Source organism: Echeneis naucrates, chromosome 23, assembly GCF_900963305.1.
Source record: "Echeneis naucrates chromosome 23, fEcheNa1.1, whole genome shotgun sequence".
NCBI classification, from domain to species: domain Eukaryota; kingdom Metazoa; phylum Chordata; class Actinopteri; order Carangiformes; family Echeneidae; genus Echeneis; species Echeneis naucrates.
The window spans coordinates 959,423-1,096,659 of NC_042533.1; the positions used below are offsets into that span (position 1 = coordinate 959,423).

Here is a 137,237-nt window from a genome sequence, read left to right on the forward strand (position 1 = left end):
TCAGGGACCTGCATGTGTGTATTAGCCAAACGTGAGCATTAACGTTTAAAGTTCAAACACAAACAGGCTCATTTATCTGCAGGAACTTAAATATGGAGAGTAAACGGTGAAGTTGGTGCAGCATCCAGCTCATGAATGGATCCTGTTGTATGTAATATAGAAGAGACACTCAATTACTCCTGTGTGTGTGTGTCTGTGTGCGCTCTGCTAATAATCCCGTGCAGTGTTGAGGCAATCAAAAACCTCTCACTTTTAATCAGCGTCACACAGAGAAACACATGCCCACAAACACACAAACACACACTGCAGACAGCATGACAACAGCAGCGTGGCAGCAAAATACAACACAAACGTCAGAAATTGGAGAAATAAACGCATATAAATGGACCCGGGGAAGACATTTAGTGCACGTTTAGCTCATATTCACACACACTCTCTCTGCTGGGAGGATAAATGGAGGGACAAGCGACAGGGCAGACAGATAAACCCATCAATGAGAGGAGAGACGCAATCTGTTTCACGTTTGTACAATGACACACAAACACTCTGGTTGTCCCCGATGTGATCTGACTCTGCTGCCTTCAGCTCATGACACAAAAAATAAAAATAAATAATAAAATATTCCTATATTTTTTAAGAACAACCAGAAACGCACTGGAGGGGAAAAAAGAGACAAACACACAAAAACAGAAGTCCTGCTTCAGTCGTCAGATTCCATTCCCCACTTTCACAACCCTCGAAGATTTAGATCTAATTTAAATAGTCCTCCGTGTCTTCGTCATGGAGCTGAGATGTGTCATCATCAGTGTTCGCAGCGTGAATCAGCTTTATCGACTTCACCATGAGCTTTAATGAAAACGAAGAACCAGACACAGAATGGTGTTTATGATGAAGCTTCATTTCCTCGAAGAGCCAAAATGATTCATTTGACTGTTGATGAATTCTGGAAACAAAAAGTCTTATTGATGGAGACCTCACATGAAAACATTTCAAACTTTAAATCCTTAAACTCAGAAAGACGCTCCACTGATTATATAAACAATTGAAGTTTATGGGAAAATGTCCCTCCTCCTCTGAGTTTATGGTCTCAGTCTGAAATACCACATGATGCTCATTTTTTAAATGATGGACCCGTTTAGAGGAAAACAGACTGTTTAACCAAGATGGTGGACAGAAGGTTGAGTTTCTATCTCTGCCTGCTCAACACATCTTCTGCCACGAGGCCTGAAGTAGACGATCGAACACACACTCCTCAGTGACTCAGCGGTGTCTCTTTGTTGTGCGTGCGTCTCGGCGGCTTTCATGTCTCTGACTCACAGATGTTTCTGGACTTTCGAGGAATTTGAAATATCGACGGTTTGATCTCTGCTTCTTCTCGCTCTGACACGTTCACTCCACCCTTTCTTTTTCTCTTTAGCTTCTCTGTCGTCGTCGTCTTCTTCTTCCTCTGCTGCAGGATCAGTGTCAAGTGCAGAGGCCTCTTACACACACACACACACACACACACATCTTCATTCCATTTTCTGCCCACTGTGTGTGTTCTGACACCAATCTACCCCGAGGCAGGAGAGTGTGCCATCCACTTAGACCGCTCTCCCTCTCTCACCCAGCGTCTTCCACCTTGATCCAGTTGGCTGGAGCAGGACTCTAATTGGCCGTGCAGTGTCAGACAGACTGTGTGTGTGTGTGTGTGTGTGTGTGTGTGTGTGCGTTAGACGGTAGGCTTGTGTTGACTTTGTCCAATAAAACTCGCCGAAATATCAAAAGAGCCTGATGGCGACCCCTGTGTGGCCCCAATGTTCATTACCACTGACGCCATCAAACGCTGGATCGACTTTTGTTTCTGTGATTCTTGATGCCAAAGGATGAAAAGACTCTCCTGCTGGCGACGCTCGACAAAAAGAGCCACAGAGTTGCTGCCATCGACAAGGTTTGGATCAATTACTGAAGGAGTGTCCAACCCACTGGGCCCCTGGGTTTGGCCAGAGCCGGGGCCAGAGCCGGCGCTTGAACTGATGTTAATGTTTCTACTTCTGTGGGAAGTAAAATCAAACAACCACAGAGACTCAAACTGACTGCAAAGACGCACAAAATGACCACAAAGTGACTGTCGCAACGTCTCTTTCCATCTGATGTAGGAGAAATGGAGGGGCCCTTTACATGTCAGCGCCTGCGGCCCCATTATCTCACACGCCGTCCTCTCAGCCATCTGGAAATATTAACGCGCAAAAACCCTGAAGTCAGAAGCTGGTGGAGATTCATAACATTAAAATCAGTCGCAGAAAATTAAAAAGTAAAAGTTCAAATCACCAAAGTCTCATTAAAAGAACTGGCAAAGCTAATGTGAGCGTGCTAATGTGTTTGCGTTTACACCTAATTAAGATGATTAATTACAGAAAACTGCATATTTTCATTTAAACTTAAAAATACAGAACAGAACCCTCCAGAAGATTTCTGGACTTCCTCCTCCTAATCTTTGTTTGTTGACCCTTCTTCTTAAATTTTAATGGAGCAAACGGGAAGATTAAAGTTTTAATATGGGATGTTTGGTTTGTCATTGGACCAAAATACAACACAAACCAAACACATTACGACCTTCCTGCTGCATCCTCAGGTCTGCATCAGATTGTGTAACACAGCTGGGTAGAAACACTCATATCAAACATCTGATGGACAAAAACATCGACCGCTGAAGCCTCTGACACAAAGAGATAATAACTACTATTTAGCTTCACTGAACACTACACAAAGCTGATACAGCGCACACACACACACACACACCAACCGCTGCCGGATGACATAAAAGGAGACACAAACTCGTACAAACACCCACAGCCTGAGACAGATGGGGGGGAACACACCAATCGTTGTAAAATTAATGGCTCATGAGATAGCCAATCAAACGCTTGGCAGCGTGTGTCAATAGCCAATCAAACAGCTGGCGGCATGCATGCAGATGAGCTGGACGTCTGTCAGTGTCACCTTGGTGATGGAGGGAACACCTGACCTTCAACGCACGACCAGGTGTGGACACGTGTCTTTGGTTGGACACGGAGGGATTGATTTACCTGGTTAACGTTTAAATCAGAATGTTAACACGCTGCCAATCACACAGTAGCCCCGCCCCTCTAAATGGAGCATCATGTGGTATTTCACACAGAGGAGGAGGGGCATTTTCCCATAGACTTCAACACAGTCTGACTTCCTTCTCCAGCTGGAGGAGTTCCTGATCCAGTCCGGTCCTTGAATTGGACTTCAGAAGGTGAGTCAGAGAAACTGAGTGGAAACAAACAGGAAGTAAACAAGGACGGTGTGTGTGTGTGTGTCTCTGTGTGTGTGTGTGTGTGTGTGTGTGTATTCTGTGTGTATATGTATGTGTGTGTGTGTGTGTATTCTGTGTGTGTGCCTGTGTGTGTGTGTGTGTGTGTGTGTGTGTGTGTGTGTGTGTGTGAGTGTGTGTGTGTGTGTGTATTCTGTGTGTATATGTATGTGTGTGTGTGTGTGTATTCTGTGTGTGTGCCTGTGTGTGTGTGTGTGTGTGTGTGCCTGTGTGTGTGTGTGTGTGTGTGTGTGTGTGAGTGTCTTGTTTTACATCCTCCATCTTCTTTGTTTTGGATCTGAACCAACTGAACAGTAAAACAGAACCGGTTGGTCCCCCCCTCCCCCCTCCCCCCTCCCTCTCCTCCCCCCCCTCCCCCCTCCTCCCCCCGCCCCTCAGCAGCAGCAGCTCGTGCTCACTCTCTCACTCACCGGGACTCGGAGTGGCACGAGACTCTTCCTCCTCCTGTACCGGAGGATTACCGGAGGCTTACAGGACGAGACTACCGGAGGAGACTACCGGAGGACTCTATCGGAGGACTCTACCGGAGGAGAGGAGACTACCGGAGGACTCTACCGGAGGAGAGGAGACTACCGGAGGACTCTACCGGAGGAGAGGACTCTACCGGAGGACTCTACGGGAGGAGAGGACTCTACCGGAGGAGAGGAGACTACCGGAGGACTCTATTGGAGGACTCTACCGGAGGAGAGGAGACTACCGGAGGACTCTACCGGAGGACTCTACCGGAGGAGACTACCGGAGGAGAGGACTCTACCGGAGGACTCTACCGGAGGAGAGGAGACTACCGGAGGACTCTACCGGAGGAGACTACCGGAGGAGAGGACTCTACCGGAGGAGACTACCGGAGGAGAGGACTCTACCGGAGGACTCTACCGGAGGACTCTACCGGAGGAGAGGAGACTATCGGAGGACTCTACCGGAGGACTCTACCGGAGGAGACTACCGGAGGAGAGGACTCTACCGGAGGACTCTACCGGAGGACTCTACCGGAGAGCTTCTCATCCTCTCCGTCACCGCCCTCCTCCCCCTCAGAGGCGGAGCAGCGGCTTCTCTTGGCGGACTGAAAAGTTGCGGAGGCTCCGGTGTTTGATCGCGGAGCTCCGGAGGCTGACCGGGATAATCCGCCCCCCTCGGTCCCTCCCGGTAAACGGACCCGGTGCTCTGTGGGAAATTGCACCGGATCACGAACGGCCGGTGATCCGCCGTCACTGGTTCGATCCCCGGCTCGGTTGTTGATTTGATCCCGCCGCTGAGAGCAGATCTCCGGGTGTTGTCGGCGAGGACTGCCGGTGTGAACGGACCCAGAAACTCCCCCCTCCCCCGGTGGCAAGCAGGTGCTCACCGGGACAAGCTGAAGAAAATCCCGGATCACCACCGGGAAGCCCCCCCCGGCCCCTCATCCAGGTAGAAAACAGCCCGGGACTCACCGACTCCCGTCGGGGGGCGAGAGAGGAGAAGTTACCGGCGCACCGGAGGAGTTGATGTGGATCAGGTACCGGCCGGACCCCCCCCCCATCAGACCGGGACCGATCTGATCCACTCAAAGGATTGATTGTTGGGATCAAACCGGATGGAAACTCGCCTCTTTCTGCCGGTTTCTGCTCCGTTTTCCACCGGAGGAGGGGGGAGAGGGGGGGCACCCCTCCTTCATTTTAAATCCATCTTTTCATCCATCAGCCTCCAGAGCTGGGAAACCATTTAGACCCGGACTGGACCCCCCAGGGGCTGAATTATCGGCCTCATGGTGAAATAAACCCCCATGCTGCCGAAATTACCCCCCCAGAGAGAGAGAGAGAGAGAGACAGAGCCCTTCACTGAGATTCACCTTCTGTTCTTAAAGATGATCTCAGCAGAACCGTCTAAATCTGAAGAACCCTCATCTGGACCTTTGGGAAGTTCTTAGTTCTGCTGAAGTGATGAAATAGACCCCAAACTAGACCCCAAAGTAGACCCCAAACCTGACCCCAAACCTGACCCCAAACTAGACCCCAAACTAGACCCCAAACCGGACCCCAAACCGGACCCCAAACCTGACCCCAAACCTGACCCCAAACAGGACCCCAAACCTGACCCCAAACCTGACCCCAAACCTGACCCCAAACCAGACCCCAAACCGGACCCCAAACCGGACCCCAAACCTGACCCCAAACCTGACCCCGGTCCAAACCTTTAAATTCTCCACCCGAAGAGCTGAGAAGTAATCACAAACTCACGTTGAGTCCCGAAGTGCGTCCACGGCTCCGGATTCGGGCCTTAATGGTTTGGAAGGTAATTTCATCTCCTACTGTATCATCATAATAATCCCATAATAGTCTGGAAGGGCTTTATTTGCGCTTTACTGCCGGTCTGGAGGAGCTTTTAACTCGCAGGAAATTAACTTCGTAACCAACCTGCTGCTTTAAATCCCCCGTGTTGTTCCGTTCATTGGCCGGCCGTTCCTGAAGAAGAAAATGAGGATTTTAATGTCAAAGCTGTGAGGAAACCCGACGACTGCGGCGGTTCGGAGTTGAGCTTCGGTGAAGGTCTGTGGATGGTCCGCTCCTCTTCCTCCTCCTCGACACTTGAAATCGAGCCATGCTGCATTGATTTTTCTTTTTTCCTCCTCCTCCTCACCACAAAGGCACGGCGCACACGACCGTCTCATCCTCTCTGGTTTGTCAGTTTTGTTGCCTGAAACGGAAGACGTGCTGCGGTGTTGATTCTCCACCTTGGGTCGGAGCTGAAGGATGCTCGGAGCCAGAGGTCAGAGGTCAGCCTTTGCTCTGAAAAGAAGAGAACGGGGATCTTGAGCTCAATTGAAATTAGAATTTTTCCAAGGAAACTGTAAATAAAGGAGTCAGAGTCTGACCTGAGCATGAACGAACGTTCCTCTGAATCCGGCCTCCTGACTTTTCTTTGTTGCTAAGGGGACACCGAAAGCTAAATGGGACTGAACGACAGCCCGGGCGCCATGCGCAATGGCCGCGGCCTCTCGGACCAATGGGCTGAGTCTGTCGTCGTCCGGCCTCGGACCACCGAGCGCCACATCACGGTGCACAAGCGGCTGGTGTTGGGCTTCGCCCTGTCCATCCTCACCCTCATCATCGTCACGGCGGTGGCTGTGGTGCTCAGCCTCCGTTTCGAGGAGTGCGGAGGGCAAGATCGTGACGGCGCGACGGGGGAAACGGGTCCCCGAGGTTCAGGAGGGTCGGCCAGGTTGAATGGGAGCAGAGGGGAGAGGACGGGGGACAGGGGGGACGAGGAGGCGCTCCATCCGTGGAGGAACTCGCGGCTGCCGGGCACAGTCAGGCCGCGGCACTACGACCTGCGGCTCGCCGTCTACATGGACAACTTCACCTTCTCTGGGGAGGTCAGCATCGAGCTGGAGTGCGTCAACGCCACCAGATTCATCGTCCTGCAGACGGACCGCCTGGAGGTACGGTGGCCTTCAGTCACTTTCCAGGAAGTTAGTAGTTACAAATTCATTTGTTGAAAATCTTTGAAAGTTTGCCAGTTTTTGAGTTTCCTGGCTCATCATCAAGACAGAAATTCTTCTGTCACAGGTCAGAAAAGTTTAGCGTTTACATCATTGATTTATTTTGTCTTGGAGGGGGACACAATGTTCTGGAGCTATTTGGTTAGCATGCTAATAATAATTGGCATCAGGGAAACTTGGAAACATCTCCCGTAAATTTTGGAAATAATCAGACATATTTGGTCCAATATTGTTTACATTTTTAGAACTGACAGTGTTTTTCTGGATACAGGGCTATCCAGAAGTGACACAAATAATCTGTCAGGCTAACTTTGTGTTCTCTGGCTCTTTCTCCGTCCCGTCGGCTGATAAAGTTAAATTCAGGACAAATGGTGGAAAAATGAAAACTCTTCTCTGGGTTTAATTGGGTTTGAAATATTGTCCCCTTGAAAGTGAATTCATCATCTCTCCAGATCAGGACTCTGTGGATTAAAGTTCCTGTGTGAATTTAGCTGTGATCGTGTAGTTTAGTTTTTTTTTTTTTTTGGCAGCAGCAGGAACATCTCTGCCCGCAGACGTGTACATTTTCATTTAATCACGAACTTGCCTGACAGTTCTTTGTCAAACAAACCTCCTCAGCTTCCGTCTGTCTGTGCTGGAAAACGAGCCGCTCTCGAACAAAGAGTGTTTATTTCCAGATTTGGCCTGAGAGATTTCCTTAACGAGGCTAATTACCGGTCAAAGTTGCTGCTTCAGCCCAATTTTTCAGTCGAGAGAAAAGCCTCAGAGAAACGCCTGAGCAACGTGATTTTTCAGGCCCGTCATCTTGGCTAATGTGAGACAGGGATAAATCTCTCTAATTTGGGCAGAGGCCAATTTAAAAACCCCGCAGCCCCCTTTGTGTTAGTTTGTGAGCACACTTTGAATTAAAAGGTGTTGTTGGGGTGGGGGGGCAGGTCTGCTAACGTATCCTCAGACTTAACGCGCTACGAAAAGAAAAACTGCGAGCATGTGAAAAGGCAAAAAAAAAAAGTAAAGTAATTAAATAAAAATAAAAAATAAATCTGATGGTAGAAATAGGTTTCATTCCCAGAGTCCAAGAAATGTCACAGATAAAGAATTCTTCAGTAGAAATAAAGTAGAAAAGAGATTTTACACGGAGAACAAATGAAGGGAGCTGTCTACAAACAGTGTTAATAAAGTTGTTGTTTTCAAACTGCTGCAGAAATGATGACAGTGATCTGTTCAAGCTGATGAATCAAAGCCAAATGAGGGAACAAACGAGCCAATTAAAAGACATTTTAGTTGAACGGAACATTTGAAGGCATCGTAAAGTGTGGCTGGCGTTGCGCTCGCTGACTCGCCAGAAAACGTGGAAAAACATCCTTTTAATCTGCAGCGTTTCCTCTCTGTGTCAGCAGCTCTCTGTTCCTATCGATCAGCCCATTCATCAAACAGCAAACAGACACACACACACTACAGTTTCCAAAAACTTTCCCACTGTTCCCATCATGCATTGCCTTCCTTATTTCCTCCAGTTGGTAGCCAGCTGGTGAGGCGTTTGTTCAGTCTTTAATTTTGAAAGGGGTAATTTCCATAAGAAGGTATTTGTGGTTTTAAGAACCAAACGTTTTCAAGACAACATGATGGTCCCATGTAAAGGAGGGCATGGATTAGGGGGCGTGGCTACAGACTGCACCAGCCAATCAGGATAGAGTACAAAAGGTACCGTATCTTTAAAGGGTCGACCTCATCGGTCTGATGCCTGCACTTCCGTCCTACAGGTGGACCGGGTGTCTGTTACAGCAGAGGCTGGTGCAGGTGGTCGCTCTGCCAACCGGCCTGGGGGCGGAGCCATACGTGTCCACCGCCACTTCCCCTTCCCAGCCAATCAGATGTACGTGGTGGTTCTGCACCGTGAGCTGAAGCCAATGAGGGTTTACAGGCTGAACATGAGCTTCGACGCCGCCATCGAGGACGAGCTGCTGGGCTTCTTCAGGAGCTCCTACACCCTGCAGAGAGAGAGACGGTACACACACACACACACACACACACACACACACACACACACATTGTTCCTGCAGCAGCAGGTGGTTCAGACAGAAAAGGTCAGCGCTTCACATCCACAACATTGATTAACGCACACACTCCATTCACTGTTTGTGTTTGTCAGTGTGTATACCAGCTCAATCCACACACACACACACACACACACACACACACACACACACAACTTTCCCAGAAGCCTCTAGTACAGAATTGTTTCCACATCAAATTTCTTCCCCACGGTGCTAATGGGAATCAGCCTGATAAATGTGTTATTGTGTGTGTGTTGTCATTGTCTTGTTCACTTTATCAAACACAAACTCGTAGTTAATGACATCAGGGACTGCTCATTTGAGATTGGATAGTGGAGACCATGACTGTAAAAGTACTGAAGCCTGCACCTTTAACATCTACCATCAGACCTTCAGACCTTTAGACCACGTGGACCACGTGGACCATCAGACCTTCAGACCTTTAGACCACGTGGACCACGTGGACCATCAGACCTTCAGACCTTTAGACCACGTGGACCACGTGGACCATCAGACCTTCAGACCTTTAGACCACGTGGACCTTCAGACCTTTAGACCTTTAGACCTTCAGACCTTTAGACCACGTGGACCTTCAGACCTTTAGACCTTTAGACCTTTAGACCACGTGGACCTTCAGACCTTTAGACCTTTAGACCTTCAGACCTTTAGACCTTTAGACCACGTGGACCATCAGACCTTTAGACCTTTAGACCACGTGGACCACGTGGACCTTCAGACCTTCAGACCTTTAGACCACGTGGACCTTCAGACCTTTAGACCTTTAGACCTTCAGACCTTTAGACCTTTAGACCTTTAGACCTTCAGACCTTTAGACCTTTAGACCACGTGGACCATCAGACCTTTAGACCTTTAGACCTTTAGACCACGTGGACCTTCAGACCTTTAGACCTTTAGACCTTCAGACCTTTAGACCTTTAGACCACGTGGACCTTCAGACCTTTAGACCTTTAGACCTTCAGACCTTTAGACCTTTAGACCTTTAGACCTTTAGACCACGTGGACCTTCAGACCTTTAGACCTTTAGACCTTTAGACCTTTAGACCACGTGGACCTTCAGACCTTTAGACCTTTAGACCTTCAGACCTTTAGACCACGTGGACCTTCAGACCTTTAGACCTTCAGACCTTCAGACCTTTAGACCACGTGGACCACGTGGACCTTCAGACCTTCAGACCTTTAGACCACGTGGACCTTCAGACCTTTAGACCTTTAGACCTTCAGACCTTTAGACCTTTAGACCTTTAGACCTTCAGACCTTTAGACCTTTAGACCACATGGACCATCAGACCTTTAGACCTTTAGACCACGTGGACCATCAGACCTTTTGACCTTTAGACCTTTTGACCTTCAGACCTTTAGACCATCAGACCTTTTGACCTTCAGACCTTTTGACCTTCAGACCTTTAGACCATCAGACCTTTAGACCTTTAGACCTTTAGACCACGTGGACCTTCAGACCTTTAGACCTTTAGACCTTCAGACCTTTAGACCACGTGGACCTTCAGACCTTTAGACCACGTGGACCTTCAGACCTTTTGACCTTCAGACCTTTAGACCATCAGACCTTTAGACCACGTGGACCATCAGACCTTTAGACCTTTAGACCACGTGGACCATCAGACCTTTTGACCTTTAGACCTTTTGACCTTCAGACCTTTAGACCATCAGACCTTTAGACCTTTAGACCTTTAGACCACGTGGACCTTCAGACCTTTAGACCTTTAGACCTTCAGACCTTTAGACCACGTGGACCTTCAGACCTTTAGACCACGTGGACCTTCAGACCTTTTGACCTTCAGACCTTTAGACCATCAGACCTTTAGACCACGTGGACCATCAGACCTTTTGACCTTTAGACCTTTTGACCTTCAGACCTTTAGACCATCAGACCTTTAGACCTTTAGACCACGTGGACCATCAGACCTTTTGACCTTTAGACCTTTTGACCTTCAGACCTTTAGACCATCAGACCTTTAGACCATCAGACCTTTAGACCTTTAGACCTTTAGACCTTCAGACCTTTAGACCACGTGGACCATCAGACCTTTTGACCTTTAGACCTTTAGACCTTCAGACCTTTTGACCTTTAGACCTTTAGACCTTTAGACCTTCAGACCTTTAGACCATCAGACCTTTAGACCACGTGGACCATCAGACCTTTTGACCTTTAGACCTTTAGACCTTCAGACCTTTAGACCATCAGACCTTTTGACCTTCAGACCATGTGGACCTTTAATGTTTGATTTGAATCACGCTGGATTTTGAAGTTCTCCTTCTCATATAATAGAATCTCACGATGAAGGGATTCTCCTTTTAGACGCCATGGGAACTTTAACGGGGGGTAAAACTAGTCCAGCTGAGTGTGGCAGTTACTGCCCCGCCTGGTGCAGTTTCCTATACATCAGCTGAGTATTGATGTGTGTGCTTTTAGCCTGACGTGATGTCATGTATCGTGTCATGGGAATGTGTGCGGAAACTGGAGTTAATGGGATATAACAGCAGCGTCAACAATAAACTCATCTTAAATCTTCTGCAAGGAGATCAATACTGATCTTAAACAGTGCCACCGTGTGTGTGTGTGTGTGTGTGTGTGTGTGTTAGCATAGCATTAACTGCATCAGTGCATCAGGCCAATCCTTAAGCCAACAGTGAGCTCCATGAACACACAGTCAGCTGTGTGTTCTGGACACGAGACGTTCCCAGAACACCTACACTGTTTTTGAAGCATCCTCCAGAATAAAAATTATTTTCCCTCCTGAATAAAATCTTCTACTTCTTCTTTTTTTTTTGTAAATAATCAGCTCTGCTTTTAACATGTGTCTTTGCTTCGCCGGTTAGTCATCAAATTAACATATTCATGAAACCAGACTGGCACCTTTAAAGGCTGTTAGTCGTATCTACATGTTTTTCTCACTACGTGCCTGAATTTCACAAACAACCCGACATTCAGCGGAGGAAACGGACACATTCATATTTATTTATGTGTGCACATGCTCACAGGAAAAAAGCCAGCTCCATCTACTTGTATCTTCCGCCCTTCTTTTTTTTGACATGACCTTAAAGAAATAAAGTTCACGCTTAAACTCAGCAGCAGTCAGGTTTGTTTCAGCGGCAGCATTAAACTTTAACTAACAGGTTGTGGTATTGTGATCGACCCGCTCTGGTTCATCAGCTGTTGTATTGATCCAGTATTGATCCGTTGGCACAGAATGTGGCAGCACTGATGGCAAGTTGGAGCTCAGCATGTGTTAAAAAGTCCCACACAGACGAAAGGCAGCTGCTCATGTCTTCTCTGAGCCTTTCACTGAGTTAATGTTAAATCTAGACCTGCGTTAAATCAAAGGTCTCACTCCTCAGAGAGATTCAGAAACTGAGCACTAAATCAGCTGTCGGGACCTCTGGGACATTGTGATGTCACAAGATTCAGATCAACCAATCAGAAGAGGGCCTCGGATCCTGTTTTCTGATTGGCTGACCGGCCTATTGTCACCAGTAGAGGAGATCTAAAACTTGGTTCTTAAACTTTCAGATGTATCTTGTTGTAGATCTGAAATAATAACGGAACATCATGTGATCATTTTCGTCATTGTCTATTTCAAAGAAACAAAACTGAATTCACGACGCATAGAGTTTGATTCCACTGAAATACTCGGAGATCATGAAAGTGTTGACAACATCAGAGATGAAACAACAAATGATTTTTTTTTATTCACACCAAATAATCATAATCATAAATATGAGTCTTTCAGTTTAGCGGACTGATTTTGACAGAGAGAGAAACTGTCAAGACGGGAAGAAATAAAAGCCCCGAGTGAGTTTCCGTGGACTTTGGCTGAAATAAAAAGTCCTCACCTCGGCTGGCTGACTCCAGATCTTTCTTCACCCGAGGCTCAAAACACGAATCCCCATCGAAAATGAGTCCAAAGCTTTTGGTCGAGGACTGAATGTAAACGGTTGTTGTTGTCACAGCAGAGGTGAAGCTGATGGGGGATTTAATTACTGCTGAGCACCGAACAAACCAAATGAAGGCCGCAGTATAATCTGAATGTGCTCGTTGCCAGTCAGCAGGAAATGCCTTAATCACGGGAGGCAGCGAACAAGCAGGAGGACTTGCAGAGCAGGCAGGAGCGCATTTGACAGTTGCAGCACAGACTTTCTTCCATAAGCCGACGTTTTGGCACCGACGCTGCTCCTTCAGAGCTCAGAGACAAAAACAAATCAAACTGTAGAAAAAGCTTTTTACCGGTGCAATGAATAAAATTCTGCAGAATTCGGTAGACACCCTGAAGCAGCATCTTTTATAATCAACGGTGTCGGAAAAAACCACAAGGACAAGGATCAACTTCAACAAGCAAATGTGTCTGCAAGTGGAGGAAAATAATAGGAATTAACAAACAGGAAGTAAATAATGAAAACCAAACTGACTGTCACCTACTGAACTGCCTTTATATAAATCACAGATTTATACAAAATGATTGTTGTTTGATAACACAATAATATTATCTCTAAATGTAGAAAATCTGCCAAAAATGATCACAATATGCAATTTTTTCTGCTCTAAAAATAAGTCTCGCATGTTAAAATGCATTTATTGAATTGTACATATTTGAAAATGTCCTCCTTCTCCCTGATTTATTAGCCCGTTCAATTTTTCCTGATGATAGGCTCTTCTTCAGTCAGATCCAGCCAAATGTGGTTTCTTCTAGTTTCAGAAAACACAATGGCGGCCCGAAACGTTGCAAACAGCTGCTCACAGACTGAGAGCTGACATCACGATGAGGTGGAAGGTGAGAAGTGATGAACCAGCTTCAGCCCGGTAGTTGTCCTGAACTCTACAGAGAGAAGCGGGTCAGTTGAGGTGAAGCTGAGTGCTGGATTTGTGTGGACCGCCTCCTCCTGCTGTGTCAAAGGCTCAGAGAGCCAATGAATCTATTAAGTTGCTTCGGTGGACTGCCATGTTGGATCGTTTTCCCTCTGACACTCCGACGGCAGAGTGGGTGAGCGCAGTATTGATCCGGAACATCTCATCTCAGCAGTAGATTACTCAGAATGAGAGCGGCTGCCAATCAGCTCGTGAGCGGCCTCCATTAAAACGTGGCGCTCACCTGAACTTCGTTAACCATCTGTCGCCATCGTTATCGCCGCTGTCTCTGTTCTCATCAAGCTCGGCCTCGTTTGCCGCCTTACTGCCCCTCATTAACTGTGATTCCTCCTCGTTAAAGAGCTGAAAACAGCCCCGTCAAATGAAAAAGGTCCTCGCAGGATCTGAGGGGGATTTTAGGGTTTCTTTTTTCTGGGAGGGGGGACGATGGGGGCTCTTTTAGAAGTCGCTGTTTCAGGACTGTGATGCTTCAAAAGAAAGTGTCTGTGTGAACTGAGATGAGCCTGATTCACGGTGCAGAGAGTCCGGCTTCAGGAGTGAGCACAAACTCACTCTTATGTTTTAATCAGGTTTAAAGTTACATGAGCTGTGAGTGAGTCTGTCAATCACACAGTGGCCACACCCCCTAAAAACGTTATGGTGTATTTTCCCATAGACGTCAATACAATTTGACTTTTTTTTGGCACCCAGTGGAGTCGTCCTCAGTGCTCTCCTTCCCTCCTGTCCTCTGATCTCCTACATCCTTGCCTCCTCTGTCCTTGATGCCTGAATATAGGAGCAGAATTGAAATGTGAGCTCCTCCATCAGCTGCATATTTTACACTGGAGTTGATGAATCAGCCTGTTCAGCAGCTTCCTGTGTAAAACTATAGCTGCAGCAACACACACTGCACACACACCGCTGTCTTTTCAGTGTGAAAGCAGGGAATTGCAATTGGAGACATTGACATTGCCTTGTCCACCATGATGTGTGCGTGTGTTTGTGTGGCATGCACACAAATGTGTGTGTGTGTGTTTGTGTGGCAGATACACACACACTTGCATAAAAGCACTTGACTCGACAATTTCCTCTTCAGTTACATCTCTGAATCTGAATGAGATGTGCGTGAATTTCTCTCTGCAAGTGTGTGTGTGTGTGTGTGTGTGTGATATTTACATTCCTGGTTGTCCAGGACAACGTCGTAGGCTTCGTTGTCAATCAGCATCAGTGTGACAACAAACGTTACCGTGGCAGCAGCGGCTGTTGACAACCTGCAGAAAAGTGTGTGTATTTGTGTGTATGTGTGTGAATTCTTCTGTATTTGTTTGTGTGTGTGTGTGTGTGTGTGTGTGCGTGTGCGTATGAGTGTGTCTAATAGATTCTCTCTCTTTATCTCGTCCCTCTTAGACTTTCTCTATTATTCTCTCTCTCTCTCTGTCTGTGTCTGCCTCGGTCGCTCTTTTTATTATTCACCCCCCCACCTGGCTTCAGCTTCCTCTTGCTGATGTTTTTTCACTTCCTCCTCCACTTGTCTTCCTGCTCTTCATCATTCTCTGCCTCATGTTCCATCTCTTTCTCCTCATCCTCTAACTTCCTCCTTCCTCTTCCTTTCCTCCCACTCCTCCTTCCTCCTCTTTGTCTTCCTCTTCTTTCTGTATCTCATCGAGCTCTTCCCCCCTTTGTGCTTCATCTTCATCCTGCGGCTGCTTTTCTCTTCTTCCTCTCACCCTTTGCTTCCTTTTCTTCATCCTTCCTGTTTATCATTCTGTCCATTTATTTTCCTCTTCCTCCTTTTACCTCCTCCATCCTGGTCTCCTTCATCATCCTTTATCTCATTCATCTCCTCTTCACTCCTCCTTGTTTTTCATTTCTCTTCTTCCTCCTCAGTGTCCCTCCTCTTTTTCCTCTTTCACTTCCTTTATCCCCGTCTTCTGCCCCCCCCCCAATCCCTCGCTCAGTAAAATGCTGCAGCGTGATAACGAAGTTTCCAGAGGGATTATTTCCTGGAGTTTGTGTCAGGTGACTGACAGCGGGATGTAACAAAGCTCTGATATGGAAACATTGAGCTCAGCTTAGAAACGTCAGGAAGAAACAGAAAGTTTCTTGGTGTTTATCGTAGAATTTTGAACAAGAAGAACTTGAAAAAGTCCCCCCGCCCTCCTCAGAAAAAATCTTTCTGTAAAAACTTTTGCTCGCCGACGTCAGAGGATTATCCTTCAACCCCCTGAACTCTGATTCCACCTTAAATGTCTCTTTTGAGCAGTTTGGGGAGGTTCAAAGACTTCAACAAAATCCAGCTTTGCATGACAGCATCACAGACTCGGTGTGGATTTACTCCAAACCGCGACTCAGGTGCGTTGGATCTGCAGCTCGGAGGCCGGAGCCGGAGGAATGTGGAAGTGAATTATGAGGTCACTTCATGTTTAATTTAACGCGACAGCAATTCGGCCTAACTAACCTCATTTAATAGCATCAGCGGGACTTTGGGCCAATTGTGGAGCCAAATGAGTTGAAGTGTTGATGTGATGTAAGGCGGAGATTCATCAGCTGGTGGAGATGATTTTCCTGTCTGGCTGCCGTTCCTTCAGTTTAACCCCATTAAACCTTCATCGTCTTCAGAGCCTTATTGCTCTGTGATGGTTTGAGTTTGAATCAGCTGAATCAGCTGATCTGCCGCGTGTTTTCCATCTTTGTTAGTCACGTCTCCTGTTGGCTCTGCTGAATGATGTCACAGCCAGTCAGTGCGTCCCATTCAGAGGGCGAGCTGTCAGCTGTTTGTGTAGACAAAGTAAATGAGATCCTGTAAAGCTGCTCTATAAACAGCGTAGGTTTCTGTGAATGGAAACAGAGATTGGGCCTGCGGTTTCTGAAATCTGATCCGATAGGTATCCCAGAACAGTCACATCTAATCTGCTGGATGTTTAGATCAAAGTGCACAGAGGAAAACACGGTGAGAACACGAACACGCACATCAGCAGCTCTCACTCGCTCCTCATTTTTCCATCTGCTTTGATCCATTTAGCTTTTAGATGGACTGACAGGAAGCGACACACCCAAAACCTGGAAGGGAACGGCAAAGTTAGAGAGAGGAGGAGGAAGGCAGGGGCAGAAAGTGTGGAAAAGGAGGAGGCCAGATCAGGACTCATTGATCTAATTGGCTGAGCCCACGTTCCTTTGAACTGAATGAGCCCATGAGGCCGTCTAATTTACTGTGAAACAGCTCCGTCTTCTTCCAAATGAAAAGTTGACTCAGGAGGTCTGAAACAGAGACCGGATCCGGATCTCTCAGGGCCGCCTGTTTATGATGAGTAACATTCACAAACTTCAGAAGACTTGGACGACATTTTACAATCTGAAATCCAGACGTTACACTCATTCACACAAAAACACTGTTCCTCTCCTACACAGCTACCTGGCGGTGACCCAGTTCAGCCCGATTCACGCCCGGAAGGCCTTCCCCTGCTTTGACGAGCCCGTCTACAAGGCCACCTTCTCGCTCACACTGCGCCACGACCCCCAGTACACCTCGCTCGCCAACATGCCCGTCGAGAGCAGCTCGCTATCAGACGAGGACGGCTGGGTGACCAATCGCTTCGCCCGAACGCCGCGCATGTCCACCTACTACCTGGCCTGGGCCGTCTGCAACTTCACCTACAAGGAGACGCAGACCAACAGCGGCGTGACGGTCAGTACAACCACACACAACCAACACAACACAAAAACACAAACCGGAGAGCCAGCGAGATTAAAACGGAAATTAAAATGGAGCAAACTGCATTATCAGAGTCATTTTATTTTTATAAACGTCCCCAATTTCATTTTCATTTGTGTTGCGCTTAATTATTTTTGTGCGTGTGTGTCGAGCACTGAACATCAGCGACATTTTCCTTCTCTTCTCTGTCACTTCTGCTCTGACTTCCCTCTTCTGATCCGTCTGGCAGCTCCACGGTGAAATCTGGCAGCGTGTTTCTCACATAATAACCCATTTAAAGCCTGGATCACCTCAAAACTGTATTTAATATCTTTAATTCTCATCTCTGGGGTTAGAATATTAAATATGAGCAGCAGCAGTCGAGCTCTTCAGATAATACTCGGCATAATGAAGTTTTGATTTGGGAATAACAGCTTCATTTCCCCAGATAACCAGAGAAAAGAGGTCAGGAAAGTGAACACGTCTGCGGACGGCTTTGTTTTTCCTTCTGAGTTCTCCTTACGGGGTTCGTAGCTGATAAGCTCTAAAGAGTGACATTTCTGGCATCATTTAAATCAAAGGTCACTGAATTTGGACGAAGACGAGATGCTAATCTGTTTTCTCGACAATCCGTGAAACTGAAAATCTTCCTCCCGTTTGATGTTTCTGTCTGAACTTTCAACTTGATGACAGTAAATACTTGGTGGTTGTTTCTGAATCTGGTTTAAACCGATAAACAGTCCTGAGGAACGACCTTCATCATCGTCATCAGTCTCAGTTTGGCTTCAGTCTCTGAGAATTTATCACCGATGTGGGAATTACCTGACACCTTACCTGAAGATGCCACCCAGCTGCATCATGGGAAGTGTAGGAATATATGGACTGGGAGCAAAGCAGTACTTTAATTTTGCTCTGAAGTGTGACGCTTAGATTCAGTTCCCCCTTAGCTGAAGGAGTTACCTAAGGATGATGTACAGAAGGTGTTATGGTGGTGAAAAAGAGTTAGGGTTGCCATGGAGACCGTTGATTTGGTTCCTTCGGTCGCCAGTATTTAATCTCCTGACATTTGGAGGGAAACTGCCAGCGTCTCTCAGGTTGGATGTTGTTACTCAGAACCAATTTAATTTTGTTGCTAAGGTGTTTTGTTTGGCTTTAAGGGATTATTAAGGAAAAAATGATAAAGTGAAATACTGAAGTGAACATTTTAAGGAAAGCCGGTGTTCGTACGACAGATTTAACCCAGACTTTATTTTTCGGTGTTCGGGTTTTTGATCTGTCTGTCACTTTGTGGTCCAAGTGTGACGTTAAATCGCAGGGCTGCGTCTTTATGGAGCTTCATGAGATCCGATAACGAGGCGATGAATTCATGTTGGTCCAAAGAAAAACTGTTTATCATGATTTCAGCTCAGGAGTTCAGCTCTTCTGCGCTGGATGTCTGCAGATTCATTTCATTAAACGGTTCTGTCCTGCAGATCAGCCTGATTTCACATCTGAATCACTCATGTTGGAATCTACAGTTTACTATCTTTATCATGGTGTAATGAAGCCAGACAGCAGCTGTTGTTATCTCAGGATAACATGGCAATTAAGATGTGAACTCCAGATCCCAGTCTGGTATTTGGAGATATGAGATAACTGACTTTCCTTCAGTCTGCTTTCATTCCTACGATCCTGAGCCAGACCAGATTTGAGACCAAATAAGGCGATTTAGGTCGAATCCTTTTAAAAATCTCATCCTGTTGCTTCCTGTCAGTTAAAACCGACCAAACTGCTCCTTATTTCCAATTTCCAGTCTGAGATAGTCAGACAGGAAGTAAAGTTCCCATCATGTTTTGTAAAAATAAAGAATCACTGAGTTTGTTGTGGAAGAGCAGCTCCTGTTGGAAGGCCAGATTCTTCAGTTGACTGCCAGTGAATCAGTGAATGTGTATTGTGTGTCTGTGTGTTCAGACCTGAGTGAGTTGTGAGTCACAATCGCAATCTGAATCACAGCTGACAATAACATGAGGCTTCAGGTATCAGTTTGAGGGTCTGGACCCGTGCGGGCTCCTGGAACCAGACCAGTGGACCCGGGCTGACAGTGAATGAGGCGGCTCTGTTGTTGTGTTTGTCGCGTCTGTCGTGCCGCTTCTGTACATTTCAGATTTAAAAGTGAAAAGCGGCGCAGCTGGTCTCGCCTGATATCCCGTCATCCTTTCACAACAAAATCATTTAAAGCAGAAAATATGCAAACGCACGTGTCTGCGTTTTTACACAAGGACGAAAACATGCATGACCTTGTTTCTTCTCCTCCGATCATCTCTCCATCAGTGTAATTACAGCTCATCCATCTCGTCTGCCAGAGACTCAAGGGCAGCACTATAACACACAGATGTATTCTGCTTGTGTCTCCTTATTACTGAAGTTCATTTTAGTGAAATGCTGTTTTAATGACAAATCATATGTGGGTCATTTCTAACCATCACCAGCCTTGAACACTGTGTGTGTTTGTGTGTTTTTGTGTGTCCTCAGTTAGGAATCTTTATTTTTAATCCGTTCTATTTTTTCCCAACAATAACAGAGACCAGCAGGTCCATTATTATTATTTCACCTTCGTCTCAGAGGTAGATAAAAGAAAACGAAGAGGAGGGGAGATGAGCCTGATCTGGCTTCAGGTGGTTCAGACTCTGCGGGCCTCTGGAGCCACATGAGGGGTCGGAGTTTATCTTCTCAGTTTGACTTAACGCTCATTAACCAAAACTAAACACTTTATCAAACAAAGATGGCTCTCACAGTTATTAGCAGCATTAGCAGAAAATAAGCTCTGCTGATAAATAGCAGGACTCTAAAGATGTTAAAGGGCCATATAGTTACATCAGTGCTGCACTTTTAAATGGATCCATTAACATTCAAATATTCAGAGCTCATCTGGTCTTCATTTAAATGCACAACAGATAAAACAGGGAAAAGACTTTTTAATTTTTTTTCCTTCGTAGTACAGGTCAGTTCCTGGTAAATTAAATCTGCAGACTAACCAAATTACAAGTTGCAAGATAATGACAGCAAACAAACCAACAAAAACCCATTATACACCATCATCATCAGTCCGACTGTGGAGCTGATGTTTTGGATTCAGGACGATCAGAGAGAGAGAGAGCAGGCGTCTTTTCAGTCTCACTGCAGGAATCCGTGAAGAAGACACGAACATTCTGATAACGCAGCCGTCACGGCGATGAAACACCTCAGTTCTCGCTTTGATAACTGTTGAATGAGCAGATTTTTCTTGCGTAAACACACGGATGAGTTTCGGTTTGTGCTGCTCCAGACCTGATAATTCACGAGGACTCCGTCACTTTGGCTGCCAGATTTGGGCTGAGCAGCGTGAAAAGGACAGAGTTGAGATGAAGTGTGCGATTGGCCTGGTTGAATAACTGTTCTTAAAAACAGGAAGTGATTCTATTTGCAGACAAAAAGGCGAGCGAGGCATGGAAGACATCCAGGAAGCAGCACATGCAAATGTTCATATTTACAAATGGCTGCTGGAAATGCTCTCTGACTCTGTTACACCATCACACTCACATTACAATCCTTGTTCCTGCCTGAAGGCAGCAGAGACGCTGCTGTCTTTTTGCAGAGCAGCTTCTTGTGACAGAAACATTAATCCTCCCATCCCTCCATCCTCCTCCTCCAAACCTCTGAAAGAAAGAGCTTTATATGACAGAAAGAAAGGAAAAAAAACATCCCTCCATCCTTTTCACAACAGCTGAAACAGCTTCATCTGACAGACATTCATCCTTCCTTCCTCCTACAAACAGCGTGAAGAAAAGCAATGCATCTGTCGGCTCTTTTGTGGAAGTGATGTAATTTACTCTGCAGACTCATCTGCTGTGTTTTACACTTAGAGATAACTTCAACCTGAGAATTAGAAGGTTGACAACGACTGAAGATAAAACTGTCATTTCCCCAAGTTCTCCGACGTCGGTCGGAGTCCACGTCATTCAGGGCCGAGGCTCCCTCGGTGCAACCGGGAAGTTTGTGCTTCATTTCTTGAGCAACAGAGCAACCTGTCCAAAGATCAACACCTGTCAGTGATGAGTCCTTTTTCGAAAAGAGAGCGGCCTTCCCTCCGAAGAGACTCTTTATGTTGCTGCTGAAGTGCTAATGAGGGTTAAAAAGGTCAACCAAAGTCACTGTTTGCATTTCCTGTGTGGCTTGTCTGGTACTTTCACCCTCCGTGTTACTCTGACAGTTCCATCTGTCTGTCCATCTGTCTTTGGACATTTTCCAGCTCCTGTGGGATCCCAAGATGTTTCCAGTTCAGATGGGATGTTTAGTCTCCCTGCAGTGAGTCCCTGGTCTGATCCAGGTCTCCTATCAGTGGAGGCCAGGAGGCATCAGAGATGGATGATGGTCTGTTGCTGTGTTTAGTTGGTGCCTGCAGCTTCTGATGGAGGATCTCTGGGTGGTGAAAGAAGCTCATCTCAAATAAACTGACTGTCCCTTTAATGCAGAAACTCCAGGAACGTTGATGTGTTAATGTGTTTTTTATCAGTTAACTGAACGCTCACTGTTGACACATTAAATGAGCGGATGTTTGTGTGAGATGAGCTGAGTCTCACTCTGTTTCTCGGTTTAACTGCAGCAACAGTCTTCGACATTAACGGTTATTAAATATGCAAACTATGAATAAATTCTTCGGCCAGAAAATCCAGAGTTGGAGTAACAGCTGGGTTAGTGCTTAAAAACTAATTAGGTAGGTGTTAACACTTTAAAGTTAATGAAGAAAAATTGGCCTGAACTTGGAATAAAATGATATGAACACGACACAAAGGTCTGAGGATGGAGCAGATGTGTGCGTCTTTCTGATCTGAGCTGCACAAAAGGATTAACAGTGAGTTGGGACGTTTCCAGGCTTCATTGTCAACTCAGATTCCTCCGTTTTGTTCTTTCAAAGAATCTTTCTCTCTCTCCACCTCCTTCAAAACCAGCTGCTTGTCCTCCTGTTGTATTGTCTTTCTAATGCGCTCGGATCTGTGTTTCTGTAATGAGCTGCGTCCCTTCAGGGAGGATTAAAGTCTGATAGAATACAAACAAACAAACAGCGTGATGACCCACTGTGCAGCCTGGTTCGATGAAACGCTCCCCCCCCCTCCTCTCGCGCACATTTGTCTCGTTATTCCTTCATCTTGCGTTGTGCTGTTCGTCCAGCAGCAAATCAGAGCGCTAAGTCTGAATGTGAGCAGGTTTTACACAAAATAAGACTCAGTTTAATATTTCACAGAAGATACTGATTTTAAATAGCAATAAAAACTAAAGAGACTGTCGTGCTGTATTGAAGACCATAAACTGAGCTGATAAATCAGGGAGCAGGAGGGAAATTTTCCCATAGACTTCAATGCAATCTTCTTTCTCCAACCAGTGGAGTGGCCCCCTGATGGTCAATAGACAGAATTAAGGTTCTGTAAAAGAGTCAAACTGCAGTAATGATCATAAATATTGATAGTAAAGTTGATGTTTTAACGATATTGCAGCTCTCTGCGACGTTCCGTCATGACTCTTATTATTTTTTTATTATATAACATTCATCACTTTAAAGGTGCTGCCAACTTATAACTGAATTATATCAGGGCCGTGGAAAATACTTGTTTCTGATTGGCTGCCAGAGATGATGAGGATGGGGGGGAGTTGGCGACCAACAGTGAATTGATCCTTCTACAACTTGTGTGTGTGTGTGTGTGTGTGTGTGTGTGTGTGTGTCCTGATGTCTTTTTCCATTGAGCTTCATTGTTTCCCAAAAGTGTTAAAGAGACATCAGCGAGTCTCGCTGCTGTAAGGTTGACCCCGTCACAAAGAAACACATGGAGATGAATCCGCTGCTGGAAATAGTCCCCTAAAATGTACCACTTCCTGCTGTCTTCGCTGTGACGTGACTCTAACCAACTGGAAAAACATTTAAGGCTTTAGGACATCAAAGAAAATGAAATTAAAAGACATTAAAGTTCTCGCTTTAGACAGTATGAAAAAATGGGTTGATGCTGCTTAATGTTGTGTGCCCGGAGAAAAGTTGGATTGTGTGGGTCACTAACAAAGTTCACCAAATGTCACATTAACATTTTATAACGATAATAAAGGTCAAATTAATGCCCTGCAATGATAATATACTGATGAGCATTTTAAAACGATAAAGGTCATCTATAAAGGATTTAGATCCACCATTCACTTTAACTAAAGTTTGACAACAGAGATAATCAAGACTCGGCCAGGCGCCTCAAAGCCTCATGGGAGCTGTAGTTCAGCGGGTTGGTTTTTGTTGTCTCGTAGTTTTGTTGCAGCTTTGAGACTGATGAGAAATATTTAGTCTTTTGTGTAACGTGTCGACATCTTCTGTGTTGGTGAGTGAAGTCGTTCAGTCACAACAAGCAGCTGTGGAGCAAAGATCTTTTTTTTCTCAGAGCTTTGAGCTGTCCTCGCTGCCAGGACAAGTTTCTGAGGAAATGCTTTTCTTTAACGGGGGACACTTTGTGGTTCAGCGGATAAACCAGGTCGTCCACTAATAGGAGCATCAGCGGTTTGATTCCAGGCTTCTGAAGACACCAGAGACACACAGCCCATTTAAAATCACCCATCAGCCTTAAGGTCTTTGGAGCGCAGGAGGAAGGCAGATCACCTGGTGACCTCCAGGTAACAAAGAAGCAGCAAATATTGGAGCAGATGAAAAGACATCAAGGGCTCAAATATGAGCCGGTTTCTTTCACTTTCTGAGCGAAGAGCGGGAAAGAAAACCGATTTCTGCCACAAACAGTTGATCTCTTCTTGACACTCTGCCTTTTTTTTGGGGGGGGGGGTAGTGTCACCCCCTCAGGCAGCCTCATATTCCTCACAGTAAACAATGTGGAAATGGAAAAATAAAGTTGTATGATGACCATCAAAACACCCACACCTGCCATCTTATTCCATCACACAACACAACACAGCAGAGGCAGCTTCAGCTCTGCCTTCATGAATTAGTCAGCGAGCTCCTGGAGGTAGACTTTTATTTTTCCTGATACTAAAACGGGGATCAGCTGATCTGGAATCAGGAAGTGGAGGTCTGTGTTCTCCGGACTTCCTGTTGCTTGCCCAGTCTTTTCTTTTGCCAACATTGACAGAGACAGTTATCTTCTCTTTGGTTCGTGAAGCCGCCCCGCTTCATCACAGAGGCATCGTCAGTGAGAGAGATGATGTGATTGGACGGACGGACACGTGCGTGCCGCCGCAGCCACGGGTCAGCGGTGCTTTTTACAGAGGCCTGTTGATTTCAAAGTCAAGGACCCACAAATGCTGTGAGGAAGAGCGTCGGCAATGGTGCACTCACTCTGCTCGTATCTGTTGCTAAACCATCCATCAAATTAACGTGGCAACCGAGCATCCGTCAGCCCATCCATCATCCAAGGGCAGCAGACGGAGCGACAGAACGCGGCAAGTGATGTCAGGGATGAGTGGCGAGATAACAAGGAGAGAGGGGGAACGGGATATAAGGAAGGGAGGAAACAGAAGAGGAAGGGTTGACATGAATCATGAATAAAAAGGGAGTATTCTGCTTGTCATGATTGCCCAATTTCTGTTTATCGTTCAGCTCTGAATGGAAAATGTCAGTAAGGCTTTTCCCGCCTCGACTTCGACTTTATTCTGTAAGGAATAAAAGGATGTTTCAGACTCATCTGCCAGAGCAGGCGTCTGGAAACCAAACCGGTATCTGGAGTGGCAGCCGATCACCGCCGCTGTGCGCTGGTGTGGTTGTTAGCAGAGACTTTTCATTTTAAAGGCAAAATATTTGAGGTGACCATTAAAACTGCAGCATAAAACCAGACAAACATGGTTAAAGAGGAGAAGCCACAGAGTTAAATCGTCCTCACAGCAGAGAAATTTATAAATAAAACATGACCTGGAAAGATCCAAAGAAAATAAACAGCAGAGAGGCATACGGAGGGATCGGGGGGGTAAATACAATCAGCCCAGTCAGGAAAAGAATAATAAAATCAGATTTTCTGCTTTTGAGAGGTTCCTTTGGGTTTACTTAAGTTAGACTTTCTCTCAGTTTCAACATTTTGGCTGGAAATCTAAATGTTTTCTCTGCTTTGCTGCTTTGATCGTACATGCAACGGCACTCATTCCCTGCTTATTTCAGACAACTTGAAAAGTTAGCTGCAGTGTAGCGATAGCGATCCAAAACTGAAGAGTAAAGTTTGTTTTCAACATTTCACGTTAATTGACCGAATTAAAAAGTGATGCCAACTCAGTTTTATTGTTGTTTCCATCGGTGATGCTAAGCTAAGCTAACTGAGCATTAGCAGATACACTCAGCCTTCACTTAGCATAAACTTAACTTGAGGACAACTGTGGTATATATTAGAAGCAGTATGTACCTGAGGGTAAGTTGTTGGATTGAAGTCTATGGGAGAATGGCCTAACGAGTTTCTGGTCTCAGACTGGAGTTGTTAAGTGTTAAATCCGATGTTCATTTTTTAAATAATGGAGGAAGTAACTGTTTTCCTTTTCAATAAACAACAGAATCGGCCAATGAATTCAGATCTGTCAGGCCTCGCTTGTTTGGAGAAGAACTGTATGTTTGATGTATTTTAATATAAAATGTTTTTTGATCTGCTCCAGTTTGCTGTGATCATTTGCTGCTGCTGCCGTTTGCTGTTAATCTTCTTCACATTAAAAGCTTTCCAGCGGTTCGAGGGGAATAATCCCTTCACCTCCTCGGAAGGATTTCACTGAAATATGTGACTAAAATGTTGTTTTCATTAACAGCAGTTTAATTCAAGATGGCAAAGTGGAATCTAGTGGATTAAACGATGAATAGAAATGTTATCTCTGTTAAAAATAGACTCAGTGGAGAGTCTGGGAATAATGCAGAATATAACAGCGCAGCCACACAGATCGTTTCCTTTCGTGGCCTGCTGGCTCCGGGGACGCCAATGTGGGTCAGTCAGTCCGCCACTTTGGTCCGGAATGAAATATCTAACTTTGGGAAGAATTAGCACAGAGTTTAGTAGAGATGTTCCCTGATCTGATGCACTGTATTCACTTTCACAAATCTAGGTGCAGGCTGAGGGAGGAATCTGGTTTAAAGTCAGGCTCTCGCTCTTGTGATGGATGAGCCACCAAGTCGTGGCAGACACAGTGAATGTGTTGATACTTTGAAGTGAGAGCCTCACACACACACAAACACACCCCTCTGAAACGTTTCTGCTCACCTGGGAGAACAGGACTGGAAGCGTTTCAGGAATCCTCAGGAGATGATACTCTATTCAGCAGCTCTCTGCCAGTCCACCAAAAAGGAGCCGCGATTTCAAGAAAGACTCCACTTTCTGAGCAAATATTCACTCTGCTGGCTGTCGAATTCCGGGATGAGCTCCGCTGAAGGGCGGAGAATGTGGCGAACAAAAGAAGGAAGAGCTTTAAAAAGTTAGAATTTTTTTGGAAAAATGAGGAGCTGCGGAAAATGTGCAGAAAAATGAGACGAGGAGGAGCATCAATGTGATGCAGCCTTAGCATAGTTTGGCTGCTTGTGTGGTTTGTTCATTAGTATTTATTCATCAGTCTTTGTGTTTATTTGTGTCTCTTTCATCCCGACGAAGGCTGCTTTGTTTCTTTGAGTTCCCATAGACTTCAATATATTGGCTAAATACTGATAGTTTCGCTGCTGCTGCGAGCGGATTAGCTTTGTTTTGTGTTTGTTCTGATTTCACTGAGTCAGACTGAAGGTTTAGAAATCCACTCAGTTGGTGCTTTATTCTCCCAGTGGACATGAATAATCCATCTTTTCCACAGCCTTACAAAATAAAAGTCTTCTGCTGTGAAACAAAACTATAATCCAAACAATCCTTCAGTCACCGTTAACACCTGACCTTTACGTTACAGCAGCATCCGTCTGTTGTCTGATTCATTTTCACTTATTTGACATTTTCCAAACTCATTTGACAGAATAAGATAAACGTTTGGACCAGTTGTGCTCGATGAAATGTCAGTGATCGAACCTCTGGGGTCAAATCTGATAAATAGATCCGATGCTTGTCAAGATATTTGACAGAAGAAAATGTTACAAGTCGCTAAGATTCGTTCCCTGAGGACCGAATGTGATCCTGGTTCAGACATTTGTCAGAAGTTGGATTCAGGGTTCATCCTCTGCGGATCTGCGGCTGATTTCAGTTGGTGTTGGAGCCTCATAAATTCTGAGTTTAGCCTCAGATTTGTGCGATGCAGACACGCTGAAGCTGATTCGCTGTGACTGTGCGTTTTTACAGCTGCAAACACAGTTTATCAGAGCGGCAGTGAAACTGAGAGCAGAGCAGGGTGACATTACTGGGACGCCGATGTTTACCTGTGTAAACAGGCGATATGACAGAAATACAGCATGTCACTGCTCTTTCATCTGGAGGTGAAAAATGTGTGTTTGTGTTTTGTTTGTGAAGATAAGATTTCCTTTTTCAGGTGCCCCGTTGGGGGGGGGGTGTGCAAAAAATGAGGGTCTTATCCGGAATTTGAACCTCTCACCCTGAGAGAGAAACCGTGAAACATTTGTTGCTCTTTCCTGTATGCAGGCTGATTCTGACGTATTGATCAGTGACATCATCACCAACTCTCCACCCGCCGTCAGCTGACAGCACGGATCAGACCGATCTGTCACGCAAACAGAGCAGAGGAGGCGGCCTGAACCGTCAACATCCTGCTAAAACCATCAGGATGACTGACCAGGACCCCCAGAGCACCTTAGAGATTATCCAAATCTGAGTGATGAACTAAGGCTGTCTGACTGTAACTGTTGATGTTTTGGTGTTCAGATTAACACATTCAGCATCAACTCAGCAGCTGCTGTGGCTCATTTTCTCTCACAAACTTCTCAAAGAGCTCAGATGGAGTTGGACGTCTGTCCGTCCGTCGGCCTGCTGGGAGCCAGTGAAGGGAAACGTTTCAGACAGGTCTGTGAAATCACAGACGCTCAATAACAAACACCAACGTCATATCAAGGCCTGAAAAATGCTTTCTGAAGCTCTCAAAATCCCAAAGAAGGAGGTTCTGTCTGTTATCCTGTGGAGCTGCTGCCGCCATGTGACCAGCAAGGTCGACGGCGAAGCCACTGCGGCGCCGTTGTGTGGTGCTGATTATTGATCAGAGCGGTCAGCAGTTGCAGCAGTTGTGGAGTATTTGTGATGGTTGAAGCTGCAGCTCCGATGACGGCTGAACATCTCGCTGTTTCTTTTTCTGCCTTTGGCTTTATGTAGATTTGAACATAAAACTACAGGGGGCTCCATCTTTGTGTCATCCTGATGGACTTCCTCTCTGCGTGGTCTTCAACTCGAACACCGACCTGATTCTGCTTCTTTGTTTATTTTAAAAATTATTTCTGGCTCTGCAGATTTGAATAAAAAAGTGAACCTGGTCTCTCCTTCTCTGTAGATGTTTTCACTTATTTCGTCACCAAAGGTTTTCACATATTCAGAATTCAGAAGCAAACTGTTCTAAAAAAAAAAAACAAAAGACAGGAGGATGTGATGTTTTCCGTTTCTGAATAAACAAACATTTTAATTCTGTTTTGTTTCCTCTGACTCCATATTTGTCGGACTCCTAATCCAGATTGTATTTTTTTCTCTCTGTGGTCGTCTTCAGATCCGTCTCTACGCCCGGCCGGACGCTGTTGCCAGCGGAGCGGGGGACTACGCCCTCGACATCACCAGGAGGCTCCTGGGATTCTACCAGGACTACTTTAAAGTCCAGTACTCACTGCCCAAGCTCGGTAAGTCGGCCGCCATCTTCCTCCCTGTCCTTCGGCTGGGATCCCTCGGGCACGTTTGGGTTCACTCTTGTCTGATGTTTGATTTCCTGTCAGTTTGTAAAATAGAAACGAAAAAAAAAAAAAATGTTCCGCCTCCCCACCCCTTCAGTCCCCTGTGGATCGATTTTAGGAAAGAAAAGACGACGTCCCCTTCCTGGTCTGCACGTCGCAGGGAAGTCAGCCAACTCTTTGTCCTTCAAACAATTATGTTTGGGTTCATCAATTTGTTCTCATATCAGGCAGAGAAAACACTCTGTCCTCCTTTTCAGCCTGCGAGTTGGGGCATGTACAGTGTGATTAGGTCTGGGAATTGGACCTACGTCAGTTCTTCCGAGGCCGCTTGCGTTCACCCATTAAACACAGGTGCATCTGAGAGCTTATTGAGATAAAAGCTTTTCGCACAAAAGGCGTGTTTATCCTCAGCTGAGTGAGGTGTCAGAGCCGGAGCGGTCCCTTTATCCTGCTCCTGAAGTAGCTGCTTCCATAATTAATTTAAGGAAGACTGAAGAAAATCCATCTGCACTTCTGTCGGCTGTACAATTCAAGTAGCTTATTTTATTTTTCCCGCATTAGTCAGGCAGCGATGGCTGAAGTGCACTAAAGGGACTTTAGCTGAGAGGAGTTCAAGTGGCCGACGGCGTAGAAATCCAAAAAGAAACACGTGATGAAATGAGCCGTTTCATTCGGAGCGCTGCGGAAGGCACCGGCTGTCTGACCCCCGCCGGGGGACGTGACCTTTTCTCCTCTCTGTTACAGGTTTCCTGTTTGGGCAGCGTCTGCCCTGAACACATGTATTCATTGATATCCCGGTGGCTGTTTCTATGGTGATCGACCATGAGTCTGTCATGCGTTGGGCAGCTTGTCCTCCTCAGAAATGAAGCCTGATCTTCGAATTTATGGTCCAATGAAAGAGTCTTTAACTTGAATACTCCAAAATTAAAACAAAAACAGGCTTTAAATATGAAAATGTCCCTTCATAATTGAAATCAAGCTTTTGCTCCCGTTACTGTTGATGCTTCTTGTGTCCTAAAAAGTCAAAACAAGCACATTATGAGCTTTTGTCTTCTTGTCTTGTTATTATATATGATTTATGCTGGCGGTCCGGTTCTCTCTAAATCGTGAGCCACTCGTCCCCTCGATGGGACGTTAAAAACCAAAAGCAAACCTGCTTCTGTCGACAGTCTTTGCCCTTCTCTTTGGCTTCTCCTCAGTTTTTACACTTTTCGTTCCTAAACTGAGGCGAAGGGAAGCTTCCATCCTGGATGCCCTGAAAGTGAACACGTTCGGTGTTTACGCTCCGCTCCTTCCTGTCCGGGTTAATGAATCATGTCAGAACAATCAAATTTCATCTCCCATTCTCATTCTCCTTTTTGGGTGTCATCATAATTGTTTGTGTTTTACACTCCTGTCCTGCCACAACCAATTAGCCGTGTCGCCGTGTTGCGGTGTCGCGGTGCATTTCCTCTTTCCCTCTCCACGCCCAAACAGTTTAATGTGATCACTGCAGCTCTGTATTATTTATGTCAGACACCTCCTTCCTGTCCGCATTCATCTGTCAATTTAGAAATTTTCTTTCAGTCAAACGGCTGTTTTGTTTCTCTGAACTGGGATTAGCTTTGACATTTATCTCCTGACCTTTACGCTGACATCAGCTGCATTAAGAGGTCGGCCCACGCAGAGTTCAAACTGAGGTGGAATCCGGATCAGACCAGCCAACCATGTCAGGTGAACTTGTATCACCGAGACGTTTCCTCCAGTTAGTGGAGGTTTTAGATCCACATTAAGGCTTCCCCTTATGAAGCCGTCATTTTTCAAAATGTCACAGTCTTCACGTATTCACAATCAGGCCAACCTCAGATAATATATCTGAGAGAAAAAACGAGAGCAGTCACAGAATCTAATGCTCTAAATATCCGATGTAGTCTGAGGTTGTTCTGTGCCCGTCTTGTTGGTCTGGATGTTTTGGATCCAGACGCGGGCCCTTCAGTCCTTCAGTGAACCTGCTGGACTGGAACCAGACGGACGACCAGCATATGATGGATCATATTCCAAACGCCAACTGGAGCCGATTCCCGCTCCAAGTCGACCTAAATCTGAGCCAAAGGCTGCAACAATATGCAAGACAACGCCAGCGAACGCTTGGCCCGCTGCCGTGCCAACATCAACATCCTACAGAGACAGATATTTTCAACTTTTCTGATGTGCTGCAGGAATCTTTGCTGCTCTAATAAAATGATTATGTTATGAATCATCTTTATACAGAGGAGCTCGTGTTAGGGAGTGAATCACACGAGGAAACAAATTAAAATCAATGATACAATCTTTAGATTTCACAGCACAGATCCAGCAGTGGAGGAGAAAACAACAACTCTTCAGAGCTAGACTCAGACTTGTTGTTCAGAGTCAGGACCTCGACTCTGGATCAATATAAAATTAGACCTTAAAATCATGGCTAACACGGCGGTCACACCTCTGGGCTCCATCAGACGGGCTCACTTTATACTCGATATGATTTAGATCCAGACGAGTGAAGCGCTGATGTAAGGGGGCCCAGAGAGGCTGCTGGGAGCTGGGTCGGCGGCCCAGGATGGTTCAGTATCAGACTTCATGAACATGAAGCCAAAACCTGCAGATCCAACAGCCTGAATATTAAAGTGTCCGACTGCTTTTGTCTTTAAAACTGATACCTGGACAGGAAGTGAATGTTTAAATAACTCATCTGTTCCTGTTTTATTGACGGTTACATTAATTGAGGGCGGGGCCTGTTTGAGTGACAGCTGTGTGAGTGTATGTAGATTTAGGAGGCGGGGCCAGAAACCTGTGCCTCGGGATTCAGAGCAGGACTATTTCCCATGATGCCTTGAGCTTTGCGTGTGTGTCAGGAGTTCACACACAAAATCAATGTTCAGAAACTGAAGGTGGAACAGTGATCAGGAAACTGGCTGAGTGAGGATTCTTTGTGTTGTTCCTGTGTGTGCGCCGGTGTAAATGGTTGTTTGAGGGTTAATATTTGGTTTTAAGGTTCAGGATGGAGCTTAGAGGAGGAATCATGTGAACAACTGTGTGAATGTAGTAAGGTAAGAGTGTGTGTGTGTGTGGGGTCCCTCCGCCTCAGGGCTCCATCTGTTGTCATGCAGGGCATCGAGCTCCCCTGAGAGAGCGAAACAGAAATGATGAGCTGAGCTGCAGATTTAAAGGGACAGGCAGGACGCTGCTCAGGATGAGGATCCACATCAAAGTCCTTGTTCTGGTCTGGACTGCCGCCGTCCTCGCTGCCTTTAAACTGCATGAAACTTTTTCTGAAGCATAACATCTGCAGGTTGTTGGCTGTTTTGTTTTGTTTTTACGGTTAATGTTCCTGCAGCTGTGATTGATTTTCTTACAAATGACAAAAATATACAGATCCATGCTCGTGAAAAACTTGAACATGATGAAACAAACTCTAAACAGCCGAGACGAAGAATTCTACATAAAACAAAGATGCCCGAGGTTGAAATATTATTTCTGGCTGACTCTCAGTGTTGACAATCCACCGTGGACACCAAGTGGACACCAAATACAGATGATACAGCAAACTGTTTGCCAGCTCCTCAACCATCAAACAGGAATGGCAGCAAACACAAACTATCCTTCTGTGTGCTGTTTCAGTCGGTCAACGCTGAAATGCTAACGCTCTCTGCTACGACGGCTCTGAGGCATTACGTAAAAAACACTCATTTCACTGATGCATCGTCTTACAGTTGTAGTCGTTGAGATCCAAAGGGTCTTCACATTAATCTGAGGGGTCGTCAGATGCTTTAAGGTGCTCTACGTCCGTTTTCCGGCGGTCACAGTCGACCATCGTAGTTTTAAGTTAGCGTTGGTCCATCGTCCTCCTACAGTGACTCACTATTCAGGTGGACTGGCTAGCTGGTTAGCGTGTTTCCTCCCGATTGGTAAATAATCAGCTGTCGATGCTTTAATGGATTCATTTTGATTATTGGACTTAGAAGAACATGAGGAATGACTCCTGGAAAAAGAAAACACAACCCAAATAAATTGAGGCGAAGTGAGAAATGTTGGATCAGTTGGTGCTCACTGAACTGAGATCAATCCAGGTTGAATCGCCTCTTAAATATTGAGCTCATGAAATGACGGATCCAGTGGAGCATCCCTTCATTCCTTCCTGCTTTCCCTACCGCCTTCTCTTCACGTTCTGCAGAAACTCCAGTCCCAGCCCGGGAGTTTATCTTTTCCCTTTTCCCCGTCATCTATTCATTCCAGGAGTGGAGATATCTAAAGGAAGCGTTAAGGGGCCTTCTGGGCTTCCGTAGATTCGTTTGAGTGTTCCAGCGGAGCAGAAATCTTGCGATGGGCTCAGGTGATCAGACTGTCAGGAGAGTTCCACTGAATATCTGAGTGTGTCTGAACGTGTGTGTGAACACGCCAAGTGGACTAATGCGTTCTGTTGAGTTCTGGCTCCATCTGGGATCCACAGAGACGCTCAGACGGCAGCGCCTGAAGTCCAACACACACTCCGACACGCACAGACACACACAGACGCACACAGAAACACACCTACAGCTCCAGCTTGTGTATCTTTTTATCTTGTCTTTTGGTCTTTCTTCCTCTTTGTCTCTCGCCCCTCTCTCCCATGCTTTCGCCTCAGGGTGACACACAACAACAGATGGACTGAACTGAAACACAAACGCTCGCACACTCACACACTCACGCACACACATAGCTGCAGGCCTGTCAGCTGTCTGCCTGCTGCTGCCTCAGTGACTCTGAGAGCTGAAATCTCTTCCAGTCCGTCGGTACGTCTGCGACTCTTCCACAGCATTTAGCATGAAAATTCAAGTCCGGGGAGGAAGGCCATGTGTGATTTTATTTTTTTGTCAGACTTAGAAAAGTGAAAGATGCTGCAATAAAACCAAACACTGAAAAAGCTTTAACCCTTTAAGCATCACAGCGCTTTTACAAACTGTCCAGAACTCAAAGCTCCGAACTTTAACTGACAGTCCGATCTCCAATTCATCCGTAATTTAAAAACAAAAGAAGACAAATCTGTTATTTGTTTCAAAAACAAACGCCGATTTAAATCTAAAGCCAATCAAAAAAGAAGTGATTTTGGTTTATGGGATCCATTTATCATGATTTTTGGCCAAATAAATTGATAAATAATAATAAATAAATCTATGTCTGTATACCTTTATGGAAAACAGCAAACAGCAAACAGTTTCTCTCACGTATATATCTTTTTATGTGAACGTATATCGGGGCAGGACGGAAATACACCTGGAACATTCTGGGGGAATGATCCATATTTTTACAGCAATAACTGAATAAATTACCGTTTAACATGAAAAGCTTTGGGTGTAGAGAGCTTTGAGCTTTTATCAGTTAATTGTTTTAGAGGCCAGAGAGGCTCCCTCAGGATGCGGAGGAGACCAAACATGGAGCTAAGAGAGGAACCGCTGCCCTGAGATTTGTTGCTGGAATGATAAAATGTTCTTGTTGTGCCTTCTAGGAACCTAAAAGATCAATTAATCCATTTCCAAGGCAGAAATTAATTTCCTGCTCATAAATAATATTTCTTACAGCAGAAGCAGCCAGAGGATGTAATTTACTCCTCCTAGCCGGCCGGTCTCTGGATGAAACCAGACCTATTAACTCGGTGGTGTGAAGCCGTAAACAGCCCAGTTTATCATCCGGTTTCTGCTCGTACACAAACACGCCGAATGTTTCCTCTTTCTCATAAACTGCAAGAAACGTTGAAATTAAACTCTTAAACTTTGTGTGTCAGCGACTTCTGTCATGAAATCTGGAACATTCTCATCCACGACATCTGTCCTGTCAGGAACGATCTGCTTCAGCTGACCTGGTCTGCCTGAACCGGATCACCTTTGGCCGGATGATTCACTTCTGTAAACCTCTGCAGGATTAAGGGCGTGGCCTCTTGGAGTGACAGTTGGGTTAGCATATGTTTGCAGTAAACCAGAGGTCATATTATATTGAAGTCTATGGGAAAATGTCCCTCCTCAGTAAACTTTTTCCTGATGAGTTTATGGTCTCAGTGTCAGGAGATGGCCAAGGGGGCGGGGCTTCAGGTCCGGCCCTCTCTCCTCCTCAGCTAACCTCCTAAAATGGCCGCCACTAAATTTGAATGACTTTCTGGATGCTCATTTGTGAAGGACGGCAGAGACGACGGTGTCCTTGAAAATGTCTCCGGGATTCATGAGTCGTTTTTTGGTTTTAGACGACAAATTCTCTGCTTTTCTCTTCCCATAAATCACCTGCTACTTTTTCACGGCAAAGAAAGAAATCTTCTCAGAGTGGAAGAAGGCTTGTTGGAGTTTGGAAATACAAAATGAAAGAAATTAATGATGCCTCTTTTAGTGCAAACAAGTTTCCTATCAGATCAGGCAGCTCTTGGTCCACCGTCCTTTAGAGTGCGATGACCCCGAAGGCTGTTTCTGTGCCGGCGGCACAAAGCCGACCGAAAATGAATAAAGATGTTATCGCCGTTATCTGCTTCCAACAATAATTTATTTCCACGACCCTGACCACAGAAAGGTAATTCAGAGGTTGGTCTGCGGTTCAGAGGACAGGATGGAAGAACTGCAGGTCTCTTTAGGACACCGTCTCTGTTTCAAAGCATTTTGGTAAACAGCCAGAGGTGAAGAATTTATTTCCAGCAGTGAACAAAGCCGAGCCCAAACTGTCCAAGAGAGGCGAGTTTAAGGGGATTACTGCCAAAGAGCTCGGAGGACAACAGCGTCAGATCCTCAGGAGATACGGAGGTGAACAGGTTTGATAACAGAAAGCAGAGAAGGCCTTCAGCTGAGGACGCCCGACGTTCAGGGTCAACAAGCCGATCACCGATCTGTGTCTCACTGCTGCAGTTACTAATGACAATACTGATGCATATAGAAGAGGCAATGCGGAAGGTTGTGTTGAAGTCTATGGGAAAATGTCCCTCCTGATGAATTTCTGGTCTCAGTCTGAAATACCACATGATGTTTGTTTTTTTGAATGATGGGAAATGGACCATGAACAGGGAGGGGTTTGGATCTGAATGTTGTATTTGGGGGGGAAACGCTGTAACTTTGGTGTTTTTATGGACTTTCTAACTTTCACACTTTTGGTGCTGTTCGAAGATCAATAGCTGGTGTTCTGATGTTTGAACTGCTGCCAGTTGTTCACACCCACCTGTAATTTATGGCTTTATTGAAGTCGTTATTCTGTAATGATTGATTTTAATTTAAAAAACATTTTGTGGAGAACTGGAGCCGGTCCAAAGGTCCAAAGGGAGGTCACAGCATCTGCATTGGGTTTCTGTCTTTGATGGCGCTTTTGCACAGAACTGCAGCTCAGTGACGTGCACTCATAATCTGCAGACACTGCAGCGAAGCGATGCTGATGCTGCGGTTTTAAAAACCACCTTTGGTCCAATTTGGACCGTCTAGACGTCTCCTCAGCTCAGCCTCCATCCTGGAAGACAGACAGAAAAGCCTTATCATCCATCACCTTTTCAAAAAGAAAGCCTGACAGACTGGCGGCTTGTGGAGACTCGCCGCAGGCCCGTTGGGGGGTTGGATTAACTTTTCTGACCAAAATAATGACGGCGCTAAAGCAGCTTTCACGGATTCCTGTTCTCAGTCTGCATTTGTTGACTGACAGCACTTCAGGAGGGTTCGAAAGGTGTTTGTGTGTCGGCTTGATGTTTACCTGCCAGCATCATTCAGTGACGAAGAGAGTTTCAGGACGCTGATCAGTAAAATATGGAATATCGACTGCTCATTTTTTCTTTTTGTTTTTGTTGGTTTAGCTCACAAAAACCTGCAGACTTCCCCGACCTGAGCTGTGTGTTTTTGAACTGAGCTCATTATACGACGCACACTCACACACACACACTTGCTGTATCTCTAAAAGGCCCAATTTGATGAGACATTTGATCACTGTGTTGTCTGGATGAGTTAGACTCGGTTTCACAGACGGGGGGACTCGCCACGTTAACGAAGCACAAAGATCTGCAGCTCCGGTTTGTTTAAGTATTGATGGATTTAAATTTGTTGAATTGAGTTTCAAACTGCGACTGCAGCACTTTGAACGGTCGAAATGATTCAGAATACAATAATATGTTATCAAGGGAACTCTGAAAACTCGGCCTGATAGTTTTTCTTTCACTTTTAATGTCATGAGCAGAGTTGAGCACGAAAACACTAAATAATTTGGACAGACGCTGAACTGAACCTGAATGTGAGCAGCGTGAAATCTTTTCCTTGATATGAAGGGGGGCTTCTTTTTCCAGATGTCTAAAATCTGGGCTTAATGTCCAGACATGTCTTCATCAGTGAGTCCCTGACTGGATTCACAGCCTTGCTGGACTCGGTTTCATCATTCAGCTTTTCAGAAAGCTCAAAGAAAAAGCTGTGAGAAAACTGAAGGTGTGTCCATTCTGGTTGAAACGGTTTGTTTCAGAGTTGGATGAAGTTTTTTGGCTGAAATGACAACACAGTTGAGAAACCGTCTTACAGTTCGGGGATTCTCAGGTTTTTACGGGTCAGCTGGTTTGACGTCTTGTGTTGAGATTTGGAAGGTGTGCGGATGTTGTGTTGCGTCAGCTGGTAGTCTCATGATGGGCTCAAATTTCCAGCCACCTTCTGGTGTTTGAGCAGCAGGTCACTGGATGTTCTTCCTTCCACCGTCATCCATTATTCCTTTTTATGCACCAACCCAACTGAGAGCTGGTTGAGGTTTCGGGTCACAGACTGAGGTGGTGAATTGTCTGATTGGTTAGCTAAGAAATAAAGAACCCAGGATTTCAAATCGGCTCCCAAATCAAAGGCAGCAGCTGAAGCGGGAATCTGTCGGATATAAATATAAATGTATGGAATATTTTAGGATCATCAGGTGGTTTGGTCTATCAGGCGTCACGCTTCCTCGGTGGAGGGTGATTTAAATTTTTCCAAGGAGAATAATACTAGGAGAAAAAGGCTAAAAGAGGCAAAATCAATCTAATATAAAAGCAAGTGGCAGCCATTAATGGTGCATGATGGGAGGAGGCAACCTGAACATCCAATATCTCTGTTTGAAGCTGAATATTGTCTTTATGCAACAGTGATTATGAAAATGATCGCAAACATTAGAGGAAGTGAAATGAACTGTGAGAATTTGTGGAAGAAATTTAAAGAAATGTTTCTAGAGAGTTTGAAGCTCCTTTGTCTCTCTCTCTCTCTCTCTCTGTGGAAGTCAGTGGAACTCGTCCGGACAGCCAGTGCAGTGATTAAATGTCCCTAATTGGTGCTTTTAAAGACAAACAAAAGACAGAGTGTGGAGCTAAAGCAGCTATTTTAGTGTCACTTCAAGACAAGAAAAAAGGGCTTCTTATGTAACACAAACACGCACACGCGTGTACACTAAAGGGTTGTGTGACTGTGTGTGACTGTGTGTGATTGTGTGTGTCAGAGTCAAAGACAGCCAGCTGAAAAACCGAACAGAAAAGAAACAAAGCGAAGAACGGAGACGATGAGATGCTGAGGGACAGAAACAGATGAGAGCTTTCCAGCTGATGCACTTTGAGCATCAGAGCCGGTTCACCTGAGGAAACGCCGTTCGATTGAAGTATTGATCGATGGTCTGAGTGGATCCTTCTGTCTCAGCAGTAATGAGGCTTCATGGGGTTTACAGCTAAACTTCGGCTCGGCTCTGAAGTGCCGTGGAGTCTGGAGGAAACTCACTTTTAATGTGAGGAGCCTGAAGTGGTTGAACGTGTTTAAGGCACAAACTCACTCCGACTCTGGTCTTGGTGGTTCCTCCCTCCTGATTGGGTAGGAGGTGTGTCCTGCTGACGCTCTGGCGGTGGGCGGGGCCAGCGCTCAGGAAGCTGTAGTTGCATTCAGAGTGGAGCTGAAACGCTCCAATGTAGGTGGAGGTGTGTTTGTGTGTCTGTTTGTGTGTGTTGTGACCTTGATCCTGATGCCAGGGAGAGTTTGAGTCAACAAGCTGGCAACCAACCAACCAACCACACACACACACACACACACACACACACAAAAACTTTCTCCACCATATTTCTCTCTGTTGTGTTTCACCTCTATCATTTCCTTGAACACACCCCCTCTCAGTCTGTATTTAGAACAGAACTGCACACACACACACACACATTGAATCCAGAGTAGAGTTCGCCGGCCTCTCACCGACACAGTGACCCAACATCTGTTGCCATGGTAACGTCTCTCCCACTCTCTCCATCTCTGCATCCATCTGCTCCCCCTCTCTGCGAAATTCAAATTTTCTTTATTGGCACGCGGAGAAGAAGCCGAGCAGCAGCAGACTTTCACAATAAAACCCCCTCTTTGTGTGTAAAACCGCTTTAGGTGTTAAATCATTTAGATGACATCACACCGGCTCTAAACAGCTCAGTGTCAGCAGCACCTGCAGTGACACAATAACACAATAACAACACAACCACGGACATCCCCCTGATTTTTTTTAAGGTCATTATTTTAATTTATCTGGTGTTTTATTTTGAAGGGTTGATATCAGTCAGCCAATCAGAATAGAGGATCTGTTGTGACATGACAAAGTCCCAGAAGTCCTGACGGCTGGTTTTAAGGTTCAGTTTCTGGATCCATACAGAACCTGGACCTGTTTTAGAATCGGAGAACACATGGAGGTCTACCTGTGGACCTTAAATTTGGTTCGGACACATTTCTCATTTCCTGTCGAAGGCAGAAAAGGCCGATGAGAACTGAACCAGGTTTTTGTTAGTTCCCAAACTGGGCTCATGATCCTTTTTGGTCCTTTGGGTCCAAAGTCAGATTTATCAGAGCTTCTTATATCTGAGTCACAGCTGTTACTAACCCGACACCTGAAGAGATGGATGAGCTCTCTGAGCTCATGTAAAGTTTGCAGTAACGTGATGAATGAGACGCCGAGCCACTTGAGCGCCATTCTGCGAACAGAATCTTGGCAGGAAGTGAGAAAGACGACGAGCTCAGACTTCGATGATGCTGCATTTGCTTTGAATGGAGAGTTTTTTCAGTGCTGACAGATCAGGGACTTTATCAGCACCTCTGACGGCTGTGTTTTTTCCCATAATTCCCTCCATCGTCATGTTGAATAAACTGAGCGACGAGTCACCGGACCAAAGTCTTCCTCGTTAACTTACTTTCATAGTTGAGCTTCTTCTTTGTTTTCTGAATTGACAAAAGTTTTCGTTGTAGGTTTGTGCATCGATCAAGCTTCATTTCAGAGGAGAGCCTCTGAGTTGTTGTGCGTTGGGATAACGTAGCCGAGAAAACCATGAAATGTGTAAAAGCTAACAAATATTTGATACCAGGAGCTCCTTTAATGCCGTTCTGTGCATAGAAAACTGATATTAAATTGTCTATTTTTCATGGTGAGATTTGTTTTCTGTCGCATCTCGGGGATCAGAGTCTGCCAAAAACATCCAAATTGCTTTGTGAGATGAATCTGAGAGGTGGGGAGATAGTAAATAAAAAAGAGGAAAGGAAAGAAAAAGGCATATTTCATTGTGAAGCCTTTTTTATTTTTTCAGGACTATTAAGTATTTAAATGAAACAGTCTGAGGAGTGAACATCCGTCTCCATGAAACACATCAGTTTTAATAGCAACGATGTGAAAACTTTAAAGCCTCTCAGGCTGCAGAAGTCGTTACATTATCGTGACAGTTTAATGATCCGTATTCACCGTGGAGATGATAAGGGTCATCAATCTAACCCTTTACCTTCAGCGCTGCCATGTGTGTCCAACCGTCACACTTCCTGGTTGCTGATGTGTCATCGCGCGGTTGACCATTACCACCACTAACGGACAAATTAGGAAACATGTCAAAGACCAAATTAGTGTCTGCTGCGTTAGTGAGTCCTGGAGACGAAAAAGAAGAGCGGCAGTTTCAGAAAGTTGTCGGTTCAAATTTCAACTAATGGTTTGTCTCTTCTTTCCCTTTCTGCACACACACCGTCCCCTCGTGCGTTTTAATCAGGTCTCCATGGACTCGTCCTCGTGGGACGGTTTCATTGATCTGTCGCTACAGATTTCACTTATCACTGTGAAGAAAGTGTTGAGTTTAGAGTGACATAGAATATTTTGAAGAATGATCTCACTCGTTGTGTTTTTCACTGGTTCCCTCGAAGCCTCGCCTTCATTCTGCTGCTGGGACAGAAATCAGCTAAAATTCAATGAAACTAATTGTACTAAATTAGAATAAATTACAATTAATCTCGCCTGATTCTTAAAAATAGCTGCTGATTATTTCTCCTGTTAAGAAAACACGGCAGAGTCCTGGAGCCCTAATTGGTTTTCCTGAACGTGATTTTTCCTTTTCTGATTTAAACGTGAAGGATATTTAGTGTTTCTTTTTCTGGAAGCTTTTTGTGGCTGACCTCAGTTAACGCTCAGATTTATGTTATTAAAGACAGAACTGGTTCAGCCTGAAGCTACAGACTCACCACTGGACAGGACTTCAGCTGAACAATGGCATCCTGTTAATGAGCCTGATCGTTGGCCTGAAGAGAAGGATTATCTTCACCAGCGGATTAAATCACAGTTAATCTCGTCTCGCTGCACGGCAGCGATGGCATCTTTTCGTTAGACGATCTGAATTATGCTGAATTTAAAACAGCTGATTTTGGATCAAAGCTCAACACAAATGGATGAATTGGATCAGCAAATAACATCTTGTTATTTTAACAAGAAAACATTTGGCTGAATTTATTAAATCATAGTTCATCTTGATGGAGTCCAAACTGGGTTTTAGCTGCATTTGGTGTTAAAAACTATTTATTTCCTGAAGAAATTCTGAATCACGTTTGTTTTTAATTCGAAAGTAACAAGCCAAAACGCTATACAGTGTCATGTTAGTAATAAGCCAATCTTGTTTTTTTATATCTTCCCTCCGTGATGTGTTGCTGCCTCCGGGGTTAAAACTGTCAATTTGTTAATTAACTTATGTATTTTTTTTTTATCTTATTTTAATTTGAAAAATAATAATTGGATTAAATTTGATGAATTCAATATGATTAAATTAACCCCTTCAGGGTTAAAAAGGTCAGTTTCTTAATGAAGTTCTGATTAAATTTAGGAAAATAACACATTTAATTCAACGTATCAGACTTTCTGACACTGAGTGCACTGAAGCAATTATTTTTCACAGCAGTCTTCAACCTGATTTTAGCACCAAACGACTCAAACGTTCAACAAGAGACTTTTCTTGGAAGTTATTTGAGATGAAAATAAGAATTATGTACTTTTTTAAAAGTGTAAAATCTAAATGAAGGCCATGACGTCTTTATTTTTTACTCTGCAGGATAAAAACGGGAGCTTTTAATGGCTCCTCTGAATGAAGTCTCTCAGTAGCTAATGTAGCATACGGCTCTGACACTTTTAATTTACCAAGATAATTCGCTGTTGTTGATATTGTTGAGTGAGCTCCAGCTCATGAGCCTCCACGTCTGATCATCGCAGCGTGCAGATCAAAGAAAATGCCACGTTAACACACAGCCGACAGCCGGCATTATCTCCGTTTGTGAATTATTGACAGAAGATATTTGAAGGCTCCACACAGATCTCACCTCCTCCGAAAACACCAGAACAAAGCGAGCTCGTGAGAAATTTCAGATACGCTGGTTTTGAGAGTTTGAGACGAGTCTGGGAGGAAACAGCAGCTGATGTTATTTCATTTTTATCTCTTCTATCAGCGTGTGCTGAAGCAGAAACATTATTCATTAATAAGATGTTTAATCAGCGAGCACCTTTCCACGACTCCACCCAAACGCCCCGAGGTCAGATTTGAGCTTTCTTTCGGGGGAAATCCAGATCCTGAATCCCGATTAGTCGCCCACACTCACTGAATATGAAATACAGCTTTTGATTAAAGGCCCAGTCCTTTAGTTAGAAGGGTTCATATCTATCAGAAGATTAGTTTGAGGTTTAAGGACCAAAAATCATCTCAGTCCAGTTGAGCCTGGTGGACTATGAGAATCGACAGAGCTGGATTAAAAATGCAACAGAACCAAATTACACTGAAAAAAAGTTGAACTACTGGATTAAGGTGTGTGTGTGTGTGTGTGTGTGTGTGTGTGTGTGTGTGCGTGCGATCCGATGAACCGGGCTAATTAATCTTCTGTGTTAGCTCTTTCTGTCTCTGTGCAGTGTTTTTGTTTGAAGTGGCTAATTTCTAACTACAGGGGCTGTTTGCATAGACTTCATTAGAACAGAGGGAGCCATAAATAGTTTTTATTATTCCGTCTCTGGCAGCAGCTGTCCTCTGTCTGTCTCCGTCTTTCCACATTAGATCGTTCTCATGCTGAGCACATAACAAGCTCCAACATCACGTCGCCGAGGCAATTTGTCCTGATATGGCAACCCCAACTTTCTCCATTTTACCTCTTTATTGTTCAATTCATCGCAGATCCATTATTTTTGTTGTGTGACAGATTGAAGACAATATTGTTGTTTTTTTTTTCATGAGGACTGGATTTTCATGCGTGTCTTTTGCAGCCACGGTGATAAATAATAGATACAGTGAAAACCGCTGCTCTCTATATAAACCATGCAAACGCTGTTTCATCCACAGTGACTTAATATTCACCACAGGGGATCTGCCCAGTGCCGCAGCCAGAAGGCTTTCGTTTGGTTTTCCACGAACAGTAGCGTGTTTATTTTGTGTATTTTTCCCTTTTTTATCGAGCTAATAACAACCACAATAATACTTTTTTATGCAGCGTGAGCAGAGACACAACAAATGAGCGATAATGTTTAATTGAGCCGAGGTGAATCTGCCCTGCAGGGGGGTTTTGACTTCCTCTCTGTTCTCATTGCTTTATTTACCTGTTCGGTCTCCTCAGAGGACAAAGACCACAGACCAGATTAAAGACCTTTAACTGGCCCTGCAGATCCAGGAAACTGCAAAGACCAGACAGGAATACAAATCTTTGTCTGTGATTGATGACGAGGAGAAACCGGATTTCCCCTCTTCACCCTCCACCTCCGTTTGGTTTTCACAAATCTGGAGGGAAAACTTTCTTGTTTTGCATCATAGAAATGAATCAGCAGAAAGAGCTAAAATTAGATTAATTTATATCCTCTGAAGCTGTCAAAGGGAGAAGAAATGAGACGTGTGCTGTTTTCCTTCAGAAGCTGTTGGATGCTTTATGTTTGATTGGCATAAAAATGAATAATGGCTCTGTTTTATATTATTGTCTTCAAAGTGATGTTGGTTCTGAACAGATCTGGAGGAAGAACTTCATTTTCTTAATTTACACTCTGCAGAAAGAGATGAAGTAATAAAACCTCTTTCCTTTTGAACGACTGTGACTTTCAGATTTACTACAAATGGACGGATGTCCCGACCCCGACTCTCATAACACCAGCTGTGAAATCCACTCAGACAAAGGAAACGTTGCTCGAGTGTTCTCGTCACGTCGTCCCATCAGTCGCAGGAGTCCATCAGCAATCACTCGATTGTCCTCCTTAAGCGTCCTCTCTGGGCGTCTTCACGTGGCTCAGACTTCGTTGAGAAGGACAGAGTCCACGTGGTGGTGGTGTCTGCCCCCCTCCCCCCTCCCCGTATGAACCCACTTTGCCCAGACAAGTTGTTGCCCTTTTTCCTCTTCATGTGTTGTGTTGTTGTAATTACGGAGCACTTACAAATTCGCGCTCCAATTTATTGGAACTCAGCAGAGCAGCTTCAGAATTCATCCCGACCTGTTAAAGGCCAACGTCGCTATAAATTATCCCCCATTATGATTTTTCACAGCTCTGACAGAATCCTGTAGATGTGTAATCAGAGCTGGAGCCTGAAAGCTTCGCCGTATTGACTTCATGCTGCCTGCGGTGCCACCCCGCAATCTGCCGGGGTGACGGGGGTCACGAGCGCCGCGGGTCTGGAGCGCGCTCAGTCCAGAGTTTACACGGGGTGAAACGCAGCGAGGCCGATGCCGGTCAGCCGAACACAAGCAGTTTGGGAAGCGGGAAATGTGACAGTGGAGGGAAACAGATGGGAGGATGAAAGAGTGAGTCGGCTGACAAAATGTAAAGAGAAACGAACAGATGGAGGGAAAAGGAGGAAAGAATGAGCAATACAGACGGAGAAATAAGGAAAGGCAGAACAAAGACGTTGTATAAACACTCCATCTGCCCGTTGATGAGATTCACTCTGCTCATCCTCATCAGTCAGAGTATTTCACTCCACATCTGCTGTCCCTGATGTAAACGTGACGCCGCCGCCGCCTGAACTGAACCGTTTCAGAGGCACGACCATGGCAACCACTCAGAGAGACAATAACGGAGCGTGAAGTTTCACTGTGAAGTTGTCAGCTGTCCAACGGTGATAATGGACGTCGAGCAATAGCCGCCGCTCGCTTGAGTAATCAGCTGTAAGCCCGCAGACGCCATCTGAGATAAGTCCTCACTTCACTTCCTGTCGCTGACTGACAGACAGTCAGCAGGACTTCTCATTGTCTAACCAACGTTTAGATGGAAACAGTTTGAAACATCAGGAGAATCAGGCCCGAGGCTCCGCCCCCCACCTGGACGGCGCCATGTTTGTTTGGCGGACAGCAAACAACCAAACTTTAACGTCTGTCCAAAGACACGTTGAAGAACCTGATCCTCATCGGCCGGAGCAGGTCCAGACAGTTGGCGGTTTGAATCCCGTTGTGGAGGGAAAAGCACTTTCATGAAACCACTTTGGAGAGAAAAAACGCTCCGTCATTCTTTCCTCCGTCTATAAAACCCAATCAGAGCTTTTCCCTTTAAATAAAAGTAGAATAAAAACCGCTCTGATGCTCCTCATCGCTCCGTTATAGTTAAATTATGGAGGTCAAATTTGTGTCTGAGCCGGCCGGTGGAGGTTCTCACAGGGAAGAGAAGAGTCAGCGCAGCATCATGGCCGACGACGAGGCGTCTAAAAATAACATTTTCCAGCAAGCAGGCGTCTAATGAGACTAATCAGGTCATTTATAATATGAAAGCGTGCGTTTCCAGGTGTTTTACGAGTCTTAAGTTTAAAGGTCGTCTCTGCTCGGCTGTAAAATGTTTTCCAACATTTATCGCTGCAGGGAATTCGAGGCGTCTGATTGGCCGGGCTGGCAGCAGGCCAAGCCAATCAACCAGCTCGGGGCGATGTGATGGTCACTGTCCTCTGAGTCTCCTCTACACACACAAATGTATTTATATATAGATTTTCCACTTGTTCACAACAACAGACAGACTTTGAGTTTGTGTGTTTGTGCCGACACACAACACGGCAGCAGGAGCTAACGCTAACATCGATCCAGAAACCGCTGGGACTAGAAATATTTGGATCTTTCTGGAAAATATAAGTTATGGTGTTGACTTGGTGCGATCCAGAAGTCACATGTTGTTGGTTGGTCCGGTTCACAGTCCAGACATCAGGTGATGGGAATGAGGTCCAAAAGCTGCTGTCCGTTAACGTTTAATGTGTTTTCCATATATTCTTTGAGTGTTCAGGCGTCCGGATACTTTTGTCCGTTGAAGGAGGAGCTGATTTGTAACCTCTTCAGATTTTGATCATCTGTCTTTACATGTTTAGCTCCACATCTGTCGTCTCTGTGTGATCTATCCCCGGCAGGACTTTGGTGATAAGGCGGCCGCCTGCAGCAGCACTTTGCTGTAGCTGTTTGTTATTTGTGAGCTGTCGTTCGGTCCGACTCTGCCTGTGGCTGCAGCTCGTCTGGTGGCTGCGAAGGCGGCTTTTAACATTCAGGCCGCCTCCTCTGTTCCCGCTCCTTCTGTCTGCTGAATATGGAGCAGCTCTTATCTGAACGAGCTGAAGATAATTGGTGGACAAGTGGAGCTCGACCGGAGAGAGGAGGATGGAGATAGAGAGAGAGGAAGCAGGGGCTTCTGAAAATAGGGGCATTACTGGGATGCGTGATGTTATCTGGGATGTGTTGAGGGGGAAAATCGGACCCTCAGGTCCTGCCCCAAAATATGAAACAAGTGAGGAGTCAACCTGAACCTCCATCCAGGTGGTGACGGCTCGTGATGCGTCACGACAACAAGCTTTCAGAAGAACTGGCTCTGGTTCTGTTTGGGATCGGCTCCAGCGATTAAATTATTTCAGTTCAACGTTGGAGAGAGACGGAAAAAGAGGCGGAGAGAAGGTGAATAACATGACAGGAGAGAGTCGCACTGAACCAAGAACATTCAAATTAAAGGTCCACGCCGTCTAAAGGTTCTGTATTAATCCGGTCCACAGAGGAAAAACTTTTAGAGCAGCAGGCAGGACTTCTGTTCTTAAAAAATCATTTCAATTTGAAACATTTAAATCTCATTCATATCAGCCGTCCCACTTCCAGCTCTGCTGTGGTCACCCAGCAGGCCGCGGACCACAGTTTGGATCCCTGCTGATAACATAAAGACATTTTCAGTGTTTCTCGTTTCTGGGTCTTTAGTGAACTCCGTCCATAAGGACTCATTATCAGCTAAATTAGTCATCCAGCCTGCTAGCTGCTGTTCTCACACACACACACACACACACACACACACACACACACACACACACACCATATCAGCCAGCACAGCAGCCACTTATGGTCGCAGTCGGTCTGTCGTTCTGATATGGAAGCAATTACAGGCCTCATCCAGCAGCAGCGTGTTCATCATGATTCAGCCACGGTTCATGGAGGTAACGCAAAAATGTGACACACAAACACACACACCTCCTCTGCACACGGTCTCAGGTTATTATTGCGGTGTTATGTTGCACAATGGAGCCAATTAGTGCTGAGATCGGTGTCTGCTCTGCATTTATGGCTGGTTTTAACAGTGCCTGTTTGTTTAAAGTCAGACTCAGATTCAGATCTTTTTCTAAAACAGTGTGGGCTGATCCAGAACCGTTCGTCTCTTCTAACGGGGCTGAATTTCCTCCGTTTGAACGTTTGATTCCGTCCGACCTGATAACACTCAGCAGTCGGCTCGTCGAGGATTGGAGCTCTGTGAGTTTTTGCACCTGGACTCAGCAGGCCAGCGTTTCAGCTGCAGAGACCAAATTAACAAATCCACCAAGCTATTTTCTATTTTGTGCCTGCTGACAAAAAGAAAGCGAGAAAATAAGTAATGAAAGAGGCTGCAGGCCGAGACGACTGCAGGTGAAACAGCAGAGCGGCAACAGACTGAAGTGGATCTCATTACAGGGTTATACTGTGTGTGTCTTTGTGTGTCTGTGGGTGTCTTTGTGTGAGTCTGAAGGGCTCATTCTGCAGTAAAGTGAAACGATTCATTTGGTTTTAATTTAAACGGCAGTCGAGGGTAATGTCTCTTTTGCATTTCAGCCTTAAGACAGACCAATCAGCTCTGCTGCCTGAGCTGTCAGCCAATCGGAACAGAGGCTGTGATGTGATTATGTTTCCATGGCAACGGATGTGTTGAATAAACACACGATTGGAGATGCCGTCAGTCATGCCCCGCCTCCTCTTGAATCTCATTGGTTAGCCACCGCAGATGTTTCTTTTTTCTGTTTGTTTTATTTCAACATCACAATGAAACTCGGTTGTTGTTCGTTTTATCACAGAGCCGTTTTATTTCAGAAAACATCGGCAGCTCCTATTTGACAGATTTGTCAGAAAACTCAAAGTGACAAAATTGGAAAAAGCCTACTGCTTTAATATTGAAGTCTATGGGAAAATGTGTCTAGTCCTACCATTCTCTCTCTGTCTCTCTCCACTGTCTGTAAAATAAGGACGTAAAAATTGCCAAACAAAGCGACATTTTATTTGGATATAAGATGGGGAGAGCTGATCTGGCTTGTTGCTTTGTGTCTGGCCGGATGATGGATCATGTCTGAGCAGTTTGACGCCTAAAATGTGATGAATGAATGATCAGAAAACACCTTTAACAGTTTCAGCTCTGCGTGCTGCTGATTCTGTGACAAAACAAGAACCAAATGAACGCTTTTTATTTTTTCTTTTTTTAGCAGCGCTAGCAAACTGCAGTTCAGTGTTTCTCAACTCCTCAGCTGTTTCTTCGGCTCAGTTTAAAGCTCTGTGCAGTCGAAGGGCTATCCAGTTTAAAGATCTCTGCTTGTGTTTAAATCAAACATACCCGTTGCATCGCTGTCGGCGGCTGCTGGTCCGTCTGAAGTCCTGAATCACACCAGTTCTGACAGCTGATTGGACACCGCAGCGGGAGCTGATTGGTTGAACAGATTGGTTTGTTTAAAGCTTTTCGTATGAGCCATTAATCACTGGGTGTGCGAGGAAGATCCAATATTCTCTCTCTCTTTTATGAAAGTGCGACCAGGAGGAGGAAGCTAATTAGAACAAATGAGGAACAACTGCACACACACACACACACACACACACACACACTCTCTAAAAACTGCATGTAACAGCTCTTAGTGTGTGAATGAGTGTTTGTTTGAGACTTTGTTTTTCCTCCGGGACAAAACTGTAGCTGCTTCATCATCTATCTGTCTATCCATCGTTGAGGGCTTCGTTGCAGAGGCTCATGGGAAATATTAGCGCTCTTCCTGTGTGAACCAGCTGGCAGACGGAGCTCTTGTCCATAATCTTGATAAACTCTTGACTGAATGAAAATCCATTTTACTGGATTTTCCTGAGTCACGACAGCAGCAGCAGTAAATGCATCATGGCGGTGAAAGGCAGCAGTTCAGAACCTGAAAGAGATTTTATTAAAAGTTCTAAGAAAACAGAAAAAGCAGCCGATCAGATCAAATCGGTCCGTTTGGTTCTGACTGAGGAATTTCAGCTACGATTGGCGGGATTGTTGTGGAATTTAGTTCTGAAGGTCGGAGGATGAGTCCATGTGACCTGGGTGACCGTCCCTTCCCTCCACCGGGGTCACACTTTGGGTCTTTGGTGATATTTCCCTCCAACTATTGGACAGATTGTTGTGAACTTTGCACTGTCGGCCTTTATTGCGGGTGTTGGACCCTCGATATCTTTAATCTGGTGTCAGATCCCGCTCAGGATTGAACTGAAAACTCCCAGACAGTCCGAACTCGTCTGATCTCTGAGCTGAGGCCTCCTTTGGCAGGAACTGGAATAACAGCAGCGTTCAGGTGTTTGAGGATAAAGGTCGGGGGAAGTTAATTGAACTCTGAGGTCAAAATCTCTAAGAAGTCGGAGGAAGTCCCAGCTTTTCGTCTCCCACAGTTTGGTACGAGTTACTGGGTTCATTTCAATCTTTCGGGATCTGTTGGAACATTTGAAGTTCAGCATCCAAAGTAAATAATTAAAGTGTCAGTGAGGAAAAGGTCAACAGTCGGACCAAAAGGCTCGAGGCCTCGGAGGACAGTGAATCCTGCTCATCCAGACCAGGAGGGTTTTACAGTAGAACCCCTCGAGGCCCGACTGAATTTGTGTTTTTTATATGTCAAGCTGTTCCACTTCCTGTCAGCTCACAGCGAGAACAGCAGCTCCGGCCCGAAGATCAGGTGATGACTGACAGCTGTCAAACGGCGGCGTCGACAGTTTCAGACTGACACGGGTCCATGTGGAGGAACTAAATCAAAGTGTGAACACGGAGCTGTGAAGTTCTGCCTGCAGCTTTTAGTGAAGAGACAAAACTGGATTGTCCACTTTATTTATCTATAAGTGTGAAATGTCACGAGCTTCTGTTCAGCTTTTTGGCCCTAAGCACCAGCGTTTTGGAGATTTATGATTCAAAGAGATAAATATTTTAGTTTAGGACAAAAGAAAAGGTCACATGTTGATGTCCTGCTGAGAGCCTGTCAGTGTTTTCTCTCTCTTCTGACCAAATATCAAACTGCTTTTCCTGCTTGAACACGTTGGTCCAGTCCGGATCACGAGGTTCACTGCTGCTAAAATGTAATCGTGAACAGAAAAGAGGGCTGAAGGAAACATTTCCTCTCTGCTCTCACAAACGAGCAGGTTTCTGTTATTGCCTGAAAGGTTATTTCCACCTTTTCATCTCTTCCTCCTCCTCTTAAATCAGGTTTCTTCTCTGAAAAGAAACCAATTTCCTGCCGGTTTTTATTTTATTTTCCCTTTTAACTGCTCAGCTTTTGTACTTGATATCATTCGTTGTCCACATTAACTCTTTTAGCTCCGACTTCAGTATCCACCAGCAATGATAGTCCCGACCCCTAACCCCGCCCCCTTCTCTTCTTTCCCATCAATTTCTCTCTAAATCGGAGCATCGTTTAAAAAATGAACATCATGTTGTATTGAAGACTTGAAACCAGAGACCGAGACCATAAACTCATAAATCAAATGATGAATCTGTCCGTTTTCCACCCCGTAATGACTTCAGCTTCAGTATTTCTAGGATTGATTCATTTAATAATGAATTTTCCTCTTTATATTAATTCTCTTTACTATAAATTTGTATCTTTCATTATGGTTTATAATTTATTGCTGACTTTCTGTTTAATTAGTCCCCCCCCACCTCTGATGCTGGGGAGGCAGATTCATACATTTCAGGTTTATCAGACCGTCTCAGAGCAGCTCATAGATCTTCAGGCTGACTTCACGCCGTCGGAGAAATGCATGCTGGTCTAAGGAGGTCATGTAGCAGCATGCCGTGACCTGATTAACGTCCAACCGGATGTTTTCACCTGATAATCTCTTTGATGGATTCTGGACTCACCAATTAGTTCTGTTCTCAAGGTTCATAATTTACAACCAAACCAGAAGGAGGAAGCAGAAATCGTGTCATGACGTTTATTTTTTCACAGGGGGCGTGGCTACTGCCTGATTGACAGACTGAACCATCGTCATCCAAAGAAAGTGAAGGTTTAATTCTCGTTAGAGATGATGTCATCTCAGGTGGAAACTGTTCTTCGTCTGTGAGGACACTTTAATATTTCAGCTTCATTCAGCAATAATCAAACTTTAAGGGGACTTTCTCCAGATGAAGTGTCCGGGGGACACTCTGACGACTGAAGGTGTCTCCTCCTTCACTTCCTCTCCTCCTCCTCTCCTCTTCATCTGCTCAAAGGACTCCTCCTCCTTTTCATCTTCCCTGTCTGTCATACCGATATATGTGGAATGATCAGTGAAAAAAACTCATGCGTCCATGTTCTGAGGATAAAAGGATCCTTTGGAAGGTAGTTAGAATGACTCATGGGTCGTCTCTCTGTAACGTGTTGTTGTGTGTGTGTGCTTCCAGACTTGTTGGCGGTGCCCAAACATCCCTACGCCGCCATGGAGAACTGGGGGCTGAGCGTCTTCGTGGAGCAGAAGATCCTGCTGGACGCCGAGGTGTCGTCGTCGTCCTATCAGATGGAGCTCACCATGGTGGTCGTCCACGAGATCTGCCACCAGGTAGGCCCATCTAACTTTTCCTGACTTTCCTGAAACAAAACCCGACATTTAAAACGAATCCTGTTTGACAAAAGGTCAGAAATCTGTCAGAAATTCATCTGACACCAAAAACGCATCCACTCTGTTCTCTGAAGGTCTGAGAATTCTCTACAGACGTCCGTTTTCCATATCTGCTGTTAAAATCAGCTAAAATGAAACAGCATTCGGGGGGAGGGGTCATCATCAGAAGGGACTGAAAACTCCAGTTGAGCTTCAGGCAGGCGATGAAACAGAAGATGCTGGTGAGACTCCGATGTTATTATGAAAGGAAGTGTTGATGGATTCTGCCGCCGCAGCAGAAGTAAACTGTCATTGTGTCGCTCCGACGGCTCTCTAGGAGGTCGTGTACTTGACATCCTGCTGGCTCGTGAATGTGAAGCTGTTCAGGTTTCAGATCTCCGATGTTGCTCACCGCTCACACTGCCGTCCTGTCACAGAGCTTTAAATCGGGTTTACCAGAAGAAATAGGCTCTTTTTAGAAAATCTCATATAGCTGAAGGTGTTTTAAGGTCATCTGACAAAGCCTGAAATAAACCGCTCTCACTACGGATGGTTAGAATGGAGGCCACGTTACTGAAGAGAAATTCAAGTTGCATGATTCTAAAACTTGACATGTGACCCTGAGTGAGTTCTAAACAGACAGAATGTGGCACAAACCACAACAGCTTCAGCTGCAACACTAATGAGCTCAGTTTGTTTTTGTTTTGTGTGTGTGTGTGTGTGTGTCGCACAGCTCCTCAGGCAGCAACAGCAGCAGAAGAGATGATCCTGTTTTTACAGTACGACATTTAATACGTGACAAGCAGACAAATGCGATGAAGCAGAAGAAAATGGAAAGGTTTCAGTCAGAGAATAGAAGGACAGGCGGACCGAGCGAGATTAAACAATAAGGACAGGAGAGAGAGAGAGCGTAGGAGACGGAGAGACAAAGTGAAGGAGAGACGACGTGTTAAAGGAGAATAAGAGACACAAAAGATCAACAAAGACAGAAAGAGAGCAGAAAAATGTTTACAATCCTCCTTCAGCTCAAAAACTGTTTCTGTCTGTGCCTGACGATCACTTAACTTAGACCGAACTTCAAGCTGCAGAAGAAGAGTTTCATCTGCGAATGAGAGTCGTGTCTGCCGTCATTTGGGTGAAGTGGTCCTTTAATGTGCTCGAGCCGAAGAGGCTTTGTGCCACAAAGGATCGTTGGGATGATGAAAATGAAAAGCTGCAGTGTAAATATTGCAGCGCCTTCGGCGGCATGAAGATCGTTGTCGTTTCATTTAATTTCCTTCAGGATGTGCCTCAGACTGCTGAGTCTGGATAAATGTTTCCTCCAGGCTGCTGCTGGTGTTCAGCACAGAAACACACTGAATAACAATGTTAAGCATGCGAGTGGGACGCTCTGCAGTATATTAACTCATAAATATTATTGCACTTGTCATAAGAATATAGTAGTAACAGCGTTTTTATCGGGTTTTCACTCTTTCGCTCTTATTTTTTGTCATTTTCTGCATCTTTTCTCATCCTCTTTGTTCAATTTGGAGAAAGAGGAGAAATGATAAAGATGCTTGTGTTTTATCTGCACTCCATTTCATCACCGAGCTATTTATCTCTCTCACACACACACAGGAGAGGGGAAGCTTTTAATAATCAGCTGTTTCAGTTGTAAGGAGGAAACTGTGTTGTGCTGTGTTGACGACCATCAACACTTTGGTTCCACATATTGATATATGAGATGAAAATAATCTTCAGTTACCAATTAGCACTAAATTCAACTAAAAAGTCATCATGTCCTCTCTGGTGCTGATCGGGAATCATTTTACAATCCAGCTGGTGGTGAAAATCAAAGTGTTGTCGATGTCGATTTGTTTTCTGCTGTTGTCGCCGTCGCGTCATGCTCAGGTGAACAGATGGAGGACATGTGAAACCGACAAGCTGTTTTTCTCTATCAGCTCCATCAGCTCCGGAAAAGGACACAGAGTTTCTGCAGCTGGAGTAACGAGGACGTCAGCTCACTTCCTGGTGGCCATTTTGTTCCTTTAACAACGTATTGACCTTTAGTCGTCTTTGGATATTTAAATATTCTTCAATCTGACCACGTCACAAATCAAACCCGTCGTTCTGAAGTGATAACTGGAATTTTTTTTTATGCTTCAGCCAATCAGAGCGTCCAGATCTGAACTGACGTCGTTCGTCAGATTCACACACGACAGATCGAGCTGATTCTGCAGTTTAAGGAGGAAAACGGCGTGAGGTGAACAGATGTTTGTAGCTCACATTAGGGCGAACGGTTGCTGATGAGATAGTAAAGCATACAGCAGACAAACACACGAGTCGGATGGTGTTTCATTTGTCTGTTTATTCAGAGCAGCCAAAGAAAAACTCAGGGAAAACAACCTCTCTCTCTGTCTAACACACACACACATTAATTCAACCATATGCAGAAGGAAACTGAACAGTGTGGGATCTGGCACGTTGACAATACACACACACACTCTCGTCTGTGAGGATTCCCGGTGGACGTGTCGTGTTCCATCTTCACCTGGGCCCGACTGGACCCAGCTGAGGATCTGACCTTCAGCAGAGGCCGGTCTATCTTTAACCCTGAATCCCTCCGGAGGATTCAGTCTGGAAAAACATCAGCAGAATCGACGCAGCGCTGCTGGAAGCTTCCCAGTGAATTTAGACCGGACGAGTAACCATCTTCATCTAGATGACGAGACTCCGACTGGAGGTCTTCATCAGTCCACTTCCATGTTGGAAACGAAGACGCTGCCTGTCTGTCTGTCTCCCAACGTCAACGTCAAAACACTCAAAAGGAACTCCGAGCCAACAACTTTTCCCTCCTCAATAATAACAAAGAACATTTTTCTCGAGCCTCCGCTGAGGAAGTCCAGAGACAGGAAAGAGAAACTGCAAAATAAAGTGACATTTTTGGTTGTCAGGGCTTTTTTTAAACTGAAAAACAACCTGTCAGTGTCACAGTATGAGACAGACGAGGTTAAAAACAGTTCCCTCCAGAGCTGAATCATCTCCGCAGAGCGGCAGAGACTGAAGGCCAAATCAGCTACTTTTTCTCTGAATAATGAGAGAAAACGACGGACTGACGTGTTTTCTCCGCTAATGTTGAAGTGAAGTGGGACGGAGACGCTGAGATCTGAACCCGACGATGCTGTTTGTGTGTTAAAAACGAAAATACAGCTGAAATACTAAAACACAACCTTTCTGAGTATTTTCATGCTCCAGAAAAGGAAAGAAAAAGCATAACACGTTTGCATTATAACAATAATAGTATTCATTCATATTAATATTAATAACCTTGATGCCTGTGAGGTTGTGAAAAGGTCTTTCTCCTGGAAAAGACTGCTGATGTTTCGTCACCTTCAACAAACCTGCAGCTCCATTTCATAACACACAAACTTTTAATTTCTTTCCCCAGCAGATTTAAATGTTGCACAAAAAGCTTCATTAGGAAAATAATAACTATAATTCATGATGTGTCACAGCTGCTTCTCAGGGAGGGGGTCGGTGTGTAAACAGTGAAACCAAATGCTAGAACACACGACGCTCAGTTCTCACAAGAACAGGAAGGCAGGAGTGCACACACACACTGTTGTGTGTCTGTGTGTGTTGACGTTGTCGGGGTGTATATTTTCCTCTGCAGTGTTTTGGTTCAAAGTAGATAATTTATGAGTGCAGAGAGTTCATTAGAATACGAGGAGCCATAAATCATCTCATTCTGCTTCTACCTGTCTCACTCTTTGCTGTTTGCTTCGTCTCGCTCAGCTTTTTATTTTTTATTTTTATGTTTGTCTCACGTTAACGCTCAGCTTCCCTCCTCCGTCGGTTCAGTCTGGAGTCACAGATTTATTTCTTCAATCTGCAGTTGTTTCCAGTCAGCTGTGTCTTTCTCCTCCTCACCGTCACTTCTGATGTTGTTGATCCGGGAAGTGTTAAAAAAAAAAAAAAAAAACTTTTCCAAACTCATTTCATGTTGTTGTTTCTTTTTTTGGTCAAGGTGTGTCTTACTGGTTGATGGGCAGCCTTTGTTGTCACGAGGAAAAAGGGGACAGAGTGCTGTAAATTGCAAAAAATAATAACATCTTTTATCGGCGGGCAGTTTTTGGAACAGATGGACACTCAGACGATTGATTCTGTGGCAAAGAAAAGTGCAGAAACCTGAGAAGCGATGTGGTTATAAAGGACGTTTAAGTCTTAAAGCAGCAGACTGCAGAAATAAAGTGCAATGTTCAGAACTGAGAAGCTGAAACCTGCGTTTCCTCTGCTGGAGTCCTTCCTCCTGATGACTTTAGTCTCACAGCGGAATCTTACAGACCGTCCCTTTAAAAAATAAAACTTCGAGTAAAATGTGGAATTTTTTCCACAACTTTTGTGGGAAATGAAGAGTCTTTGTGATTGCTGGACACACACCTCCACCTCCAGCCTCTTGTGCTGCTCCGCCGCTGAAGGACGGGAGTGTTTAATCAATACTAATGTGTGAGATGAATGCAGCAGTTATATTTAGCTCTGAGAGTGTTTGTGTGTTTGTGTGTGTCGCTCTGCTTCCTGCTCATGTCCAAAACTAATTAACAGACCATAAACAAACATCTAACACCCTGAGTGTGTGTCTGTTGTGTGTGTCCATGTCTGTGTCTGTGTGAGGCTTTTTAATGAGGCTGCACACACACTGCTGTAGCGCCACGCAGTCGGCAATGTCGCACACACATCCATAATTCTGTCTTTGTGCGGATGCTCTTGCAGTCCTCGTCCTGTATGTTAACTTCAGCCGCTCACAGCTACACACCGACCCGACCTGAACCCGATCCAAACATGATCCTCAGAACTCAGCCTGACCTTTAAAGTCCGGAGGAGCAAACCAGACAAAATGGCCGCCACAGACTCCAAAATGCGTTCGTTTCTGATGTATCCCAGAATTCACTGACACAAATGTTAGATTTTTTTTATTTCTCAGAAACATCAGTGATCACAGTGACAACACACACACTGTCCTGCTGCCTCCAGCGTTTAATTCACGATTTCAAGGAAAGGCGTGATTAATAAATTCCTCTGCTTTCATTAACACTAATCAAAACAATAACATGGATTCGTCCACTGCAAAAAATTGTCCCAAACAATTTCTCCATCTGGCTGTTTTGGAGGATTTTAAATTGAATCCATAATATCCTCCGATCTGTGAACTCATTGAAATGAGTTTATATTAATAAGCAACGAAGTGTGAAATTGTATTTTAGGTAGATCTAATGATATTCGTTCATTTAAGGAAGCTGTCAATTAAAATAAATGATATTTTATACACTAATTTAAGGGCCCCTAACAGTTTCAGTGGAAACCAAAAGTATGAAATTTCTGAACACAAACAAAAACCTCTGATTGCTCTTCATCTTCGCTTCTAAATATTAGAAAACATACATTCAGCCATTCAAATGCATTTTAGTCATTTAATTCACAATAAACTACAATTTATGTTGCTGCTTGTGTATTGGTGGCAGTCTGGGAGGTGGTGAAGGTTTAACTCATCGGGCCGTCTCTTCTCAGGCTGAACCGTTTTGCTCTGATTCCTTTTTCCCTTTTGTTTCGTTTTAATTGACCCACATCGACACTCGCACACACTCGCACACACTCACAGGCGCAGACGCACAAGCGTCCACTGAGCCGTGTTGTTTTGTTGTTGTGAATCAAAGGTTTGGTGGATGTGACAGATCGGTTTTGCCAGCTGGCTTTATACAGCAATTTAAACGTCACACACACATGAACAGTGTGAATAATGAGAAAGTGGCAGAGCTGTCAGGAAATCCAGAATATGATCAGAGTCACTAACTGTCTGTCTCATCTCCTCCTTCGTCGCTTCATCCTTTCTCCGTTTTACAAACCAGAATAAACATCAACACCATCACCGATTATTCCCGAAAAAACGTGTTTTTCATCTATTTTGCCTTTTTATCTTGATTACAGTTACTCATGGAGGAGTAAAATAACAACAGTTACAAAGAATGGAATGAGCAAACAGGACTGGATCCGATTCAGGATCCAGTTTCCAGTCCGGTTCTGAACAAACTCTTTAAGCTCATTTGCCTTTCAGTCCCTGATGTGTCAGTGCGGTATTTGGCAGCATCATCTGTAATTAGATCTGACCTCCGTCAGATTTGGTGGTGTTGTTTTCTGCATGAGAACACTGGAAAAGAAATCAGGATGCACGTCCAGCTGGTCCGGTTCTCCATGCTCCAGATGATCAGGTCCAGGCAGCTGGTTGAACAAAGAAGGGAAAGTTTCCAGCCTAAGCGTGACAGCGAAGGCTTAGTGTTTCCTGAGCGGAGGGTTAATGGAGAGTGTGGCACAGAATGTTAAGGAGTTAAAGGAGTTAAGGAGTAAAAGCATCTGCAGCAGAAAGCGGTTTTGTTCGGGATCGTTCAGGATCTCTCTCTCTGATGTCGCCGTAAACTCGTCCTCTTTGAGCCACTTTGACTTTTTATCTCTGTGATTCTTTACGTCTACAATGAAGAGAAGGCTCAAACTTCCAACTTCCAGTCCAGGACTGAGCACCGATCCAGGTCCAGGCAGTCCAGAACTGAGGTACAGTCAGGCTGGGTTCATCCCCTCCAGAACTGGGACCTGGCCCCTGAGATCCAGCTGGTCCAGAACACGACAGCCAGGATTTGGTCTGACACTCCGTCCAGAACTTGGCTGTCATCCCCGATCTAACTGGCCCACGTCGTAGGGTTCGGGTTAACTCTGCAGCTCAGGCTGGTTTCCAAAATCAAGTAGCTGAAACTTGGCAGCGTTGGGCAGCTGGCCTCTGCCGGATCCCCCGAACCACCGAGGGCCACACAAAGATTAACAAGGTTTGGGGGTTCGTGGTAACTGTTGGTAATGTTAATTTTGATTTTGGCTCGTCGGGGCCCGAGACTCTGCGAAAGTCTTCACACTTTCATAGACGTGTGGATGTAAACAGTGTTTGTGCCAAATGACAAACCAGACCGGCTTCCTGCTGGAAGTCTGCGAGGAGCTCCTTCCAAACTGGGCGAAAATCAGATTCAGTCCCTGCGCTGAAGAGACGGATGAATATTTATCAGCCAGGGTCAGATGGAGGGAGGAGAGGAAGAGGAGGACGATCAAAGGGACAGATCCGCTTTGTTCGGAGAGGGAGAGGAGGAAGAATGAAGGTGCTGAGAAGGCAACTCGCTGCTTTTCTGGTTTTAGTTCAGTGCGTCACAGAATAATTAGTCTGAGTAAGTGAAATTATCTTCACACGACCAGCAACGTCCAAAACGTGCTTCTGTCGGAGCGTCGCAGCTACAAACAGCGAGCTGCGTTCAACAAGTCGCCACTGTGACCGCATTAAGACGCCTCTGAGCAGAAAGCAAACAAACGGCTCTCATGTGCCGTCTGTCAGGTTGAATTATTCCTCGCTGCGTTGACCTTTATGAGCGGCAGCAGCTGCTTTCTGTCCTGAGTTTTGTCTCTCAGGCTGCAGATTCTGCCCCTCCGTGGTGGAGTTTTAGAAAACATAAAGGAAAAGGAAAGTAGCTGCTGTTAATAATAATGATGATGATGATGATGATGATGATGATGACGCTTCCTGGTGAGGGCCCTCCTACCCATGATGCAGCTGTGTAACCTTGTTGGCATTAAAGCCGAGGCTCCGCCCAGCAGGAAGGAGATCACCCATCAGACACTGTTTTAGTGTTTAATGAGACTGAAACAGGATGAGAGACGACAGAACGGCTAATGAAGACAAGTCGTCATTTTTAATTATTCCAGCAGCAGTAAGGATTAGTCTCTTTCACTGAGTCTGTCACGATGAAACTGGAAATCCCCCAGTGTTAAATTAATTATTTTCTATTTGTCAGGAAGCCTGAACAAACTCTGCCAGTATGAAATTAAGAGTCTGATGAAAACTGAAAACTTCTGACCCATTTCTAACTTTAACATCCAGCTGGATCAAGGCAGAAATCCGTTCAGCAGCAGAACCAAAGTCAAATGTAAACTGTCATGTTGAAGGAAGGAGCAGCTCGGACAGACTTTTCTGCAGGCGGAGACTCCGGCTTTGATCACGCTGCTTAATTATTAAACAGGAACCTTTAAAGGAGAAACTGGACCAAAGACATTTTCATTTCCATTCCACTTTTTTTTAGTTCTTATTATCTTATTCAGCAGAATATTATCCATACAGGAATCCTTTCATCCTTCTTTTATCGTCAGGAGGTTAAAATCATCACATCGAAGCGGTTTTGGACGTTGTCTGGGATTTTCATCGAATCAGGAGGAGGCACCAGATAGACTCACATCCCCCTGGAGGGATTACTGGACCACCTGGACCTGGAACACCTCCCAGGAGGAGCGGGGAAAACCTGGTTAACAACTGAAACCTGACCTTGGATGGATGGATGTGATTTCTGCTGGGAAATGGGATTAGCTCTTCATTAGGCCGTAACTCAGTTAAACCGTCCTGACCTGCCGGCGTCGGTTCCCTCTACAGGTTCTCTGTTCCATCACGGATCACGGAGTTTTGTTTTCAGGCAGCTGCAGCGCCGCCTCGGGGAGTCCAACCGCCGCAGATGAGCAGCCTGTCAGGTCCCGGAGGGAAGGGGGGCGGTTTGAGTCCCGGCCCAGAGAGACTCAGCGCTGCACGTCCTGGACGCAGATAGAAAAGAAGAATCTGAACCAAATATTTGGCCTCTCCTGAAGTGGGAGGAGGGAAACGTTGAAGCCCCGCCCTCTTCATCGTCACGCCTCTGGCCTGCAGACTGTATCTGAGCGTGGCACCTTCCTCATACAGCTGCACAAACAGAAAATGAAGCCAGCACTATAGAGCTTCAGAACCATCAGGGGGCGATTGTAGTCTATGGGAAAATGGCCCTCTATCTCAGATGATTAATGTCCCTTTGAGTTATTTGTATGAAGTGTCTGATATTTTAATCATTATTTTCATTAGTTTTGACTCATGACTGATGGTTCTGTCTGTCCTGCAGTGGTTTGGGGATCTGGTGACTCCGGTCTGGTGGGAGGACGTCTGGTTAAAGGAAGGATTTGCTCATTTCTTCGAGTACGTCGGCACTGACTTCCTCTTCCCGAAGTGGAACATGGTGAGTGATGCATTTCAAACCGTCTGTGAGTTTATTGTGTTGACAGAATAAAGAAAAAAGACAATCCGATATTTACAGCATTAGAGGCTTCGGAGCTGATTTTTCATCATTCAAGATAAACAGGAAGTTCGTAGTATTTTCAGTTCGTTCATCTGTCCTGAAGTTTAATTCTTACTTCAGATGGTTCCAGGCAAATAAAAACTCACAGCTCAAGGCTTCATAGCTCACATATAAATTCGATTTTCTTTTTTACCAGAATAAAACATTGAAAAACCTCCAGGGCCGAAACACAACACGGCTAGAAAAACGAAAACCTGATTTCAGAGGAGAGAAAACAGAAGTTTGAAGAAATTCATCAAACTGGATATCAAATCCACCTTTGAACTTGGCTTCAGGACTGGGGGGGACCTTTGGCTCTCATCGGTGTTGGTTGTTGGCAGAAAATAATTCCCAAAGAAAAGTGTTGACAGAAAGGTCCGAGGATTATCCGGAGGAACTGGGGCAGTTTTTGTCGACGGCACAAACAAGACAACGTTCAGCCATCTGCGTTGTTAGATACGGCCGCAGGGAAGCAGAAAGCATGCCATCTTTGAATAATTTGGCTGAACTGACAGCTCGTCACAATTAGACTGCGTGAAAATAAAGAGTGGGATTATTTCAGGTGTTACAAAACAACAATATCAGACAATAAGGTGAAGGGAGATTAAAGGATCGGGCTGGTTCCATTCTGTCTATCCCCGATGAAAAACCAAACTTCTAACGTCATTATAAAACCGACACTGAAGCAGATAAACCTCACTGATATCTGTGTTTGTCCTCGACACAAACCAAGACTTTCTTTTTTCTTGGATTGAGAAAAAATAAGACATAATAATGAGTAAAGTTCATTTTATTGAACTTTATTCAATCAACTATCCCAAACCTGAAAAGCTTCCTGTTTCGGGAACTTTAGAACATTCCCATCAGAACTTTTGATTATTTTATTAGATTTCAGGCTCCAGATTTATTGCATAAAACATTACGTAACTTATTACAGCGTTTGGATAACCGGAGAGTTAAAACTGTCTTTTTGAGGAGGAGGAAGTCCTGACTGTGAGGTCTCCTCCTGAACTCTTCCTCCTTCCTCCGGGTCCGATCGATATCCGATTCTCCTTTTCTAAATGCGCTTTCCTCGCAGCTCAGCAAATAATAATTCCACCCGGATCTGCAGCCGGGGGAAAATCCTGTTTTACTTTATTCTACTCAGGCTGGCAAACAGAGTGGTGCAGAGAGCGAGTCGACTCAGAACGCAGTGAAATTAGAAATGAACTTCGCTAAAGAACTCCCAGACCTGATTCTTCAGATTCCTCTAAAAAAACTTCCCCCAAACTGAGAACGCTGCAGAACTTTCTTTTACAGCCCGCTCTTCGCTTCCTCGCTCTGTTTCAGTCGACATTCCTCCACACAAAAACACCTTATCTCCGTCACGCACAAACATGCAGGACTGTTCTCCTGAGCGACGTGGCATTTTTAAATCCCTGTTACTGCGGTTCTGCACGGCTGGACGCCTTAATAGAAACAAAGTGTTTCTCCAATAACAAGCCCGATGATGATAAAGCAGTCGTTTCCTGATAATGCAATTTATTTATGAAGCAGGTTTTTATTTAAAAACCCATTTCCATCAGCAGCGACGTCACGGCGCTTCGGGGGAAAAACACTGAAAAACAATGAGACAAATAAAAAAGTACGACGAGGACCGAAATACCTCAACGAGTCTGTCAGTCTGTTTTATTGTGCCGTTCTGAAAGCAACAAACAACTCAGAGTGGATGTGCTTTTTAAAAATCAGAAACATCGTCGTCTCTGATTATTCTCCAGCTCTAATTATGAAAACACTCAGTTTGTGGAAGTTTAAAGACTTAAAGGATCAAACTCACTGGTTTATTTGGATTCTTTTTTTTTTTTTATCTTGATCTGTTTAGGGGAAAAAAACGAAGGAGGTCAGAGGTCAGAGGTGAAACAATAGAGAATAATCAGAAATATTAGATATCAGCATACTTTTCCCCATCTCTTTCTTTCCAATGAATTCATTTCCCCCAAACTTTCAGAAGTGTGGCTGCAGTCGATGCTCGTTTCTGTCTTTTTATGTAAAATATGACATGAACATAATCTTGTGGGATTTTGTGGACAAATCCTGCAAACCAACAGCGAGCTGAAACAAAAGTAATTCTTTTCTCTTTTCCATTTTCTCGCTGTCTGCATCATCAAAATCTCCAAGAAAAAACAACAACAAAAAAACATCCTGTTTCGGGCTTTATCAATTTCGAGCTATTTATTTAAACCCAGAGATGGAGAATTCATGCCAAGTGTAAATGAGAGAGGATGAAGACGGAGGGAGGAGGAATGAGCAGCTGCTCCGGAACACAACACGGTCCTGTCCCTCCATCTGTGTGTGTTGGTGGATGCACAATGTGTTTGGCCTCTTAGCTGAAGCTCCACATGTGAGTCCATCTGGTGGGTAATGACCATATGGTCCAGGTGGACCCCCCCTCCGTCTCTCTGCAGGTGATTTAAAGTCTTTGTTAATTAGAGCTGATGTCTCATTTGGTCTGATTCTGTTTTGTTTCTCCCAAGTCGCTTTCTCTTCATCCAAATGGGCCATTTAACTAATCAACTAATTGTATGATTTGTGGTAAAGTCCCCTGATTCGGGCTGTTTGTGTGTGAGTGTGTGTTTCTGTTGACTGGATGATGAACACAGTTTATCTTTACCCAGGTATTAGCCACACCCTTTGATGAGCTTCAGTCTGGCTCAAATATAAACAAATGATTAACCAGGCTCAGTAATTAGTTCATCAGCCATCTTGTTTGTTTCTGAACCAGTTGAAACCCAATTTGGAGGAGAAGGTGGATCTGACCTTCTCTGTTCTGTCTACTGATTGGCTGTCACAGTCTGTCAATCACACAGTAGCCACACCCTTAACCCATCCCCTGTTTTCTGTTCTGTTTCCATTTCCTGGGCTCATAAATCAGGTAAAGTGAAACATTTTCCCATAGACTTCAAAACAATCTGACCCCCTTGCCCCTGACGGTCATTAAATCAGATTAGAGTGGCGGTTTAAGGCTTCACTTCACTGCCTCAGAGTCCATTATCGGTCACGCTGTCGACCAGATATTAGACAGGCCGACTCACCAAGCGCGGCTGAAATAGTCTGATCCCATTCCGTTCATGAAGAAATGAATCTGGAGGAACTTTTGTTTCGCCAACATGTAAATTCATTCAGACGTATCTACTTCATAAACAACATTAATCCATGTAATACATAGACAGAGCCACATCGGGCCAGGAATTAGCCACATCCCAACTGATACTGTTAATTAAAAAAAAAAGGTTCCTGTTCATTTAGTTTGTTAATGACTAAAACTTAATAAGCCACCAATTCCATTGCTTAACAAGATGGAGGTTCATTAAAAGTAAATCTCCATAGTAAACACTGTAATCCATGAATTAAACAGAGCCACACTCCTCCGGATTTAGCCTGATCCCTGGGGTAATTTAGACAGAGCTTGTTACAGCTCAGCATGTTTGCAGATGTCTGTTTAAACCCTGAAAGCTGAAGACGGAGAGAGCGACACGAAAAACGATGAAGAAAGGAACCGAAAAATGTGACGGGGAGGAAGATGCGACAACTGGAATTTATTTACTGATCCAAATGAGAATTTGTTGACAGTTTTTGATTTCCAAACTTCATTTTAACAATTTAACAATTTAAAACTGAACAGAAAGAAAACAAACATCACGCAGTCTGATCCCTTTAATCTGCTCTTTGTCCCTCACACGTCCACCTTAACTGTTTGTGTTAAAGTTTACATCCAAACTGCTGAAAGCAAAAACACAGTCAGAAGTTCATTTCAGCCGTTTTTGTGAAATTAAAGGTTGAATATTGTGTAGTTGTTTGCCTTTTTGTTCATTGTTCAGTTGTGTTACTGCGCTGCTGAAGGTTGATGTCTTTGTGTTAAAGGTGCTGCGTAGGTGTGAACAGTTCACCCTGCAAACGCAGCTGGAGGCAGTTTCCATAATTACAGATACTTTCTGAATGTGATCCAAAGCTCCGTGTCTGAGGACTGAAGAAGTCCGATCTGCCTTCCAGCTTCCGGACAGGAAACGCAGCCATGTTAGCAGTTAGCTGCAGTTAGCTGCAGTTAGCCTGCTCTGAGCTAAATGTCTAATTATCAGCTGGTTTCAGGGACTGGAGACTGAACAGCGTCTCCAGATGCGACTAAGAACGATTTTGTGTGTTTAGGAAAAGCAACGTTTCCTTACTGATGTCCTCCACGAGGTGATGCTGTTGGACGGCCTAAGCTCCTCCCACCCGATCTCCCAGGAGGTGGAGCAAGCGACGGACATCGACCGAGTCTTTGACTGGATTGCCTACAAGAAGGTCAAGAAGTTCTAATGTTTTCATGTGATGTGTTGAGGGTCGCTCTGAGCTGAGAGTCTGGACTTTCTTCCCAAAACAAAAAACAAACTGTGGCGTCACAGACAGCTCTGAGAGTCTGAATCAACTTTTCTTTTTCAAACCAAAACGATCGGCCACAGAAACAGTGTCGCTGTTGTGTTGAAGTGTGTTTCTTTGTGTTGTCTGCAGGGGGCAGCATTGATCCGGATGCTGGCTAACGTGATGGGGCAGCCGCTGTTTCAGAAAGGCCTCAACGTAAGTTCCTGCGCTCAATATTCACATTTTAACTTTTCATGGAAAACTTTTTCATTTCCATATAAACATCATTTCAACTTAAAATTCGTCCGCCGCTCGATGATCAAGATTGGAAAAAAAAAAAAAAACCCTCTTCACTGTGCGTCTTTGTTCTGTAATGAAAGATATTGTAAAAATCTTTTTCCCGAGGAGGCATAAACAGAAGCAGCTGGCTTTTGCCTTTCAAATGTTCTTTTATTATTTAAATTTAATCCCCGATAGACGACGGAGGTTGTGGGTGTGTGCGTGGCCTTAGTTGGGCTGAACCGGCTGAGAATACAGATGGGCTGTAAATGAGTGGATTTGGCTTCAGGGGCAGTCAGAGAACAAGTTTCTGCTTCTTCTTCTCTGCTGTAAAACCATGTCAGCGGTTACAACCCTGACAATCCAACGGCTGACCTGAATTCAACTTCCCAAGCTGCAGTTTCTGTGAAAAAGAACCAAAAGCAAACTTTTTACGGCGCAGGTTTCAATCCCACATTTGTAATGTTGAAATCATTTTCAGGACTTTCAGAGCGCTGACAGAACCGTAAACGATAAAACTGCTCTGCGTGTGTGTGCCGCGTGACAGCAGCTAAAGTGAAATAATAAAAGCTCAGTTTAATGACGTATCAGAGCTTTGTGTTTGTTTATTCAGGGACAAGTTCAAAGAGAAGTGTAGTAACTGGATCTGTTGTGGCGCCGGTGGCTGCGGCACAAAGTGATGAAACATGGATCAGAGCAGGGGACAGAAACTCTTTCATGCGGCTCCCAGATCGGCGATAATTTTATATTGAAATGTAGAATTTCACTGAATCAGTGGTGAGGCTTCACCCGCTTCAGTGTTTTAAAGTACACTGAGATGATTGGTGGTTTTTAAAAACAGGCAGCTCAACCTGATGAAACAGGACGTTTTGTCTTTCAGCTCATTCCCATGACCGCTCTCTGGTTTCATTCTGAAGACGGTGTCCTGATTTTCCTGCTGTCGCTGACCTGGAACTCCCCGAGAACCAGATTCTATATAAAACCACTGCTGATCCAGCAGTGTGTGTGTGTGTGTGTGTGTGTGTGTGTGTGCAGGTCCATAAATCATTGACCATGATGCCACCTGGCATTAAATTAAATGTAGAAGTCTTTAACTAAATTCATTCTCTGAGCAGTTTAATGCTCCGATGTGAATATGGCACAAATAATGTCTGACTCCAGCAGACTCGAATTTCTGCAAACCAACAAACGCCCTGAAAACTGACGGCAACGGTTCAGCCGGTTCATTACGGCGGAGAGATTTATTTTATTGTTCTGCTTTTCATTTATTTTTCCAGGTCGGTGACAAAACGGGAACGAGTCAAGAAGCCACCTTCTTCTTTGGTCTATGTGTAAATACACATTGCAGCAGCAGTAATTTGGCGCATTTCCTTTTAAAAATGACTGAACATTAGAAGCTCATGTGGATGTGTGTGTTGAAGGTCGAGGTCACGTCACCGGGTCATGAGGACACAGGCGACCTTATCGGAGGGTCAAATGGAATTATTGTCCGCCGCGCCGTCTTTCCTCGAACTGGATGTTTTATCACTGAGAGCAGTCCGGATCATACTGTTAAAGCTGATGGTGTGCGTCTTTGTGTGCGTCTTTGTGTGCGTTATATCTCTGTTCCCGGCAGCTTCAGCTTAAGTGACAGATTCTAACTCATCAAAGCCACACACACACTTTGTTGGTATCACGTGCGTCATCTTGTCCCAACAAAGAGCTCCTTCCTGTCTTATCAAGCTCCATACACCCGACGACAACTGACTCACGCACAAACACACACAGAACCACACTCACAGACAGAGAAAGGAGCAGATTAGAGCTCCTTCTCTGCAGGTGTTCTGTGTTATCTTCTACGATTTTACCAGCCTGCTTCTTGTTTTATTACAAACGGAGACTTCCAGCAGCCTCTTTGGTTTCCACGCTCCGACTCTGCGGTGGGAAACGGTTTCCCTCCTCCTGACACGGGGAAACAAGCCGAGAGATCAAACCCAGACAGCCGCCACGCCACTAAGCCCGTCCGGGAGTCTTCGCTCTGTTCATTACCTTAGAAAATGTAAACCACCTTCAGAGTCGCTGAGGAGCTGAGCTCGGCCCCGCCGAGTCTCCGAGACTTCATGTTCACGTTTACGACGTTCAGGTTTCTGGTCTTTTGATCCGTCATCAGTTCGCCTGTCAGACCAACGTCCGCCCATTTGTGTGATTTCAGTGAGGAGACAAACTTCTCACTGAGGAACGTACGAAGGGCCATTTCCTGTCACATGGTGCTGTTGTTTTTTTTTTCAGGATTATCTGCTGAGTCACATGTACGGCAACGCAGCCAGAGAGACCTGTGGAACAAACTGTCTCAGGTAAATCCCGCCTTAACCTTTGACTCCCTCCGCCGGAGAACGCTCGTTAAGACCATTTTGATGAAGTGCAGGTTAAGGTGTTGCCGTGGTAACTCTTTCACCTGCCCATTGATGAGTGTGAGCTCGTTGGTTAGCTGGTATTGATTGGTCGACATTAGTTATTCGTGTTGTGTGTGTCACATCCAGGCGATGCGCTCAGAGGGGCGGGACATCGAAATCAGAGAGATGATGGACAGGTGGACTCTCCAGATGGGCTACCCCGTCATCACCATCAGCAAGAACCAATCAGAGCAGCTCCCTACTCATTACATCACCGTCAGCCAGGAGCACTTCCTGTACGGACAGGAAGTGAGACGCAACAACAGGTGAGTTCAAAGTCTGTGGGGGATTCTGGGAACTGAACAGAAGTCAGATAGTGTTGAAGTCTATGGGAAAATGTCCCTCCTGCTCCTCAGTAAGCGTTTTCCTGATGAGTTAGGGTTAGGGTTAGGGCTAACCTCGCTCAGGAAACGACTTCAGTGTCTCTCAGGACAAACGTGGCGTTTTGGGCCCCTCTGATTGTCGGGCTTCTGAACGCCCTCCGGAGACCCGAGTTGGACTTCAGAACTCTTTGTTCCACGGCTCGATGCACCAAGTTTGTCGTCTCAACGGTCGCTCTGAAAAGCACTTCTCCGGCTTTTCTCCACATTCTTTACCACCTTTACATCATCTATATTTGATTCGCACAATGTTTTATTCACACACTTCACAACCTCCAGAGTTTATTCTCTTCACTGTTTTATCGACCCACTTTTTCCTCCCTCAATATTTCATCACCTTTCTTTCCTCTTTTTTGTAACCTGTTGTTCACTTCTTTTCTTTCCTTCCTTTCCCTCTCAGTTATTCTTCTTTCTTTCTACTGTCACAGACGTTTTCAGTCAGAGCTGCTCAGCTGCTCACCAAAAGTTTCTGTACATGCCTCGTCTTCCTCTCTTCTCTTTCTTCTGCTTTCATCTTTCACGTTTCGCTCCAACTCCTTTGTGCTCAGTCGCTCCTGAGGTCTTGTCAACCGGTGAACCGGAGCTGTTTGTTGCAGGTGATGTTGAATGCTTTCTCTTTTTTTTTTTGCTCCTGCTTTGGTCTCGCGGGGCTGCATTTAGATGCACCGGCTGGTCCCCGAGGCATTCATCAATGCTGTTGTTGTGCTTTTGGCCCGAAACCGTCATCACAGCCGAGCGCAGCGGCGGTGGCTGACTGAATCAGACGCTGCTGTTTGATGCCACAGAGCTGCGTTCAGAAGCACAGCAGTGTCCCACTGTGTTACACGCTGTTGACTTTAACTACTGAAAAAGAGACTTCTGAGAAATAAAGAGAAACATACAGCAGCAAAACTGAAGTACAACTGGATGAAAGCTGCTTCATTTGTGAAGTGCCCAGTTTAAATTCCTGAATTTCTGGTTGAATGACCCACAGAAAGCACCGATTGATAAGATAAGATAGACTTTATTAATCCCTTGGGAGGTCTCCGTCAGGGAAATTGTTGATTGGAGGGAAATTCTGCGTCCCTCAGCCTCTGTGGTTGTTTTTATTTACGAAGACCTTTAAATATTTTTCCGTCCGGTCCGGTCATCATCACTGCAGCGGTGTTACTTAGCAACACAACCTAACAATGAGGGTGAGGACGACAGATCCGGCTGCAGCTCGTCTGATGTTGGTAGAAGTTATTTTTTAACGAATTGATCTGTTCTTACTTCCTGTTTGCTCTGAACTCGATGACTCTCTGGATTTTGATTTCAAAGCAGGTTTGGGGAGCTTTAATCATGACGATCACTGAAGGTGATGCTTTCCACAGGAAGTCTGGCTGAATCGATGTCTGTTTCATGTCTTCGGAGGGAATTATGATGATTTTGGACCAAATGAGTTGAACTGGCAGCAGGAACCAGATCATTCTGTTCGTGTCACTTTTAAAATATTGCCGTTGTAGTTTTTCACTTTCCTTTGTGTTCTTTTTAATTATTATTTGCACCATCTGCTCCATAAAGGTGAAGCAGTATAAATACACTTTCTTCCTTTCAACTCACTCATGAATAATTTATCGAGGTCTTGTTTATCTCATTAAATAAAAAGAAAACCATCTTTCCACCAATCGCGTCTTGTTTACCTGTCAGCTGACAGCTCTGCTCTCACAGAGACGAGCTGTTTGATTTATTTTCAGTACCATTAGCTCGACCTTATCGTTAGCTGGCTTCTCGCCAGCTCTCAAAAAGCCCGTCCTCTCCTCGCCGTGTTGGCTGTTTGATGGTGGAAAAATAAAAGTCAAACCTGAAAAGTCTCAGAGAAGAGAACAGCATGACAGAGAAAGAAACCAACTGTGTTCTTTAGAATGTCACCTTAACAACGTGAAGTCAGCACTTTCTTTTTTGTTATTGAATAAAAAGCATTCGTGACAAAGACTCTGAATGGAGCATTGTTTAAAAAATGTGTTACTGAAGACTGCAAACTACAGACACCGCAAACTCATCAGGAAAACTGAGGAGGAGGGGCATTTTGGGACTTGGCCCCTGATGGTTAACCTGGGTGGGTTCCCAGATATTTCTGAGTTGTGTGGATGAGATTTAGAGTCCAGACAAACAGCAGAAACTGTGGCTGCAATCACGTCTTCGATGGAAGGGAAAATGACCGACCAACGTCCTGAGGTGGAATAGCAGCTAATATTCAAATCAAACCCACTGATCTTTATTTCCCAGGCCGGTATCTGGCACTCTGGTCCTGGTCTTCAAAGGTCCTCCGGGGCAGGTCTGCACTTTGAGTTTGGACCTTATCTGGATTTGAGACGCTTGAAAGGACAGACTGGGTGAAAGTGTAAAGTTTTCTGACGATGAGGAAGAGGATGGACAGACTGAAGGGACAAGTCATATGTCTCTTTTTATTGTGTTGTAATTCTGTCCTACGCACACACACACACACACAGTTAGCAGCAGAATGTGTTTATTAATATTTGATGAAACTGTGGACTGTGTTTGTGTGTGTGTAATTAAGTTCCGCTCCTGTCAATCACATTTGAAATAAATATCAGGTTAAAAATTTGGTTGCTAGGCAGCGGGATCGATCCAAGGTTGCCCGCGGCGACAGATGGCTGTTATGGTCTTGGTAAATGGGTCTTTCTGTGGGTGATTGTGTTACAATGACCCTGGCAGAGCTCACACAGACGCACACACTGACTGGCCGACTGTTGTACGTCAGGCTGATTGTTTGCTGTCTGTAATTAAAATCCACTTTAATTAAAATATGAATCAGTTTAATCAGAATGAGTCTAATTAAAAACATCCTCTGAAGGTTTTTATTGGCTGGAAAGAGAAGGTCTCGTTGTAACAGCTCTTTTATTCGAGTCATTAACACTAACACACACAGGAAGTGAAATAAAGCTGCTGTGTGTGTGTCTGTGTGAGACACACAACAATGGAGGGGAAACCAAACAAACTCTAAACTCTCAGAAATCAGAAATGTTGTGATATTATCCAACAATAACTGACAGACTGCCCATAAGCTTGATCTGGTTCAATAAAGGAGGCCAAACGCTTTCACCAAAGAAAGTCTCGGACTCTAACACAAAAACACACACACACTGAACAACACAATGGGCCTCTGTGCGAACACACAGGGCCAGAAGAAAGAAGCTGATAATGCTGTAACATCTCTTCAGGAAGACAATGAGGCTTTTCCAGCTTTTGTTTGTATAATAAATTGATTTCTCAAAGCTTCATTTAACCGCGTTTTGCAGCAAAGCCTCAAGGAAAATTATTCCCAGGAGCCGGAGTCAGCTCCGAAATGGAATACACCACAAATCTGAGGAATTCAAGTCCCAAATCTTCTAAAATTCATCGCAGTTGTCTGAAAATCTTTATTTTATTTTAAGCTGAAGTGAAGCTGCAGGAAACCAAAATGTTTCTGTGATGTGACAAATTTAAAAACGGCACCTTATTAAGTAGACATCTCCAGAAGACGTTAACAACTGCGGCTCCAAATGTCGGTCTGTGAAAGCGGCCTGTTAAAGCTCGGCGCTGATGCCATTTAAAGATAATCTAATTGGTTTTTAAAAGGTTGTGTGAGTGTGCCGCTGAAGGAGCATTTATGTGTTTTCACGTAGATCTGAAAATGCACCGTTGTGGCTGGATGGCCAATCGAACCTCTCTCGCTCGGCCCGGCCACTTCACTTGCCCTCGCTCTCTCCCTCACTATGGCAGCTATCCCAGCTGACTGATTCTCTCACGCCGTCACTGACACGGCTCCCTCTCTCTGTCCGCAGTTTACAGTGGCAGGTCCCGTTGACGGTTGCCGTGGGAAACGCATCAGCTGTTTGTCTCGAAAGCCTCATCTGGATCAACAACAAGACAGGTAGGGACATGGGACGTATTTTAGTCCTGATCACAGATTAATCAGCTTTGGAGTCTGGGTGAATAAACCTCAGAGGAAAGCTTCAGTTCTTTTTTGTAGAATTAAACACTGTCTGTTTTGTTATTGAAAAATGAAGCCTGTTTGAGCAGAAAAGCTCTTTCTGCTTTTAGTGAATGAAAAAAACCTCATCCTTCTGTTTTTGAAAGCAAAGCTTCAGATTTCAAGAAAGAAAGAAAAATAAGGAAAGTCTGCTCTTGGATATGAAATTTGTTTTGGTTTTTTGAGGAATAAAACTGGGTTTTTATTGGTTATTGGGGTTTTTTTGGAGACCTTTCAGAGTTTTTGCTTGTAAAACGAAGAGAACGAGATCAGATGTTCTTTTTCACATTCTCTGTCAGAAAATGGAGTTCAACTCTTAAACTTTAATTTCAAGGAGCAGAAACAGAAGCTGAGGAAGAAACATTAACGTGACACAGTTAGCGTGCAAAACGTGGACCTTTGACCCTTTGACCTTTTGATCCTGTTTTTTTCCCCTCAGAGTTTCACGGCATTGGTCAGATGGGTGACAACACCTGGTTGCTGGGCAACATAAACCAGACGGGCTACTTCCGTGTGAACTACGACCTCCAGAACTGGAAACTGCTGATTCAGCAGCTTCACACCAAACCTCAGGTACGAGTGGCCGTCCTGCTCTCCAGCTGCTGGATCTGTTTTCATCTCCGTTCGGACTCATTGTCTCTCTCTCTCTCTCCTCTCTAGGTGATCTCCGTTGGAAACAGGGCGGGGCTTATCGATGACGCCTTCAACCTGGCCAGGTGAGTCCTCTGGGTGTTAAACGGTGTGTTCGGGGGCAGAAACTGAGTCGGTGTGCCTGTTTCTGTTTGTTTCCTGTGTTTCCAATGAGGAGCTGGTGTTTGTGTATTGGACTTTGGTTTTTAATGGACAGACACTGAACAGAGTCAGCGGCTCTTCTCAGGTTTCATATGCTGAATGAATCCGGTTAAACGTATGGATTTACATACACTGAGTGCAGCAGCAGGCCTCAGGATGAAGCTTTGCCAGCAATGGATTCCTCCACGATCCAGAGTGGCTCATGAGCTCAGGGATTACAGCCACCGCCTCGCAGCAGATTTTCCTCACTTCAGTTTCTCTCTGTGTGCATTTGGCGCGTCTTCCAGTAAACTTCAGTTTGTGTGAAATCCTCACAAATACTCATCGCTTTGATTGAGACACGCCGTCATTCTGAGCTGCTTTGGGAGTTCTCACCTGGTGATTCTTGGTTTATTCATTTCAGATTTAAACTGATTCTTCTGGAACTTTGCTCCTAATTCACTCCAGAAGGATAACGGCAGCTGATGACATTTTCTTACGTGGCCAAATATTCTGGTCCCAGAATATTTGGAAAACAAACGGATGGATGCCTGAAGTTCCCTTTAAAGCAGCGTCCTGATCTCAGGGTGACGTTTGGTCCAGCTGAGGCAGCAGATTAGATCCAGAACCAGGTCTGGGTCTGCCTTCATGGGAAGACGAGAAAAAGAAATTTGAATGCAGCGCAGGGCCGACTGGAAACTCAGTGATGAACGAGCGATCAGTGAAGCTGCAGCTGCACACGAGAGCAACTCGTTCCTCATAATGATCTTTTCAGCCTGCAGCTTTCTGAGCACTGTGACCAAAATCTACTCTGACACCAGCCCTATAACTCAACCCCCCCACCCCCATACTCTCTCTCTCTCGCTCAGCAGTCTGTCCTCTGTCATGTCGAACGGCCCGCAGCGAGAGACGACGGCGCTGCCATCCTGTTTCTGAGAGCGTGCTGATGAGTTAGGAGCCCAGTAGGAGGTTTCCATCGACCGCTGATCCATTAATAGTCACACTGACAGAAGTACACAAGACACTTTCTTCATCCTGCATCTGTCGCCGTAGCAACCGTGTTTTTGTTTTTGTTTTGTTGTGCTTGTGGCTCCGCTGGTACGTTGCTCGATGATTAATTTAAATTAAGCTGTCCGAACCTGGACGAATTTTCTCCTCATGGCAATTTAGTGAGGCGGGAAAAGGCATGAAGGGATTCATGTGTTCATCTGACGACACTGTTTTTGGACCAAAGGACAAAACTGGGACTTTTTTTTGTTGTTGTAAAATGTGACTCTGAAAACTAAATTAATTTAAATCACACCGCTTTCTCAGCCAGAGACTATTTGTTCTGTCCCACCGTCACACAAAAACAACTCACAGGGCACGAGCAGGCAGGCAAAGCTGCTAGATCGATGGCAAAACGCACAAAGAGCCCTCGAGTGCAGAAATGTCACATCAGCGCTTTCCTTCTTGGCCACTCGTATCACAGTTTGATCTTTAATCTCAGAATTAACTTCAGTGGAGCTGAATCCTCCTGTTTACAGTTCGATTGACCACTAAAGTGTGTGAAGCCCGTTTTACAGTAATAAACTGTCATGTCAGCCGGAATATGCTTTGAAATAGTGATGGATGTTGTTGTGTGTGTGAGCGTGGCCGCAGTAGTCCCTCGTTAGCTCTCCACTGAGCCTTGTTTAATGGCTAATGGACATACAATTAACTGGCCTTTAACGATGTTAAGGAGTTAATGAGCTCAGTTAAAAGGCGGCAGCATTCATTATCAACACAATGTGAAAGCTAAAGAGACAAACAACAAAACTACTGAGTGTAAAATGATTTCATTAACGGTTGGAGTGAATATCATTTCCTTCGTTAAACTCTTTAAAAACAACTAAATATATGATTTATTTTTACGTTCCCGCGGTTTAAATTTTATTCCTCTGAACTGCTGAAAATCTTTCTAAAAGAGTTTAGCAGGAAATGGTGATCAGCTCAGGAGACGTTACTACATTTCCCATGATCCTTTTCTTCCTGTTTTGATTGAGACACTCTTCAGAAGTTCCATCTTGTGCGTTGCTTCTAGTTGAATGATATTTTTGGTTCTTTTAGATCAATGCTTCCTTAAAACGTCACGTTTCCTGAGTATCGTGTTTTTTCTGACGATCAGATGGAAATAGGACGAGTGAAAAGCCACATTTACATTTGGATGGATGATGGATGGATCAAAAAAGAAAATATGACTGGCTGGATGCTGTTGCCATGGCGATCCCAGTCTCCTCTCCCCTCCTCGCTCTGCCTTCATGTTTAGCTCCACCGTTGTTGGGAGAGCTGTAAACAGGAAGTCTCTGCGGGCCGAATGGATTATGGTAATGTCCCAGAGGCCAGGTGCACAGCGGGAACGGAGATGACTGTATGGAGGTTGGTCGGGCTGGATGGGGGGCAGATTATGGAAATATGATGGTCTGGAATTTAGAGTTCCTCTGCTGGCTGCTTAAAGACTTAGTCTTATCTCAAACATATTAACTTTCTGTGGAGGTCTGTCTGCCTGAGAATCAGCCCGTCTCTGGGAGTTAGACAGAAAACGAACTTCAGTTAAAGACCTTGAGACGTCTAGTTGGTTTTAGAATAATTCATCTTAAAAGTCCTGAAGTAAAAACTGAAGGTAGACCTCCACGTGTCCTTTGATTAGAAAACAGCTCTAAGTTTTGTATTAAAGCTGTGACCCGTATTCACAAACGAAGCAGCCATCGGGACTTTTGGAACTTTGTGGTTGTGTTATTTTTAAGGAAGTGGGGATCAACACAGAACATAACCAGTGAAACGAGCCAATCAGAAGAAAGAGTCCATTCGGTTATGTTGTATAAGTGGAATAAAGTTGTGGCTCACACTGAATTGGCAGATGGCCGATATTAAAGCTTGGCTCAGACTCCGAAAAAACTACGTTAAATTCCTTCACCTCCGGCCTGCCAGCGTCTGTCAGTCATGTTTGTTGACAGCTCTGAGTAAAGGTCAGCGCTCGACCTCCAGTCGGCGTGAAGTGATGACTTTCCTCCTTATCGGTCTCTGCTGTCTCGGCTCAACAGCAATAATCATCAGAACCAATAAAACTAACTCCACCTCTCCGAGTTCACCGTCTGTCCTCCACCACCCCGTCTCATTAACATTCATGAGCTGTGGGCGGAGCTGAAGGTCACGTCAGGAGACCGGTGAGTCCCCCCACAAAAATAAAGAACACATAATGAATCTTAATGAATGCCGAACTGGAAGCTCGTTCATATTCATGAGGCGGTGGCTGTAACCGGCTCCGCTGGCATTTAGAGGCCAAGTTCTTATCTTTGTGCTCACCCACAAACACACAAACCAGAGTGGGTCCAACATGTGAGCGTTACACAACAGCTCATAATCAGGACGTGGCTTAACTTCATTTCCTTTCTTCTGGTTTCAAAAAGACAAGATGGCCGCCAGACAGCTGACAAACTGGAAGCTTGTCGAAGAGGCAACACTCAGACTTCACACTGTTGGCGTCCTGATGCACATTAATGTGGCGTTCCCAGCATGCATCAGCTCTTCAGGAAGCAGAAACCAAACTTCCTGACAGTATCAGACTTTAAAGTGTCACCTTAATCACATTTAACAGTTTGAACCTTTTTCATTCGCTGTTATTGCTTCACATTTTTGTTGTTCCTCCATTATTTCACACGTTGTGTTGAAATTCTGGGCTGTTTTTATTACATAACTGAATAAGTGGACAGTGATGTTGTGATTCTGGCCGTCTCCCCTCTCAGGGCGGGGTACCTCCCCCAGGGCGTCCCCCTGCAGCTGATTGGCTATCTGCCAGAGGAGACGTCCTTCCTGCCGTGGCACGCCGCCAGCCGAGCGCTCTACCAGCTGGACAAGCTGCTGGACCGCACGGAGGAGTACCGACTGTTCAGTGTAAACCACGATCACTCAATCAGTCAATCAATTATTCAATCAATATCTGAATCAGTCAGCCAGTCAGGAGGAGCTCTGATCGCTGCCAGCTGGATGTTAACGAAGGCGTAATGGAGTGTGTGTTTTAACAGGACTACGTGTTGAAGCAGGTGGCGTCTCGGTACCATCAGATGGGTTGGCCGACCAACGGCGCCCACCCTGAGGGCAACGTCCTGCAGGCGTCCTACCAGACTGAGTGAGTAACAAACACAAACACAAACAGTGCACACTTTGTTGTCATTATTTCATCTTCAGCACCAAATTCGTTCACTTTTCATTTGAACTCACAGCTGATAAGCTCCGCCTCCCTGTTCACCAGCGGCTCCAAGTGAACGATTCTACAAAATGTGACTCTTGGTTGGTTTGTTGAAACGATGATCTTCTTTGTGTGTCTGCAGGGAGCTGCAGCGGGAGCTCATCATGTTGGCCTGTAGCTTCGGGAACAAGCAGTGCCACCGTCAGGCTGTGGCCTACATCTCTGACTGGATCTCCAGCAACAAGAACAGGTACAACATCCATCCTGTCGTGTCTCTTCAACGTGCCGGTCCATTTGCTCCCTCTGGGTTTTTAAGGAAATTCACAAAATTACATTTCAAACAGAAAGTTAAATGGAAACAGATGCTGCAGTTCTATTCAGCGCAGCAGGGAGACGGTGATAAGAGGCTACTTTATATTAAACAACATTCAATTAAACGCAGTTCAGACCACAAGCGCTCTCCTTCAGTCCGGCTTTTCAAATGATGAGCGCATGTTTCTGATTTGGGAAAGCTTCTCCTCACTTTTTTTTTTTTTTTTAAAGCATTCACAGTCATGGAAAAGTGCCAGATGAATCCATATTCATGCAGAATTCGTCTCTGCAGGGCAATTTTTTAATAGTTCATGCTCCATTCAGTGATTCTAATCCCATCAAGAGAGAACATGTATCTAGTTTTTCCTCCTCGGTATTAATTACTCCTTTTTTTCTGGATTGCCATAATAATTGGAAGTCTTGTCAGGAGACACTTCATCCCATCCGGCTCCACAGTGACCTGAATTCTATTTTGGCCTCATGTAATTTTCTGATACATCTTTGGATTAAATGAGTCAGAAAGCAGCCGCCCGTCTCACCTACATACTGAACGGGACAGAACCGCCCCCCCCGCTGTAAAGTGGTGGGCTAAAACCCCCCTCAGAACAAAAAGTGTAATTACAGCGGAGAACGGTTAATACTTTAACGCCGACACCCCCTGAATATTAATCACGTCTCTCCGGGGTTTTATTGCAAATGGACTTTCTGAATGAATCCAAAAAGATCGACTCTCAAATTTGTGTTTGTGCAGCTAAAGGTGGGGGGCAGGAGGGGGGTCATCTAAAGTCTAATGTCTGTTCGTGTTGAGCTCCATAAGATTTATTTGTAGTTTTAAGAGACAAAAAAAAAAAAAAAAACCTTGGTGAACCAATCAGAAGGGAGGATTTGTGCTCTCAGCTGATTGGCTCTCTGAGGGTGGTGAAGTTACAGAACTCCTGACAGCCGGTTTTATCAGTGGGAACAGCCATCCTTCTGATGACGTGCTGGATCATCAGCCAATAAGCTCCGCCTCCCCATGGCCATTAAATAATAACAGCACCATATGGTCCGAGCTTATAGAGTCACCCAGAGCGGCCGGAAAACTGACAGGAAGAATGAAAATGAATTTAATTTGGACCCGGTCCAGCTCCGAGTCCTGGACTGAGGATCCTTCAGCTGGTGATGCGGCCTCGGTTGAGCCTCATTATGCTGCATTTAAAAGGCCCACATCCAGACGCAGACCTGGGGGGCATTTACTTCCTCTCGCCGCGGGCTCATCAGCCACAGTGGCTTTAAAATAAGTTCGTCCAGCTGCTTCGGGCCGCTCGGGGGGCTGACGCTCTGACAGGACAGCTGGTCGTGTGACAGCCTCAGAAAAGCTGAAAAAGGTCGCAGTCAGAGCAGAATGAATTTGGACTCGGTGACAGCAACAGACTTCATCTTCAGTCGGAAGGGTTTAGGTACCCGACCGCCACGCCAAGGGTGCTTTAAATGTCTAATCAGCAGAGCCGAGTCATCCTCAAAATTCAACGTGACATTTAGTCAGCAGAGTCGGACGGACGGGCGTGAAGACATATGGACGGACAGACAGAGCAGATGGAAGACAGACATACATGCAGAAGATTGAGATATTTCAGGAGAAGGAGAAGAGCTGGAGGACATTAAAGCTCCTGAACAGACCGTTAAAACACACACACCCAGAGTCCGTGTGCGTTAATGGGATCGGAGCCATCTGGAGGACTCCACAGACTCCGCTGCTCCATCTTCTACTCTCCAGAGAACAGCCCGACATTATTACTGTTGTTTCTATTGGATGTAAGTGCAGCGGTGATGACACAGGGAGAGGAAGAGCATCTGTGGCGGCGGCGGCGGCGGCAGTTTGTGCTCCACACGATGCATCATGTGTGTTATCACATTCATGAATACAAACTCTGCAGCACACCGAGTTTGGCAGCCGTCGTCTGAGAAGCACTTTAATGCCACAGTCAGCATTAATGTGGAAGTTAGCCAGTGTGTGTCTGTGTGTGTGTGTGTGCGCTCCCTGTCTTAAGTAGAGCATCTCTAAAATGATTTCCCAGGTTGGTGAATGATGTAATTGTCCCTGCATCACTCACTCTGCACTCACACATTATAAATACACATGAATGGGATATTGTACACACACACACACACACACACACACACACACACACGGTATAATTCAGTTTATAATTTTCTGCCAGCTGAGTTCACTGTATTGTGATGAAAGTTTCTAGTTTTGCTTTATTGACAATTTAGGTCAAGTAGACACAAACAGACACACACAGACACACACAGACACACACACATCATAGTGTGGAGGAACCCTTCACCTCTTTGCTGTGATGATGATTTGGATCAGGGACCAGCTGGGGGATTGATTGTGTGTCAGTGCACTGATACCAGATGCAGTTGTTATTTCTAGTAACCCCAGTTTAGTTGATGTTTTTGGAGGGGGGCTCCTCCGGGGCTGATGGGACACGCTGTCTCTGTCCTGTCGGGCCTGCTGAGGAATCCAGTGGAAGCTGCCCAGGAGGCCTCATCCGAATCTTCTCAGCTGAACTCCCCCTGAGGCTGAGCCCAGCTGGGAAAATCTGCACTCCACTTCTTCCAGTCACTACCCAGAGTTCATTGCCACAGCTGAGCGTTGACATCAGCAGCATCGATCCACCTGTCGAGGCCTCCTGCTGTCGAGCGCTGCAGCGTCGCCTCTCCAAGACGTTCGGTTAAATGGCGTGAACGTGCCGACCTGTCCAGGCTAAGTGATACAGAGTCGGCTCATCAGGCTGGCAGGTCCGGATAGGAACAGACAGGAAACCGGCTCAGAGCTGATCACAGCACGTGCTAACTGCACCAAAGAGCCCGAGTGGGCCGTTTAATTCCAGAGAATCAGAATAAATTTCACCTGATTATGAAACTCAAAACATTCTTCCAACACAATTATCCTCCGTTTCATTTTCACACACTGAGACTGTTTGTGCTCGGTAGCTTTCTTTGTGTCTGAATTTTATGAGGAGCGAAGGGATGTTTTTCATGGAGCTCTCTAATGGAAATCGAATTTCTCAGAGAGGCTTTGTTAATCCTTCAGACGTGTCTTATCGGGGTGTTTAGTTTTATCACCTTTGCTGGTGGACACTTCACTGCTGCTGTGCTGACAATGTCTTTGCAGGATTCCTCCCAACATCAGAGACATCGTTTACTGCACCGGCGTTAGTCTGATGGACGAGGACGTCTGGGAGTTCATCTGGATGAAGTTTCACTCGTCCAACGCCGTCTCAGAGAAGAAGATCCTGCTGGAGGCTCTGACCTGCTCGGACAACACCTTCCTCCTCAACAGGTACGAACCTCTGGTTCGATTTGAATCTAATTGTGGACTTTGTGTTGCTTCCCTCCGGCCGTCCCTCAGCTCATTTTAGGATCCTCTGCAGTCAGAAGAATAAACTCATTTTCATTTACATTGATGTATTGATCAGTCTGAGCACTTTGTTCGCAGCAGGACGAGTTAAAGGTCCATCCACTCAGGGAGGCGGGGGGGGCAGGTCGGGCCAAATCCATCTCGGTCAACACCAGGAAAGCTTCTTTAAAACCTGCTTACTGCAGACTGTGTTGGAGCGTTTAGTTGAAACAGGAAACATATCCGACCTGTCAAACTTCCCAAAGAAGATAAATAAAGTTCAGGCTTGGTCTCGCTGCTCCCAGTTGTAGCATTCATCGCATGACTCGGTTCCCAGCTGGGCAAAACACAAACTGCCGAAGGCCCAGATTCACATCATTTAATGGTGCTTTATGAAACAGAAACAGTATCGATGCTCCATCAGCTAATTTATGGTCCTTTCTGTCTCATCTTCCAAAACAAAAAGTGGAGTTGACCTCCAGACGCTTCGCAGTAACATCCACTAATGCACAAAGGTCTTCATTTCCTGTTGTCGCTGCGCCGTTCGACGGGCTGCGTTGTGTCGTGATGATTTCGGTGGAACCAACAGAAGCTCCCGCTTGTTTCTTTGAACCGTTTTATTATGACGTTGTGATTATTAAGAACAAATGAAAGCAAAATCCATGTGAAGTTCCTGTGTGGAACATGAGCTCTCTTTTAGCACCATGTTTGGTCTCCTCCGCCTCCAGAGGGAGCGGCCTTGAGCTCTTCAGCTCACTGCTGAAGTGTTTTTTGTTTGTTTTGTTTTATTTTTGTGAAAACAGCTTCCTGCTGCCGGAGACTGAATTTACGAGAGAAGAGAGGCCAAACCAAATCAGTAAAGTTGTGAGCCGTAAAACCAAAACAACGAGTTGACAGATATTAAAAACAGCCCACCGAGTTGAGCGGGGCGACACTCTCTCGTTCCAACGTTAATACAAAAACACGGATCGGTGCAGCTTTAAAGGCAAACACACCTCAAGGATAATTAGTTTATTTTTGCTTGATTATGTTTGTGATCTGATTTCTGATGTTTACGTTTGTTCAGAAAAATAGTGAGGATACATCTCACACACACTCAAGAGTGTGTGAAGGGAGACAGATTAGAGTGTGTGTGTGTGTGTGTGTGTGTGTGTGTGTGTGTGTGTTATTGATTTTCCAGCCACAGTAAACTGTTCAGCAATCATAGAGGTGGTCCTGCATGTTCAGATAGCAGCTATCTCACACACACACACACACACACACACAAATATCTAACCACAGTACAGATACACGCTGATTGGTCACACAGGAAATGGTTTCAGCACAGAGGGATTGTGGGAAAAGAGAGAGAAAATTGATTTTGGGGTTTAATGAAAAGACCAGAGCTACAAACAACCAGCTAATCCACACACACACACAAACACACACACACACACACACAGAAGAATGGCAGAATACACAAGAGTGAAGTTGTTTACAAGATTTAAAAACTTGAATTAACGGAGATAGAATTCGGATTATGAAGGTGAACCGGGTTAATCCCAGATTAAGTAAAATACAGGCTAACGTTAAAACATACTAGCGTGCTAATATTTCACACTTGTGATGGTCACATGTGAAACTTTTTAAATTTACTCCCCACGTGCTAATTTTTAGTGTGGTAACATGCTAACATACTGAGCCTCTCTCTCTCCCAGGTTACTGAACCTCTCTCTGACCTCTGACCTGGTCCCGGAGCAGGATGTGATCGACGTTATCATCCACGTCGGCAGGAACCCTCAGGGTCGAAACCTGGCATGGAGGTACTTCAGGGAAAAGTGGGACGTCCTGAACGCTCGGTGAGACGTTTTTCCTGCTTTTGTGGCCGTTTAAACGCAGACTCGCCTGAAACCGCTGAAGTTCTGTTTCATTTCTCCGTTCAGTTACGGCGAAGCGTTGTTCATGAACTCGAAGCTCATCAGCGGCGTCACCGAGTTCCTGAACACAGAGCGAGAACTCAATGAGGTAAACGCACAATCGCAGACACAACAATCAGGTCCCCCCACAACTCTTAACTCACTACACAATGACAACAACACACGCAGGAACAAAAACACATTTTTCCAGCTCAGCTTCAGGCATGTGAACCTGATGGCCTGTGGAACAACCTTCCTCACACTGAGGTGATAAAATAAGAAATACAAATAAATTATGAATATGGTGAGTTCCTGTTGTGTTTTCCACACTGACAGAATGAATGTGTCTTCATTATCCAGAAAATGTCGTACCCTGCTGACCTTGTTTAATGATGAGGCACTGACAAAGTACATTATTAACACAACAGATGATGATGATGATGATGATGATGGAACATGTTGTGAGCAATAATCCTAAATAGATTCTGTCATGGATTAAATGAGCAGCAGCTTGTTTCCTGACTGATTTTATCAAATCCAATCAGCGTTTGTTCGGGCGGCTGCAGTTAAACAGAGTTAGTTCAGATCTGGATCCGTCTGACTCTGACTGGAGCTCTGCCGCTTTATCCATCCATCCTCATCCTCCATCTTTGATAGTGACGTCTCCAACTCGGACGCTCCTATTGGCTCCGCTGGGTGATGTCACAGTCTGAGTTTGTTGTGTTGACAGAATAAAGATAATCAGATATTTGGAGCTGATTTTTCATCATTACTGCTCCAAACTTCAGATCAGCTGTAGAACAACCAAGAAACACGTGAGAGGAACTTTTCTCTGCTTATTCTGCTTCACACAGTTTTTATCAGAAAAGTTGGGGTTGGGTCGGGTTAATGTCTGGTTTTAGTTTTTTTTTTGGTTTTCAGTCAGCATCTTTTTTTCCTTTTACAGTGAGCACACTGTTTATTTAGTCACAGAAAGAATTTGCTGTAAAAGTTGTTCAGTTGTTTGTGCTTTTGTATGTTTATTATTTATTACAGTCCCTGAAATGAGAAAAGAGCCTTTAATAATTATTGAATCATCTGCTCACACCTCTGTGATGTTGGATGAAAGAAATTTCATCAGCTTTTTGAAAAAAAGGCATCGCCGCCTGCTTTGCAGCTCAGGCATCATCTGCCTTTACATCGTTATCATCCCTGTTATTTAATTTCTCCTCTTTTCACTGATTTTATTTGGTATAATGAGTTTTCCCTAGACACAGAGATGCTTCACCCAAATGAGAAATAAATAAAAATGAAGGCAGGAGCAAAGAAAAATCCTCATTTTCAATTCAACTTCCAAACATTCACAAAGAACAAGTCATGAGTGCGTCTGAATAAAGTTCTTTTTTTCCCGATGAATACTTTCTGTGAAAAACAGTTTTATTTGAGATGGGTTGACAAAAAGAAAAAGCCTCCATCTCAAACAAAATCATCATGAATTAAAAACGGCACCTCTGGATACAAAAGTAGTTCAACCAATGAAAAGAACGGCGGATGATTGTTTCTTTTTCCTGAAAATGTCTTGATAGAAATGTAAAGATGGCTTTCGCTCTCAAAACAAATCTGAAAATGTGTCTCGTGAAAGGTGACGGTGGAGTTACAGAAATAGAATAGAATAGTTGGACAGAGAAGAAGGAGGGACGAGCGGATGGATTTTTTCCTGTGCTCCAGTGAATCTGCCAAACTCTGAACGATATTAAGTTTCCTCTTCCATCCTTAACTTTGAAAGAAAAAAAGAAAATGAATTCTCTTCCTTAGACAAACTTTCTCTTTCATACTTCCTCTCTCTTGCTGGAAACTGTCCATTTAATTACCTTCCTTTAAAGCAAAGTTCCACTTTGATATTGTGTCTTTAATGCTGAAACTTTTACCTCCAATTACAAACCTTCAGAAGAATTCTCCTTCAGTTCGGAGACCGTTTGCTTTAATGACTCACATTTTCCTCTAATGTTTCTGGTTAACTGTCACTTCAAGGGAAAATCTTTTTATTAAAACTTCAACGAGATTTCTCTTCTCAGGATAAACTATGTGGACACACGTAACCATTCTGTCCGATCGATTGTCAGTTTGTGATCATTGTGATTAGGCCGTTGGCCATTTTGGTTTTTTGTACATTTCTCAACAACTGTTGGTCGTATCTGTGTCGACGAGTTGGCGTGTTCTTGGCTCTGTCACTTTCTTCTTATGGTGGTAACGAGATGTCCTCCCTATCCTTCCTTTCTTCCTTGTTTCCTTCCCCATTGTTCCCTTTGTCCTTTCTCTCCTCAGTTAAAGGAGTTCATCCAATCCAGTGGCGTGGGGGCGGGGCCTGCTTTACCGCGTGCACTGGAGATTGTTGAGGGCAACGTGCGCTGGCACCGCCTCCACCAGCGCCAGTTCTACCAGTGGCTGCGCAAACCTCCGGGCCCCGCTCTTGGCTAACGCTAATCCAGCTAGCTCGAACACGGCGACTGCTGAGGTCACGCTAACGTGCTGCTACCTTACAGACGCAGTCAGATCGAGCAAAACAAACAAATGAGGAGAAACACTGACGTGACCCGATTCATCAGCTGGTTTTTCTGCTGGTTTTGTTTTAAAACAAAATTTGATTTCAGATTTTTCTTTTTTATTTTTTTTTATGGGTTTTACTTCTTCGAGTGGCCGATGTGGTTAAAATGGTCTCTGTGCTGTAAAAAAAAAAAAAAAAAAAGACAAATTAAACAACTGAAGCTGATAAGCAGTACGCAGTTTCTAGCTTCCCTGATAGCTAACTAGCAGCTAGCTTCAAAATGAGTGAATCCCAAATTCTCGATGTCTCGTTCAAATTCTCATCAATATTTCATAAATTGAAGAGGAAATTCTTACATTTCAGCTAAAGTTGCTTATTTTCTTCTATCTACGGTCAAATCTGTTTTTGTGGAGTTTTTAGAAACTTCACTGTGACTTTGAAACTGAGATAAAACAGAAATTTAAAATGCCCTTCAGTGAAGCGGTGGCTTCGCCGCCTGCTCAGTGGAAACAAATTCATGTCTGTTGTCGTGTATTTTCAGTGTTTTACAGTGAAACCAGCTGTAAAGCAGCCGACAGTAAACAGAGATTTCCCAGCAGCGAGCTGGATGTCGATCATCGAACAGAGCTGTAATTAACAGTACGTGGGCTCGTTGTCCTCTGATCACAGCTCTCAGGGGAATCATTCAGAGTCATTAACTCTTCAGCTGCAAACTAAAGAGCAGCTTATGTTTTTTCATCATCAAAAGCTCCCGCAGTTTGGAGAATATCTGCCTGTTTTCAGGAGCCTTTGTTGGCGCCCTGTTTCACAGATATGTTTTCACTATAAAAGCTCATAATATCTTAAAAATGGAGCTGTGAACCCCCGAAAGCGCCACAGCTGGAACAGGCATCTTTATCTGGAGAGCACTGATGTTGTGATACGTTTTATTTTATTTTACAAGCTGGAGCACGTTTTAAAGTAAAGGCACAGTAATGATTAGGAAAAACAAAAGAAAGCCGCAGTTTTTATTTTCCAGTTCTTTGTCTCCTCTGCCATCTATACATTGAAATATCTTACATTTCCTGTTTTTTCTCTTTTCCTGGTATAAGTGTTGGAGAACCAGAAACCGTCTGCTGGAAGATCTCAGCCCTGTTAGCTTGCTAGCTTTAAAACCAGCTGTCAGGACTTCTGGAACTTTGTGATGTCACAATAAAGCAGCCACACCTCCAAGACCATAATCCTCTCTTCTGATTTTCTCAACACATTTCAGGTAAACCTAATCCTCTGAGGTTGGACGCCGGGTCCACGTGTTGATGGTGACTGCTTTGTTGTGACATCATAAAGTCCCAGAAGTCCTGACGGCTGCTTTTAAGGTTCAGTTTCTGAATCCAGACTGTGAGCTTTTCTCTGAGGACTGTTTTAATATTAAACTGGACCTGATTTAGAATCGAAAACCAGATGGAGGTCTACCTTTAGACCAGATGGACCTTTAACTTTCTTACCTCTCGTAAATGGAAAAACCAAATGATTATTAAAACTTGAAATAATGAATCACTTTTGAAAACGTCACAGTCGAAGCAAAGAGAAGTGAAACAGGAAACAGGAAACAACTTTATAAAACCTTTTGGCCACCAAAATCATGATTATTATTTTGGCACAAAAACAAGATGCTTCTTCTCAAATGTCTTTCTTATGTTTTTGTCTTTTTTCAGTGAGTGAAAAAAGTCTGAGAATATTCTATTACAGATTGGTCACATGATCCAGGGCATTAAGATTCACTCCCCCAAAGAAAGTCTCAGAAACTTGTTCACTAGTTGACTTCAGTTGTAAATGAATCTTTAGCTCAGTCATCCCTGTTGGCTAACAGATGGAAAAAAGGACTAAATGCTCTGAACATTTTGTTCGTTTTTTTTTTTTTTGTTTGTTTTTTGTTGTTGTTGTTTTCTGTTTTGTTTTTTTGATATCCAAATTGCCCAATTAAAGGAGAACAGGAGGACGGGTTGGACGCAGCCCGTGTTAAATCTGAGTGCTCAAACTTCACACACAAAACCTGTCAACCACCGAGGTTTCTCCTGATTTAGTGACCTCGTAAAAGCGAGCAGTAAATCCCAGGAGGGTCTGAGGAGAACCTGAAAGATGGATGAGGCCGCGCAGGGAAGTTTCTTTGTGGAAAAGTGAGGGGGAGTCGGGGGTTTGTAAACGACATGACAACCTTTCTGATGGAGTGTTGCCTCCGAGATCAAAACCTCGACCAAAAAAGAAAACAATGAAGCACAAAAGGAGAGAAGGTTCAGCTGCTGGACAGAAATTAATGCCACAACAAAGTCCATTTTTTGTTTTCTTATAAACCAGTCTGTGGTTTTCGTCACTCACCCCGTTCTCCTGAACCCAGATGAGAGAATAAATGAGTGGACTTATAGCTGGGGTGACCTAAAACAGGAAACTGAGCCGATGCACCATTAAGGAATACGTTGACTTTCATTATATGCAGACGATGTTGTGTTTTAGATGAGACCCTTCATATGGAGACAACAGTGGACTGATGAACTTTACGTTGGGACAAACTCTTCCAAATTTTCCAGTCTGGTGTTTATGTAGGTGACGGATTCTTCAGTTGGACAGTGTGAAGGATTATTACTGCAGCAGCTTTCATGGCCGAACGCCAGTCGGACAAGTTCGGTTGTGCGATTGCTCTGCAATGGAATTTAGAACACAACTGATTCTGTGGCGCTTTGATGGAAAACTTTGGATTTACAGCAGCACGGACTGTACAGTAAGAAATCCGCTGTGGATGTTGACTATTTTCCGGTTCTTTAACGAGCTGGACGCAGGAAATCTGTAGGAATCTTTTGGAATAAAAGGACTCATAAACTTTGGGAAAGTCCAGAACGTTGAACTTTTTGAAGTTGTTCTTCTTCTGTTAGATCCGGCTTTGATGTTAATAACTGAGCCATATATGAATTAATGGGCCTGCCTGCTTCTATACACTGTGTATGCAGTTGTGTGTATGTGTGTGTGTGTGTGTGTGTGTGTGAGACAAAGATAATGATGAAGATAACAGCAGTGGTGGTGATGAAGATTGTTGTGCTGTCATGATAATTGAAGTTGTGATGATTATGATCAGCACTGAGGCTGATGAAGATGATGATGATGGAGTCAGTCGTGATAATTGTTATTGATGTGAAAACGCTTATCAGTATTATTTTAATTATTATGCTAATAATTCAGTGCATTTTGAATCTATATTGTCCTGTCAGGGAAATTTGGTTTACAGACACCAAACACTGAGCTGATCTGAAACTGGATAAAAACAAAAATGTAAACTGTCAGATTTAAAGCTGATGAACGATTTCGATGATAACCACGATGACTTGGGACCAAAATTTGACAGAAACAGGAAGTTGCATCGAAGAGTTTAATCCCACTTCCTGTGTGCCCTGCTGTAGTTTCCTGTGTCTTCTGATTGGACAATATTAAAATGGTTAACCTCGTCTGTGATTCAGTCTGCTTCTGTCCAAATCTTAGACAATTCACCTGATTGTCTCCATGACAACCAGGGTTCTTCAGGTCGGTCCATTTCTCCTCAGAATCTTCAGGGCGGTCCAGATCTTCTCGGGTTCTTCAGGTCAGTCCAGATCTCCTCAGGTTCTTCAGGTCGGTCCAGATCTCCTCGGGTTCTTCAGGTCAGTCCAGATCTCCTCGGCTTCTTCAGGGCGGTCCAGATCTCCCCAGAATCTTCAGGTCAGTCCAGATCTCCTCGGGTTCTTCAGGTCGGTCCAGTTCTCCTCAGGTTCTTCAGGTCGGTCCAGTTCTCCTCGGCTTCTTCAGGGCGGTCCAGATCTCCCCAGAATCTTCAGGTCAGCCCAATTCTCCTCGGGTTCTTCAGGGCAGTCCAGATCTCCTCGGGTTCTTCAGGGCGGTCCAGTTCTCCTCGGGTTCTTCAGGTCGGTCCAGATCTCTTCGGGTTCTTCAGGGCGGTCCAGTTCTCCTCGGGTTCTTCAGGTCGGTCCAGATCTCCTCGGGTTCTTCAGGTCGGTCCAGATCTCCTCAGGTTCTTTGGGTCGGTCGGTCCTGCGGCAGGTCGGTGACAACAGTCCTAGCGTGGTCGTGTCTCTGTTTCGGCGCTGTTGACTGGGAGCTGGTTGCCATGGAAACGAAGTGAGCGGGAGGTGGCCCAGTTTTCCAACATTTATCAGGACAAATTGCAGCTGGCAGAGAATTTTCATTATTTAACTCCGGGGAAGAAGAAACTGACGCCGTGTCAGGGGTGGGATTCAAACCAACAACCAGCCGACTGTGTGTGACATCTCTCTAGACTTCATCCTCAGTGATGAACGACTCCTCTGTTTTTTCCCACGGCATCATGGGAAATCACACTGTGGCTACACACTGCACACTTAGCCTGCGTGTGAAGATAAATGGGGCTGGAAAAGGATGTGACAGAGAGGAATGAGCTAAACGGACGATAAAGAGAGAGAGAGAGAGTGTTTTATGAATAAAGAGACAAACTGTCAGTTTACAACAATCTGAAGCTTCTGTTTCTCCACCAGGTGAAGGAGCAAGAGGTACAAAGTCAGAGGAAGGAAGGAATGACAGGAAGTGAGGGGAAAAAAGAAAACAGAGAAAGTAAAGAAACGCAAACGAGACGGAGGGCGCGGTTACAGTGTGCAGGTTGTTATTATTCTAAGTATCTTCTCTGTTCAGAGGAATCCCATTTTAGATAACACACAGTTTAATGGAGGACAGGAGGATGTAGAGAGAGGGAGGGAGAACTGTAATCCATTTTCTGATAACAAGTATAATCCTTGGTTACCGTGGTAACCGCTTCCCCAGAGTCAGAAACACAACAACAGTAATGAAATGTCAGTCTGAGTGTCGGTGATCTGAATCATCTGACGTTCACGACGTCACGGCTAAGCTAATGCAAGCTATCCGCGTCGACTGTTTGTCGTTGATATTGTAACCATGACAACAGACCCAGCTTGATGTCGAGGAGGCCCTTATTTCAACCCGGATCGCCACCTCTGTGTGTGGTTCCTTCTGGTTCTGGGAACTGGAGAATTCAAAATGGCAGCCCACAAACCCACAGGTGACATCACGTCGTCACTGCTCGACTGTCAACGCTTTAAAACTCCTTCTTCATCAGCCCAGTGTGTGTCTGTGTGTGTGTGTGTGTGTGCTGCCTTCAGGAAAATCTGCTCATTCATATTGAAATGGAGCAGCGAGAGAGGAGAGAAGAGGATTAAAAAGAGGAGAGAGGAAGGAAAGGCAACAAGGAGACAGGCTTGTCAGAGGGAAGGGAGCGAGGAGATGAGGAGTCTGTGACAGTATCTGTTTCCTTGTTGTTGTCAGTCCACACAAACACATACACACTCAGTTGTGTGTTCGCTTGCAGTGAAAACCAAAAATGAATTTCTGTGTAGAAACAAAAGTTCCCTCAGAGGTTGCTGCAGATTTTTAATTACTTGGAAAATTCACAACTGAGCTGAAGTTCATCCAGCAAATAGGAAAAGAAAACACACACACACACACACACACACACAGTGTGACAGCAGTTTAAGTTGACATTGTGTCTCCCTGAATGTTTGCCTCCTCCTGATGTCTGAGGTTAGACAAACAGATCCTGGGTGTGTAAGGAAGTCAGATTGTATTGAAGTCTATGGGAAATAGCCAGAGACCAGGGGTTGGGTTTGGGGGCGGGGCTGCGGCGTGACTGACAGCCTGTACCACCCAATCAGGACGGCTGTAAAATGACGTTCATGTTTGTAGATAAAAAGGGAAGAAAGTTCAGTTTGATAATAATAATAATGAAATTCTGTTTTTTTCTTTTTCAGATTTCAGATTTCAATTTTTATTTGATAGAAATTTTATTTAACATCCAATCAGACAGAGAGAGAGAGAGAGAGAGAGAGAGAGAGAGAGAGCTTTGAGTTAAACTGAAGTGTTCACAGTAAATTGGCTGTTTCCTTGAGACAATTGGATGAAACACTGGAAGATGACAGGCTGTGTGTGTGTGTGTGTGTGTGTGTGTGTGTGTGTGTGTGTGTGTGTGTTCATGCTCGTGTAGTGATAGTAATTATATCAGCAGTCAGGCTTGATGGATTATTGAGGTTCTATCTGCAGCCCAAGGACCTGAACGCACCACAGCACAATTAATCTGACATCACTACACTGTCTTTGTGTCTCTGTGTGCGCGTCTGTTTGTTGATATTTATGTTGATAGTGTGTGTGTTTGTTGACTGTTGACCACGATATTTAAAAATAGCTCCACTATCAAACTGGTGTGATTCGCTGGCACAGCAATGTAGGAAGTGTTGTGCAGTTGTGTTGTGTTTGTGTGACCAAACTGACTCTGAGTTGTGTAAACTGAGACACAAATGTGTTGAAGTGAGAACTGCAACAGAAGAAAAAGGACAAAATTAAGTTAGTGAGTCAGTCTGACACAAACTATTTATTTTTATTTTATTTACATTAAAACATTAGTTTTTGTCGCTGATAAGAAAATAAAAATTATTTCAAATCCTGCACAGAAATCTTAAGAATGAGTAACAGAACTACAGTTCATCAGCCTGGTACCTGAATTACCCACAATGCATCTGGACTTGCTTTCCTCCAGCTGATTCTTTTACTTCTCTAACTTCTTCTGACAGATTCATTAAAAAACACAGAAGTGCGGCAGCCTTGTTTATATTTTCAGCCAAAGGCTCAAAATCCAAAAACATATTTAAACAGCTTTTTGTCCAAAATGTAACAAATCTACACAAAACCCAGGCGGCTCTTAAATTAACCATGAACCAATAACTTATACCGGCAATTTCACATTTCATTAGGCTTCGTTCAGACCGACTGCAGCCCTGCATGAAATATCAGCAACCCCATTCATTTCAATGAGCCAACAGCCCGACCCACACAGAACGCTCACCCAGGAGGAAAAACACACAAACAAACAAACCAACTAAAAAGGGGGAGGTTTAATTTCTGCCTTTAAACTGTTCGGACCTTTAAATCACAAGATGGATTTAAGTGTATGAGGCGTTCAGGACCTGCTGGACTTTTTAAACATTGACCATCTAATGAGATCAGGCTCGCTGCACATACACAAAATCAATTCCCGAGACTTGGGATCCTTTTGCTGGTCTGCTGTGGTGTGAAGAGGCTTTAAAAGCTCCAAGTATGTTAGATAATGATAATAATTTTAACAGTCAGGCTTTGTCACCCAACTGCGTTTAATTTTGCACAAATAAACTTGAATGCAACACCTCTCTGTCTGTAATAAGCAGTTTCAGCCTTGTGTTGTAATGAACGGTTTGTGAGACAGAAAATGAAACCTTCCTTTCTACAGCTGTCATGCTGCAATAGACCTCGGCGTGTGTGTGTCTGTGTGTGTCTGTGTGTGTCTGTGTGCGATATTACCATATCAATAGGCCTCTCCTCCTTCCACCCACTTTGTCTCTGTTTCTTTCGGTTGGGATGTAATTGTGGCTGATTGTTAAGTGAACACTGTTATCAGCACACACACACACACACACACACACTGGGGACAAAATGTTTGCCGTTAGAGAGATCAGCAGGGAGAATAGCCGGCAGACCCAACTCATCCTTTTCTCATCCTGATGCATCAGGAAGCAGATTTTAGAAAACAGGAAAGTGAAGTTCGTCTGCTCTGACGTAGTTTGACGACCTCCGCCGCTTTGTGAGCTGCTGTTTCCAAGCCACCGTCGGCCATCTTGTCTTTTTTTACAAACCGGTAGGAAGCACAGTCTGAGGAGGAGCGATGAGCTGTTGCTGGTTATCCCCAGCAAAGATTTTAATAATCAGATATTCAATGTTTTCCCAAACTTACATTCCAATTACATTTTCCACAAAGTTAAACCAAACCAACCGCACAGCGCCTGCTGTCGCCCTGAGTAATGTCTGTCAGGATTATTTGGCTGTGGGCAGTTCTGATTAGTTCTTTATGGTGAAATCTTAGAGGTCGGTTGTGTTGATTACAGCGTTCAAAGTGAAAACGGGTCCTGTGAAAGCAGGAGGGAGCGTTTGGTGCTAAAATAACTTCCCTCCCTGTAAACACACAGTACGTCACTGTGAGTGGGAGAAATCCTAATTGGCTCCTGCAGGATTTCACCTTCGCTTTGCTGTTTGTGCAAAATTCACAACTTTGCCACAGGATGAGAAAGCAGCAGCAAAGCTGACCAATCAGCACGTGTCGTTATCGGGTAATGGTGCCTGTTGTTTCTGTTAACTGATGACATGCCGCCTGCAACAAACATTCAAAGTACACCTCCGTTCAGCAGCAGTGTGTTATGTGAGATATAAATGTGTGAGATATAAATAAAATGTTAAATCAGCTCCACCTGCTGAAGGAAGGCCAAACTTTTCCCACCAAATATGTCTTTTTTTTTTCCTCACAAGAACAAGTTGTTCTGTTTTTGCATCCAAACTCAGCATTTGCATACAAATGAACTGGTAATGGGATTAAATTGAAATGAAACGCTGTTCATCACCGACAGAAAGCGGTTTTAAAGCTGAAGCAGGAAGGAGACAGCGATAAGGACACGACTACACACCTTTATGCTTCCTGTCACATGTTTACCTTTGACAGGAGGAAGCAGCTGATCTGATTGTCTTTACAGTTTGTACACGCTCAACGTGAACACCTGACAACACAAACACACAAACACACACCAACACGTGTTTAGGGGACTTTTTAAATTCCTTTTTTCTGGTTCTGCACGACTGGACGCTTTAATAGAAACACAGTTTTCCGTTCTCCATTAACAAGCACGGCTGAGAGGAGACATTTTATCTGGAACTCAGGTCTTTATTCAAAACAAGCACACACACACATCCTGTGACATCACCCACTGGAACCAATGGGAGCGTCCGATGTAGAGACGTGACCCGAGACATCGCCGCCATCAGTTTATCTCTGAAGTCAGTTTCACACGAGACGAATCGGGCTGTGAAGAGCTGATTCTGCAGTTTAAGGAACCAACACGAGGTCAAGCTGACGAGACGATGGAGCCGCTCCACCGTTTGTCGTGTCACTTCAGTGTGTTGACATTGTGCGACTTCCCGCAGCTGAGCGTGACCAGAAAACCTCGCTCTGGTTTTCCCTCCTCGGCGTCGGCCTCATATTTGAGTCAGGATTGGGCTCCGTCGTTACACTTCCATGTCGTCTCCATCGAGCTCCTTCACTTTTATCTGAGCTCGGCGTGTCAGGCTTTGATCTTCTCTCTCCTGCTGTATGTATAATATATACTGTGTTAAACCTTCTGCAACTCTGGACCTCCAATCCCACCGTGGAGAGGAGGAGGAAGAGCACGGCGTGAAAAGAGACAAAGGAGAGAGGAGAGATAAACAAACACAGGGGAAGGCTGAGGGCTGGAGAGGAGGAGGAGGAGGAAGGTGGAAATGTCTCCAGGATAATATGACAGCATGAAGAGGTTGAAGAGACGAAGTGGTGAAAAGACAAATCGCACCTCGTGGTCACCTCCATTAGCCGCAGTCCTCTCTGCGATAGATTGCAGGAGCGTAGGAGGAGAGAGCCGGCGGTGGAGAGGCTCGACTTAAAGGAACGACTGCTTCCTGCTGCTGTTTCATCCTCATTAAATATAAAGAAACGAACAGCAGAAACATCTGCAACGCTGCTCAACTCCTGAACTTTGACCTCAAACCAGCAGTTTGTGAATCAGATCTGTGTCTGTCAATCACACAGTGGCACCGCCCCCTAAATCCCCCTCCCATCCGTTTATGGTCTTTTTCCATCATTTGCCATAAACTCATCAGGAAAACGTTTACCCATAGACTTCAAGATAAGGGAGGAGGGGGGACATTTTCCCATGGACTTCAACACTATCTGAGTCTCTACTTCTTTTAAAGAAGTGAAGAAAAAATACCAAATTGCATTATTTAAAAGAAGATGTTGCTGAAAAGCGAGCTTGCATAACTGTGAACACTGAAACAAACAGACACACAAACAGACACAAACAGACACACAAACAGACACAAACAGACACAAACAGACACACAAACAGACACACACAGCAGTCTATCAGCTGTGTTCGTTGCCCAAAGTGTCTGTGCGTCTTTTCCTCTCTCTCTCTTTTTTATACCCTCCATCCTTCCTCTCTAATCACAGCCTGGCAGACTGCTCACTGTGTGTGTGTGTGTGTGTGTGTGTGTGTGTGTGTGTGTGTGAGTGTGTGTGTGTGTGTGGGTGGGTGTTTGTGTGTCTGTGTGTGTCTGTGGAAGCCTGAAGCATTGTGGAAAGAACCCTAGGAAATAAATTCAAACCAGAAAGTGAGAAAGAAACAAATTCAGAGAAAATTAAGAGAGAAGAAAGAATGAATGAGAGAGAGAGAGAGAGACAGACAGGGAGAGAGACAGACAGGGAGAGAGAGAGAGATAGAGAGACAGACAGGGAGAGAGAGAGAAAGAGAGAGAGAGACAGACAGGGAGAGAGAGAGAGAGAGAGAGAGAGAGACAGACAGACAGACAGGGAGAGAGAGAGAGAGAGAGAGAGAGACAGACAGGGAGAGAGAGAGAGAGAGAGAGACAGACAGGGAGAGAGAGAGAGAGAGAGAGAGACAGACAGACAGACAGACAGGGAGAGAGAGAGAGAGACAGAAAGGGAGAGAGACAGACAGGGAGAGAGAGAGAGAGAGAGAGAGACAGACAGGGAGAGAGAGAGAGACAGGTTCGATGGCCTGAAGACAGAAAAAGAAGCCGTGCTGCTCCAGATGTTATAAAAAAAGCAGGGTGAGTTGAACACAGATGTTCCTCATTTGTTCTGATTATCTCTCCTTCGTTCTGAAGAATCACCGGGCCGCCGTGGTGCGTTCAGGAACAACTGCCCCCCTCAGGGCATCTACAAATCCTGTGTTTGTGGTGTTTAAAGAACAAACGGATGATCGGATCTCTGAGCCCCGAGTTTCGCCTCTCAGGCAGCAAAAACAAAAAACCAAAACACTTTCAGTGGATTCTTTTTTTATCTTTTTCGGTGCCAGTTTGTTTGTACTTCTCTTGTCGGTCGATTACACATTGAACGCAGGCCGGTGGTTAGTTTGTGTCATTGTTAAATTTGCGTAGATGTAATAACTTCAGGGAAATAAAAGGCGGACAGGTAACTCCTCCCCCAGGCGTGCAGCTGTTGGCCATTGATTCGGGGACACGGCTGAGATCCAATCAGGTGCCAGACCACAGGGCCTAATGTGATTGGCTGACAGACACATGACTGAGGCTCGGCCAGCCGAACTGATTGGCTCGCTGGTTCAAGTTAACGGCGGTTTGAGGTGGAACGTGAACCTTCATCACGCTCCAACGGTTCGTTGGGCGTTCAGGCTGCTGACCATCAGGGGGCGACTCCTCTGGCTGTGGAAACAAGTCCGATTGTATTGAAGTCTATGGGAAAATGTCCCTCCTCCTCCGTTTTCCTGATGAGTTTCTGGTCTCAGAGCAGAATCAAGAAACTGACCTGCCTCTCGTTCTTTCTCTCGTCATGTCTGAAGATTCTTCAAGTCCGAGCAGAAAAAAAAAGGGACAGTAACACAAAATGTTTTTATTCCGATGTGATGAATCAGTTTGTGTTCACATGATGGAAATAAATAAAGCTGTCAGAGTCAGAGAGGCCTTACTCTAATTATTTATTTATTTATCTATTTATTTATCTAATTATTTCCTCTCTGAGTCAGAGAGGAAACTGAGCTTCGGCCTGAATGATCGGATCAGCATGTTTCCTACACAACACCAAACGCACAACTGACGGGACAGTGAAGATGTTGAGCTGACTCCATCTTGTTTTGCTCCTTTTGATTTCCTCACGTCATCTCTTCTTCTTTATTTGATTCCTTCTCCGTCAGTGAGTTCTTCGTTAGACGCTCGGTGGATTAAATGAAGCTCTTTAGCACCAACAAAAAGCTGCAAGAAACGAAAACCGTTCAATTCAACGGGAGATCTAACCAATCCAAAGATTTCAAGGTTTCTGTTTTCCTCAAAAAAAAAGAAAACTTTCAATAAACGAAGCGTCCAATTCTTTTTCCACCGGAGGTCCAAAGGGAGGACGTCACCAAGGATGAAGGTCTCTCCTTTTCTCCTTGTCTCCTACCTCCTTGAACGTGTCGTCTTCACCAGTTTAAAAAGGTCTGAACAGATGAAAGCTTTTTAAATTCTCCTCTGACTCGTCCTCTACAGCGCCACCGTGAGGTTGTTTTTCCTCTGAGATTTTTCCTTCACTAGTTTCCAGGCTGCGAACACACACACACACAGACACACACACACTCACACTTCACTGACTACACAACAGTTTTGTTTTCTTTCTGTCCAACTTCCTCCCTTCTTCTTGTCATTTTTCTCTCTCTGAGGATTTAACTTCATCCTCACTGTCAGCAGCTAAATGTGTGTGTGTGTGTGTGAGTGAGTGTGTAACTGGGAATTACAAGACAATTTACAAGTTCACCTTGACTTCAGCAAAGCTGAATTATTCTCCTGCGACAAAAAGACTCCACGGCTCCATTTCATTTCATCTTTCTTTCCATTTTATTTGCATCCTCTGTCGTTTCCTCTTTTTTCTTCCCTCCCTGTTTCCTTTTTATCTCCCCTCCTTCCTTCCTCTCCTCGCCTCCTCACCTCATCCACTCCCCTTTTAAGGATTCATCATGAGTTCTTTTCGACTTTTTCTTTTTTTTGCTTTCTTTGCTTCCCCCTCCTCCCTTTTCCTGTCTTGGTTAACTCCTTCCTCTCCTTTCCTTGTTTCCTCTCTCCTCTGTCTTATCTCCTTTCGATGACGGATGAGGCGGATGGATGCTGCGTTGCCACGGTGATGATTGATTGATAGTTTAACCCGATGTCTGTTGGTGTGTATAGATGTGAGCCTGTTGGACTGGATGTGACTGCAGCGTCACCGGTTCAGGTCCACGGGCCTTAAACGCACCATCAGTGTTGAAATAACAAGTAAAGGGCACAGGTAACAGCTATTGGCATGGTTTCCTTGACAACAAGAAACTTTTTGTCATAGTTGCCACACACACACACACACACACACAAAGACAGACACAAACTTTAACTAACTCTTTAACTGGTGATTGTTATGAATGACCCAGATGTGAATAACAATTAAAGGAGAATTTCCCCAAATGATCTTCCTGTAATGCAAAAAAAATTGTGTGTGTGTGTGTGTGTGTCCTTGAGTCCTGGCAGGAAAGATGAATGAGCTGTAATTACGCTGATACAGAGATAATCACAAGAGGAGAGGAGGAAGAGGAGGAGGAGAAGAGCGAAGGCCGAGGACTGGAGGAGAACAGCTGACGTAAGAACTCAAAACTTCAAGGTCAGTAAATTACTTGAAGTTTTCACGGGATTATAATTTAATCTGAAGCAGCACGTTTAATTCACAAGATTTAATTTATCTTCATCGCTGGAGCGCCAAACAGTCATCTGTTTCATTATCAATGCGATTCCTCTCTCAGATTCATCTTTGATTGAATTTAGCTCCTGAGTTTAAATCCTTTAATCAAGACTTTAGTTTCTGAAATTAATTCCCAAGTTGAGTCATTAGTTGGTTCTTGTGTTGTTACCTTTTTTCACCAGGATTAGCAGGTGTCCCCGGGGTCTTCTGTGAACTCTGCCAGGCCCCTGTCACGTCCTCTCTGGAGCCCCATTCCTCTATAAATCAAGTGAGAAGGGCCATTTTCCCATAGACTTCAACACAAGTTTGTGTAGTTTGCAGATCTCACAGGTTTGTGGAGTCGCCTCGACTACCTCGATAATTATAAGTCAAACTTTATCTTTGACTGGATGCTTGATAAAGCTGCAGCCTTCAGTTAGCCTAGCTTAGCATCGAAGCTAAAAGGCAGAACGACTGCTCCGACTCTGGATGACGTGTACTTGGTCCCTGTTGTTGTGTTGTGTTGTGTTGTGTGTTTTTAACAGACAGAGACAGACAAACAGGAAAACATCACACTGGATTTTTAGTTAATTAGTTTTTGTTTCTGTTAGATTTTTAATTTTTGTCGTTTTTAGCTCATCAGTTTCTGTGCGTGTGCTCAAAAATATAATTATCCCATTTAGATTTTGGACAGAAAATGAAAACTCCTCTGAACGGCGTCCAGACTTCCTCCTCAGTTGCTCCATCACGGCGATGGCAGCAGGCGGGCTGTGATTGGTGGCCTCCCCGCGGCGTCGGCTCGTCGCCATGCTCATCAGCGGCCTCAGCGGGACGGATCATGATAAAACACGGAAGAAGGGTTGATCCAATCCAACTGAGTCACAGGAGGATCAAAGTGGAGCTGCTGCCGTGGTAACCACCGGCTGAACTCAACAACACGCCGCCCACGGCGAGGAAGAGAAGAAGAGGGAGCTGACCTGCAGGCGGCCATGACAGGATCCATCACTTTAAAGACACACAGCAGTTTCCAGTCTTCTCACGGTGAATATCAAAGAACTCTCCATCAACATCTTCAGTTTCTGTTTCCGTCTCTTTTCATTGTTTTGGTGACTTTCGCTCTTTTCGGAGAATCATAAATATAAATCAGCTGATTATTAGAAAGACTGACTTCCACATGCACATATTTTACCTTACACGTTATGAAATATTTAAAGGCAGATAACATTATTCAGGCTGGATACGTTTTTATAAAAAAATACAGGCGATCCTGCATCTGTTCCATTCTATTGAAGTCTATGGGAAAATGACCATCCTTCTCCTTATTTTATGATCTCAGTCTCTGTCAAGTTTTCCAACATGATGTTCGTTTTGGACGTGTGATTAGAGAAAGATGTTCTGATTTTAAAGTTAACTGCTTTAAATGGCAGCAAATTAAAACACGGGAATGTGTGATGTTCAGGAACAGCTTGTGAAATTGTGATGTGTGAGCCGTCTGAAATGATTACTGCAGAAATCCTTCCGCCTGCGAGGACTCCTCCTGAGACGCTGCAGCTGCACCATCATCTCTGCAGCAGCCAGGGGGGCTTCTGAGGCGGGACCGAGTCCTGATCCAGGATCCGGTCCCTGTCTGAGAACAGACGGGCGGGCCAGCCAAGGCCTTTATCCTCGGAGGAAGTGAAGTTTTACAGTCAGCGTGAAGCTTCAGGTGATTTACGCTTCAAACATTCAGTCGGATTTACATTTTTTACACTCACCGAGATGCAAATTTAAAATTACTATTCTGACCACAGTTTGTGCTTTACTGTCGACACAAATGAACACAAGAACACTGCAAAGACAAACTGCGGCTCCCTGAGTCCCCTCAGACACTGAAACTGTGGAAGATGGAAACCTTCTCTGGATTAATGGCAAAAATATTCCTGCAAATCGCAGTGAGACCAAGACAAATATCCAAATCTCAGGAGCGGAAATTCATTTGATCCATATTAAGGTAGAAAGTGTCACAGCAGAGCAGAATGGAAACCCTGCGCTGCAGCAGAAAATCATTTTCTCCAGATGTCACAGAGCTAAATGTTTCTATCTGAGTCAGCATCTGCATCATTATCATTATTATGCTTCTAATTATCTCAGATATGATGCAGCTCCTCCGACGTCCCACTCGGACTCCACTGGAGCTTTTTTCACCTAATTGAATGTATTTAAAGATCCTCTGGTTGTAATTGTGCTGCTGAGGTTGAAAGCAGCCGTGATATGTGAAATATATTAGAGGATTACCGAGTTTCTTTCTGACTCAGTCAGGCAGTTTAACAGCTTCAGCGCAGAATTCACTCCGTTCCATTTAAATCCGCACAACAAACAGGCGGCCTGATTATTAATTATCCAGACAAATCGACCCCTCTGATCAATACACCGACCTCAGAGACAGCAACATGGCAGTTTCCATGTTGGGAGGAAATCTGGCCCCCGAAGGGAGGGGGGTGTGATTTACATGTTCGCTGTTCAGGGGTCCACAAATTATTCAGATCCTTCCTTCTGACAGAAACATCTCAGCGCAAAATAAGTCGACAAGTCCAACAGAAAGACACAAAACAAGTAAAATCAAAGACATTTTAAATGAGAAGAGATTCAAAACAAGTCAGAACAGACGGGAGCTGAGAATGAGGACACAAAATTTAATGAGAAAAAGGAAATCAGATTCAAAACAACAAAGCCATTCTCTGAAAAAAAAGACCATTATTCAAAAAATGAACACCTGAACCTTTTAATTACACAACGCTTCGGCTCCAACGGTGTAATTTACAGCAGGTGATGTGGTCTCATTATAGGGACACACAAAGTGAGTAGTGTGTTAAACAGTGCTGTGGTTGTGAAGCTTTGACCTTTTCTGGTCAAAACACACACACAGGATCTTAAACTGACTCTTCTTCTCTTCTTCTTCTTCTGAGCTGTCAATCTGAAACTTGTTGAAAAAACAGTCGGACTTATTGTATTTTATTTTGAAAGCTCAGCTTTTCACACTCAGACAGGAAGAAAATAAGAACGTTAGGAGGTAAAGAAGGAGTTCATACGTATGTTGACGATGACCTATTTTATGTGTAAAGCTCGTTCTCCATTCATGATGAAGTTCACACACACAAATGAATATTTGGTCTGTAGCAGCAAAAAAACAGGATGCTCATATGATAAAATGAGACTTGTGGCAGCACAGGAGCTGATTCTGAGCCCGAAGTGGAAAAGTTTCATGGTGAATATCATAAGCTTCTCCAGCTGTGACTTTTCACTGAAGGATTCTGGGTAACTTCTTTGAATAATGCAATTTCATCATGTCAGAAAGCTGGTGAAGCAGCAAAGAGGGCACATCTCATGCTTCGACAGCATTTGAATAACATCTGCACCGGCCAAATCCAGCCTCAGTCCAAATGTGTCTTGTTTTCCATTTTATTCCTTCTTTAAAGTAAAACCCAGCCAGCATGGCGGTTAGCGCCCTCACAACAAGGAGGTCCTGGTTGGGTTCCCAGCCCGGGGCCTCCAAAGACATCCTGTTTGGGTTCACTGGTGACTCTAAGTTGTCCGTAGGTCTGAGTGGTTGTTGGTCTCTGTCTGTCTCTGTGTGTTGGCCCTGTGACGGACCTCCCACGACCTGGAAACAAAGACGTGAATGAATGAAGGAATAAAACAAAATCCAGCAGAGACTCAGAGGTCTCCAGAGTCTCTCTCCTCCCACTTCTGTTCAGATGGACGATGGTTTATTGATGTAGGGACGGAGGGATCGATAGGAGGAGGAGAGAGGCTGAAACTAGGCCACCCATCTGTTCAGGAACATCCATTCATCTGCCCAGAGTCGGGTTTTTAATGTGGACAGAAAGAGACGAGGAGGAGATGAGGAGGCAGGGAGGGCAGCGAGGAGACAAGGAGAGAAGGACAGAAGATGATAGAGAAGGAAACAAGGAAGGGTGAGATACAGAAGGAAAGAGGAAAGGAAAGGAAAGGATGAGTATCAAGACAAGGAAAGACGGAGATGAGGAAAAGATGATTTATGGAAGAAAACAGAGAAAGGAAGTAAGGAAGTGGGGAAGGTAATTAGGAAACGAGGCAGTAGAACGTAAAATCGATGAGCAAAGGAGGGAAAAAAAAGAAAATGAGAAAAGATCAACGATAAAATCAGAAATAGAGAAAACCAGAAAGGAGGAAGCAGTAGAGAAGCTGGACCGTCTGTCTGGTGACGGACGGATGTGGAGCGCCTCCCAGTGGCTGCTGGGAAATCTGCACACTGGGCCTGACACACACACACACACACACCGTTTCATTATAAACTTTATACAAAAGCTCCACATCATTACTCTGATGGAGTTAATACACAATATCCTGTTTCTCTCGCGCTCTCCTGATGAGAATAAATGAGTCTCTCGCCCCAAATGAGAAGCTAATGGAATATTGAATAAATGATGTTTCCTCTCCACAGACTCTACCCTGAGTGTGTGTGTTAAAAAGATCCATTCGCCCTTTTAAACTTTGATTTAATCTCCTCTACATTTTTCCTGTCCTGCAGGTGTTTTTGTCTAATTCACTGATTCGTCTTTGAATAAACTTGCTTCCTGTCGTGAACGTTTGTCGAATGTAAACAAAACAACAACAACTCAGAGACGATGAAACAGAATCATTTAGGTTTATAGATCCGTCACTCGATTCCAACATTGTCCATCAAACATCCTCAAAGTTTGATCCAATTTATCTTTTCATTGTAAAGACAGAAACCAGATTTGGAGGAGGTGGAGCTCACTGGGAGGGACAGCCCGTCAGTCACACAGTAGCCCCGCCCCCTAACCCCTCCCCTCCTTCCTGCTCTGTTTCCCTCTAAATGGAGCATCAAGTTGTGCTGAAGAAAGTGAACTGGAGACTGAGACAACAAACTCTCCGTCCGTCTGTCTGTAAATCAAATCGAACAATAACAGAGTTACATCGAGGTTCTTCACACAGAGCAGGTCCATCCCCAGACTTCCTTCAGCTAACTGTGTGCTCCCAGGCCAGGTCCTGGGTCGGCCCCAGGCTCTGCCAGACACCCCGCAGGGAAAACCCACGTCAGCCGCTTGTATCCGTCCAGAGGCAGCAAATGAATGGCTGAGTTTTTTCTGCTTCCTCTTCAGACCAGGTGTTTTGTCTGAGGGCCAAAGGAGCGGGTCGAAAGGCGAGCTGGGGGCCAATCTGGGTCGATGCTCCTCCCCTAAGGCGTTCAGGGCCAAACACGATGACTTCAGTCGTCTGTGAGACTGGAGGGAAAACCTCTGGGAGTCATGTGATCGGCCGGTGACAGCTGTTCCTGCTGCTCACAGATTTCTGCAAAGTTGTGAATTTCACACGTAGACAACAAAGTAATGAATTCCTGTAGGATCCGATCACACAGACACACACAGACACACACAGACACACACAGATTGTATGTATTCACAGCTTTAACAGCTTTGTAACTAAATTTAGTGAACATGTGCTATAATGTGAGAAAGAAACACCTTTTTAATATTAATGTCACATTTCTTGTTATGAATATTAAAAGATGTAAATTGTGAAATAGAAGCTCTTGAAAAACAAAACTTTTTAAAGGTCCTACATGGTCTAAATGTAGCCGTAACACCGGCCATCGGGACTAATGTCACTTTGTGATGTCACAACAAAGCTGGTGAACACAGTGGAGAGTTTAGCGGCTAAGGAGCTAAAGCAGGTAATCTCTACACTCACCTGCGTGTGTGTGTGTGTGTGTGTGTGCGATGAAGAGTTTGGAAGCTTTCAAAGCAAAACTGTTGACATGGTAACTTTGGCCACACACACCTACTGCAGTGTGACAGCAGGAGAATGGAAGGTTTAATTTTCTGTCTCAGACACCGAAGCTGCTCATCAGAGCTGAAGAAGAGTTTTCTGTGTCGCTCTCTCTCCTGATTATCTTTCCTTTCTTTCTTATTTAAATCTCTCACTCGCTTTAATTTGCAGTCTGATGTTTGAGAATCTAATTTGATGTGTCGGCTGCTTTCAGAGAATTAAAACTGTCCATCTGCAGCCAGGTTCATTTTCCCACGCAGGAAATAAGCTGTGTAGGCCGAAACTCACTTTGTGGCCGAACTGTCAGAGACTGGAAAGGCTGAAAGTTTAACGAGGTCATAAAAATAGGAAAGAGTAATGAAAGTTCATAAGGAATAATAAAGAGAGGCTGAATTCATTCAAATTAATGTATCGACTGTGTCGCTATAAAAATAAGTCAGAATACCAAACGTTGGATTTTTTTATTTCTGTTGGTTTTAAAGTCGCACGCTCTCTTAAGTATTGAAGGTGTTTTCAGTGTCTGTTTCCACATCCAGTGTGTGTTCATTTTCTTTGTTTTGAGTGAGTTTGTTAAGTTAATTTTTGATTTATTTATTTTTTTTATTATTATTATTTCTTTTGTTGTTGTTGTTGTTTTTTGTTTTTTTTAACTGTCACTTTGCTCAGGGGCAGCCGGATTTCAACCCACAGCCATGGCGACAAAGACCTGCCCGTTGTCATGGTTGCAGCGGAGCGAGGCTGACTGTCGATGTCATTCATACCAGACTCTCTGGTGTTCATGTCAGTTCAGGTTTCTGAGCCTGATGGGATTATAACCTGACACTAAACCCTGAACACACAAAGACACACACACACAGACACACAAAGACACACACACACAGTGAAACTGGGAGAAAATAGGAGGGATGGCTGCAGAGTCACAGAACAAATCAGACTCTATTTACCCCAGAGCGCACACTGCTAATAAAAGCAACACACCAGCAGCTCTGTGTGTGTTTGTGTGTGTCTGTGTGTGTCTGTGTGTATGGGGGGGGTTAAAGATTCTCCTGCTGAACTCAGATCGAGATAACCAGACTGGAATCCCGACGGTCTTCCTTTTTTTCTGTTCTTCTGAGCAGCCTGACTTTACAGTCGGTCTATAAAGCGGTGAACTCGCACTGACTCGGGCTGAGGAAGCTCCTCGGAGCCTCTTTGGACTGGAACAATATGAGGAGGCCGTGCAGGTGGGGGCTCAGGTGGGGGCTCAGGTGGGGCTCAGATGAGGCCACGGAGACCGCCGCGCTGCTGCTTCTCTCTGCCTCACAACTTTAATGTTTGCTGACTGCACTTTTTCAACGTGTTCTTCCAACATTGCATCAGTTTTTATTGCAGCACTCGTCCGGTCTCTCTCTCTCTCCCCTGATCGTCCTCACTTCCTGACTGCAGGACACCACAGTGACATCCATCCCTCCCCCACTTTACTACTACAACGGTGTGCCTTTATTCTGAAAGTCTCACACTTGGTGCACCCTGAATCTGCTTCTTGGCACAATAAGAAGTGTCAGAAAGAGGTTATAATATTTTACCCAACACATACGTCAGACTCAGTAAGTACACGCTCACGCCCTTACCCATACGCACGGCCACAAGTCTTGACACGTAATAACTGTAAATTAATATTGTTGCATATCCAGTAACTTATACACACATCTGTCACACACACTCACAGGAGTGATTAGGCCTGATACAGGTCTGTTAATATAGATTTAATATAAATAAATACAAATGCAGATGTGACAACAGGAGCAGGAACAGAATGCTTGACAGAATTATACTTTAGGAACTATGATGATAATCGGTCCGGACAGCTAAAATGAACTGGAGGGATTATGACCACAGTCCAGGTCGGTCCTGGTCGATCCATCTCTCTTCTCTTTTCGTCTGGTGTTGAACAGCTGGATGGCCCGTCCTCAGCCAATCATACGATTACACTGTTGACTTTGGTTTGTTTAATTTTGAAGTCCCTGTCTCTTCCCTCGTCTTGTCACATTCCTACCTGCTCATTGTCCTCATGTGTTTCACCTTTGTCTTGGTTTCTTGCTCCTCCCTGCCTGCACAGCCAATCCGCTCCCTGCCTGCCCCTTGTTGTCTCGTTAGTCTTGGTTTCTGCTCAGATCCTTTGTTCTGTGCGTTGCAGAGCATATTTTTAAAGCATCTGATGAGTGAAATGCTTTTTTTAGTGATGAGGAGCCCGAATGAACCGACTTGTTTTGCAGCTACAGTTGTTGAGCAAATGTTGGGCTGAGGCCCAAAGGTATGATTTTGAAGATAATCTCATCTGAGATTTTCACCCATCTGCCTCCAACAGTGTCTTCGGTCTCCGTCCTGTTCAGGTCAGTGCAGTTAACTCTGAGGAAACTTTGTACTGAAGGTTTGACTTCTCTGAGACATGAAGATTGAACTGCTCTGGTTCTGCTCTGCAGCTCAGTAACATTGATCGTAGTCGGATCTGATGAGTGTCGCTTTCTCAGGTGGAATATTTTGGATTATGTAGAAACTGCAGATCAGATGAACTCCCAAACGAACAAACAAACTGTTGAAAATTTTCCCCCTGTAGTCCTGGGCAGGTTCAGGGTGTTCTACATTAACATCTGTATAAAAAAGGAGAGGAAAGGAAATAAAGGTAAATACAACATGGGATCTGCGACCCCAAAGATTTAAAACTGCAGCCCCCCAACGCACACACACACTTCATAAATGGGGACACTTTTGTCTTGACAATAGCCGACACTTGGTACGATGTGAGAAGGTTCTTGTCCTACAATGGAAGACATTGAAGTCTCTAATTCTCTTTCACTTTCTTCCTCGGCAGGATCAACATGTCGGCCACCAGCTTCCTGGTTACTGAAGAGCAGCTTTTGTGCTGCATCTGTCTGGATGTGTTCACTGATCCGGTCACGCTGTCCTGTGGACACAACTTCTGCAAAAACTGCATCACAGAGCACCTGAATTTTAACTCCCATCGTCAGTGTCCCATGTGCAAAGAGCACGTGGATAAGAAACATAAGCTCGGGGTGAACAGGTTCATAGCTGAGATGGTTGTCCACTTCAGAAAGTCGGGTGGTGTGAAGAAAGCCGGCGGCAGTTTGGAGAAACTTCAGGAAACCAAACCAGAGACGGATGTCGTTCCTGTTGGCCCCAAACGGACATCGCTGAGGTTCTGGCTGGTGTTAGCGTTCGCCCTCACATGTCTCACCGTTTTCTTTGCAACTCACCTAAAGCTTCATCAAACAGTGTCCGGCCTGAACATCATTCAGCTGTTGGACGTTGACAAGAAGACGGTGGACAAGATGTGTCCCGAACATGACAAACCTCTGGAATTCTACTGTAAAGACGAACAAACGTCCGTGTGTCGCTCCTGTGTTGACTCCAGCCACAGATTTCACCACGTAGTTTCTCTGAGAGAAGAATATGAAGCAAAACAGGCAGAGCTTCGAAAAACAGGGGCCAGACTTCAGCAGATGATCCGAGAGAGACAAGTCAAGATTCATGAGGTGGCTCGTTTGGAAGCTCTCAGCAGCGACGCCGCAGACAGAGAGATGGCGGCCGGACTCCAGGTCTTCCAAGCTCTGGTCGAGTCTCTGGAACAAGCCAAGGCAGAGCTCACCGTGACCATTCAAGAGAAGAAGAAAGTGACGGAGAAACAGGCCGAAAGTTTCATCCAGGAGCTGAAGCAGGAGGTCTCTGAGTTGATAAGGAGATCTGCCGAGGTGGATGAGCTCTCCCGCTCTGAGGACAAACTCCACTTCCTCCAGACCTTCTCGTCCATGAACACTACTGCAGCCACCAGGGAAGGGACGGAGATCAGCATGTGTCCGGCGTCGTACGAGGGCGTCAGGAGGACGGCCATGGTGAACGCCGTGAATCGGCTGACAGAGACGTTCACGCAGGAGATGAAGAACCTGCAGGAAGACGAGCTGAAGAGAGTCCGGCAGAGGGCGGTGGACGTGACGTTGGATCCTGATATGGCACATCCGGCCCTCGTCCTGTCCGATGACGGCAAACAAGCGGGTCACAGCGACATTTGGAAGAAACTCCCAGAGGACTCGGAACACTTTGAGTCGGTGATCGGTGTCCTGGGAAAGGAAAGTTTCTCTTGTGGACAATTTCACTTCGACGTCAGCGTCAAAGGGAACACTGGCTGGACTTTGGGAGTGGCCAAAAAACCCGTCGGGATGACGAGAGAGATGGCCTTAAAGCCGGAGAACGGATTCTGGACTTTAGGCCTGAGGAACAGGAAAGGATACTTTGCACTTGCCGACCCTCCTGCCCCGCTCGCCATCGATCGGCATCCTGAGAAGGTGAGAGTGTTTGTGGATTATGAACAAGGTCTGGTCTCCTTCTACGATGTGGACTCTGCAGATCTTCTTTACTCCTTTACCAGCTGCTCCTTCACTGAAAAACTCTACCCGTTCCTCGGTCCTGGCTCGGCCACCCTGATTGTCTCTCCTGTCAGTCAGTCCGGGGGGTAACATCCTGGACTGACTGACAGACCCGGACATGAGTCTGACTTAACGTGGACTACACCGGAGCTGGTTGTACTTCCTGTTCCTGTGAGTGTTAAACTTCTTTAAAGCCCAAACAAACCCTGCGCATTAGAACTGATTTCATTTTGGTGTCCAAAAGTTTTTTGGTTTTTTTTTATATAACAGTGACTGAAATGATCAGTTTGTAATCAAAGGTCAAACGTCATCTTTTGGACAATAAATAAAAAATTTATTGGCAAACTGTGTCACAATGATGACACTTTATATCCAAATAGCTCAAAATGTCTGCAGGACGATTTTTGGCCACGATGAAACACTATGAGAACATGTTGGCCGAAATAGTTCACGTCTCAGCCAATCAGAGAGAATTTTTCTGACCTCTGCTGGACAATTCACAAATTATCTCCATAAACCGCAATAAAGGTTTGAATAGACTCCATCTTTGTTTTCAGTGAAAATCTGAATCAGCATCTCGTGGTTTCACCAAATGAGGTTTCGGTGACAGTGAAAGACGGATGAGCCCGTCGGTGATGTTGTATCTGTCACTCATCTCTACAGCTTTATTAACTTCCTGTTTCTGAGCGTTGTATCATCTCTCTGACCGTGTCTGTTTAAATGAGCCATCAGTCAGCCGACCGTTCTCCCAGGACACAATTACTGCGACATCATTATCTCAGCGTCCAAGACGGACGATTAAAAGGCACAATCAGTGCAGTCGGTTTATTTAATGCAAACATGAGCCGAAAATGCAGAAAACTTCACCTGACTGAGCGACAGAAACATGAGAATGTGTTTCATCCTTGATGCAGCTGAAAGAGGAGACGTGAACTTTACTGTTTTTATGTCTCAGCATGTTTCCATGAAGAGTTCATCTTCTGCATAGTTTTGTACAAAGGAAGATTTTTTTTTCAAGCTTTTCCTCCCCCACTTGAACTGCGGGGCAATATATCAATATATATAAATAAAAAAAAGCTTTCATCCTTTTCTGGTTGAAAGGCGGTTTTAAAAGGTTGAACCTGGAACTTCATGATGAACCAAAGTGAGATCAGAAAGGACTCGTGGAGCTTTGAAAGACGCCGCAGCCTCCTCAACGTCTTTAAGGATCCCTCTCAGAAGACGACTATAATTTCCTTGAAGACAAAAACAACTTTAAAGCGTCTAAATTCCTTCTGGGACTCTTACAACCTCCAAAGAGACGCCATCCACTCAGAAAATTAAATCCCTTCTGACTTCTTCAGATGTCCTGTCTTCTGAGTGAAAAACAGAACCTGAGGACTCTGAAACCTGTTGATCTTTTTCAGCACCAATAGAAGTCAATAATGAGGTTTCATCTCTCTGCTGTCCATCAACACAACATTTTCTACACAGTGAAGGAAAATACAAATCTATTCATATTCATTTCCTTCAGTTTGGTTGTAGATTAGAGCTGCAGCCAGAAGATGGCGATAAAAAAACACAAACCCAAACTGGAGCTTCCTGTTTAGTTTTAAAACAGGCAGCAAAAATAAATGAATAAATCAAAAAAAATTTTAGCAGTTTAAAGACATAAAATGTTTAATAATATGGAGGCGTGAGACGAGCTAGATTTACTACACAGACATATAACCAATATATGATTAGATAAATAAAGATATGAGCTGAAAATATATTCATACAAATAAATAATTTGTCATTCACAGTAAATGACAGAATGATACTTCAACACATGTTTAACAGAACAATAACACTTAAAATATGACAGAAGTGTCATTGTTGATATATTCTGCTGCATTTCTATTTGTCTTGTGTGACTTTTGTTGTCCACACAAACGTTGTCTTTTTTTTTTTTTTTTGAAAATGCCACCAAAGTGTTTTATGAAGATAAATATGCAGATAAAGTCCAGACTTGGTGGATAAAACACCACAGAGAAGGTTTCACTGCTGATCCTGGTTCTAACCGGAGGACTCCAACAACCTTCCTCAGATTCTACAGTTTCTTCAGCTCTGCTTTAGCTTGAAGGATCCAGAAGGCTTCAGGAGGACCAACAACACAAACCCACTGAGGCCTGTCAGCAGAGTCCCGTCACATCATCTCTGGATCATCTCATCAGTAATAATGTTCATCAGTGACAAAAATGAACTAAAACACACATTTGTTCAGAAGAAGGGCCTTTTCTGTCTAAACTGAATGAATCATCACTTTGTTTCATTCACAAACCTGTTGAGTGTGCGTCCAACACACACACACACACACACTCCTAAGCTCCGCCCCTCTCGCAGACAGACAGGGAGGCCGGCTGATGAATAAGTAACATTCATTGAGAGAAGCGACAGACAGACCGACAGACAGACCGGCTCCTCCTCACCGGGACTCTCTGCTCTGTCCGGCCGGTGTTTGGCCGCCTTCGATCGGATCCTCTTCAGCCTCGGAGCCGGACAGGTAAGACCTCTGAGATCCGGACTGATTGGGCTGATTATCGATCCGGTATCAGCCCATCTGGACCGATGTGTGTGTGTGTGTGTGTAGATTTATTATAGTGGCTCTTTTATTGTTTATAGTTTGTGTAAAATGGCCTCATTTGTTAATAATTGTACTATTTAACTGTTAAACCACCTGAACTTGTTAAATAATAAAACAACTTAACCAAACTGGACTTCATAGCAGGAGGAACATTTAAAGGTCTTTTTTCGTTCATATTTTTTGTTTTTGCTCTGACAGTGTAGCCAAATTAGCATCTTTAGCTGTGTTGAAGACACTGATTCGAAAAAGGCAGGTTTATTTAGTTCATCACAACTTTTCTACTTCTTATATTAGCCTGCTGAGGAGGAGGAAATGTGCTGATCAGAAGTTCTCAGCAGATGTTCAATCAAGTTTCTGCTCCAGTTCAAACTATAATTTTGTGACAGTGACCTGCAATTCAGCTGAATTTAAAAGAAATCAGCCAACAAAAATAAAATATGAGTGTTGATTCAACAAAAACGTGAAATGAGATCCACCAAAAAAGAAATAAGAGGAGTTGGTTGGAACTAAAGACTCAGCCTGGTTCAGATTTATTAAAACCAACAGCTTCTGAAGGAGCGACTGTAGTTCCAGAGAAAATAATAGATCCAGTTTGGAAGCTAAAACGTTGTGAGGCTGCAGAAGACTTTCTGAATCCACTGACAGTTACACTTCCTGTAAATTAGGATTATTAATCTGTTTTTGTAAAATCATCTGACGTGATGTCAGTCTTTCTTTGGTCTCCTCCGGCAGGTCAAACCGCAGTGATGTCATCACTCTTCCTGCTCCTCGCCGTCCTCATTGCCGCCCCCGCCTCGATGCTGGAGTTTCGTTACCACAGCAACAGCGAGATGGAGCAGTACCTTCTCCAGATCAACGCCTCCAACCCTGAGGTCACACACCTGTACAGCATCGGCCAATCCGTCAAAGGTAACGTTTTGTAAAAACACACTCATATGTAACTTAGTTGTATTGAAGTCTATGGGAAAACAGGCCTCCTTCTACCTCCATTGAGTGGCTCAGTAAATGTTTTCCTAACAAGTCTCACACAAATGAGCTCTAAGTTTCCAGATCACAGAGCAACAGGTGACTGAACCACATTCTTCCAGTTAAACTTTAATTCCTAATGATCAATAATTATACATTTTCAAATGAAGCCGCATGTGAGACGTCAGATGTAGTTTCCGGTTTTCAGTTGATGCTCAGGTGGGAAAGTTGTGTCTTTGTTTTGCTTCCTTGTTCCATGTCGAACCGTAACGGTCCAATCAGGAAGATTTCTGAAGAAAAGGATTCTGGGACACAGGATGCCCCACATTTCCAAATAGTTTTTACTCTTCTGCAGCTGAAGCCTTTTAATTTGAATAGATTAAGGGAAGGCAAATTACACACAAATAAAGTTGGAGTCACTATAGCAACCGTGATAGATGATAGTGTGTCTGCTGGTGTGTGATCATATGACAGGACACTAACTGAGGTAAATTTAAACTGGGGCGCCTTAATCTGTCTAATCACACACACACACAGCTAATCTAAATTAATCTAGGACACCAGCTGGCCTGTGTCCAAAGTGTGTGTGTTGACTTGTGTGTCAGCAGCTACTTGGTGTTCTCATGTTGCTGTGAGTCTTTCATAGTTGACGGTAGTTTACTGCAGTGTGTGTGTGTGTGTTACAGACTTGTTGGGTCTTGTACAGCGCCGTCCGCTCACCTGCACCCCCATCACAGTTTACCTGGAGTCACAATGTTTCCTCCATAATAAAAGGCCAGCTCTGAAAAAAATCAGACCTTCATAGTAAAATAACGTTTCAGGAAAATCGTAATGGTGGAGAGCTTTAACTTTCCACCTGCAACATCATCACTCCAAAACCAAATGAGCTGTGACAGAAGCCAAACCACGGAGGCCATCGGTCTAACTGTGGCTTCATCTGACGTCAAACACCTTCACCGTACACACAGTCATTTTACCCATGATTCATAGAGGGGACGGCGTCATGGTCTGCTTCCCTCTGCAGGTTCAGCATCAGTGGAGGTGAAGAAATCAGCTGAGAGGCTCAGTGCAGCAACCAGGTGAAACTTTTCAGTGAAATAAAATGTAAATGTGCTGAATGTTTGTCTCCGTCTGTCAGGACAGCAGCTGTGGGTGTTGGCCCTCGGCCTCAGTCCGCGGCGTCACACCGTTGGCATCCCAGAGTTCAAATATGTGGCTAACATGCATGGAAACGAGGTGAGACACACACACACACACACTGAACCCTTCCCTGTTGACAGGAAGCAGGAATAAAGGGAGACTAAAGAGATCAACATAAGCCTTTCACAGTCAGACACACTCCGTCCATACTTCTGTCCTTAGACAACAAACTGAGTGTGTGTTATCCAAGAATCAGTGAGTCAACATTGAAACAATATCATAACAAACTTATAGTTTAATGAACTGAATAGGAAAAAAGGAGCTGCAGTCTCTGTTAAACCTGATCGTCTGATCGCCACGCCTGCAAAACCAAACTGTCCGATGTTTGTTCTGCTCCACATGAGCACATTTTATGATGCTAACACACTGAGGTGACATCATGAAGCTCCGTCTCGACACGATGCGACCATGCTGGATCTCACATCATTTGTTTTGGTTTATTTCTCTAAAATGTCTCAGGCATATTTATCAGAAACCGAAGTAGAACTCGTCACCTTTGTGCTATGTTCCGGTGTGATAGATCTGATTTTGCAGTTTGGCTTGAAAAAATAAGTGGCAAACTTAAAATCTGTCAATTCTTTAGATCAGGTGACACAGCTCTGACACACTGACCCGTTCATTAGAAAGACAATTTCCCTGACATCAAATGTCCTCAATAATCTGTTTTGAATAAATAAACCTGATGTATGCGGCAGCGGGGTTCTAACGGTGCAGACGACGTTCGGTGCCACCTTTCTGGACTCGTCACTTCCTGTCAGCAAGTGAAGCGGCACAAAATCCCGACAGCAGCTTTATGAAGACGTTAACCAGCACGAGGCTAAACATTTCAGGCTGGTCAGGATTTATTCTGACGGTCAGCAGATTCTGCAGCAGCCAGGTTATCATCGTGGGAAGATCAGTGATGAAACTGCTCAGCAAAAGAAAGTTTAAAAGCCGTAAAATTAAAAAAAAAATAATAATTTACCAGACAGAAAAATAAAGTCAATCAATAACATCTTCATGGCTGTGGATGAATCTCAGTGTGGAAAAGTGGAAAGGAAACTCTGAAGGACCTCTGACCAGCATCTGGTTGCCACGGTTACGGCCAACGCTTGATCACACTGCATGTGTGTGAAAGTCATGGAAATGTCCTTAAATAGACAAGTCACGGCTGAACACACACACACACACACACACACACACACAGTCACTAAACAGAGTCAGTGGAGTGTGTCGGTTCTGAGGAAACTTCCAGAAAAAGGTCTTTTCACTGCGTACACACTCACACACAGAGTGGGAAAAGTTGTCTGTTGTGTGTGTGCATTTGGTTCCCAGAAAAACTGACTTTATTTTGTGCGACAGTAACAACTGACTCCATCACCTTGTTCGTGCTGAGCAACAATAACAGAGCTGAAGGAAAGATTGTGAAGAACCTCATCAGATATCCAAAAATAATAAGATTTGATGTCTTCAAGAATTATATGTAAACAAATCACATTAGCTAAAATTACTCTAAACTCCTTTTTTAATTAAAGTAATAAATTATACCAAGTTTTCTGAAAGTGATGCATATCTAATTAATTAGCAATATAAAGTTAGCCTAATTATCTAATTAGTGTTGAGTAAATTAAATCTCATAGATGTTTGTCCTCTCGGAGGATGAACTTGACGGATTTTAGCGTTTCCCTCATTTTATTTTTGTTATTTAAGCAACACCAGCGACTGAAAGTTTTCTTATCTTCGAAAATGCCACCTGGATATGACATTTGTATCCCGGTGGACTGATTATACATCAGCATGTCAGGTGGTCACATTTGGCTGAGGTGTTAAAGATGCTTGTCCTCAGTTTTAACGTACGTATAACGTATAACGTTCTTAAATCCGTCCTTCGGTGGGAAACTATGTTGTTTGGTCTAACTTTGGATACAGGAAGTGAAGAGCATCCACTTCTGGTGGAGGGGCAGGGAGGCCTGACGAGCGAGGATATGTCTGTCGTCAGCAACAGAGCAAAAACACCAACGCTAACGCTAACCCTAACCCTTTTAATCTCAGAGACAGAGCTCACTTCTCTCAGTAATTAACCTGTGGCTCTTCCTGTAGCTTCAAAAACAGTAACATCCCCACAACAATCAGCTGCTGTGGTGGAACACTAGAGATCATTTAATGTCCTCAGCTGGACAGACTTCTGGAGGTGGATATTTACAGGAGCTAATCAGAAGGTGCAGTCGTAGTTCCAACAGAGTTCAGATGAAATCAATCAGAATTTATAAATCTAAGATTAAGGACGTAATCAAAAAGCCTGGATACGAGCGTTACATCTTTCAACAGCTATTCTCACGTCGCAGAAGTTCATTTTATATCACATAACCCGCAGCTCTTCTTTCTTCAGGTCAGAATTATAATCCTGATAAATGACGTGCACTGACACTGAGACTAAACTCATCTGAAAAACGTTTACTCTAGTTTGAGCGCAGTCGAACAACCCAACAACTGTGGAAGCTGAAAGGAGAAGTGTGTAACCAAGCGACAAAAGGAAAACTAGCCGTGTCACAACGTGGACCGACTTATCTGCTCACAGCATCAGTCTGGTTTCCTAGAACTGACTGTGTGGGTCCAGTTGTGTGTTTGTTTGTGTGTGGGCGGAGGGGAAATGAGGGAGAGCCGGGTTTCCTGTGTTTTCCAAGGACACTCCGGACCGTCCGCACACTCCCTGCTGAGATCCTTTGATGACATCATCGGCGGTCATCTGCTAATGGACGACAGCGTAAACAGCAGCCGCTTTAAGCTTGTTGAAACTCAGGGGAGCCTGATCAGTTTCCACGGCAACAACCACATGTTGGTTTAGAGCCAGAGGCAATGTGATGACCATCAGGGGGCGACTGGCTAAAATAAGAAGTCAGGTTGTGTTGAAGTCTATGGGAAATCGTCCCTCCTCCTCCCTTATACTGCAGTCTATGGGAAAACGTCCCTCCTCCTCCCTTATACTGAAGTCTATGGGAAAACGTCCCTCCTCCTCCTGAGCAAACGTTTTCCTGAGTTTCTGGTCTCACTCTGAAATACAGTATGATGTTCATTTTTTAAATGAAGCTCCATTTAGAGCAAATATGGCCCCTCATGGTTTCAAAAAAGTAAGATGGTTGACATTTAGCTCACTAACGTAGCGAGTGCCAGGGTAGGGCTTGGTTTGGCTACAGCCCCATTGAGGATTATTAGCTCTACTGTTAGCCCTATTGTTAGCTCTACCATTAGCCTACTGTTAGCTCTATTGTTAGCTCTACCATTAGCCTACTGTTAGCTCTATTGATAGCTCTACCATTAGCCTACTGTTAGCTCTATTGTTAGCTCTACCATTAGCCTACTGTTAGCTCTATTGATAGCTCTACCATTAGCCTACTGTTGGCTCTATTGATAGCTCTAGTGTTAGCTCTACCGTTAGCCTACTGTTAGCCAACCAAGAAAAGTGCGCCACGCGATGACGTCATCCAGGCAGCTGTCACTGATCTGGGTTCTGGAAGAGTCGGCCTCAGACCGTCAGTGCTGACGTCACTCCTTTGAGCGCGCTTTTCGCGTGTGCTCGCCACAGACGCGTTTGTTTGACCGCAGGAGCTAGCTGGCTGCAGCAGCTAGCCTTAGCGGCTAACAGTCGGGTCAGTCCGCCGTTTTTAAACGTCGTCGGGCGGAACGACAGATGGCGGGTGAGTGTTAAAATAGTTTTTATTGTTTTGGAAAACTTTGCTGACTTGGTTTTCGTGCGTTGCCCGTTTATCGCTGTGCCTCGCTGCGGTCTTGTTGCATAATTAGCATGTTAAAATTGTTGGTGTGTTTGGACTCTTGGCTGCTGTTTGGAAGAATATAAGACTTTAGGACAACCGGAGAAAATGAGCGGTGATGAGTTTGTGATAAGTTTGCCTTATCTGCTGTATTTTCACTCCGATCCACCAGCTGTGATGTTAACTTGACCATAAACGTGTGTGTTGTTTTTTTTGTGTGTTTGTGTCTGTGTTAGTGTTAGTGTTTGTTTATGTTAGTGTGTGTGTGGGTGTGTGTCTGTGTGTGTGTTTCTAGCTGTGGAAGGTGTTTTATTGAAGATATATGCCTTGTTCTAGAACTTCTGGAACTTTGTGATGTCACAAAAAAAAAAATACCCACTGGCCTTAGCCACGCCCCCAATTGTGTTGGTACATTCAGTGTTTTTGTCGTTGTCGTCGTTTATCCACCTGAGTTTTCCTTTAAGTACATTCAGGTGTGTTTTCTGTGCGCAGCCAGGAGAGTAAGATACTTAAAATGAATGATGGAGGAAGACAAAATGATGGCCGGAGGCAGAGCCAGTCCTAACGTGTGTTTTTGTACGCGCTCGCGCACACACACCTTTTCATGCTTCCCACCCTTCTCGTTTTCTCCCTCCTGAGACTGTCATTCATTCCCAAAGTTTTCCTTTCATCCAGTCTCCCACCTGCAGAAAACTGCCCCTGACTCGCTGACTCACCCCCATGACTTCACCTGCCTCCCCCGCTTTTTCCACCTGGAATGAACATCCAGCGGAAATATCATGCCATAAAAAGAAAGATGTTTGCTAGAAGTCTGAAGGAAGTTTAGTGATGACGCGCTTCCTTCAACTTTTTATCCAAACTGATCTCTGCTTTCTTAAATCTGTACTAATTGAATAATATTTGTGTGTTTATTTTTACTGAGCCTATTTCTGTCTGTCATTTTGTTGTTTGTTTCTGTGGCGTGGTGTCATTGTGTGTACTGTTGTACTGCTGTTTTTATGAGCATCAACACAATTTCGTTGCAGTATCGCACAATGCCAAACCTTCTGACGTCCTTGTGTGACTCATCTCATGGGTGAATTCACACAATGGCATGTTGGTGAAGATGATGACGGTGGTCACAAATGAACGTTTGTGCAGGTTCTCGGCAGAGTGCTGCTGCTCCAGCTGATCAATGACCTGGTGCGTGGTTACCGCGACAACGAGACGTGGTCGTTGCAGTTGCTGAACAGCACCCGCATCCACAATCCTGCCGACGATGAATCCTGATGGCTTCGACGAAGCGGGAACGCACTGCCAGTACAGCCAGGGCAGGTACAGACACACACAGGTCTGGGCACATTACAGATGTTTCCTTCAGGAGCTCATGGAGTCAAAAACCGAACAGTAATGGAAACATGAAGTTAAACGTTGTGTTTATATTATCTTTAAAGTTTCTGCCACAGTTGATGGCAGCTGCCTCAAACGGCTGCGCATGTTTGTGTCTCACTGAATGTCAAAACAAGATGTAAAGACTTTAGGCTGACGTGTTTGTTGACTACAGACTAAACTATTCGACGCTTCAACGCCCAAAGCACTGAGATAAGCAGGACAGCAGACACACTCTAGATGTTTATCACACACACACACAGATTAACACACAGTTTGTGATACAGGAATTCTTGTGGGGACACACACAGTATCTGTGAGTGTGTGCTCCAGGTTTTACTAAATTTATGTGCGTTTATATTTTCTTCAAAGGAATTCATCTGCTTTTGGGGACAAAAATGAGATAATAATGTATAATTAAAGATTAAAGTGTAGATGGGATTAAGGACTCAGGAAAGGATTAACTATCCAGGAAATGAATGTGGGTGTCTGGTCCATGTGAGTCCTCTGTGGCTCTCAGTGTCCAGAGCTATTGTGTAAATAAAGCTGCATAGAGGATTGTGGGAATTTAATAGAAGTGCCTTGCTCGAGGGAGCCTGGCAGCAGTAGCTGCTGTGCGTGCAGGATGATTTTTTTTTGCATGCACAAATAATTTTTTCAGCGTATTACCGCCACACTTTCAAAGAAAGGAAAAAATTCTCAATTGTACAAAAGCAGCAAAGTCTCACAGATGACAAATCCAGAACCAGGCAATATTTTTTGAGGACTTTCAGAACTCAGGAGTCACTTAACAACTTCCTGTTGTGTTGTCGATTGGGTCCCTGGAGTCAGTCTGTTCTGTGCCACACAATCCTGCGTTTATATTTGTGTGTCTGTCTTTTTCAGGTTCAACTATAACGGCGTGGACCTGAACAGGAACTTCCCCGATGCTTTTGCTGGTTTACGAAGGCAACAGCAGCTGAGGGAGGAGAAGAGGGAGGCAGAGGTTTGTCAGCAGCACAGGGCGACTCCACTGGTTGTGTTGTGTTGAAGTCTATGTGAAAATGCCCCCCCTCCTCCCTGATTTATCAGCTCAGTTTATGGTCTCAGTCTCTAGTTTCACGTTTCACCCAAGTCCTGGATGTGATGTGTTACAGGTCCGGGCTGTGATTGGCTGGTTGAGGACAGAAAGTTTTGTCCTCTCAGCGAACCTTCATGGAGGAGCTCTGGTGGCCAGTTACCCTTATGACAACAGCAACAAAGGTAAACACACGTCTGTTGGACATGCAGACAAAACCAGGTGGTCCACAACTGTCGCATGACAATGTTTGTGTGTGTGTAGATTTTTTTTTTTCCCCCTCATGTGAACGAGACAGCGACACGAAGCAGACTCCACATTTAGACTCAGACTCCGTCGAGCAGTGTCACATAAATATACAAGTTCAGTTGGGCAGTTTGGCCACACACTGCGATCTGAAGTCCACCGCAGTGACTTTTGGGACCCAGCTGTCCTGCTGAGGTCCACCTTCAGGTCTAACTCATCCTGAGTTCAGGCAAAACGATTTCTGAATATACTGCAATACATATGAGGAATTAGCTTAGCTTAGCATAGATGAAGAGAACACCCATGATGTTTAAAATATATGAAAAAGCTGACATGAATTTACCAACAAGGAGGTTCACTCAGAAACCGCCAACTAATACAAATCACACACATTTTTGTTTAATTACAAATGCACTAAGTGGGTGATATGAAATATGAATGGATTCTAAATGATTTTTTTGACGTTTATACTTTTGGTTAAATTGAGGCTGGATGTGATTGTGCCCCCTGCTGGTGGTTTTGGGTTCTGCTGTGCAGGTGAAGCAGGAAGTGCTGCTGGATTTACTTTATTTTTCAACAATATACTCAACAAAATCACTTTAGATTTATGCGGAGACATGAAGCTGATTCCATTTATTTAACTCCAGACTGCTCTTTTTACATTTTATCTTATTATTAAACGTGTTCCTCGTTGTTTTCATCCATGTGGTGAGTTATTTTCCATTGTGGCCAATTTTAAACATAACGTTCACATCTGCTATTTTCAAGACTCAGATTTGAGGAGCAGGAAGCTTAACGGTGTAACACCGATGTTTCTCCAGATAGCGAGCTGGTGGATGGAGCCAGTGTCACCCCCGACAACGACGTGTTTGTCCACCTGGCCCGGGTGTACTCCCACAGCCACGCCTCCATGCATCGGGGCGATCGCTGCGACGACAGCATGCCTTTCCTGGAGGGCATCACCAACGGATACCAGTGGTATCCTCTGAGTGGTCAGTACGTTGGAGCTTTTGGGCTTTTTAAAATCTCTTTGCTAATCCAACAGAGTGTATTTATTACCGAATGGGTTATTAAGGATTGCTTTCATATTTGTGTTTATTTGTTTCCTTTTACATCTATATTGACATTTATCTAAATATTACTTTATTTAAGTCAGCACTGTATTTATTATTGAATAAACTCTGGCAGACTGTTCGCAGTTGGAGGAGAATCAGTGAATTTCGATCTGCAGAGTGAAACATACTGACGAGGAGCTGCCTGCTGCAGAAACCTGATCCGTGCAACACAATCACCTGACGATAACGTGTGTGTCTGTTTCAGGCGGGATGCAGGACTATAACTATGTGTGGGCTCAGTGTTTGGAGCTGACTCTGGAAGTGTCCTGCTGTAAGTTTCCCCCGGTCAGGGAACTTCCTGCTCTGTGGGCTGACAACAAGAAGGCGCTGCTGGCCTTCATGCAGCAGGTCCACCTGGGTCAGTACCTGCCTGTCCTCCGGTCCCTGTCTTCACCCAGATCGACACTTGATGATCCCCTCATTCGATATACAAATATGTTTGTGTGTTCAGGGGTCAAAGGTCGTGTGTTTGATGCTTCTGGAGTGCCGGTGCAGAATGCGGTGGTGGAGGTCAAAGGTCGCAGGAACATGTGCCCGTTTAGAACAGACCAGCACGGTGAATACTACAGACTGCTGCTGCCGGGGAAGTACAGCTTCACGGTAAAAACAAATGCACGTATTGACACGACGCCCCCTGGTGGTCGTTTCCGTTCCCTCACGTGGCGTTTGATCTATGTGATTGACAGGTGACATACCCCGGTCATGAGGTTTTGACGGAGACACTTAACGTCCCCTACGGTCCAGACAACTACTCCGCCATGAAACACGACTTCCTGTTGAGACGCGTGTCGGCCGACCCGACCCAGTCCAACCTGCCCCATGCCAACCTGACCCCGGCCGACCCGACTCCAGCTGACCCGACTCCAGCCGACCCGACTCCCACATGTAAGCATTCCCTCCAGGCCGAGGCAGCGGGATCCGGCTCCAGGCCCACGTGGACCAGGTTCTGGATGGGGCTGTGGTTTGCAGTGGTGCTCCGATCTGTCACAGAGTGAAGCTTCCTGGTGGCTTGTAGTTTGCTTCCAGCTGAATGGGCTGCTGGAGTGTCTCAGGGCAACGCTGAACCCTCAACAACAAAACAAAAACAAACGGTCCGCTGCAGGTGTTCACACCAGAACTTGTTGCCAGTTCTTCTGCCCCAAAAGAAAATCCTCATTTGAGGGCAGGTCGGGGCTTAAAGCCCGTCATCTATCCATCATCACAAAACAGACGACAGAACGGCCTCTTTCACCTTCAAGAACATTTTTATTTCTCGCAACAGGAAAAGCACGAGTTTGTAAATATAAGTTAATCACAGCTGAATTTCAGTTGGGGGTTTTTTGTTTTTTTTTTTCAGTCAGAGGAAGGTCTTGGAAATTTGATGCCCTTAAGTCCTTCAGTCTTCCTCTGATTTGGACTCTCAGGCAACGTCAGAAGTTCACGGCTGTGAAACTTTGCACAGATGTACTTCACCTCCATGAGTTGATTTACAGATTACAGCGATTTCAAAAGTAATTTTTTATTTTGCTCCGCCTTACTCCGATCCCTCGAGCCTTCTGAGGATCTGGAAACCTCTCAAGAAGTAAAATCAACTACTGATCAATTAGAAAATAAATGTGTGGATTCTTGACCCAGGAGCCAAAAACAATTTGGTTTAAAGGAAAAGAGACAGAAAAAGGAATAACAGGATTCACAAGAATAAACAGGGTAGTTTTGTTTGTGCCCTCCTTCCGAAGCAGATGGTGACAGAAGGAAAACGTTCCTCTGGCGGGGCATTTTATCTTCACATACAAAAAACATCTTCCCTGCTGAGATGTTCACGGAGCGATGAGCTTCATTTAGTGTGGTGGAGCTGGACTGTAATTTTATATTATAGCCTGAAGGAGCACTTTAAAATTAGCACTTAGAAGGACTGAATGGTGTTTTTAGAAAAGGGGGGTATTTAAAGTCCAGGCTGGAAATGATAACAGCACATGATGTGAACTGAAGAGATCCTGACGTGTTACATTATTCCAGTCTGCCTATTTCACATTCATGTCCAGTGTCCACATGAGTAACAAAATAAGACATTATTTTATAAGCCACATTTCATTCTCACGCCTTATTTATGCACTTTACCACAAACACAAAGCTAAGTTTGTGTTTCGTCTGGTCCAACACAAACTCAACTGTTTCCTTGGTACAATTTAACTAAATATTTAATTGGAAGTTTACAGAAAAAATATAAAAATTAAAATTTATTTAATATTAAATCGGCAAATGGTGGGTGTACAATTCAAGTAAAGAAAATATATAAAAATATAACATCAACCAATCAATAATCAGGAAACAATACAGAATAAATTCATTTGAATTAAATTAAAATCATTAAAAGTAAAAAAAAAGTGCCACCTGGTGGCGACAGACGCACATCCACAAACATCAGGAGTTTTAATTCTAAAGAAAAAAATATGTTGAATTTCAAGTAAACCTGAATTTGAGTTTTAAAGGATCGGAAGCCAAAAAGGTTCTGAATCATTGATTTCATAAAGAAAACAGGATGACTGACTTTAATCAGCTCGTACAGTGAGGCCTTTTTCATTTCTTTTTTTGGGGGGGGCAATGATCCGTTTTTTGTTTTTTAATACTTTTGTACTGTTTGATTTGAAAGTCGTCTGTGCCAAGTTGAACCTACGGTGACTGCAGGCTTCAGTCACAACAACGATGTCGACCTCAGTGTTTTTCATTCATCACACTTTAAAACAACAGGGCGGACACAAAGAACTGTCGCTGCTCAGTCAGCCTGGATCTTGAAGGAAATGCAAAAACGCTGATGTCTGTCTGAAATTCCCTTTAATTGGACTTTGAGATGTTTTGTTTGTATGGAAGTCAAAAAACTAGAATATATTATTAAGAAGAAAAAAATGAGGTTAGCTTTTACTTTTGTAAATAACATTAGCTCCACAGTGAAAACGGTGTAGAGATAAATATGACAACGCTGTCTCTGTTTTTAACAATGACCCAGATGGAAGGTTTCAGGTTTTAGTGTTTTAGTTTATATGAGACGCTAAAGTAACAAGATCGTTTTTGTTTTTGTTTATTAAGGAAGATTTTAGAGCAGCAAGTCCCAGATTACATCAGGAGTTTAAAGTATAATAAAAGTCGTGCAGCAAGGACAATAAATCCGCCTTTTAAGATGAGTCGAGGTTTAAAGGAGCACAGAGAGCTGCTACGTTGTTTTTAGGCTCCATTTCTGAATACAGGCTGGACCTTTAACGTCTACCTTCATTTACCTCCTTGTGATTTTTAATTTATTTGGTTATTTATTTTTAAGGTTCTTCCTCCACTGCTCACCTTTTGTTGTTTTTTGTTTTTATCTTCATGATTAATCAGTACATCACCAGCGATTTGAGCGTTTCAAACTGTATTTGTCGCTCTCAGCTTATTGAAATACTTTCAGATGAAAAAGCCTCGGAGGTGTTATATCTTTAAAATACAGCTTGAGTCCAGACGTCATTTTCATTTCCTCTGAAAGTCACTTTGTGTTACCGTTTCATATAAGTGAGTGTGTGTCTGTGTTCATGTGTGGGTCATGTATGTGCGTGGGCAGCATGAGTCACTTTAAATGAGTGTTTCTTCTCCTTCGCTGTCAGGCTGGAAACAGCCACACTCTTTTTATTACAGTGAAAAAATAATGAATGATCAAAATCATGTAAATTGTCTTGAAGGGATATTTTTGGTATTTTATCATAAATTTTCATTTTTATTTTTATTTTTTTTTTGTGACATTAATAATGTTAATTGCCCTGATGGGGGGGGGCTGTTGTGTTTAATGTTTTACTGTATTACAAAAAATTTGGGGGGTATTTGGTGTCACTAAACATTTGGACAGAAACAGAAAGGATTAAAGATATATATTATATTGTTATAATAGCTTTCACATAATTTGATGAAATTACAAAAAGAAAAATGTTGCCCTGAAAGAGTTGAAGCTTTATTTTTAACTTTAAATATTTGAGGCATTTGTGTTTGTCTGTTTTCCTCCAGGTGTGGTTCCACCTGTGCTGCACAAAGCGCCAATTAAATCGCTTCCCACCGACTTTGATCTGCTTCCTTCAAACTGTGCAGAGATTTCAAACCCCGAGACGCAAACACACACACACACACACACACACTTTCCCTCCCTCTTCCTTTCAGTTTCCTCCCCCTTTTCCTTGGCATCATTTTAATCCTCTCCTTTGCTGAGAGCGGCAGAGAAAGGATTCAGCGAAGGGGAGGAAGAGGGAAACTCGTTTCCATCCTTTTCATGTCCTTTCCCTTTTCCTCTCATTTGTTTGTGGGTTTTTTTTCCTGTCTCTTTCCCCTCGGAGGTTTTCAGAGTCATATGAGCGATGGGATGTGGAAATTCCTCACCAGCCACCAGCAGCAGCAGCAGCAGCAGCAGCAGCAGCACCGGAGGTAAGTATTAAATGTCATTACTCGCCTTTTGGCTCATCCAGGTTGTTTCAGGTCACTTTTTCTGTGCTGTAAATTTGTTTAGGTCTGGCATGTCACGTTTTTGAACATGTAAACTGCACAACTGACGATGACGAGGTGAAACATCAGTGTTGTTGCCGTTTTGCACTTTCTATCATTTTCACAAAGTTTTGAATGAGTTAAACTAAAAAAAATACTTCAGAATAAACTCGGGGTTAAAAAGATTCTTCCAACTGTTCTGTATTTAGAAATCATATTATCAGTGGCACAAAATGCAGCTAAACAGTTAAAAAGATGCTCTGATTGAGCCAGTAGGAGAGGGCTGCTTCGTTGTGACATCACAAAGATCAGGAAGTCCTGACAGCTGGTTTTAAGGCTGTTTCTGAATATAGGCTGAACACATTTTTGATATTTTCAGTGTGCTGATCACATGGAGGTCGACCTTTGGACCTTCTCAGACCGACTCAGCTGTTAGAAGATAATATGTCAGGCTATTTTAACTGAATAAAATCAAAGGACATTTCATTTAACCGTTAAAACGTGATTGTTTTTTATCTTCAGGTCGCGCTGACAGAGAAATGTAAGTACGTTTCTCACACACACAGACACACAAAAGACCATTTTCAAAACCATTTTAATATTAAACCTCATCAGTGTTTTTTGACCTTTCTCTGATGTTAACTTAGATCCAGGGAGGCTTTTAATGTCCCTTAATGTGTGTGTGTGTCCGCAGATCAAATGAGGCCGAGGACGACAAAAGGAAGTGAGTCACCGACTTTTGATTTTCAGAGCACACACACACACTGAATCGGTCTCTGTTGCAGATAATAATGTGTGTGTGTTTGTGTGACATCAGAAACTACGGCGGCGTTTATTTGGGTTTGCCTTCAGACCTGAGCACCATCCCTCAAGTCCAGATTGGACCGCTCAGAGGTAACACACTTTGACACGTCTGTTGTTCACACAACAAAAAGAGGCTCTTTTACCGAAGATTGTTGTTTCTCTGTTTCTTAGTTACCACAAACTGCATCAGTTTCCTGTGTGTGTATACGAGACATTAATACATATAACAGACACACACTCGGCCTCAGCTTCCTGTTGAATCTCTGAGGTCATAAGAGCATGGAGAGAGAAGACACTGATCACTTCACACACTGATTGTGTTATTGTGCTTGTTTATGTTGTGACCCAAACGTGTCTGTGTGTGTGTCTGGATCTTATTTGTGCATTTAAGTGTATTTAATTAACTACACAATGTGCGTGTGTGTTAATGAAAGTGTTGTCCTCCACAGAGATCTGCAGAGACTCGGCGTCCCTCAGGAAGTCGCTGTAGGTGATCGGACTGATTTTAATGAAGAGCCAGGTCTGTGCATGTATCCGTGTGCTTTGTGTGTACAGACACACACTCCTCTTTGCCTTTTCATTAATGAGTGTCGTGATGGCACGTCAGCAGTTAAAGGGCCATACTGGTGTTCAGGGCCAATCAGACGCCTCCCTGATGACATCACACGGCAGATAGAAAGATAAATGTTTTCTAACACACTGCTGCACATAGAAGTCCGACATATTCACATTAAATATGTAAAATATTTAAAAGACACCACTGAGATGATTAAAACTACAAAATATCTTCTCATGAACGCTAACACTTGACCTTTAATCGCTTAATGATGGATGGAAATCAGTGAACGTTTTGATTATATCAGTTACATTAAACTGAGCTCGGTCTATTTCCTGGAATCACAGTTGTCGTCTTTCTCCCCCCTCTTCTGTGAAGTGACGGCTTCTGCAGCAGGTGGAAGAAGATGAAACGTCCCTCCGGTTGTCCGTCAGATCCTCGGTGGCTTCATCAGGAGTCCACAGAGGCTCAAATGTCAGAACAGCGGCAGCACCCGGAGGAGACAGTCGTCACCTCCCCCAGCTCTGCGAGGAGCCTCATTTCATGGAATCAGACGTCGACCTGAGCTTTCAGAAATCTGAGGTTTCTTGTTTTAGATGGCTTAAAGACTCTTCTGGGAGCTTCTCATTTCTCCTCTGGCTGCTGATAGTGAATCTCTCTCCAACAGTGAATATTGACGTGGACAGAAATTAATGGCTTACCCATTTTACAGGCTGAATGTGCTATCTACACATAGTTAAACGTCCTCTTGTTGTTACAGGTTAAATATTTAAATAGAAGAATTCCCTGAACAGTTTGGTGCTAATAAGAAGGGAAAAGATTCAGACAGTTGGGAGGAAGACGACAGGTGACATTTTCTCACCTGTAGATGAAACCTTCTGACTCCTGGTTGGATCCTCCAGAGACAAATAGAGAGCAGCTCCTGCTGTGAAATGACGTCAGCACAGCGTCGTCCCCGAAGAGCCTTCAAACACACCGGAGTTCAGGTGATGCAGGAAGGAAGCTGCTGCACGGCCAAGACGTCAGTAAAAGTATGTGTGACGCTGCAGAAACGAACTCAAGGGTTTACTAACCGACTCTGAAGTGAACGATGTCGATGTTTTATTGGATCACTCCAAAAACCACTTCTTAAATCCCCAACTCGATCTTCTCGTGGCGATCAGCCCCCCCAAAATAAAACACCAGACCATTTGGAATGAGAGTTTTAATTATTTAATTAATCCTTTTAGTCGTCAGTAAAAAGTGAAACTCATTAATGACCTAAACATTAAAAATGAAAAAAATCTCTCCAGTTGAAAATAAATAATTTGGACAAAAGTTGATTAAGTCGACATCAGTTTCACAATGAGTGGAACAAACCACAAACTGAAAAGAGGAACTGTCAGTTGTGCTGTGCAGTGCAGGTGCATTAATGTATATTGTACTCAGGTCCATGTGAAGTGGTTTGGAGGTTCAACAGAAGGAATGGAAGGTGCTACAGAGGCTCAGTGTGCGTTTTGTCACACACGTAAACAACATGGCAGCAAAAAGGTGAGTGTAACAAGACAGTCACTCTCCTGGTGAGGGCACGCTGCCTTTCAGGTCCAGGTTCTGCATCGAACGTAGAAATGCTAACACCAATTCAGAAACGGAGCCTTAAAACCACCCGTCAGAACTTCCTGAACATTGTGATGTCACAACAAAGCAGTGCTCGCCTCAGCCACGCCCCCAAAAGGCCAGCCCACCCTGGGGGCGCTGTGACTCGGCTCGTTCATCCAGAGCCCTGACTTCCTTTTCTGATGACCACTTCGTCTCCGGAGGCCAACTTCCTGTACAGGTGCAACAGTTCGTCGGGTTGTGGCGCCTTCGACTCCGGCGTGCAGGGGACTTCAAAGTCTGACGACGCCTGAGACTCAGACAGCTCCGATGGGACGATCGGACCAGCGTTTTCCTTCCGCTGGAGTAGCAGCACAGGGCTCGTCACCGTTCCCTCTGCTCCGATGGAAGGATCAGGGGGTCGGGTAAACAGGAGTCCATGTTCTGGGAGGAGTGATTGGACAGAGAGGCAGACAGCGTGAGGCTGAAGTTCTCGTCTTTGTGGGACATTTCTTCTTCTTCGCTGAACAGATCAGGCGTCTGGGAGCCGGTCATCCTGGAGGGGGAGGCGGTGGAGCAGCAGGACTGTGATTGGCTGGTCTGGACTGCTGCTCAACATTTCCACAGTGAAGAAATCCTCCCATTTGGAGCATTTGAAGTCTCTTTGCTCTCTGATGGTTTGCGTCTCCTTTGCCCTCCTGCTCTTCCTCCTCCTCCTCGTCGTCATCCTCCTCCTCACCGTGGACTCGGTGCAGTCGAGCGAAGTTGCGAGTGACAGACGAGGCGTCGGCTGACTGTCAGAGGTAAAGACTCCTCCACGGACAGAGGGGGCGCCGTTCTCTCAGGACTTTTCTCTGTCAAACACATTAAAATGTAAAATAAAAAAGCCCTCTCGCCCTCAGCTGTATTTTGTCTCCGGCAAAAATTAAAGTGCAGCAGATAAACTGATATTTACATAAAGTGGAAACTTTCAAATTTTCTCCTGATTATCAGTATCAGCTAAAATAAAAATAAAAACTTCCTCTTTTCAGCTGCAAGTATTTATTCACCTTTGGTAACTTCGTTCTTCATTTTCTTCCTCACTGGTTCCAGGTCCAGCCCGTCAAACAGGTCGTCGTCACTTCCTGAGTCTGAGAGCAGAAAAAAAAAAAAAAATCAGTTAGTCAAAAGCAGCAACACTCGGCTCTTAACTGCCGCTGATGCAGCCTGTCCTTTATAATTCATGACCTGTAACAAGTGTTACACATGTTTTGGAGAACACCTGCCACTGTGTGCGTTTGTGTTACCAGAAGTAGGTCGCTCCAATCTGCTGCGTTTGAGGACCCCAAGAGGTTTGTAAGTGAACGCCGCCCGATCAGGACCGGATTTTCCTACACATCAGCTGCAGCCCGGGTTGGAACGTACAAACAACGTGGTCACACTCTGAAACTCTGACATCCACAGTTAAAAGGACAATCCACCTTCTTCACATCACTTCAAATTAAAACTCCACAGGCGGGAGAAAAAACGGTCTAAAGGTAGAAGGTCATAGGGCCCGGTTTGTTTAAGGACTCCTTGGAATGTTTCGAAAACATCTGGTCCTGATTTAGTGTACGACTCACATCTGTGTGACCTCTGCCATCGTCCTGCCGAGGGGGGACGACACTTGGGATAGATGTGTCACGGTTTAAGATATCGACAGAAGTCCTTCAGCTGAAAGTTAAGAGAGCGTGAGCGGTCAACAAAACATTTAGAAGTAAATGAATATGCCTCTGATGATGATTTAAACTTCCTTCCCTGTAAAACCAAGTTTAGTCCATCAGCAGCTGCAGCTTAGTTCAGATTGTGTCACCAAGGTTTTAGTGAGTGCAGACTGGAATCATTCATCAACCAATGAAACCTGACTTACCTCAGAGTAGGAGGAGTGGAAGCGAAACAGCCCTGAAGGAACGGGCTCCGGTCCTGAGTAGACAAACCAGACGTGATTATTGATGAATCTGTCCCGTGTTGTCAGACTGAGTGCAGCCGCGCTGACTTTATTATCACGCTGGTTTTCCTGGTTCTCTCTCCAAACCACATGGTGGACGGTTTTGATTGCTGATTACGAAGAGGCGTCCCGTCAACCGCTGTGCAGCCGCACGGCCGCCTGTTGCCTTGGAGGAACTCCTCATCCTACACACACCACACACACACACACACAATGAATAAGATGTTAAACATGTTATTAAAAAGCACTTTCAAAATGAATAGTTGTGTGTGAAGTTGGCACCTTTGGGTGTCGACAGGCGTGAATCTGTGTGTTGCGGTCGGTCGTCACGTAGCTCAGGATCTCTGGCATCTTCTTGAACATCGCCAGATTCTTGACATGGATCTGCACACAGAATGTTAAAGTCTCAGTTCCTGTCTGCGGCCTCATACGGACTGACTTCCATTTCAGACTAACTTGGTTTCTGTCTGCTAGTTTAGATAAGTTTGATCTGTTTTATAAACACTAAAATATTTTGCCCTCTTTGTTGAACAAAGGAACAACATCTGCAACGTATGGCTTCATGTTCACTGCATATCTCCACGTCTGTTTCAAACCATTTCCTGTCAGTTAAAACGGTTCATGTTCACGTCACCTGTGTGTTGAACTCCTCCCCCAGGTTGGTAAACAGGTATTCATATCCATATGCAGCTTTGCAGTTGAGCCACACGACGTGATACGAACTCTGACTGATCCAGTTTCCAATGAGCTCCAACATGCCGTTCAGACACACCTCCTACACACAGATACCCCAAATAAAGACGGACAGGACCAGGACAGCCTCATTAAAGGGGATTTGTTGCTGCGGTTTACTGTCGTCTGTACGAAGTTCAGCTCTGTAATCATTTATATATTTCATGTTTCCAGATTATGCCTAATGTGTCTCATCTTTATGTATTCAATCATCAGACTGGAGGAACAAAATGTAATAACTACACTACAGAGTGTTGTTGTTGTGTTGGTTGTTGGATTTAAACAGCTCACCCGAGTTGGTATCTGATGGAAACGTGGATCATAGAAGGTGGAGTCCAGATACACACTCTGAATATCTTTAACCCTGTGATATGTAGAGCAGATGTCATGTCTTGGAAAATGGTAATGAAGATAATTTGACTTTTTAAAAAGTAGTTTTTTATGTTGATCGAGACTGACCTGCTGCCAGAGTGGAGATGTTCTAGTCTAGACGCGTCTCCAACAGCCAACCTGAAGTCTCCTGTGTACAGCACGGTCCCCTGAGAACCTTCAAACAGGAACCTACACATAAACACACGCAACACTTCATGCTGCGGCATTTCCCTGGGACCAGTTAGCATTTGTATGCATCAGTGTGACGGAGGAGTGTCAGGATATTCAGTTCTCTATCATGTGCAGCATGAAAGCATTAAATTAAAGGAATAACAACTTTGCTGAAATAGTGAAATGATTATCGAAGTAGTTGTGGATAAATCTGTCCAAACATGACTTTATCCCTCATTGTAGTGCTGCTTTGTCAGAAGCATGACAATTCAGCGTGTTCGATGCTTTAACTTACATGACAGAGCCGGGACAGTGGCCAGCAGGAAGCAACGTCACCACAATATCTTCTTTCTGTCACAAACAACAGACAAGATGGTTAAAAAAAATTGCAGCAGATGAAAAAAAAAAAAAGGGTATAATCTCCATCTACATATTTGTAATCCCAGCATGAGGGTGAGGATCAGACTTTACCTCTCCTGATGCTTCATCCACAAGGGAAATCTGAGTTGGGCTCTCCAGCTCCAGAGGAACCTGAACAAATTATGAATCAGGATGATTATGGTTCTCCTGCTGTGGATTTCATCCATTACAGTCAAACATCAGATGCCAGAAAAATAAGAGAAACTCTTAATCAATACACACGATATGTTTTGATCACTTGAAATCAACTGAATGGTTTGACCAGCCCAGAGAACACTTACAATGTATTCCTCCCAGAAAGCGTACTTCGGATTGCTCAGCAGAAGCTCTTTGGTCACATAGGAGCAGTAAAGCCTGACTGTACGACTGAAGAAGAAGACAGGACAAACTGTCAGCTTTCTGTTACAGCATCATTGTTCGTTCACTCACATGACAGCTTATTTCTCCATCTAGGCTTTGAGTCAAAGCTACAAACTAACTGACAATTTCTATTTTTTTTTACAAGTAGAATAAATTCACGTTGAATAAGATGTTTCTAAAATGTATATTTGTAATATTAGGAATTGTTTATGCGTATGAGGATTATTCTGCTGATGAACTTTAACTGTAGAATATATATATTTTTTAATAGCATTTATGTTATTCATTTTGAATCACAATTGTGTTTTAAAATAAAACTTATGTATAAAATAAACCTCTTCTTTTCCATTTTCTATGGATTTCCTTGAACTGCGTACTTTACAGCCAAAACATTTTATTTTCTCCCTCGTTATTTCTTTGTCTTACCAAATCCATGTTTTTGGACACAACATGATCATTTTTATTACACATCTGCCTTTTGTCTTTGGTTTTTAAAAATGTTTTAGACAAACTACAGTTCTTCTCCAAACTGTCTTCACCTGAACTGAAGCTTCCTCTTCAGCAGAGGTCCCTTCAGTCCCTTCATGTGATCTGTGTGATGACAACACTGAGTCATCTTAACAGGGAGTCTAAAAACTTAAATTAAATTAATTAAATTAAATTAAAATGTGGACATGGAGGATTAGCACCAGCCTGGAGATGCTAGCTAGCTGCCCGACTCACCTTTGTGGCAGTGGGAGAGGAAATATGCCCGGGAATGAAGGTTCTCCCTGTCGAACCGGTCCAGAGACAGCGTCGGATATTCCTTCATTCGTCCCGCAAAGGAACTCATCCTGAAGCAGAACCTTCTTTAATCTGCCAGCTTTTGTTCTTAACGCAGAAAAGGAGACATTGTTAGCTTCCATCAGCTCGGTCCGTCCCGCCCATCGGGTTGAGCTTCTTCTTCGTCGCTTCTTTGTCCAACTGCAGTTTCCGCCACCTGTCGTTAATACATAACCACAAACTTTAAGCTTAATTCAACATTTTTTTGTCATTTATCTAAATAAACAAAATTACGTGTTTTTTTAAGAGCTTCAGTATATGTTATAATACTTAACTTTATTTCGCCCGTTTTGACGGCGCCGTCTTCCCGGAAGCTCATCCTCCAACACAGAAGAAGAAAGTTCGCCGTAACCACCAGGCAACCGCCGAAGCTAAACTGCTAACAACTGCTTCTAGCTAGCTGCTGACCGCAGTCCGACCAACTAAATAAACAAAACAAGCATGTAAGTAAAGACATGTTCAGAAGTGAATACTGGTGAATGTGGCGTGTTGATTTAAAGCAAAAAATAGGTTGATTTCTGTCTGTTAAGCCAAAGAAAGAAAGAAACAAACAAAAAACCCACAGAAAGTTCGATCCCATAACGGTGCATTTAGTATCACCGCATAAAGATCAGTATAAAGATCATCTCCTGATATTCAACATTATTCTTTTTTAGTGTTTCAAATTTCAATTGACTCATTAAACATCATTTATAATGTTGATAAATAATCTTTTTTCGTCAACGAAATGCAATTCTATCACAAACGTATAAGATGTGTTGTTTATGTCTAACACTTTTATTATTTATACTTTTTTTATTGAACAATCGACACACAAGGTGTTCAGGAATAATTAGTTGTATATGTGTCACCTATGTTCCTGTAAAAGGAAAAAAAGATGAATATTTATCCTATTAAGTTGAAAAATGAAGGCAAATGAGACATTGGAGCATCTCCTTGTTGTGCTTGTCAGTTACAGGAGGCCGGTCTATTTCTGGGACACCTTGCCTTCGACACCATGTCCTGTGCTACTGATAACAACTCCAGGCCAAAGTCCATGAGCAGAGCCAGAGAATGGACGACTGAGGTGGAAAACCTGTTCAGATTCCAACAGGCTGGCTACAGAGATGAACTGGAGTACATACAAGTCAAACAAGGGGCCTTGGTAAATATTGTTCTCTGAACCGTCCCAGGTTCTGTGTTCTGAGTTTGTTCTAAGATAAACTCTCCCTGGTGGAAGGAATATTTTAACTCTTCAAAAGTCCCCATAATTGTTATTTGACATTCAATAAATTGGAGAACACGTGATGATATCTTCTGTATAATGTGTAGTATAGGCAGATGTAAGCACACGTTTTAACACTATCAACAATTACTCCATGAAAAATTGATTTTATATTTACGACTGTGTTCTGAGATCTGTTACTTCATTAGTAGAAGTTCTGTATTGTAATCACACATTGATCACGCCTCTCTGCACCCTGTCTCTGTCTCAGATTGACAAATGGCCAGACACCGGCTATGTGAAGAAGCTCCAACGTCGAGACAACACATTTTATTACTACAGCAAGAGAAGAGAATGCCAAGACTGTGATGTCCATAAAGTCAAAGTTTATATGTATAAATGAGTTCTGTATTCACCCTGACACCAAGGAAGGAGTCACGTCATCACTGTGTACATCTTTTATTTTCTGCAGTGAACATATTTATTTCTTTACTTTTGATTATATCTGCTACAATTATAATATGACTAAACCCATCTTAAGTCTTTACGTGTACAAGTTTTTGTCATTGACACACATGCATGACAGATACTGGAGACCGGGAATAGTTGTTGACAAAAACCACAAATGAATAAAATTCAATTATAAGGAATTTAAAAATTTTGATGTTTCCGTTGGTTCATTTCTGGTTTTACATGATGCATTTTTACGGAATATTCTCACATGCCATGGATTACAAAAACAGCACAGGTGCAAAGAACATTTCTCAGTGTTATCAACAAAAAGAGCAAACATGGGGCCTGGCTCATGGCTTCTTTTAGCCTCAGGGCCCCTCATTATCCAACCTGACTGCAATTAAAAGGTTTGCTCTGTATGCACATTACCAGAGCAGAACACATGTGACATGTCGCCTAATTCCCCCCCCCCAAGTCTGAGTAAATGTCAGTTGACCTGTGATAATGCAAAGAAGAACCAGTTGTTTCTTTCACCTCTTTTATTGGCAGTTATGCTCAGTTTTATGCTCATCGAGATCCTACAAACAAAGGCAGGTCATGTAATCCTGAGGTTGGGTCCTGTTAGTTCTGCTTTAATTACAATTCATGCACATCATTGCAGCAACCAGGCTTCTACGGGTGGATGGGTGTTATTTCATGCCTATTCACTGAAACATTAATGACGTGTTAAAGAAAGAATGTGACTGAAGTTTTCTACCTCTGGGATTAAAGAAGGCCTGTCACACTCTGCTCATGTGATGGTAGCAGATTATGTGCGGACCCTCCAGGCTCTGATATCTGATGGTTTCCCCCCCAGCTCCAGACCATATGGTTTGATTCTACATACGTGCTCATTGGCTCATAAGCTGAAGTAAAGTTTACCCTGCTGCTGCTGGACAGAGGAATTTAAAAGTACATGTGTCTTCAGCCCGCACCAACAAGACAGGCAAGTCAGATATAACCTCTTTACTGTACATTCATTTATTAATCTGTCTTTTTTAAAACTAAAACTGCAGACTTTACATTCATTGTTTATTGACAGTAAAAGTGATCCATTTTGGGAGGAT

At 44.3% G+C, this 137,237-nt stretch overlaps 6 protein-coding genes and 1 long non-coding RNA gene across 7 annotated transcripts; 5 read left to right on the forward strand and 2 right to left on the reverse strand.

Annotated features, from left to right (window-relative positions):
• Positions 1-5,418: 5,418 nt before the first annotated feature.
• Positions 5,419-89,733, forward strand: LOC115036682 (thyrotropin-releasing hormone-degrading ectoenzyme-like). The gene is given in 21 exon segments (XM_029494965.1): positions 5,419-6,755; positions 8,579-8,823; positions 17,163-17,439; positions 29,080-29,206; positions 52,373-52,527; positions 61,545-61,658; positions 65,940-66,077; positions 66,285-66,350; positions 68,682-68,718; positions 68,721-68,746; positions 68,933-69,111; positions 73,032-73,120; positions 73,659-73,792; positions 73,880-73,935; positions 77,755-77,902; positions 78,034-78,137; positions 78,340-78,447; positions 81,676-81,843; positions 83,598-83,738; positions 83,823-83,904; positions 86,100-89,733. Coding segments are annotated over 21 exon segments (3,039 nt in total). The 5' UTR covers positions 5,419-6,263; the 3' UTR covers positions 86,253-89,733.
• Positions 89,734-108,354: 18,621 nt separating this feature from the next.
• On the forward strand, positions 108,355-110,007 carry LOC115037181 (nuclear factor 7, ovary-like). Its single transcript, XM_029495683.1, has one exon. The coding sequence runs from the start codon at positions 108,355-108,357 to the stop codon at positions 110,005-110,007; it is 1,653 nt and encodes a 550-aa protein (XP_029351543.1).
• Positions 110,008-112,334: 2,327 nt separating this feature from the next.
• On the forward strand, positions 112,335-123,547 carry LOC115036855 (carboxypeptidase M-like). Its single transcript, XM_029495240.1, is given in 11 exon segments — positions 112,335-112,441; positions 113,255-113,431; positions 114,627-114,724; positions 119,578-119,682; positions 119,684-119,751; positions 120,691-120,790; positions 120,942-121,047; positions 121,930-122,100; positions 122,429-122,581; positions 122,675-122,823; positions 122,910-123,547. Coding segments are annotated over 10 exon segments (1,422 nt in total). The 5' UTR covers positions 112,335-112,441; positions 113,255-113,268; the 3' UTR covers positions 123,219-123,547.
• Positions 123,548-126,418: 2,871 nt separating this feature from the next.
• On the forward strand, positions 126,419-128,876 carry LOC115036856 (overexpressed in colon carcinoma 1 protein homolog). Its single transcript, XM_029495241.1, has 6 exons — positions 126,419-126,639; positions 127,219-127,237; positions 127,391-127,420; positions 127,514-127,590; positions 127,950-128,020; positions 128,435-128,876. Exons 1-5 carry the CDS (start codon positions 126,573-126,575, stop codon positions 127,988-127,990), a joined length of 234 nt encoding a protein of 77 aa, XP_029351101.1. The 5' UTR covers positions 126,419-126,572; the 3' UTR covers positions 127,991-128,020; positions 128,435-128,876.
• A 1,544-nt stretch (positions 128,877-130,420) lies between these two features.
• On the reverse strand, positions 130,421-130,933 carry LOC115036857 (uncharacterized). The gene is made up of 3 exons (XR_003840434.1): positions 130,918-130,933; positions 130,681-130,761; positions 130,421-130,485 (listed from the first exon to the last, which is right to left on the reverse strand). It is a non-coding gene; the product is annotated as an uncharacterized LOC115036857 (long non-coding RNA).
• Positions 130,934-131,290: 357 nt separating this feature from the next.
• Positions 131,291-134,567, reverse strand: LOC115037182 (protein artemis-like). Its single transcript, XM_029495684.1, has 11 exons — positions 134,376-134,567; positions 133,574-133,658; positions 133,344-133,403; positions 133,168-133,223; positions 132,789-132,890; positions 132,621-132,693; positions 132,232-132,372; positions 131,880-131,981; positions 131,716-131,782; positions 131,520-131,572; positions 131,291-131,323 (listed from the first exon to the last, which is right to left on the reverse strand). Exons 1-11 carry the CDS (start codon positions 134,555-134,557, stop codon positions 131,291-131,293), a joined length of 954 nt encoding a protein of 317 aa, XP_029351544.1. The 5' UTR covers positions 134,558-134,567.
• A 321-nt stretch (positions 134,568-134,888) lies between these two features.
• Positions 134,889-136,081, forward strand: LOC115037183 (meiosis expressed gene 1 protein homolog). Its single transcript, XM_029495685.1, has 3 exons — positions 134,889-134,917; positions 135,427-135,618; positions 135,950-136,081. Exons 2-3 carry the CDS (start codon positions 135,472-135,474, stop codon positions 136,079-136,081), a joined length of 279 nt encoding a protein of 92 aa, XP_029351545.1. The 5' UTR covers positions 134,889-134,917; positions 135,427-135,471.
• Positions 136,082-137,237: the final 1,156 nt, after the last annotated feature.

Coding starts and splice junctions, on each gene's coding strand:
- LOC115037181 (XM_029495683.1), top strand. CDS start 108,355: ATGTCGGCCACCAGCTTCCTGGTTACTGAAGAGCAGCTTTTGTGCTGC.
- LOC115036856 (XM_029495241.1), top strand. CDS start 126,573: ATGGGATGTGGAAATTCCTCACCAGCCACCAGCAGCAGCAGCAGCAGC. Junction 127,421..127,513: donor GCCGAGGACGACAAAAGGAA/GTGAGTCACCGA, acceptor GTGTGACATCAG/AAACTACGGCGGCGTTTATT. Junction 127,591..127,949: donor CCAGATTGGACCGCTCAGAG/GTAACACACTTT, acceptor TGTCCTCCACAG/AGATCTGCAGAGACTCGGCG.
- LOC115037182 (XM_029495684.1), bottom strand. CDS start 134,557: ATGGAAGCTAACAATGTCTCCTTTTCTGCGTTAAGAACAAAAGCTGGC. Junction 133,224..133,343: donor TGGATGAAGCATCAGGAGAG/GTAAAGTCTGAT, acceptor TGTTTGTGACAG/AAAGAAGATATTGTGGTGAC. Junction 131,324..131,519: donor TCCACTCCTCCTACTCTGAG/GTAAGTCAGGTT, acceptor CTTAACTTTCAG/CTGAAGGACTTCTGTCGATA.
- LOC115037183 (XM_029495685.1), top strand. CDS start 135,472: ATGTCCTGTGCTACTGATAACAACTCCAGGCCAAAGTCCATGAGCAGA. Junction 135,619..135,949: donor AAGTCAAACAAGGGGCCTTG/GTAAATATTGTT, acceptor TCTCTGTCTCAG/ATTGACAAATGGCCAGACAC.